Source organism: Callorhinus ursinus, unplaced genomic scaffold, assembly GCF_003265705.2.
Source record: "Callorhinus ursinus isolate GAN/ISIS: 27379988/994484 unplaced genomic scaffold, GSC_fseal_2.0 scaffold41, whole genome shotgun sequence".
Taxonomy (NCBI): Eukaryota; Metazoa; Chordata; class Mammalia; order Carnivora; family Otariidae; genus Callorhinus; species Callorhinus ursinus.
This window is the reverse complement of record NW_027397103.1, coordinates 1,669,845-1,810,957: the sequence shown is the minus strand read 5'-3', so window position 1 is coordinate 1,810,957 and position 141,113 is coordinate 1,669,845. Positions and strand designations below refer to the sequence as shown.

General features: G+C 47.6%; 4 protein-coding genes and 3 pseudogenes across 8 annotated transcripts; 3 read left to right on the top strand and 4 right to left on the bottom strand.

Moving 5' to 3' along the window:
* The first annotated feature begins 27,467 nt into the window (after window positions 1–27,467).
* LOC112837316 (cell division cycle-associated protein 3-like) lies at window positions 27,468–28,326 on the top strand (annotated as a pseudogene).
* Window positions 28,327–33,439: 5,113 nt separating this feature from the next.
* CUNH12orf43 (chromosome unknown C12orf43 homolog) lies at window positions 33,440–67,481 on the bottom strand. 4 transcript variants are annotated; one of them, XM_073880998.1, is made up of 6 exons: window positions 67,307–67,481; window positions 61,636–61,678; window positions 61,117–61,215; window positions 58,076–58,149; window positions 57,406–57,496; window positions 33,440–34,098 (listed from the first exon to the last, which is right to left on the bottom strand). In XM_073880998.1, exons 1-6 carry the CDS (start codon window positions 67,446–67,448, stop codon window positions 33,708–33,710), a joined length of 840 nt encoding a protein of 279 aa, XP_073737099.1. In that variant the 5' UTR covers window positions 67,449–67,481; the 3' UTR covers window positions 33,440–33,707. The 4 variants fall into 4 exon arrangements, with proteins under 4 accessions (XP_073737099.1, XP_025745322.1, XP_025745323.1 ...); XM_025889537.2 differs by lacking the exon at window positions 33,440–34,098 and adding an exon at window positions 52,856–56,913; XM_025889538.2 differs by lacking the exon at window positions 33,440–34,098 and adding an exon at window positions 52,856–56,910.
* HNF1A (HNF1 homeobox A) lies at window positions 35,389–54,376 on the top strand. 2 transcript variants are annotated; one of them, XM_025889536.2, is made up of 10 exons: window positions 35,389–37,133; window positions 43,966–44,165; window positions 48,139–48,325; window positions 48,777–49,018; window positions 49,849–50,000; window positions 50,140–50,341; window positions 50,938–51,129; window positions 52,190–52,311; window positions 52,400–52,544; window positions 54,249–54,376. In XM_025889536.2, the coding sequence occupies exons 1-10, from the start codon at window positions 36,808–36,810 to the stop codon at window positions 54,374–54,376; spliced, it is 1,896 nt and encodes a 631-aa protein (XP_025745321.1). In that variant the 5' UTR covers window positions 35,389–36,807. The 2 variants fall into 2 exon arrangements, with proteins under 2 accessions (XP_025745321.1, XP_025745320.1); XM_025889535.2 differs by having other exon boundaries at window positions 52,379–52,544.
* Window positions 67,482–68,381: 900 nt separating the features above from the next.
* OASL (2'-5'-oligoadenylate synthetase like) lies at window positions 68,382–82,109 on the bottom strand. The gene is made up of 6 exons (XM_025889532.2): window positions 81,683–82,109; window positions 78,279–78,561; window positions 76,967–77,142; window positions 73,723–73,964; window positions 70,972–71,119; window positions 68,382–69,417 (listed from the first exon to the last, which is right to left on the bottom strand). Exons 1-6 carry the CDS (start codon window positions 81,866–81,868, stop codon window positions 68,917–68,919), a joined length of 1,536 nt encoding a protein of 511 aa, XP_025745317.1. The 5' UTR covers window positions 81,869–82,109; the 3' UTR covers window positions 68,382–68,916.
* A 4,553-nt stretch (window positions 82,110–86,662) lies between these two features.
* On the bottom strand, window positions 86,663–100,460 carry LOC112837202 (2'-5'-oligoadenylate synthase-like protein 2). Its single transcript, XM_073880997.1, has 6 exons — window positions 100,075–100,460; window positions 94,203–94,491; window positions 93,023–93,198; window positions 90,111–90,352; window positions 89,484–89,625; window positions 86,663–87,525 (listed from the first exon to the last, which is right to left on the bottom strand). The coding sequence occupies exons 1-6, from the start codon at window positions 100,270–100,272 to the stop codon at window positions 87,052–87,054; spliced, it is 1,521 nt and encodes a 506-aa protein (XP_073737098.1). The 5' UTR covers window positions 100,273–100,460; the 3' UTR covers window positions 86,663–87,051.
* An 11,771-nt stretch (window positions 100,461–112,231) lies between these two features.
* LOC112837206 (U2 spliceosomal RNA) lies at window positions 112,232–112,411 on the top strand (annotated as a pseudogene).
* Window positions 112,412–138,680: 26,269 nt separating this feature from the next.
* Window positions 138,681–139,723, bottom strand: LOC112837196 (large ribosomal subunit protein uL1m pseudogene; annotated as a pseudogene).
* Window positions 139,724–141,113: the final 1,390 nt, after the last annotated feature.

Genomic DNA, 141,113 nt, shown 5'->3' with positions numbered 1-141,113 from the left:
TCCTCCTTCCTCCACTGCCAGCTGCCAGGACAAGTCAGGTTCAACATGTTTCCTGAAGCTCCACTAGAGAGGCCTGGGAAAGGGCCTGCTGATAAGATCAAAGTCCCAAGGTTTGAGGCAGGGCCCTAAGAAAATACGAGACCACCAGGTGTCCTTCCTCTGACCATTGACAGAAAGATACCAGCTTGCAAATATCTGCCCAGCCATAAATAGCACTGGATGAAGGGATATCATGGGGAGATAGGAAGGCAGAGAGCCTAAATTCTTGCTGTTCATTTAGCTGTTACAGCTTTGCCAGGTGTTTTACAGAACGCCAATATCCCCTTGAATGTGACACACAGTCATTCTGAATCTCAAAGGAGCATGAGTGAGGCTCCAGGCCCCTCGGGGAAAGGCCAGAAGCCATTGGTATAAGTGGCTTTGAGAGGTGCAGAAGCTTCTTGTCTGGAAATCTAAGAACAAAACAGACCAGACATGTCACTAATGAGACAAAAAGAGACACAGAACCTTTGGGCAATTCATTTCGCTTCTAGCTCCCAGTGAGTCATTAACGGCAAAGCCAAGTGAAAAGTTGGTATCAGGTGGATGGGACACGAGGTGCCGACGAAAGAAAGTCGAGGCCTTCCCAGAAGCAATGGGACCATTCTTTGCACTGAGAAAAATATGGTGGAAAAAGGAGGGAGAAGAAGAAAGGTGGGAGAAGAGTTTGGGGTGAAGGTATGGGGTCAGAAATGAGAAGTTTTCTTCTCTCCATCGAAACCAGAGGCTCTCAAGTTGTCTCTTGGGTAAACATGTGAATGCAGATTGTATAAGAAACCAAAGCGTGTGACAGGGCTAGCAGCATGTCCAGGCCACAGAGACCCTGTGTATGTGGTCCTAGGAAGATGGAGCGTGAGCCCAGAATTAGCGGCTTGAGATCTCAGGCCAAGGTTGCCAAGATGTAGAAGGCACGTCCAAGGTCCTGGGCAGGATCTCTGCAGGCCAGACTGAAATAAATCTGAAGCCTGTGGCTTGGCTAGAGTCTGCTCCGCCTGGGGAACCTGGGGAGTGACTCTCAGTCCCCCTGCCAGCAGGGCTCAGCTCCAAGCTGGAGCCATCCCAGGTGTATCGATGCACCTCTGGGCCTCAGCTGGGTAGTCAGGTGTCCTTGGCAGGAGATAGATGCAGGCATTGGCTTCCCCCACAAGGGATGCCTGGCTTCTTCCCCACTCCCAGCCCCCGAAGGTGAGAGGGTTTTATGCAATGTTTGTTGAAAGAAGCAATGGAAGTTCCTCTAATTATCACCACGATAATTATAGGATTGCTTCTTCTACCAAACGTGTTCAAAAGAGACTTGGTGAGTCTCCCCACGACGCATCATCTGCCTTAGGCACAGACTCCTGGGAGCAGGCTTTTCGGGTCTGGCTGGGCTGAGTAGGCGCTCCTGAGATGGTCAAAGGCTTGGGTCTGACTGGTCACTGCCTGCTTCTCCAGCCCATTTTCACCTCTATATCCTCCACTCCCCCCCCAACACACACACACTTGCGTGCACACGTACACACACACTCTCTATTTACATTCCACAGTGACCAGCTTGCAGCTTTCCAGTGGGCTCCCATCTTTTTTGTTTCCAGATCTCTGACCAAGCCCAGAAGGCATTTCCATTTCTTCTTAACTGCTGCTCCTCATTTTGAGGGTTGGCTTCTATGTCACCTCCTCTGGCAGGGAAGTCTAACTTGACCAAACCTGGGCAAGGTTAGATACTCTTCCCTGGGACTCCCCCAGATCCCTGAATGTACATGTATGTAATGTGCATGTAACACTTAGCATGGTGAACTGTCCATGTCACTGCTTGTTTACTTGTCATTCTCTCCCTCTGGATTGGGACTGCCTCGGGGGAAGGAGCTGTGGCGTGTTGCCAATTACACTGTCAGTTCCCAGCCCACAACTCAGCTCAGGGTAGAAGCTCAAACGCTGTGGAATGAATGCTTGCGTGAGCAAGAGGGAAAACCAGGTTTCGAACCAGGACAACCGGTTTTGCCTGATATTCCCATGATTCTCTCCATGATCTCGTCCATATTCGGCATCCTGGCTGAGAAAGAGAATCCTTCAAGGCAGCTAAATCTCTGTTAGAGATGTTATGGGAAGACAGAAGATCGGAAGTATAGGTTTAGGTCTATGGTGAACTTATAAGGCATTGGCTCACCTACATTGTTTGGCCATGGGTCTTTAAAAAAAAAATCTTAATTTTTTTAGAGCAGTTTTAGGTTTATAGAAAAATTGATGAGAAAGTACCAAGGGTTCCCACATACTCCCTTCCCCCCTCAACATACAGTTTCCTTCATTATTTATATCTTGTATTAGCGTGGTACATTTGTTACAACTGATGGGCCAATAATGGTATGTCATTATTCACTAAAATCCACAATTTACATTAGGTTTCACTTTTTAAAAATCTTTTTTTAAAAAATAATCTCTACACCCAACATGGGATGAAGAGTTGCATGCTCTCCTGACTGAATGAGCCAGGCGTCCCTAGGTTTCCTTTTTTGTGTTCTACAATTCTGTGGGTTTTGGGTTGTTGTTTTTTTTTAAGATCTTATTTACTGTCAGAGAGAGAGAACGAGCACAAGCAGGGGGAGCGGCAGGCAGAGGGAGAAGCAGGCTCCTGGCTGAGCAAGGAGCCTGATGTGGTACGTGAGCATTTCAAGTCTCAAGTCTCCTGGGATCATGACCCATGCTAATTTCTAATTTAATTCTGGTGTGGTCAAAGAATATATTCCATAAGATTTTAGTCTTCTGAAATGTGTTAAAACTTGTTTATGGCCCAGGATATGGCTTATTTTGATGAATATTCTATGTGCACTTGAAAGGAGTTTGTAGGGGCACCTGGGGGGCTCAGTCATTAAGCGTCTGCCTTTGGCTCAGGTCATGATCCCAGGGTCCTGGGATCGAGCCCCGCATTGGGATCCCTGCTCTGCAAGCCTGCTTCTCCCTCTCTCTCTCTCTCTCTCTCTCTGTCAAATAAGTAAAAATCAAATCTTTAAAAAAAATTTGAAAAAAGAGAAGAGTTTGTATTCTATTATTTGAGATGTAATATTCTGTAAATTTCAATTAAGTCAAGATAGCTGATAATGTTCAGATCTTCTATGTCCTTACTCGTTTTTTTGTCTAGTAATTGATTTTTTTTGTATCAATTATTGAAAGGTATTAAAATCTCTGATTAAGGGGTGCCTGGGTGGCTTAGTCAGTTAAGCGTTTAACTCTTGGTTTCAGCTCAGGTTATGATCTCAGGGTTGTGAGATCAAGCCCAGCATCTGGCTCCATGCTCAGCATCGAGTCTGCTTGAGACTTCCTCTCCCTCTGCCCCTCCTGCTCATGCTCTCTCTCTCAAATAAATAAATCTTTGAAAAATAAATAAATAAAATAAAATCTCTAATTATAATTGTGAGTTTGTTTACTTCTCCCTTTAATCCTATCCATTTCTGCTTTGTGTATCTGAAGCTCTGCAATTAGGTTAATACACACTTAAAGTTGTCATATCTTCCTGATGAAGTGCCTCTTCTATCATTGTGAAATATCTCTGTTACAGTCTTTGCTTTGAAGTCTACTTTATCTCATATTAATATAGTCATTGAAGCTTTTTTTTAAAGATTTTATTTATATACTTGACAGAGACAGCATGGGAGAGAATATAAGCTGGGGGAGCGGGAGAGGGAGAAGCAGGCTCCCCGCTGAGCAGGGAGCCCGATGCGGGGCTCAATCCCAGGACCCTGGGATCATGACCTGAGCCGAAGGCAGACGCCTAATGACTGAGCCATGCAGGTGCCCCCACTGAAGCTTTCTTATGATTTGTGTTTTTATTTTGTATCTTTTTCCACTCTTTTACTTTCAACCTATGTGTAGTTTTGTGTTTAAAGAATGTGTCTTGGGGGTACCTGGGTGGCTCAGTTGGTTAAGCGGCTGCCATCGGCTTAGGTCGTCATTCCAGGGTGCTGGGATCAAGCCCCGTGTCAGGCTCCCTGCTCAGTGGGGAGCCTGCTTCTCCCTCTCCCTCTGCCCCCCACTCCTGCTCTCTCTCTCTCTCTCTCATGCTCTTTCTCTCACTCAAATAAATAAAATCTTTAAAAAAAAAACAAACTGGGATGCCTGGGTGGCTCAGTTGGTTAAGCGTCTGCCTTCGCCTCAGGTCATGATCCCAGGGTCCTGGGGTCGAGTCCCACATCAGGCTCTGTGCTCAGTAGGGTGCCTGCTTCTCCCTCTGGCTGCCGCTCTCTCTCTCTCTGACAAATAAATAAAGTCTTCAAAAATAATAAAAATTAAAATTAAAAAATAAAAATAAAGAATATGTCTTGTAGATAGCATATACATGGATCTTGCTTCTCTACTCTGGCAATTTGTGTTTTTAGTCCATTTACATTTGATGTAATTACTGATGTATTTAGGTTTAATTCTACCATTTTGCTATTTGCTTTCTACTATTCCATCCTTTTGTTGTTGTTGTCTGTCTTCTTCCCTTCTTTCTTTTGGTTTAATTGAATAATTTTTTGTATTCATTTTAAATCCTCTCTTGGCCTTTTCAACTATACCTTCTGTGAATTGTATTTGTGGAAGTTGCTCTAGTGATTATAGCATGAATCTTTAACTTATCACAATCTTCTTAAAATTAATATTGTTAGTACTTCACATACACTATAGGAACCTCACAACAATAGAGTTCCACTGTTCCCTATTCTCAGCCTGTGTGCTGGTGCTATTCCATAAATTACATCTACATTATAAACCCCACAATATAACATCATAATTTTAGCTTTCAAACAGTGATATCTCTTAAAGAAATCAAAAGAAGAAATGAAAAAAAAAGTAGTTTTTTTTTAATTTACTCACATATTTACCATTTCAAGTGCTTTTCATTCCTCCCTATAGATCTGCGTGTTTATCTGATGTAATCTCCCTTCAGTCAGATAAACTTCCTCTAGCATCTCTTATTATACAGGTTTGCTGGCAGTTTTTGTTTGTCTGAAAATGTGTAATTTTGCCTTCGTGTTTGAAGCATATCTTCACTGGATATAGAAATCTGGTTCAAGGGGCGCCTGGGTGGCTCAGTTGGTTAAGCGACTGCCTTCAGCTCAGGTCATGATCTCAGGGTCCTGGGATCGAGCCCCGCATCGGGCTTCCTGCTTGGCGGGAAGCCTGCTTCTCCCTCTGGCCCTCCCCCTGCTTGTGTTCCCTCTCTCGCTGTGTCTCTCTCTCTCTCTCTGTCAATTAAATAAATAAATAAAATCTTTAAAAAAAAAAAAAGAAATCTGGTTCAAGAGTTGCCTGGGTGGCTCAGTCAGATAAGCAGCTGACTCTTGATTTCAGCTCACGTCATGATCTCAGGGTTCTGGGATCAAGCCCTGCCTGGCCTCTACACTCAGTGGGGCGTCTGCTCGAGGATTCTCTCTCCTTCTCCCTCTGCCCCTCCCCCCACTGATGCACACTCTCTAAAATAAATAAATCTTTAAAAAATAAACACAATCTCCTGGTGATTAGTGTGCACATTAAAATTCGAGAGGCAAAATCCTAGAGTCTATTTTGCTGGTCAATGGGGATCCAGTGCTGAGGCAAACAGACGCCTTACAATAGATGAAGTACAATAAAGAATGTGCAGCATTGGGTCGCCTGGGTGGCTTGGTCCATTAAGTGTCCAACTCTTGATTTTGGCTCAGGTCATGATCTCAGGGTCGTGAGATCAAGCCCTGTGTGGGCTCTGCGCTCAATGCAGAGTCTGCTTGAGATTCTCTCTCTCTTCCTCTCCTTCTATCCCTCTCCCCACTTGTGCTCTCTCTCTCTGTCAAATAAATAAATAAATAAAATCTTAAAAAAAAAAAAAAAGAAATCTGGTTCAAGAGGGGATTTGCTTTGTTTTGTTTTGTTTTCCAGCGCTTTAAAGATGTTGACCTATTAGGTTCCAGGCTCCCTTATTTGCAATGAGAAGTCAGCTGTCATCTGTATCACAGATCCCATGTTTATGATGTGTCATTTTTTCCTAGCTGTTTCAAGATTTTTCTCATTCTCTTAGGATTTTGGTGATTTGACTGTGCTGTGCTGGGCATGGTTTTCTCTGTATTTATCCTGCTTGGGCTTCACTGAGCTTTTTGAACCTGTAAATTTTTCTTTGATTAAATTTTGAGAAATCATCAGCAAATATTTCTTCAAATATTCTTATGCTCCATTCTCCCTTTTTTTTTCTAAAAATTGAATTATATATGGTTAACAGATCTTTTAATTGTTGTCCCACAGGCTCATGAAACTCTGTTTAATTTTTTTCAGTTTTCTTTTTCTCTCTGGTTTTCTATTGATCTTCAAATTCACTCTTTTGTCATCTTCATACTGCTATTGAACCCATCAAGTCAATTTTTCACATCAGTTATTTTACATTTTAGTTCTCAGATTTCCATTTGTTCTTTTCTATAGTTTCAATTTCTCTGCTGAGGATCTTCATCTGTTTCTTCACTGTAACTATATTTTCCTTTAAGGCCTTGAAAATATTTATGAATTGCTTTCAAATCCTCAATGTTAAGTTCAACATCTGGATTGTCACTTTTCTCTTTGAGAATGAATTTTGAGTATAAGTTAGTTTTCTGTTTCTTCATATGTCTACTACAACTTACTTGGTTTTTGTGTGCTGGACATTGTCAGTGATCCACTGTAGAGACCCTGGATTCTGTTATGTTCCTGTCAAACGTATTTAACTTTGTTTTAGCAGGCAACTAACTTGGCTGGAGTCAAAACTCCCAATTGTGCATCCATGTAAAGGGTGGCCCCTGAAATTCCCACTCAGTTCTTTCAGCTTCCAGCTGCTGATTTCACTGAGATCCCTGGGGCCTCCTGTGTATGTGTGTAGTCCAGTGGACAGCCAAGGATTTGAACAGACTTTATATATAGAGTTTGGGACTCATCTCCTCTACAGCTCATGTCTTTCTGGGATTCTCCCCACACACCTTAATTTTCCAACAATTAGCATGGCATTCTGTACTCTTGACACCTCAAACCAGTAAGACCACAGCTCTCTACACATCCTTACCTCCCACACAAATTAGAGAGTGCCTCAGGCAAGAGGCCACAACAATACAAATTTCAACCTATAACTCTTATCTTTCAAGTGTTGACTCCCCTCACATTTCTGCCTGTTGTTGGATGCTCCACAGTGCCTTCAAATGACTGGAGGTTTTTGATAGATACTTCGTTCAGATTTCATGAGGGAGGGTTATTCTGGCCAACCCAATCTGCTATTGCCACCGCCCTCCCTTTATTCCTCAGAGTACCACCTCAAGGTCAGTATCATCTGCCCTATTTTTTAAAAATATTTTATTATTTATTTATTTGCCAGAGAGAGAGAGAGAGAGAGCACAAGCAGGGGGAGTGGCAGGCAGAGGGAGAAGCAGGCTCCTCGCTGAGCAAGAAGCCTGATGCGGGACTCGATCTCGGGACCCTGGGATCATGACCTGAGCTGAAGGCAGATGCTTAAAGACTGAGCCACCCAGGCATCCCTAATCTGCCCTATTTTTAAGCTAAGGACACCAAGGCTTTGAAAAGTGAAGCATTTTGCCCAAGGTCACATAGCTAGTTCATGGCACAGCCAGGATTTGAGTCAAATCAGGTGACATAACCCAATCCTTGCTCCAATTCACAACCCTTCCTATACATCTTTGAGGTGGTTTGGATCCCAGCCTAGAGCCCACGGGAAAATATTCAAGAATGGGAGGAGGTGAGATCCCTGAAAACCCCTGCTCAGGCTATGGCAGTAGTTTTTAACCCACAGTGTCAGAACCATTTGAGAAACTATGAAAAAGAGAGATGCTAGGCCCCATCTACTGGAGAGGTATCTCCAGCAGTAGAGACTTGAAGTCTACATTTTGTACTGCTTCTTAATGATTCTAATGCCCAGTCAGGGTTAAAAAAACCCATCTGGTAAAGGCAAAGTACCTGCCACCAGTATTCTTCTGTCTCCTGTAGCTCAGGATTCTTATTTTTCCATCATGCTTCACCTAAGTAGTGACCCTGGTGCCGAGACTAAGGCTGCAGGCTCTGGAGTCTCTCCACCTAGAGTCACGTCCTGGCTCTGTCACTTGTCAGCTGCGTGGCCCTGGGCAGAGAGGGCCCCACCTCTCTGAGCCTCCTGCTTTCTTTTATCTTAAATGCAGATCACAATAGTGCCAACTTTGGGGCGCCTGAGTGGCTTAGTCAGTTAAGTGGCTGCCATCAGTTCAGGTCATGATCCCAGGGTGCTGGGATCGAGCCCCACATTGGTGTCCCCATTCAGCGGGGAGTCTGCTTCTGTCCTTCCCCCCTGCTCATTCTCTCTCTAATAAATAAATAAATAAATAAATAAATAAATTTAAAAAATCTTAAAAAAAAAAACAGCACCAACTTCACAGGGCTGTTGTAAGTATTACGTGAAATAACTCAGCTGAAACATTTTGCAGAGTACCTGACACCCAGTAAGCACCCAATCAATAGTAGCTATTATTATGAACATGTCCTCCCTTAGCTTTTCTGCTTGCCATAAACTCTGTTCTATCTCTTACCTAAACCCAGCTTCTAGAGTTAAACTATACCTATGTCTTCTAAGGTATTTAAAACCCCCCTCTCCCAAAAGTTAGCACAACCTCTGTCCTTGCAACTGATCCATCCCCACCCGAGCCCCTCTGCCCTAGAGCAGGAAGCATTTTAAACTGAGCTCAGAACTTGAAGGGCGCCTGGGTGGCTCAGTCGTTAAGCGTCTGCCTTCGGCTCAGGTCTTGATCCTAGGGTCCTGGGATGGAGCCCCATGTCAGGCTCCCTGCTCGGCGGGACACCTGCTTCTCCCTCTCCTGCTCCCTCTGCTTGTGTTCCCTCTCTCGCTGTGTCTCTTTCTGTCAAATAAATAAATAAAATCTTTAAAAAATAAATAAATAAACTGAGCTGAGAACTTGAAGAACTTCTTAGAAGTGACTAAAATGCCCTCAGCATCAGGCTGTGCCCCTTCTTGCCTGTGAGTTGGACCTTATAGGCCACACCTTCAGTGAAGCCCTGGATGACAACTTAGAATACCAGAGTAAGGTGTTAAAATCATAAAACCAGACTTACATTGCTGAAACTAACCACCTCTGCTCCTGAGAGTCAGGCCTGAGTCAGAGTGTCCTAAGGGGAATCCAGGCCTGACCAAGAAGATCCGAGGAAGGCAAGCTTCTAACACCCTATTTCTAGGTACTGGCTGAGCAGCTGGGGGTTGGGAGAGAGGGCTCACGCATCAATCTTGAAGCTTGCCCCATCCAGCAGACTTCGCTATAGGACTCCTCCCCAGAGAAACATTTCCTATGCGGCACATGACACACCCCAAGGTGACTAGTGCCAGACACACTCTTGGGGCTCTTTTGCTAGCATTCATTCAACCTCCATCGCATGTCAGGTCTGTAGGTTTCAGGGAACACTGAGGACCGGAGGGGTTCCCAGGGCTGGTTACTAAGAAGGAAGGGAGGAGGACCACCCTCATTTACTGGGGACCCTCTACATGCCAGATGCTGCACATTTTTTTTAATATTTTATTTATTTATTTATTTATTTATTTATTTATTTTAGAGAGAGAGAGCAGGGGGAGGGGAAGGGGGGCAGAGGGAGAGAGAAAATCTCAAGCAGATTCCATGCTTCTGAGCGCAGAGTCTGACACGGGGCCGATCCCACGACCCTGTGATCATAACCTGAGCTGAAGTCAAGAGTTGGACCCTGGGCGCCTGGGTGGCTCAGATGCTTAGACATCTGCCTTCGGCTCAGGTCATAATCCTAGGGTCCTGGGATCGAGTCCTGCATCAGGCTTCCTGCTCCTTGGGGAGCCTGCTTCTCCCTCTGCCTCTGCATCTCTCTGTGTCTCTCATGAATAAATAAATAAAAATTAAAAAAAAAAAGAGTCGGACCCTTAACAGACTGAGCCACCCAGGTGCCCCGATACTGTACATTATTGTACTTCGTCTACTGTAAGGTGTGTTTTCCTCAGCACAGAATCCCCAACACCCAGCAGAACAGACATTAGGTAAATATTTAATCATGATAACAGTGAAATAGATACCATTTATTGAGTGGTATTATGTGCTTTATTCAAAGCGCTTTATATCTCTTAACTCATGCAGTATTTGCTGGATGAAAAATATGACAACAACCGTATGAGCCTCGACTCTTCGTTCCAATTTTACCTAAGAGGAAGCTGAAACGCAGAGAAGATAAAAGGGTGCTGAGAGGACAGGCAGGTAAGAAACGGCGGCGGCGAGGCCAGGCTTTGAACCCAGGGAAATGTGGCCTCCCAGGAAGCGGAAGGGAGGTTCTGAGTTGAGTGGATGAGGTTGGGGTGCAAAGGGAAAAACCAAGTGGATTTTGAAGGAGGCACCTCTGAGGAAGAAGGAGCAAAGACTAGCGATTGTTGGCAGGGGCTGCTCCCCACTGGCCACCGCTTAGAGCAAGTGTTTCAGTTACAGCAACACCACCCCAAGCCAGTCCCCTAAGAAATGCTGACATCATATCCTCAAGGACCACACCCTTTTCCCACAGGAAGAGGTGGGGGGAGGGGCGTAGGACTCTTGCCCCAGTAATCACAGCCCCTATTTGTTTGAATGTCTCTGGTCAGATCCTCTTCCAGAGTCCCAGAGCCAGGGCAGTGTGTGTGTGGCGGGGGGCCGGGGGTGGGGGCGCGCGGGAGTGCTGCAGGCAGCTCCCCAGCTCCACCCCAGATGAGTCAGAGGTGACACCCCTGCCCTGGACTCTGGGCACACCGGGGCAGGGACTAGCACGTGGCAAACCCCGCCAGTCGTTCAGAGGACACCCACCCGCTTGGCCTCATTCTTAGGTGAGACCCCCTAGAGTTGGCTTGCTGAGGGGGCTGCAGAGCTGGCCTGCCCTCCTGTGCAAGCATTCAGTGTACCTGACTTCTGAGTTGGGACAGGGGCCCCAACAGGGCAAGGCCTGGAAGTGGCAGCCAAGAAAAGGAAAGAGCTGTGACCTTTCTATCCCTGGCTCACCGCATGGTGACACAAATGACCACGCCTGCCCTGGTCACTCGCCCCCCACCACCCACTCCAGGACATCACATTCCCTTCTTCACAGCGCACATGACCGCGGACTTCACTTTGACCCGCATGATGCACTTGCTTGTTATCTCCCTGCTGCCTGGAGGCTCCCGCCCACTGCTCCTCCCTGAGCATCTAGAAAGGAGCCCGGCGTGGAGCAGGTGCTGAATAGCTGTGGGTGAGTAGGATAGGGCCTCGGTCAAAACCACACCTCCACCTACAGTCTCAGTGCTCCAAGCACCGCCCCCAACCCCCCCACCGGAGCCGGGCCAGCCGGAAGTCCCCACTTGCACGTCGGTCCCCTTCACCAAGTATTCCAGCGATGCTCTGGGTTCTGCTCGGGGGCTGTGGCTCCCTCCGAGGTCCAGAACAGGAGGAGCTGCTTCAGATGTGGCCGGAGCTGCTGCCTGCCGGCCGGAGGCCCCTCTACCCACCATCTGCGGGGCTCAGGCACTACCCCACGGCTGACCTGCCTTCAGGGCCTGCCTGCCTGCTCACCCCTCTCTCCGGCCAGCCCCCTGCAGTGTCTCCCGTTGAGCTCCTTCAGAGAGGGGGATCCCTTGGCAGAACTCTCTTTGCCTTCACCCCACAGCCTTCTCATCCCAGAGCAAACAAGGGCTGTGTGGATATGAAGAAGGGCAAACAGAGCCACAGACTGCTCCTCGAACGGCTGTTCCCACCAATCTCGCAGCCTAGCCCTCTGTCAGGCCCCCTCTGCCTGGTGTCTTCCTCCGGCGATATTCTCACTCAAGCGCCTTTCCTCCTGCCAATGCTGTTGGGCTGGTCTGACCCTCTCTGAATCCCAGGTGCAGACACCTGGACAGGGTGTCAGTTCTTTTCCATGAAGCCCATGGGTCCCATGCAGATCGGGGAGGGGAGTGGAGGGGGGACCCGGCCATATTTCAGGAGGTGTCATGCCCACCCCCTTCCACCTAATGTTCCATAGCTACTCAGGAACCAGTCTGTTTCTAGCCCACGGGTCCCCTCTGGAGGGTACCATGGCCTGACTGCTCTGCCCTGTTTCAGTCAAAACATCCCTACCCAGGAACCCAGCAGTCAAGAAGCTGGGAGAAGAGAAAGCACGTTTCCTAAGCACCCACTATGAGCCAAGCAGCCTGCTGGGCCCTTTCAAACGTAAGATCTCAGAATCCACTAACTCTTCCATAAACTTTTAGTGAACACCTACTCTGTGACATGCTTTATCAACCTCTTTTTTACATTGTTTTTCTTAAGATTTTTATTTATTTATTTGACAGAGAGAGAGACACAGCGAGAGAGGGAACACAAGCAGGGGGAGTGGGAGAGGGAGAAGCAGGCCCCCCGCCGAGCAAGGAGCCTGATTCAGGGCTCCATCCCAGGATGCTGGGATCATGACGTGAGCCGAAGGCAGATGCCCAACGACTGAGCCACCCAGGCGCCCCCTTTTTGACATTGTTGTACATGATTTCCATTTTGGAGTTGAGGAAACTGAGGGTCCAAGAGGTGAAGGGACCTTTCTAGGGTTACACAGCTAGTAAAGGACTCCAGCGTCCGTGCTCATCTCATCCTGCCACGTCCTATCCCCAGGTGTGGCCTTAAGAGGTACACTCAAGGAAAACAAGGCATGAATCACAACATTCTACTCACCTAAACAAGGGGTGCATATTCAAGTATCTCCTGGACCCAAAGAGATAATTTAAACCAGGGAAGCAGTCCAGGGGTAAGACAACAGGGAGGGGTGGAGACTGGGTTACTGGAGCAGGTCATGCCCCATCAAAAGGCAGTAGGTGCTACTCATCTCCAACAAAATGTTACCATATGGGGCTGTGGGTCATTGTGGCCAGATCTGATTTTTCAAGAAAATCTGGAAATCTGAAACTTTTATAAGAAATTTACAAAGCATTTCTGCTCACTGGCTGTACCAGGATGACAATTTGGCCCTCTGAATTAGAAGATGCTCCACACTTTCGGAAAGGATCCCATGTCTATAGACCAGCTGTTCTGAGTTTTGCACTTTTTGGGTCCTCCAGATAGCCCTCTATCTGGGAGGGAAGACATAAGATATATACATCCAAAAGGCATGCTACACTTGAAGAAAGACACACAGTTAAAAAAAAAAAAAGACACACGGTTATAATACAGGACCACTTGAGGGTCTGAGCTCAGCAGTTGCCAACAACAGAACCCAATTCTAGGTAACTTAGGCGGATAGGAATTCATTGGAAGGACGCCTGGAAGCTTAAAGAATCAGTGAGAGAAATAGAAGCAGAAAATTGGCAGAAACCCAAGGGAGGTAGACAGCTGGGACCATACCTAATAGCCCACAACCACCACTGACCCCTGGAGGTCAGATGAAGTCCAGATCATCTCTTCTCGTAGGCAGCCCTCAGCCTGTGCTCCCAGAGGTTCCAGCCAAATGATCCAGCTTGGTGAGAATGAATATTTGATACTTTCCTTCCATACAAAATCTGACATTTGATCCAGAAGCTGGAGGCCCCCCCCAAACACCGGTATGAAGTTCAGATGCTGGGAAGCCACACACACACACACACACACACACACACACACACACACACACACACCGTCCAACTCATAGTCTAAGCTGGAAGGGGTCTTGAAGAGCCTCTTGTCTTTCATTTTCAGAATGGAGAAACTGAGGCACCAAGCAGGCCAATGACTTGCTCAAAGCCACACATAGAGGGGCACCTGGGTGGCTCAGTCTTTTAAGTGTCTGCTTTTGGCTCAGGTCGAGTTCCTGGGATCCTGGGATTGAGCCCCGTGTTGGGCTCCCTGCTCAGCGGGGAGTCTGCTTCTCCCTCTCCCTCTGTTTGCCACTCCCCCTCCTTCTGCTCACTTGCTCTCTCTCTCAAATAAATAAATAAAATCTTTAAAAAAAAACCCACCACAACAAAACAAAAAACATAGCTTCAGGAGTGATCATATTCTAGCTCATGAATTAGGGAGTGGGTTTACAGATAATGTTCATTTTTGATTTTTATAACATATTTCAGGGTTTTGCTCAAAAGTTACCCCCTCAACAAAGCTTTTATAGTTGCACTATTCAAAATTCTATCCACTCTGTCCTCCCTTGCCTTTTTCCTGCTTTATATTTCTTCCATCTGAGAGATGAAAAGTGTCAGTTTTTTAATTTGTGTCTTGTCTCTCTCTATATAAGGTACAAAAGCAGCACCTGGGTCTGTTTTAGTCCCCAGTATATCCCCAGCATCCACAACAGGCCCTGGTACTCAGTAGGCCCTCCATTAATGTTTTTGGAATGAATATGTTATATGGTATATATATTATATAATAACATGGCTATGGAAATTTAAAAACCATCCTTAACAATTACTGGGCATTGCTACGTGCCAAGTCCTGGGTTGAACACTTTATGTGTCATAAGATCTCACTGAATCCTCATTGTACAGACGAAGACACTGAGGCTCAGGGAGCATGTCATTTGCCCAAGGTCAGAGCTAGGACGTGGCAGGAGCAGAATTTGAACTTTGCTGAGACAAGAGGCTGGAATGATTTGGGAGGTGAACTGGGGACAGGGCTGGGCTCAGGAAGCAGAGGCACGGAGGTGAGGTGATGGAGGGAACATGCTCTGAGTCAGGGCCATGCTGTTTAAGAGCTGGGCTTGGCCGGGTGGGATCGGGTTTTTACCTGGGGACTCTGAAGCCACGCGGACAGGGCAGCTGGTGGACTCTGACATTGTCAGGGTAGCACAGAGCTTGTGACCATGCACTCCGATTATAATGCGCTGAGACACGCTGGGAAGGCAGCTCAGAGCCTTATAGACTCACCTTGCCAGTCCATCTAGGGGCCCAGGAGGGCAAGCTAATTGCAGAAGGACAGGCAGCCCAGAAGCCATGGAGTGGAGGCCTCACAACCTGAGGAATCCCTGTACCACACAGTCTCCATCCTTGGAGTAGCTGGGGGAGGGGGCGAGGGGGGGGAGGGGGGGAGCTGGCCACTCCCTGTGAAGGGCTCCAAGGCTTCTGCTGCTTCCCTCCCAGGATTACATTTGAGGGGAGAGGGGGACTCCCACAGAGCCTCTCTCTGCCCCGTTCTGTTCCCTGAAGTGACCCATCTTCAAAATACATCCCAGGGCCGTCTGGGTGGCTCTGTCAGTTAAGCATCTGCCTTCAGCTCAGGGCATGATCCTGGGATCCTGGGATTAAGCCCTGCTTTGGGCTCCCTGTTCCCCGGGGAGTCTGCTTCTCCCTCTGCCTCTGCCGCTCCCCCTGCTTGTGCTCTCTCTCTCTCACTCTCAAATAAATAAATACAATCTTAAAAAAAAATACATCCCAGATGTATCCATTTTCCTCCACTGGGTCCAAGTCACCCTTCTCCCTCTCCCTCTCCCCCTTCCTTTCCTTCCTTTCCTTCCTTTCCTTCTCTCAGTTGAGATATAGTTCATATATATATATATATATATATATATATATATATATTAGCCAAGGTTCTCTAGAGAAACAAAATCAATAGGGATAGGGAGAGGCATCAATATAGATAGACACAAGAGGAGATTTATGGGGCACCCGGCTGGCTCAGTACCAAGAGCATGTGGCTCTTGATCTCAGGGTCATGAGTTCGAGCCCCACATTGGATATAGAGATTACTTAAATAAATAAATGTTTGTTTGTTTGTTTTTTTTAAAGAATGGGGTGCCTGGGTGGCTCAGTCAGTTAAGCGTCTGCCTTCAGCTCAGGTCATGATCCCAGGGTCCTGGGATTGAGCCCCGCATCAGGCTCCCTGCTCAGCAGGGAGCCTGCTTCTCCCGCTCCCACTCCCCCTGCTTGTGTTCCCTCTTTCTCTCTGTTAAATAAATAAAATCTTTAAAAATTAATTAATTAGTTAATTAATTTTTAAAAAGGAGGAGCTTTATTATAGGAATTGACTAACATGGTTATGGAGGCTGAGAAGTACCACGATCTGCTATCTGCAGGAAAGTCTGCAGTATAATTCAATCTGAGTCTGAAGGCCTGAGAACCAGGGGTGTTGATGGTATAGTTCCGATCTGAGTCCAAAAGGCCCAGAACCAGGAGCACTGATGTCTGAGGGCAGGAGGAGATAGATATCCTCGCTCAACCAGAGAGAGCAAATTCGCCCTTCCTTTACCATTTCGTTCTATTCAGGCCCTCAACCGATTGGATGTTGCTCACCCACACTGGGGAAGGCCACTTGCTTTATTCCGCTCAGCAATATAAATACTAATCTCCTCCAGAAACACCCTCACAGACATGCCCAGAAATAATGTTTCACCTGCTATCTGGGCGTCCCTTAGCCCAGTCCAGTTGACATGACACATAAGATCAACCACCACAATATACTAAAAATTCACCTTTTTAAGGGCACGTGGGTGGCTTAGTCAGTTAAGCATCTGCCTTGGGCTCAGGTCATGATCTCAGGGTCCTGGGATGGAGCCCCGCATCGGGCTCCCAGCTCTGCGGGAAGCCTGCTTCTCCCTCTCCCACTCCCCCTGCTTGTGTTCCCTCTCTCGCTGTGTCTCTCTCTGTCAAGTAAATAAAACCTGAGGAAGAAGAAGAAGAAGAAGAAGAAGAAGAAGAAGAAGAAGAAGAAAGAAGAAGAAAGAAGAAGAAAGAAGAAGAAGAAAGAAGAAAGAAGAAGAAAGAAGAAAGAAGAAGAAGAAAAAGAAAGAAGAAGAAAAAGATAGAAGAAAGAAGAAAGAAGAAGAAGAAGACGCTTTTGGTACTCTGTCCGGGTCCTATTTCCCAGCATCCACTGTCCAGCCCCCAGGAGTGTTGCTGCTTTTTTCCAGAGAATTGCCTTCATCTAAGGGGTCCTGCCTCACCTAGGAGGTTCTGACACCTCCAAGTGCTCCCCCACCCAGGAGCCTGCAAGGCAATGGCTAATAGGAAGACAGGGAAGACTGGTCCTCTTGCCTGTGTGGAACAAATCTGTGGTGTAATTTAGACTCCAGAGCACCTTGCTCTCTGCCCCAGCTATGGATGGATCCCAGGCCGAGGCTAGACTTTATTATGCCCCTCCCCTGCCCTAGCCGGCTTTGCTCACTCCTTCACTGGATCAATGCACCTGAGTCAGACTCAGCCTAAGATCACCACATTTCACAAGAGATTGAAAAATTATCCATGTCAATATCAGATACATCCCCTCCCTGCTTCTGCTGATGGAAATGATGGGGGAGAACGTGATGCCCTTCCCCAAGTCCCCTTTGACACTGACCCTGTGACTGGGCACCCCATCTGCACTCCCCAAGCATCATGCACTTTCCTTTGTGCCCTTACACCCTTCACTGGTTTGTTGACTGTCAATTGTCTCTTCCTAACTTGATCTGAAGTTCTCCAAGGGTACAAACCACATCTGTCTCAGTTTCTACCTTATCCTCATTATGCACCAGGCACCCCAGGAGAGTCTGACAAATATTTGGTAAAGGGTGTTTCCTGCTGCAGCGTTTATGATACCAAGCGATGGGAAACAACCCAAATGTTCATGAAAGGGAAATACCTTTTCATCGGTGCCCATACCAGAAACCCTGGTCCGCTGGGCTTGCTTACCACTAGGCTTCTTCCTCGCTCAATTTCATAGATTCACATGCAGCCAGCAGCTCTGGACCCGGCTGGCTTGCTTCCTTTCTTGCTTTCAAAAATTTTCTTTCTTTATTTGACAGAAAGAGCAAGAGAGCACAAGGAGGGGGAGCAGCAGAGGGAGAGGGAGAAGCAGGCTTCCCCCTGAGCAGGGAGCCCAATGTGGGGCTCGATCCCAGGACCCTGGGATCATGACCCAAGCCGAAGGCAGATGCTTAACCGACTGAGCCACCCAGGCGCCCCTGGACCCAGCTTTCTTGATGCCTTAATTGAGGTCACAGAAGTCAGAGAAATCTCAAGGTGCCTTCCAATCATCAGCCACCTACTTGGGAGCCAGCAGAGGGCAGAAGAAAGGGCATGTGACTAATTTGGCTACCAAATTTGGCTTTCCTATATATATATATATATATATAGACACTATGATCTAGAAATTCCATCACTAAGAATTTATCCTAAAGGAACAATCAAGGATTACACATAAAGGTTTAGCTAGAAGGATTACTTATGAGAGTGGGGGGGAAAACGGCAACACCCCTCACTAGTGGAGAACTGTTAAGTGAATTAGGCTGCCTTCACACAAAATGCTGCGTGCATTCTTTATGCAGTTTCTAAGAAGCTGTTTGAAAAGCGAAAACAACTAGCAAATGAGAGATGTCAAGTGTCAGGCAGAGCTTGATTCCAATTCTTGCTGTACCCTTTATGAGGAGGGTGACCTGAGTTTTACTTCATTAGCTTCCCTGGACCTCTGTTTCCTCATCCACACAGTGGGCGTGCTATCAGATACCTTGTATGAGCCAGGAGTGGCTCACGGCTGAAACAAGTACCTAAGCTCACCGGTGCAACCCCACAAAAGTTTATTTCTCTTGTGCTAAGTCTGATGCAGATGCGCCTGGGTAGGTAGACAGCCTTATGCCAACCCATAGACTCAGGGATCTGGTTCCTTTCCATCATAAGGCTCCACCATCTTAAACTTCTTTGTTCCCTTCCTGGTGGACAGGAGAGAGAGTGTGAAAGACTGGATGGGAGGCTTCATGGCCAGGCGTGGTGGAGGGTACGTTGTCCCTTCTGCCCACACTCTATAGGCAGCGCAGGCACATGCCCCCCCTCCCCCCAGATGCAAGGGCGCATGGGGATGTGGTCTGGTCAGTGCCTGGGAAGGGGAAATGGGTTCCATGAACCCTTGGCTTTGTTTCTTCATTCCTCTGAATGAATGAAGTGGCACATAGTAGGTACTCAAATATGCCAGGGTTTTCTCATTCCCTTTCCTTTATGATTGATTCTAGGTGTGACTGCCCTGACTTCCAAAATCCACGTCCTCCTGAAAAGTTTTGTGTAAATTGAGGCAAGAAGTTTATCCCTGGGGGCAGGGTAAACTGGGGGGCAGGGTGTCCATTTAAAGGAGCCCTAGAGAAGAGGTGATTCCGTCCGCCACTCCACCCTCATCCCACTCAGATTACTCTCCAAAAAAATATGAGTCCCACAATGTTTCTTTTTCCCCTAAGGCCTTCAGTGGCTCCGCATTGTTTTAAGGGCCGAGTCTAAGCCCCCTCCCCACCTCATGGGGTCTGGCCCCAGCTCATCTCTCCAGCCCCTGCTCCTTTTGTGGCTTTCTTCACCCTGTCCCCACTTCTTTCACTTCCAGAACGTGCCCTGCTCCACACCACTTTCCATGCCACAAAGAGGCCCACCCAGCACTTCCTCAGGAAAGTCCCCCTCTCCGACTCCCCAGTCTAGACAAGGTGCCACCGCTGTACCCTCATGTAACTCTCTCTGCTTTTCCTCCATGGTGATGAGCTGCTTTTGTAATTTAATACTGGTCTCTCCACCAGACTGTAAGCTCAGGAGGGCAGGAGTAGCATTCATTTATATAAACTGTATGTACCTAGTCCTTTATTCTCCTCATCTGTAAAATGGGGATGATAACTGCTAAGGACTGGATGTCACCCCTCCCCACTGAAATTCACAAATTCACGTGTTGAGGACCTAACCCCCAATGAATGGTATTTACAGACAGAGCCTTTACAGAAGTAAAGAACCTTAAATGAGGTCATAAGGGTGGGGCTCTGATCCAATAGGATTAGTGTCCTTATAGAAGAGACCCTAGAGGGGCGCCTGGGTGGCTCAGTCGTTAAGCGTCTGCCTTCGGCTCAGGTCATGGTCCCAGGGTCCTGGGATCGAGCCCCGCATCGGGCTCCCTGCTCCGCGGGAAGCCTGCTTCTCCCTCTCCCACTCCCCCTGCTTGTGTTCCCTCTCTTGCTGTGTCTCTCTCTCTCTGTCAAATAAATAAAATAAAAGACACCAGAGAGCTCAGTCTCTCTCCCACAAAGAGGACACACGAACACATGGTGAGAAAGTAGCCACCTGGGACTCCTGCGCGGCTCAGCCTGTTAAGCATCTGACTTTGACTCAGGTCATGATCCCAGGGTCCTGGGATTGAGCCCTGCATCAGGCTCCCTGCTCAGTGGGAAGCCTGCTTCTCCCTCTCCTTCTATTTTTGTCTCTCTCTCTCTCTCTCTCTCTCTCTCAAATAAATAAATAAATAAATAAAATCTTTAAAAAAAAAGTAGCCACCTGCAAGCCTAGAAAAGAGTCCTCAGGAAGAAACCTACCTCGGGGCACCTGGCTGGCTCAGGTAGTGGAACGTGCGACTCTTGATCTTGGGGTTGTGAGTTTGAGTCCCACATTGGGTGTAGAGATTACTTGAACATAAAATCTTCAAAAAAAAGTGAGGGACGCCTGGGTGGCTCAGTTGGTTGAGCATCTGCCTTCGGCTCAGGTCATGATCCTGGGGTCCTGGGATCCAGTCCCTTGTCGGGGAGGGGGGAGGGGGTTGTCCTTGCTCAGCAGGGAGCCTGCTTCTCCCTTTGCCTGCCGCTTCCCTTGCTTGTGCTCTCTCTGACAAATAAATAAAATCTTAAAAAAAAAAAAGAAACCTACGCTGCTGGCACCTTGATCTTGGACTTCCAGCCCCCCGAACTGTGAGAAATAACATTTCTGTAGCTTAAGCCACTCAGTTATGGCAGCTCAGACAGACCAAGATGGAACAGAACCCACCTCAATGGTTTTTTGGGGACTAATTGTTAATACCTGTAAAGCCCTGAAAACTGTGCCTGGCATCTAGTTAGTCCTATTAACCGTTAAGCTGGTCACATACCAGATGTAAGTATTTGTGGAATGAATAAACAAACCCATTTTGCAAGTTTAAGTTCTTATGCAATGGTTTCCTTGAAATGCACTTAACTGCATTCTTATCCCACGATATTTGGACACAGATGAACTCCTTAAAAAGAGAATTTATAAACAAAAATACGGAGTTGTAAGAGGCTGTTTGCATCCCCGACTCTTTTTTTCCTAGAATGCCCACCAGAGGGCCCCTGACATCTTTCTCCTTCCAAATCAGGGTAGGCCCCAGGAAGTGACAGCAGCGGGGGAAAGAAGAGAAAGCTGAATTTTCTCCCAGGGTTTACTCCACGGGGGTAAAGAAAGCTAACACAATCGTACGTACAGTCAGGTGGGGAAAAAAACCCAGGCGGGGTTGAAAAGAAGCAAGGTGGAGTCGTGGTTTCACTGGCCCTGGGCTAGTCTTGGGGACACCTCTGAACCTCAGTCTCCTCTTTTAGAAAACCGAGATAATCTTATCTAGCACACAGAATTGTAGGGACAACCAAATAAAAGCCTTTTGTAAAAATGTTAGCTGTTGCTATGGAATCACTAAGTTGCAAGTACTTCTTTAACACACAGTTATCCAGTCAAGGTAGATAGTGCCGTGGTCCCCACCCCCCACGCCTGGAGACTTGCCCAACGCAGTCAACCAATGTCTGTTGTTCAGCACTCATAATCTGAATGCATTCAGACCAGACATAAATTCTTTTTGCCATAGTCTCTGCCATTACCTATTTGTAGACACTTGTCTTACTTTGCTTGTTTTGTTTTACCGACCTGGCCCCTAAAGGCCTCTTTTGAGTTTGTAACGTCTGGTCTAAATAGAAAGTTCTGTGCCAGTCAGGTGATATCTAGAATGCAGCATTATTAATCTCAATCACTGCTATTTATTGAGGTGGGCCCCAAGCTGTATGCGTAATATATGTGAGCCAAATATAGCCAGAGCTTCTGCATGGTGACTGACTTGGCAGAAAAAAGGTAATTGGAAATAACTCAAATCTTTTCCCAATCCCTTGAAAAAATGCGAAGGGGTAAGTAGACTTTGAAAAAGAGCTTTGTTATGGTGTAATTGACTTACAATAAATTGCACGTTTCAGGTGTGTAATTTGGTAAGTGTTGGCAACACCTGTGAAGCCATCGCCACAATCATGATAATGAACACACCTAGAACCCTTGAAAGTTTCCTTGTGCACTTTGTAATCCCCCCCTCCCTGCCCTGCCTCTCTCCATTAAAGTAGAACTCAAGTGGGGCGCCTGGGTGGCTCAGTCAGTTAAGCGGCTGCCTTCGGCTGGGGTCATGGTCCCAGGGTCCTGGGATCGAGCCCCGCCTCGGGCTCCCTGCTTGGCGGGAAGCCTGCTTCTCCCTCTCCCACTCCCCCTGCTTGTGTTCCCTCTCTCGCTGTGTCTCTCTCTGTCAAATAAATAAATAAAATATAAAAAAATAAAATAAAAGAGAACTCAAGTAATATAAGACTAGAACTTTTTAATAACTTACCTTTGGTTTTGTTTTTGTTTTAATAAACATTGTCATCTACTTGTAAGGAAGTTAATTGGGAGAATTCACAGTGATACGGCTGGTCTCAGCTCTCTTGGTTTCAAGAGTAATTTTGTAATGATAGAAAATCACTGGGGACGGTCATGACTCCAGCCCCTATGGTACTACACATGGCTCATTATCCACAGCGGACCCGCAGGGCCCACTGAGGAGGACGTTCTTTCCCTGCCTGCCCTCCTGCCACGCCACCTACCTTCCTCCAAAATCACCCTCATGCCTGTACCTTGAGGGTGGCTTATGAAGACCTTTACTTAAAGCAGTGGTTCTCCAGTTTGAGGCTTCAGAATCCCCTGCAAGTCTTAGGAAATGCTGACTCCCTGGGTCGGCTGTTGGATCTGCATTTCTAACAAGTTCTTAGGGGAGGCTGATGGGGCTGGTCCTGCGACTGCACTCCTGAGAATCGCCACCAGACTAAATCAATTGTGGTAATTCCTTCTCCTTTTTGCCCTTGGTGGATTCAGAGCTAGCTAGACTAATGGGTGTAAGCAGCTCCTCCCTCCGCTTCTTCCCCGAGGAGGCCAAGATGCCTCAGTGAGTGGAGGCAGCCACTTTGTGACCATGAGGGGAGTTGTGACTCAGTGAAGCTGATGCTATGGACTGGTGAGAAGGCCGATGGAGAGAATCTGGGCTCTTAATGATGCCACAGAGTTGTCCTTCGCTGCCCTGGGGAAGGCTGTGGGTGGAGGTTTCTGGGGAGAAGATGGGAGAATTTTAATCAAGGCTAAAAAATCACCCCTTCTTTATAGCTTTCACTTCGTTTCCCTTGTTTCAAGAACTACACTTTTGATCAGTCTTGACGTTTTCTTTTTTTCCATTCCCCCACTCATTCCGAAAATCTAAAAAGGGCAAAGTGAGGGTGGCCTGGGGACCCCCTCCACCAAACTTGCAACTGGTGTCTTAGGTGAGGGCGGTTTTGTGGAAGGTCATGTTCCTCTCCTTGAGTTTTGCTGACTCATTGCACAAGTGTCTGGCCATCTGCCTAAAATAACACCCCCATTTCCTTGCAGGTTGGGGGCAGGGTATGAATTTCCACCACAGATTCTAGGGAACAGCGGTTTACTGATCTGAAATCCAATTATTCCTGACCCAAGATTTCTGCGCGTTCAGGGAGGGTGGCATTCATGCTCAGTCATAACCTGGCTTCCTATTTTTAGTCTTGTACAAAGGTCGTGGGACTTCTCTACAGGCAAACATGTTTGAGAGGGGCCTTCTGGCCTTTCGTCTATACGGGTTACCCTGATATGCCCTCGGTCCAAGCCTGTGGAAACCCCCAAGGCTGGCAAGACCACTATTTCTGTGCCAAGCTTTGGTGCAGGTGTCTTGGTTCAGACTGGCTCCTGCATACCCAGGATCCAGCCTCCGTCAGTTTTGCCCGCATCCCTGATCCTGAGGAACCCCAAACCATGTCTCCAGTCTTGGGATAGTTTCCATTTCTCAGAGGATGGGCACTGCTGCAACCTCTACCTCTCCAAGCTCCTTCCTCCACCAACCCTCCCAGAGGGTCCAGTGTCAGCTCCTTTCTACGGGCCTTTAGGAACAGTCCTGGCCTCTCTTCTCCGGGGGTGGGCATGACCCTGGAGTTGTGCAAAATGGCAGCCCTGTGATGTCCCCTTCCTGTCTGTACCGCCTACTTCCGTCTCCTCCCTTTGCACCGCTCCAGCCATCACGCATCTCTGTAAAAATGTCAGAGTCCCCACCGAAGCCCCTTTTTGTAAATTGCTAAGTACACATTTTCCCGGAGTCTGCTGACTATCAAAAGCCTTTCTTCTCTGGGGTTTCTGCTGACTCGCAGAGGGGAACAGAGGGACTTTGGTCTCACCATTTGTTGACTCCTCTGGGGGCAGGAGCGGGGAGGATGGGGTTGGCTGGAACAGTGGGGGTTTCCATGCCAGACAGGGGCTGGTCTCCTCTCAGTGCATGTAAAATCAAACGTATCTCCAACCACCAAGATTAATTTCCTTCTGAAAACATTCCCTATCTGCATGGAAAATTAATATTTCTCCAAGTCACAGTGTTTTGATTGAATTTCGTGAGAACCAGTAACCCTGACCTTATTATGCCAAGGGAACATTACCCCTCCCAGCTTGGGGTCACATTACAAAGACTTCTCACATGAGCAGCTCACAGTGAAGGGGCCAAAGTGCCCAAATAGCTCCTCTTTGTGTGTGAGTGTGTGTGTGTGTGTGTGTGTGTGTGTGTGTGTGTGTGTGTGTGTCTGTCTGTCTGTCTGTCTGTCCCTGGCTAGAGAAGGGGCAGAGGCCAATCTTGTTTGCCCACAGCCACACTTATTAAGCGCTTGGCACTGTGTCTGGTGCATAGTAAGTGGGGAATGACTGGAGGGGCTCTTATCATTTGCAGCTAGTTACACATCTAATAGACATTCTTCCCATTTTTCCTTAGTAACAGAATCCTGATCTTGTCTAGAATAAAGATATCTCCCTGCTTCTCTTGCAACTGGGGGTGGCCATGTGACTGCATTTTGTTCCATGAACTGTAGGTAGAAATACCGTGTAAGGCTCTAGGAGTCTGGGGAGCCTGGATCAGTTAAGCATCCCACTCTTGATTTCGGCTCAGGTCCTGGTCTCAGAGTCCTGGGATCGAGCCCCACGTTGGGGCGTCTTCTCATCTCCTTACTCATGCTTTCTCGCTCAAATAAATAAACAAATGGATCTTTTTTTTTAAGATTTTATTTATTTATTTGACAGAGAGAGACAGAGAGAGAGAGAGGGAACACAATCTTAAAAAAAAAAAAGACGGGGCGCCTGGGTGGCTCAGTCGTTAAGCGTCTGCTTTCGGCTCAGGTCATGATCCCAGGGCTCCTGGGATGGAGACCCGCATCGGGCTCCCTGCTCTGCGGGAAGCCTGCTTCTCCCTCTCCCACTCCCCCTGCTTGTGTTCCCTCTCTCTCTCTCTCTGTCTCTCTCTGTCAAATAAGTAAATAAAATCTTAAAAACAATAAATAACAGCTCACAGGATTCAGGGACACACTTTACTCACCATTATTGGTTTATCAGAAAGGATATCATAAAGGATGCAAATGACCAGCCAGAGGAAGAGGTACCTAGGGCAGGATTCGAAAGGGTCCCTAGCACAGGAGCTTCTGTCCCCATGGAATTGGGGGGCACCACCCTCCCAGCACAAGGATATGTTCACCAACCTGCAAGCTCTTCCAACTGTCTCATTTAGGATTTTAACGGAGGTTTCGTGATGTAGGTATGGTTGATCAAATCACTGGCCATTGATGATTAACTCGGTCGGCAGCCTCTCCCCCCTCCTTAGAGGTCAGGGGTGGGTGGGAGGGGCTGAAATTTCTAATCCTCTAATCGGGTCCTGGTCTCTCGGGTGGTGAGCCCCCACAGCGCCCCCGCCCACCAGCCGTCAGTCATCTCGTTAACATACAGAAGGACAATTTTATCCCTCTGGAGATTCCAAAGATCTTGGAAGGTCTTAAATCTAGAACGGGGGACTGAGGTCAAAGAGCAAAACAAAAGATGCTCCTATCACCCCTGTCACTCGGTTTTACAAGGGCTCTGTGCCAAGATCCAGGGACGAAGTCCAAATATATATTTCTTAGCTCATCAGTACCACGGTAACCTCCATTGTGTGGCGGTCTGGTCTGCCCTGCAGTGGCGATCTATCGTCTGCACCCTGCCCGGTGCCCTGGGAGTCTCTCTGTCTCGGGTGGTTGCCTTGAGCTAGTGGAGAGACCAGCAGGAGATCGGAGGGCAGGTCAGGAGCCGGGTGGAGGTGGAGGGATTTACTCCCTCCCGCCTCCTGGCGTGGAGTCAGTAGCTCTGGCCCCTCGTGGCAGCCCTTTCCAAAGCACTGGAGGCTAGTTCCCACCTCTCACCTGTCCGGGCCCCAGCCCCCACCCCATACTCCAGCCCTTGGGTTTTCCTACATCTGCTCCCACTTTGGGAAAGAGCCCCTTCACGGAAAGCCTGCCCACATCATCTCATTTGAGAGTGCTGGCTGTATCCTGCCAGGAGGAAGTAGCCCAAAGGAGAAGTCCTCATCCCACTCTGTCCCCCCGTCTTTGGGTTTCCCTCCCCCAGAAACAACCCGTGTTCCCAGGCTCCTTTGTATCGGTCCATCCAGAAACACGATCACATGGTTCTCGCCGGTCGATCTGTTTTAGATTGTCAATTACCTGCGAATCTCGAGGCCCGCGGAGGCGTGTGAATGGACGTGACTCCAATGCTGGGTCCCGAGGACCCCCGCCCGGTTCCCCCGGATTTCCCTCTCGTCCTTTCCTATCCCCACAAGGGCCCTGTTTGCAGGGGGGTGCACTCCGGACGCCATGGCTTTCTGGAATGGTTGACGTCCTAGATGGAGGCTATGACTGACTGATTAACATTTGTCCATCAGCGCGACGGCTCCTTGGGCTCCAACTCCAGTTCTGCCGCTCCCTCGCTGGGAGACCTTGGGCGAGGCGCTTCACCTCTCTTTGCCTGTTTCCTCACCTGTGAAATGGGGAGAATAACACCACCTACCTCACAGGGTTATTGCGAGGGTCCAAGGAGCCAATGGAGTAAAGCGCTTAACGTGAGGCTGGGCGCATAGTATGTGTTCCAAATATCTGCTATTCTATTAGGCTGAAAACTAACATTTCATCAATGCCTGCGACAGCTATACAGACACAACCGCGGCTTCCCTCACTGGATTATCACAACCACCCTGTGAGGACGGCATTAGCCCTGCTTTGCAGATGAGGAAACTGAGGCGCAAAGTGCTTCTTGGGACTTGTTTAGTCACGGAGCTAGTACACAGCAGAGGTGGCAAGTCTGGTCTGTGGGCAGCACGGCCTAGCTCTGGGGCTGACGCGGGAAGTCCTGGCTAATGCATTTGTTTGTTCACTTCGATTCCTGGTCCTCGTCTTCCAGGAAGTCTCCCTGGGCTCTGGCTTTTGCTTCTAAACACACGGAGGGCAGAAGCCACATCGGAGACTCGCAAGGAGCTGTGTGAGGCGGAGTTTCTGCAACTTGCTTGACCCTGAGAAAATCGCCTAAGGTCTTGTTCAAAGAGGAGCTCTCCGTCCGCGTCTGCCAGAGTCTGATTCAGGAACAATGGGGGCGGGGCCTTGGAATCGGAAAGCTTTTTACCCGGCGCCGGGGAGTTCTTAGGCGGCGGAGGTGGGAGGCTCGAGCTGCTGTGCGCCCAAAAGACGAATCGGGGCCTGGCGTCCCCTCCTCGCCCCGGGCCGGGCCCTGCCCCACCTTATTCTTCCCGGTTGAGATGGGCTCAGCCAAGAGCGCCCCAGTCACTCCGGCGCGGCCTCCGCCGCACAAGCTTCTGGCCCGAGTGGCGGATCTCCGTTCACCTAGTGCCGGCATCCTGCGCACTCCTACCCGGGTGGAGAGCTCTCCACAGCCAAACCTATCAGCAGGGGAGCAGCTGCAGGGTCCCAATCAGGCCCAAGACACCTATGAAGACCAGCAGCGGAGAACCCCCAAGCCCACTGGTGAAACAGCTGAGTGAAGTACTTGAGACCGAAGCCCCCAAATCGAATCTGCACCCAGAGCCTGTTCTGCCCTTAGAGGCAACTTCATCTTCTGAATTGGACTTGCCTCTGGGCACCCAGTTTTCCCTTGAGGACCAGATGCCACCCTGGAGCCAGACTGAGCTCCCCTCCAAGCAGGTGTTCTCCAAGGAGGAAACAGACAACCCTGAGAAACCCCCATGGCCAGCCAGGGCTGAGACAAGCCCTTGAGAGACCCTGAGACTCCCCGATTTTCAGGTTCTAAGCACAATAGACGGAAAACAAATGGCAAGGTACTAGGGAGATCTCCCCTCACAATCCTACAGGATGACAACTCCCCTGGAACTCCGACACCACGACAGGGTAAACGGCCTTCTCCCCTGAGTGACAATGCTAGGGAGCTAAAGGAAGGGGCGCCATTCTGGGAACTGGACGACTTCTGAAAACTGGAGGCCGAGTGGGGAACAGGGCCAGGACCAGGGCAAGGAAAATCAGCACTTTCTAAACTTGGTGGAGAACTAGGCCGACTATGGCCCCAGCACTGGCTTCACGGAGGGGGGGGGGGGGGGGGGGGGCTAGTGATGTTGCGTCCCCTCAACCCCATCTTTCCCTGGGAGACTGGAAAGGCTTGTTGTCTTCAACCCCCCCCCCAAACTCCCAGCTCGGGGACTGAGTGCTTTTTTGGGCTCTCTTTGTGTCTCGTGTTTCTTGTATATTAAAGAAAGTGGTTAAAAAAAAAAAAGGCGGCGGAGGTGGAAATTTTTTGCAGCGTGGAAGTAGAGCGCCCTCTGCTGTCCTTGAGGAGGATGACATCAAGGCGGAGGAAGGCACTCCGGTGCAGGTCCCTCTCTTCCACCGGTGTTTGTTCTACCCTTGAGGGTCACTAGGTACCCATATCAGGACTGGGCAGGGGTAAGGGCACTAAAAAGAAGGCAGGGTTCTCCTGCTCTCGCGGAGTTTACAATCTGATTGCACTGACAAGACACCTTCAGAAAAACCGTAACAGGTTCAGAAAGTGTGGATTGGGCTCCATCCCACAAGTATTTCCTGGGCATGTGCTGTGTGTATAGACTCCAAGAGTGTAGGATCAGCATTTATGAACTCTGTGTGCCCAGGAATAGACATACCGTGGGTTTTGCCACCAGGTGGGGGTCCAGAGAGGAACTCCTGAGATGGAAAACAGAACTGTGGATGCCAGGATAGCCTGGGGAGCCTGGCTCTTGGGGGCGGGGGCAGGGAGGAGTCACCACTCAAATAACAATAACTTTATCTTAGGGCACCCGGCTGGCTCAGTCGGTAGAGCATGTGGCTCTTGATCTGGGGTGTCATGAGTTCGAGCCCCATGTTGGGCGTAAAGATTACTTTTAAAAAATTAGTTTTTTGACATAAAAATTAAGTATTCATATTAAACTATTCAAATCTTATAGAAAAGAATAAGTACAAAAGTAAAAATTACCTGAAATCCCACTATTTAGACATAACTGCTATATATCTTTGGAGACCATCTTTCCATACAGCTCACCTGTGGTTTATCCTAACCCACCTACACACACCAAATCATTATACATGCAGTGTCTTTCAGAGACTCCTTTTCTTTCTTTTAAAAAAATTTTTAAAGGTTTTATTTATTGGGGCGCCTGGGTGGCTCAGTTGGTGAAGCATCTGCCTTTGGCTCAGGTCATGATCCCGGGGTGCTGGGATCCAGCCCTGCATCGGGCTTCTTGCTCAGCAGGGAGTCTGCTTCTCCCTCTGACTCCCCCCCCCACCAGGGCTCTCTCTCTCTCTCTCTCTCAAATAAATAAAATTATTTATTTGAGAGAGAGAGAGCATGAGTGCTTGATCCCAGCACCCCGGAATCATGACCTGAGCCAAAGACAGATGCTTCACCAACTGAGCCAGCCAGGCATCCCTCTTTTTCTTTCTTTCTTAAGAGCTTTACTGAAATATATTTCATATACCATATAACTCACCCATTTAAAGTATCAGTTTAATGGTTTTAAGATATTGCAACAAAGCTGTGCATCTATCACTATAATCTAATCCCCACCCCGTTTTGTAGACCTATAATTGACATTAAACATTGTATTCATTTAAGACATACAATATAATGATTTGGTATATGTATATACAGCAAAATGATCACCACAATAATTTTAGCTAACATCCATCACCTCACATAGTTACAATGTTTTTTTTTTCTTTTTGAGGTTTCTTTTCTTTCTTTCCCCAACCCTGCTGTTGTTTTTGTTTGTACATACCTTCCCACCCCAGGTAACTGATGTTGACAGCTTAGAGCACATCCTTCCACATCTTTCTCAAACACTTCGTATACAGAGAATACTCAATTCTTTGCCCTTTTGATGCAAAGAGCTTGCATATTTGGGCCTCACTTGGGATCCACAAAATCAAACCCTTTGAGTGTGGAGCCACAAATCTGTATTTCTAACCCTCAGTCTGGGGCTTCCTGATGCTGCTGGTCCTGCTCCAGGGTGGTAGGGAAGGCTAGCTCGTGAAGGCTCCTGTGGTTGTTGGCAATAGAATGGGTCAGGAGGCGATCCAGGAGGACCTTCAGGACAACTTAACAGGTGGAGGTGTCCAGGTAGAGGAAAGAACTTGTGCCAAAGCATAGATGTGAGAGAATTCCAGGTGTGCTCTGGAGATGGCTGATAGCGGGGTTGGAGAGAGGGTGGAGTTTGAGGTATCGATGGCCTGGAATGCCGGAATCAGGGCTTATGAGTCAAATGGGGTGGGTGGCAGGGACTCTTCTGGGAAGAACTTTTGAAAAAGAAGAGAACTCAGCCTGGCCAAGGGGAGTGGGGCACTCACGTTAATAACCACGTAATGACAATCATTCAATATTGGGGGGTGCTTACAGTATGCCAGGCACAGTGCTTCATGTGTGTTACCTCATTAATCCCCTTAACAACTCACCGGGCAGACAGTATTTTCAGGCCCATTCCAGCCAAGAGGAAACTGAGGCAGAGAGGTGTTAAGCGAGTTGCCCAAGGTCACACAGCTGGTAAGGGGCAGAGCCAGGCTCAAACTCAGGCAGTCGTGGCCACAGTCTGTGCTCTTGACCCCTGTTTTTTTGTTCCTTGGCACCTTAGTCTCTTGATCTGCAAAACCAGCTAGAAAGTGACAAGGCTGATAGGCAGAATTACCCAGAACCACCACCGCCACCACAGTAATAATAACAAGTATTTAGTGAGAGCAAACTGCCTCAAAGAAAGAGGTAGCATGGAATAGTGGTCAGGGCTTGGATTCTGCCATCAGAGGGATTTGGGTTCAAATCCTAGCTTTGCTCTGCCCCAGCTGGGCAGGTTATATGTCCTCTTAGAGCCTCAGTTTTCTCGGCTGTAAAATGGGATAGAAGTACCTACCTCGGGGCGCCTGGGTGGCTCAGTTGGTTAAGCATCTGCCTTCGGCTCAGGTCATGATCCCAGGATCCTGGGATCAAGCCCAAGTCCCGCATCGGGCTCTCTGCTCAGTGGGGAGTCTGCTTCTCCCTCTCTCCCTACCTCTCCCCCTGCTGTGCTCTCTCTCTCTCAAATGAATAAATAAAATCTTAAAAAGAAAAAAGTACCTACCCCATGGGGCTGTTGAGTTAAATGAGAAAATAGATGAACAATGCATATGCTACCCACGGTTTGATACGGGTGAAGAGTACTGGGGCTGGGAAGAAGAATGATCAGAGTTTGAATACAGGTGGGCCCTGAGTTGGGATTGGGAGTGGTAGTTGAATTCCAATAGAGCTTTGAGACTGGCTGAAAGGACACCCCTCATGTGCTGCCCCCTATGGCCAAGGGGGAAGCCTTATGCCTTACCTGAGCTCTACCTTTGCAAGTCTTTGCAGACCGTGGGCAGGTGCCCCAGGGTACCGCACACTATTTTACAGGAGTTTTGAGAGGTCCACAGCGACACCTGCCGGACACCGTGCAAAACTGCTAGCTCAAGGTAGCTTGCAGTTTGAATGTTGGAGCTTCATTCCTTCAGAGGATGTGGTATAACTCGGTAAAGCTGGGCTTATGGCAGTTCCAATAAAAAGCAAGTTATCATACGAAAATTATTGTGGAACAGGAAATGAGGGTGGTAATGCCCAGTCTAATTTCAAGGGTTGAGTTGTGTAGAGTCCAACAAGCTCTCATTCCATTAGTAGGTACTTAGGATTATTCAAGAAGGAACTAAAATAATATTTTTCTTTCAATTTATGTGTATTTTTCAAGTGGCCTCTAAGTTGTTAGGACATAAATATTTAAGAGTTGTTTTGGCCTAAATACTTACTAGCTGTTAGGTTTTACTGAGGGGATGTTGTTTGTTGTGCAGGTGGGAGTAGAAGGTGCCCTGAAAAAATTTCGGAGACACTGGGTGCCTTGAACCAAGAAAGTCTGGGGTCTCTGCATCATGCTTTTTACAAAAAGTTGTCTTAAGCCACCCTACCTCTGTTTTATAGATGAGTCAAGAAAGGCTAACTCACGTGCCTGAGCCCCCCCCGCCCCGGGGTGCGGCTGGGGGTGGTATGTGGGGACAATGACATTCAAACTAGGTCTGTGTCATTCTCTGGAAGGCAAACAGCTTCTCAATTTAGATTTGTCTCCTGATTGTAGGAAAGGGCAGCCTTTTTGGTTTGCGGAGGAACAGGGTCATGTTCCTGACGAGTCCCTTCTTATTCATCCCAGGGAGCCCCCTACTCAGGGGCCCCAGGACCGCAGCCTCTGTGCGTGGAAGCAGAAACTTTCCGGAGGCTCTGCCACTGCCTCCCCCCCCCCCCCCCGGAAAAACCCCCCTTCCCCGGGCCCCCCCCCCCCCCCCCCCCCCCCCCCCCGGAAAATCCACCTTCAGTCTGGAGTCCCAGTCTCAGCCACCAGGCTGCGGGAGGACTCCGCAGTTAGAATTCAAACGCCGGGGGCGGGGGGGGGGGGGGGGGAGGATCCAGGCTCCGCCCCTGTCCCGCCCTCCGGTTCCCTCTTCTAGCTGTAAAGTCACCACGGGACCGTTGTAGGCGGCAGGCAGCCTCCTGCAGGGGATGGGTAGCAGGTAGAACAAGACCAGGAAGGGGCAGCCCCCAGCATCTTCCCTGTCCTTCAGCTTGGACTTGAGAATTCTGCCCCCAGCAGTGAGCTGCCTGCTCCCCAGGGCAACTTGCTTTGGAGGAAAAGCACTGGGGGAGAGGTGGGGTCCCACCTTCCCAATGGGGCAACTGCCAGCTTCATCCTGCAGAGGCCGACTATTGGCTCTGGGGGACTCTGAGCCAGTCATTTAACCCCTCTGTTTTCCCCCCTCTGCAGATGGGAATCGCAGTACCCGCTAGGTGGAGTTGTTCTGAGAATTTAGTACATTACTAAAGCTTATACTTCGAGCACGGCTAAGTATAACATGGTCTGTTTGCGGTGAAATTTAGCTGTCTATTCATTTTCAACAAATAATTATTGAGCACCTACTATGTATGTACGAGGCAATATTCTAACCACTGGGAATACAGCAGTGAACAAGGCCGAGGCAGGGGGCTTACAGTGTAGCAGAGGGAGACAGACCATAAATAAACACAACAGGTAAGTCAATTACAGACAAGGACCCACATATGTAACTTAAAATTTTCCAGGCGTACTGTTACAAAAGTAAAAAGAAACAGGTGAGATTAATTTTTCTAATTTTTAATTTAGAAAATTTTAAATTGTGTTCTAAAAACATGTTAACTCTCTCCCAATACATCCAAAATATTATCATTTCACCCGGAGGCATTACACCACATTTCAAGTACTCCGTAGCCACGTATTGTGGACCATGTTGGAAGGTGAAGGGAAGGGGCTCAGTCGGTTGCCGACTCTTGGTTTTGTCTCAGGTTATGATCTCCAGGTTGTGGGATCAAACCCTGGGTAGGGCTCCGCGCTCAGCAGGGAGTCCGCTTAAGATTCTTTCCCTCTGCACACCCCCCAAAATAAATAAATAAGTCTAAAAAAAAGAAAGGTGATTGGAACAATAAAGACATAATTCAGGGAAAGGGGGACAGGAGCCTCAGGTAAGGGGGGTGGACAACAGACAGGGAAAGCGAATTTGCTCTGACAGAGCCCGGTTACCACAGTTAAGCAGTTCTCCTTGCTCTGTGCTGGCCTGGCCTGGCTCCTCGGGGAGGGTTTTATGGCCAAGGGCATGTTTTCCTCTCCTCCGCTGCCAAGCATGACCCTTCTGCAGAGCCCTGAGATGCAGGCCTCCCGGAAATGCTGCAGCCCTGGGGGGCAGCCCCTCACCACCACCTTGCTCACTCCAGGAAATGGTGAGCACTCTGTCTTCTGGGAGCTGAGGGCCAGCACAGGGGACAAACTTCAGGAATTTTGTCAAGGATCTGACTGGAACCGGGAAAGAGGCGTGGAGGGGTTGTGGGGGGTTGGAGGTGTGAGGGAGGAGTTCTTGCCCAGGGCTGGGATTAGAGGGGAGGTGAGTGAGGGTTGCAGCCTGTCTTTATTTAAAATTGTGGTATTTTACGAAATCTTGCCATTTGCAATGGTGTGGATGGAACTAGAAGGTATTATGCTAAGCAAAATAAGTCAATCGGAGAAAGACAATTATCATATGATCTTGCTGATATGTGGAATTTGAGAAAAAAGGCAGAGGATCATAGGGGAAGAGAGGAAAAAATGAAACAAGACGAAACCAGAGAGGAAGACAAACCATAAGAGACTCTTAATCTCAGGAAACAAACTGAGGGTTGCTGGAGGGGAGGGGGGTGGGGGATGGGGTGGCTGGGTGATGGACATTGGGGAGGATATATGTTGTGATGAGCGCTGTGAACTGTGTAAGACTGATGAATCACAGACCTGTACCCCTGAAACAAATAATACATTATATGTTAATTAAAAGTCAATTTCTCCTAAAATTACTGGGACTGTATACATATATCAGATTATCACATTGTACACTTTAAATATATTACAATTTTATCTGTCAATTATACCTCAATAAAGCCAAAGTTATGTTAAAAAAAATAAAATTGTGGTATTTTAGGGGTGCCTGGCTGACTCAGTTGGTGGAGCGTGGGACTCTTGATCTCAGGGTGTTGGGAGTTCAAGCCCCATGTTAGGTGTAGAGCTTACTTAAAAAAAATAGGGGCGCCTGGGTGGCTCAGTCGTTAGCGTCTGCAAAATAGGGGCACCTGGGTGTCCCAGTCGTTAAGCGTCTGCCTTCGGCTCAGGTCATGGTCCCAGGGTCCTGGGATTGAGCCCCACATCGGACTCCCTGCTCCACGGGAAGCCTGCTTCTCCCTCTCCCACTCCCCCTGCTTGTGTTCCTGCTCTTGCTGTGTCTCTCTGTCAAATAAATAAATAAAATCTTTTAAAAATAAATAAAATTGTAGTATTTTGTTTATCACAGATATTTTTGCCTGAACTTAAAAAAAATATTATATTGACTCTTGTATCATAAAATTCACCCTTTTTAAAGTGCTCAATTCAGCGGTTTTTAGTATTTTCAGAGTTGTGTGACATCACCTAGTCAATTTTAGAGCGTTTTCATCATCTTGAAAGAAATCCCTATACCCATTAAGCAGTCCCTCCCCCTCAACGCCCCACCCTCCCCCCACAACCACTTACCTACTTTCTGTCTGTATGGATTTGCCTCTTCTGGACATTTCCTATAAATGGAATCATGTGTAGCCTTTTGTGACTGGGCTTCTTGCACTTTGCACAATACCTTCAAGAGTCACTTATGCTGTAGCAAGCGCCTGCATTTCCTTTTTTACGGCCAAACAACATACCACTACATGGTTACACTACGTTTACTTATCCACTTGTCCGTTGATAGGTATTTATGTTTTCTCCCCCTTTGGTTGTTGTGAATAATGCTGCTATGAACATTCATGAGCGGGCTTTTGTGTGCACATGTTTTTAATTCTTTTGGGGTTTGCATTAATTTTTTTTAAATTTATTTATTTGAGAGAGTGAGAATGAGAGAGAGAGAGAGAGAGAGAGAGAGCACATGAGAGGGGGAAGGGTCAGAGGGAGAAGCAGGCTCCACGCCGAGCAGGGAGCCAGATGTGGGACTCGATCCCGGGACTCCAGGATCATGGCCTGAGCCGAAGGCAGTCGCTTAACCAACTGAGCCACCCAGGCGCCCAATTTTGGTTTTTAACATATTGTATAAAGATACAGTTTTTCTCGATTACTGAGTTTTTTGATGCCCCCTTAAAATTTATACGTGAGCCAAGAGCCTGCCTGGCCACATTTAAAGTCTGGTCCCTTGCTAGCTGTGTCGCTTTGGGCAAGTTGTTTAACCTCTCAGAGCTTTTGTATTTCTGGTCTGTAACATGGGGATAATCCCTGTACCTACACATTTTACAGACCGGCACGCAGTAGGCTTAAGTCAATGTGTCTTTCCTACGGGGAGGCCTGGTGTAGGGCCACACACCCAAAATGGATGTGACCTAGCCCTGACCTTCCGGAGAGCGGGCCCACCTGCCTAGAACCCCTTCCTGCTTTATTTCCCAAGGGAAACCTGCTCTTTTTCTCTCTCCTGTCTCAGCCTGAGCCCCCTACAAAGTCCTCAGGGGCGGGACCCAAAGCTGTTCACCAAAAGGCCTCCGTGGCCCCCCAGCCCCTTCCATTCTGGCTGCCTTCCCCCTCCCCTGCCTACCCCACCCTCCCCTCTGCCCATTCCTGTTGAAGGCCTCAGCTCCCCTGTGCCTCTGCACTGCCGTGAGGCCTGCACTTTGCAGGGCTGAAGTCCAAAGTTCAGTCCCTTCGCTAAGCACACGGATAAATATGAACCTTGGAGAATTTCCCCAGCTCCAATGTAAACAGAGCGGGCAGGGGCCCTGATTCACTGGCCGCTGGGGCCAGTGTTGGGGGTTGGGGGTGCCCACAGGGCTTGGTTCGTGGGGTTTGGGGGGGCAGTAGGTGCAAGGATCCTGGTTTGTGCCTGCCTGCTGGTCGGCCAGCAAGTAGACAGCCCACTCGGTGGGGGAGGCGGCCGTTTTGGTGGCCCCAGGCCGCGTGGCCCAGTGGTAGCAGAGCCATGGTTTCTAAACTGAGCCAGCTGCAGACGGAGCTCCTGGCCGCCCTGCTCGAGTCGGGCCTGAGCAAAGAGGCACTGATCCAGGCACTGGGTGAGCCGGGGCCCTACCTGCTGGCTGCCGATGGCCCCCGGGACAAGGGGGAGTCCTGTGGCGGCGGTCGGGGCGAGTTGGCTGAGCTGCCCAACGGGCTGGGGGAGGCCAGGGGCTCCGAGGACGAGACGGACGACGATGGGGAAGACTTCACGCCGCCCATCCTCAAAGAGCTGGAGAACCTCAGCCCCGAGGAGGCGGCCCACCAGAAAGCCGTGGTGGAGACCTTGCTGCAGTAAGGACCCCCCCTACCCCCGTCCCCAGCATCTAAGGAGCCCAGGGAGGCCCACCCTCAGCTCCTGACTAGCCCTTCCGAGTCCAGAGTTCCCTGAGCTGTAGGTAGCTTTTAGCCTGGCTGTCGGGAAGGGGGACAGGCCCCACGCGAGCTCTGGGGCGACCTTGCTCCCAGGCTGGAGCCTCCCAGCCCCTGACCTGGCCCTCTGCAAAGTCCCGAGTCCCCATGAGCGAAGGCTTTCAGCCCAGGGCTTGGGAAGTAAGGGCACGCCCCAGGGGGGCTCTGAGATGGGGGGAAAGCAGGCACATCCATAATTCATGTGCCTGGAGAACCAGAGGGTGGTGGGACTTGTTAGCCTCCACGGCCCCTTCTACTCCCCAGACCCTAACCTCCCTGGCTAAGCATTCAGATTTCAGGCTCCGGGGCCAGGAAGCACGTTTAGTGAGAGGGGAGCCGAGGCTGGGGTTTTAGGGGCTCCCTCAGCCACCCAGGGACTCAAGCATTAAGCCAGGAAAGCCCAGGTCTTACCTGAGGGAGATGGAGCCTCGGGGCAGGACCTGCTCCCCTTTCCTGCACAGCCTTAGCTGCCCCCCACCTCACCGGCAGGCACCATGAGAGGTCTCCCCATTTACACCCCCATTGACTGGTTGGCTCCCCAACTCCCAGAGAACTGGGTGGGTCTAAGCCCGATGCCTCCCCTCTCCTCAGCAGAGCTGACCTGGTTACTAATTACCCATGAGCTTTATTATTTCTCTTTTGTTTTATAAATTTATAAACGGTAAAAGGCTCTGATAAGGCCTGTGATCATTAACTTGTAAAGATGGCGGCCTGGGGAGGCCTGGGCCAACCAACCTCCTACCCAGCAAGGGCGGGGGGGAAAGGGGTCTAGGCGTTGCAGGGACTGCCCTCCCCAAAGGCTCCTAAGCTCCAGACCTAACAGGCCCTTTGCTGAGGTTTCACGTGCATACGGTCTGATAATGTCAAGATGAATGCTGGAAAGAAGCTAGGAATAACTCTGCTTCACAGATAAGGAAACTGAGGCCCAGAGAGGGGAAATAGCTTGACTAAGGCCACCCAGCGGGGACTCCACAGCCACTCTGTCTGGTGCTCTCCATTGCCATGACTGGGCAGTGGGAGGAAGAGCCCCAAAGAAGCTCTCTATGGAACCATCTCTTTTCTGTCCAAGGTCCTGATCCAGGCTTGGGGTGGGGGGAGCCCTCAGGGTCTGCCTGGCCTTGAGAGGGCCTGGGCAGGGGGCAGGGGAGCAGCCAGGGCCCCCTGACATGGCAGGAAGAAGAGGGCAAAGGGCCCTGCTGTGCTGCAGGGGAGGGGCAAAGAGTCAGGCCTTGCCAGACCCAGGGCGAAGCCACTGGGACAGGGTGGGGCTGGGCCAGACCTGCTCCGGGCCCCAGATGGGACTGGGGACTTTCGGGTGGGAGTGGGGGCAGGGGGTGCCAAGGGCCTTTCTTACCTGGCTGGGTGGGGCCTCTGGATCAGCAGCCCCTTTGGTGGAATGGTGGGTGGGGGGGAGGCTTCATCCACAGCACTTGAGCGGGGAGCAGAGGTCAAAGTGCTCCCTGGGGACCAGCAGAGACCTGGAAGTTGAGGGAGAGCGAAGAACCGGAGGAAGAGAGAAAGAGGGCGTGGGGGGCGATGGAGAGGCCTGGATAAGCACAGGAGAGCAGGAGAGCCGGGAGGGCAGAGGGGCTCCCACCCAGCTGGGAGAAGGGGCTGCGGAGAGAGTGAGACACCCCAAGCTGCAGAGAAGGCTGGAGTGCTTCCCGCCTGCCCCGATTGGGTTTTCTTTAATGCTAACAGCATGCTATTTACTTTCCATTTAAATTTGAGATGTTGCTATAAATTATCAACCAGCTCCTTGTTCCTGTGGAGTTTATAACTAACTACCTGGGTTACTTATTGTTCAGGTAACAAAAGGGATCTGAAAACGCCCGGAGGGGGGAAAAAAAAGAGGGGCCTCTACCCTCAGGGCACAGGAGGGAGTGGGGTGGGCACCCTGATGAAGGCCTGGACGGCCCAGGGTTGGGGAGGTTAAGGTTGGAAAGGATGATGCAGAGGCAGGGTTTCCGTGGACGCCATTTCTTTGGAGAAGACAGTGTGGGAAGAGGCAGGGTGGGTCCTGGGCGCTGTCCCCCTCCCCGGGGTGCCTCGTGCCTGAGGCCACAGCAGGAAGCTGAGCTCTTCCCCCAGACCTCCCACCCTTAGTTCACTGTGTGACCTTGGGCAAGTCTCGTCTCCTGCCTCAGTTTCCCTAGCTGGCCAACGCATAAAACTCAAATTCCCTGCCCTGGTTCCCTGACCTCTTCTTGAGGGACCTCTGTCCCTCACTCACTTTCCTCCAGTTATACTGAATCTGCTGATTCCCACTTCAGGGCCTTTGCATGTACTGCTCCTTCTGCCTGGATACTTCTTTCTAGATCTTCCCGTGACCCATTCCCTCTCCTCCTTTTGCTCAAATGTCACCTCCTCAGGGAGGCCCTCCCTCACTGCCCCCATCTAAATGAAGTTCCTCCCAGAGTCACTCTCTTCCACTACCTTCTGTTACTTTCTCTTGTCTCTTAACTTACGATTGTCTGTTTTTGTCTGTTTTCTATCGCCTGCCATGAAAACAGAAGCTTTTCAAAGGGAAGGCCAGCGTGGCCTTGTTCACTACTTGTATCCCTGATATCCAGCCCAGTGGCTCAAAGACAGCACGAATGAATGAGTGGCTAGGGTTCCTGAGACATGCTGTTACGGCCAAGGGAGGAACCTGTACCCAAGGTTCCTTCCTGGGTGTCCTCCTGGGTCCTCTCTGTCCCCGAGCAGCTCAAACCTCAACCTGAGGGTCTCTGATGCTCTCCGTCAGGCAGCACCAGGGCATTGAGACCCAGGAAGACAGTGGGCAAAGTGGGACAGTCTAACATCCCCGACCGAGGCCAACCTGCCTGGGTTCAAATCCCAACTCAGCCCCACCCTAATTCCCGCAGGTGATTTCATGTCTCTGAGCCCTGGTTTTGCCAGCGAGGCAGAGATGATGATAACATTTACCCACAGGGTTAAACAGCTTGTAAGTGCAGTAAACCGTTGCTACGAGTAATAGTCCCACTTTACAGATAAGCAAACTAAGGCTCAGAGAGGCAAAGTGACTTGCCCAAGGCAATTTACAAAGTAGTAAGGCTGGGACTTGGACCCAGGTCCTCCTAATCCCATACTCTGCACAGCATCCTTGAGGCTGCGTGCTGTCCTCGATCTGTTTATTTCCCTTTTTATCCTCCCGAGTCATTCTTGCTGTTAACCTCACATGTACTCACTTCCATGCGGTGCTCTAAGAGCTCATGGGACCGCTTACAAATGCATTAAACTCGTTTTCTCCTCCTGACAGCCTATGAAACATTTTAGCCCTGTATTACAGTTGGGGAAACTGAGGCACACGGAGGTTAAGCGATTGCCCAGGGCCACCTGGATAGTGAGTGGTAGAGCTGGGATTCAACCTGGGAAGGGAAGCTTCTCCGCCCCACCCCACCCACCATGCACTGAGAATTCCACTCCCCCTCCAGACGTGCGGCCCTTCCGGTTGGTCTCTGAGCTCCATAGCCTTGGACCCTCTGAAACCCCAGGGGCCAGTGAGCCAAAGGCCCAAAGTCTTAAACCTCTGACCCACCCCTCCCAGAACCCGTAGGAAGTAGGAGGAGATGTGGGCACCTCTCCTGGGCCCTGTTCCCTCTGCTGCAGGGCTGGGGGTCCCATGGCCACATCATCCATGATGATGATGATGATGATGGTGACAAATTGTTGTACTTACTGAGCACTTACCATGTACCAGGTTCACTCCTATTTGAAAGTCAGTCCTCCCAGGGGCCCTGCGAGGCAGGCGTGGGCTTACTGCCGTGGTACGGAAGGGCGTGGGGCACGCACATGGGAGGTGCTAGGGCGCCATTTTGGGATGTGAACCCAGGTTGGCTTGACTCTTAAACCCATTACAAGGAAAGCAGGAGATATCTGGAGACGTGGCCTGCTGGTTCTGGGTTGGGGAAACTGTCCTGGAAAGAGTCAGGTCCCTGGAGACTGAGGGTGAGTGAGTGAGTGAGTGTGGTAGGGAGTGGGTGGGAGAAAGAGGGCGAACAACAGAGACACACAGACAGGAGAGACAGAGAAAGAGAGGGAGAGAGCCAGGCAGAGAAAAACCAAGACACACACAGAGAGAAAGACACATGGAGTCAAAGGGACAGTGACAGGACAGTGAATCTTCAGTTTGAGCCAAGGAGGCCCAGCTGAGAGGAAGACTGAGCTCATTCTCTCCCTCCAGGGAAGGGAGAAGGGAGGGAAGGAGGGAGGGCTGCCCAGGAAGGTGATGCCTGCAGCTGGGGGAGGAGGGAGGCCATCAGGCAGCCCGGCTCCAGAATCAGATAAACATGTTTGCCACGAAGCACAAGGCTGGACTTTGTACTGCCCTTCCCTCCAGGCTCTGACTGGCACCTGGGGAGCAGGGGAGGGTTGGAGGAGGAGCCTAGGAGCCCCTCGATGCAGGGAGGAAGCAGAGCTTGCTTGGGGAGGGCTCTGGGGGATCCGGGCAAAGCGATGTATTCTGGAGTCCCGGCTAGGTCCCTTTGGACAAGTGCTCACCTTTCTGAGGCTCAGTTTTCCCATCTGTGAAATGGGCATATGAGTAGCCCCTACTTCCTAGGGTTATGGTTAAGATTTACATGACCAGCCCTTAGCACAGTGCCCGGTTCATGGTAAATACTCAAGAAACATGAATTCTCACATCCAGCATTTTTACACAACTGGGATCTTGCCGTACCGACTGCTGACCAATTCAAATTGGAACTCTCCCCGCCTCCCTTTCCTCCCTATGCGTATGGGAACTGCTGGTAAAAAGGAGGGAGTCACGGGGCCCAAGCTGCTGAAATGCTCTGTGCCTTCACACCCTAGAAGGGCACTGTCAAGGAGGGCAAGGCCAGGCTGGCTCTTTGGGAAGGAGAGAAGGGGAGATGGCAGTACGGGGTAGGCTTCAAAGTGCTGGGGGCTTCTTTGCTTTTTGGTTTTCTTCGCGGTTGAGTTTTCAATGTTCTGTAGGCATGTATAGCATATTATCTAACATTGTATTACATTATTTGAAGAGCACAGAGAAGTGACAGAAGACACGGTCCCTCCCCCCGCCCCGTCCCCAGCACCCCAATCCCGTCTTGAGACAACCGATGTTGCTCGTCTCCTCTGTGTTCTGGTATTTCATGCAAACACAAGCAAATACACAGGACTCTTTTGTGCCATTTCAGATTTTACACAAACAACACAGCAGACCCACCAGACTGTTCCGGGTGGGTACGGGCAGAGCTGCCTCAGTGCGTGTTTACGGCTGCGTCTATTCGAGGCACCACCAACCGCACCCTTCTGCCCGACACTCAGGTCGTTTCTGATATTTTGCTGCGGCAAGCAACACGGCGACCAGCTGCCTCCTGCACATGCCCCTTGTCACACGTGCAAATGTTGGAAAGCTCAAATTCTTAGAAGCAAATTGCTCAAAGGGGTGAGGACTTCAGGCTTTGGAACCACCCGAGCTGGGTTCAAACGCCAGCTCGGCCTGTTTTCAGCACTGTTGTATGGAGCTGCTTTTATCTGCCACCGTATTTGTAGTACAAGCTCAGGAGAGGACCAGAGCAGGAGAGGGTTGAGACAGAGCAGGAGAGGGAGAGAATTGTGTGGTACAGGCCGTCAGACCCCCCCGGCCCCCAAAAGTGAGCAGAGGATGGGAACATGAATCATAGATGGCTGCAGGTCCCTTGAGTCTCTCCAGTGAGAGTCTCAGCCCACAGGGTGCGATTTGGGGGCACACACACACACACACACACACTTTTTGTACGAAGCCTCTGAATACCAGCCCGTAACTCCTTCACCTGGACCTGCCTGCCCCCATGCTGTAGGGAAACTGGCCAGGCCACAGCCAGGGTTTAGTGTAATTATCAGGTGTTTTGATTCTATGTGACTTTTACCCGATAGGCTGACTTAGAATGGAATCCCTTCAGGGACGGGACTCTGCTGGGCTGGCTCTGTGACCTTGGATGGAAGATACGACACAAGCACTCTTAGCCTCAGTGGCCCTGGCTGTAAAGTGAGAGAATCCTGTTTCTCTCCTTGTTTTCAGACCCATTTTTTCCCCAGTAGGTCTCCTTCATCCATCCATCCATCCACCCACCCATACCCCTATTCGCCTATCCATCTACCCTCCCACCCATTCACCCAACCACCCACCCACCCATCCATCCACCATCTATTTACCCACCCATCTCCCCATCCCTCTATCAACCCACCTTCCCATCCATTCATCCACCCACCGATCCACCATCCCATCCACCCACCTATATATTCCCCTACCCACCTACCCCTCCCATCCATTCATCCATCCACCCATCCACTCATTCACTCACGCGTTCACCATGGACATACATTACGTCGGGCCTATTCTGGGTGCTGAGAACCTGACAGTTCCTGCCCTTACAGTGTTTACATAGTCTCTCACAGCGGGTAAGACAGAGCCACAAATAACATTTCCAGGTAGGATGCGGGGAGGATCTTTGAAGGAGGCACAAAGGTGAGGACCTTCGCTACCTGGCTTCTAGGGCTGCCGGTGGGAGTCCGTTCATGTCTTCATGTCTGTCCATATGTCCCGGCACGAGTGCCTTTACCTTGCTGTCCTGGAGTCTGAGTGTAGGTCCTGGGCTCCACACCCGCTTCCACCCACAATCCCCACTCTCAGGGCTGACAGGACCCCCAGCCCTGCCTGCACCCCCCTGCACTCCCCGTGCTGAGCAGGCTCTGTCCTTTGCCCCCCTCCTAGGGAGGACCCATGGCGTGTGGCGAAGATGGTCAAGTCCTACCTGCAGCAGCACAACATCCCACAGAGGGAGGTAGTCGACACGACTGGCCTCAACCAGTCGCACCTGTCCCAGCACCTCAACAAGGGCACCCCCATGAAGACACAGAAGCGAGCCGCCCTGTACACCTGGTACGTCCGCAAGCAGCGAGAGGTGGCCCAGCGTAAGTAATGAGCACAGCCCCATCCTCCTGGCAGGGCCCTGGAACTCTCTGCGGCTCGGGGGTGGGGGTGGGAAGCTTCTCCCATGTTGCCGGGACAGGTTGCCTGAGAGGAAGTGAGCAGGATTCAATGGGCACATGTTTCCTGTTCTGCACAAGGCACTCTGGGGGAGGGGAGGAGGCTGGTCCTGGGCATCTGGAGATGGATGAATTGGGTCCTTGCCTTCTAGGAGCTCTGGGTAGGAGAACAGATCATTATGCTGCAGCGAGACATGTATTATAATACAATAAAAACAACAGTAACAGCTACTGTTTATGGAGCGCCCAGGGCAGCGTAGTACCATGTCAAATATTTCAAAATATTAAGCTGGCAGAGGACCAGAGAGTAATCTATTCTTCCACAGGGAGGCAAGGGCATCAGGAAGGACCACACCAGAAGGCGAACTTTCAGACTAAGTCTTAAAGTCTGAGTGGAATTTTGGCTCATGGAGACAACAGGGAAGGGTGTTTTGGGCAGAGGGAGTGGCCTGAGTAAAGGCTCAGAGGCAAGGTGTATGCTCAGGGAATCCTTCACTGAAAACCCTGGGAGAGCTGGCCACACTATTGTTCAGGGAATGGTGGGTTTCCTTACTCAGACCTCACACCCCACAAAATCCCAAGTGCACTCTCACTTTTTAGCCTATGTGTAAAAAGAAAAATTTTTTTTAAAGATTTTATTTGTTTGTGAGAAAGAGAGAGTGCGTGCACAAGCAGGGGGGAGTGGAAGGAGGAGACTCCCCGCTGAGCAAGGAGCCTGATGCAGGACTCAACCCAGGACCAGGGGATCATGACCTGAGCTGAAGGCAGACCCTTGACCCACTGAGCCACCCAGGTGTCCCTAAAAATTTTTTTAAAATTTCTTTTATTAATTATCTTTTTAAAAAAGGTACTACATACTAGTTTAAAAAAATAGTGGAAAATAAAGAGTTTACAATAGAAATTAGGTGTCCTCCCTAATGGACATTCCTAGTCTCATGCATCCTTCCAGAGATATTTTATGCAAATACAATATATAATATATATATATTTTCCTCTATTCTTTGAAGGGCTGCTGGCTGTTCTGTTATTTGGAGGTACCATTATTTGGTTAACTGGTTCCCTACCAAAGGACTTTTAGGGTTTTTCCAATGTGCTGTTAGAACCAACTGCTTCAAAGAACATCCTTCTTTGTATATGTGCTCACACGAGACTATGTCTGTAAAGTAATTCCTAGAAGTGGAATTCTGGGTCAGAGTAGGTACTTTAAAATCTTTGATAGATATTCCTGTAGCTCCTTACGAAGACATGGTGACAATTTGCAAGTCTGGTAATTAAAAAAAATAAACTTTTTTCCCCATGCTTCCTAAAAATATATTAAAATGTTAAAGTCCTCAAATTCACATATTGATTTGCTCACTCATTTAATATTTACTTATCTATTTTTACAAGCTGAAAAGTTGTTTTTTCAAGCTGGAAAGTTTATTAAGGTGAAAAGTTTATTCAAGTGAAAAGTACACTCTTGAGATATGAGAGCAGGTGAGCTTGAGAGAGCAAGCTACACCTCATTTAATATTTATGTATTGATTTATTTTTTAAGATTTTATTTATTTGACAGAGAGAGAGACAGCAAGAGAAGGAACACAAGCAGGGGGAGTGGGAGAGGGAGCAGCAGGCTTCCCGTGGAGCAGGGAGCTCGATGCAGGACTTGGTCCCAGGACCCCGAGATCATGACCTGAGCCGAAGGCAGACGCTCAATGACTGAGCCACCCAGGTTTTATTTTTAAGTCATCTCCACACCCAAGGTGGGGCTCGAACTTACAACCCTGAGCAAGAGTCACATGTTCCACTGACTGGGCCAGCCAAGCCCCCCGCCTCATTTTATATTTATTGAACATCTACTATTTACCATTTTTTCTTGAACACAAAAAAGCAACTTTTAAAAGCTGTGATGATCACTTATATTATAACTTATTTTTTTAAAAACTGTGACATTGGTAGGGGCACCTGGGTGGTTCAGGCAGTTATGCACCTGACTCTTGATTTTGGCTCAGGTCATGATCTCGGGGTCATGAGATCCAGCCCCACCTCAGGCTCTGTGATGGGCATGGAACCTGATTAACATTCTCTCTCTCTGTCTAGCCCCCCAAAACTATGATACTGCCCTTATCAAGGGGCTGATTAAAACATTAAGTTAATTGGATTGCCTGGGTGGCTGTCGGTTGAGTGTCCAACTCACGTTTTCCGCTCAGGTCCTGATCTCAGGGTCCTGGGATCGAGCCTCGCATTGGGCTCTGTGGTCGGCGTGGAGTCGGCTTGAGATTCCCTCTGCCCCTTCCCCTGCTTGTGCACACTCTCTCCCCCTCTCTCTAAAATAAATAAATGAATAAAATCTTAAAAAAAAACCCCACCAAAAAACCCCATTAGGTTAATTAAAATTTACCGAGTGATCACTATGGTTAAGTGTTAATATTTTCTTACAAGGATGATCACTGATCGCTTATTCGTGCAGAAACAGCAACACATACCGATGCCCAAGGAGCCAGTGCCCCCGCCACTTGTACCCGACAGGGGCATCCTTCGGGTCTCAGGTGGCTGGGACTGTGTAAGACATACTTTGAAGGCACTATCACTAAGTGTTTTTAGAAAACTAGCATGTCTTTAATTTACCCTTCTTAGCAGGTAAAACTTAAATAACACATAATAAGCTCTTAATTTTAGAGTAAGTGTAGACTTTTGGAACTTCTGGGCAGGTAGTACAGAGAAATCCAGTTTACCCCAGACCCAGTTTTCCCTACTATTTACACGAGTATGGGACTATTTGTCACAATTAACGAACCAACACTGTCACACGATTATTAAGTCCGTACTTACTTTATTATTCAGATGTCCTCAGTTTTTCCCTAATGTCCTTTTTCTGGTCCAAGATCCCATCCAGGTGTGGACATACTGCATTTCGTTGTCATGTCGCCTTAGGTGTCTCTGGCTTGTGACAGTCTCTCAGATTTTCCTTGTTTTTGACAGCCTTGACAGGATAAAATTTTTTTTTTTTTTTTTTTTTTTTTAAAGCTGAAATGTTTTCGTTTTCTGGGCCAAGTCACAGTGTCTGGTACTCCAGATCTTGGTCCAGCCTGCTGCCAGGTGAGATGGCCAACTGAGTCAGTGTGAGTGGCCACCGGTGCCTCAGCTGCTGAGAATGTTGGAATCTGAGTCAAGCAGGCTTGTAGGGTTGGCTTTTGGTGGATCTAAGCCCGCGTCTCCCCAGAACACTGGTGCTGGCTTCTGCCTCTTGGCACTTGGGTGGTGAAGGCACAGAATTTGCACTATCTCTAACTCACTCTCCCTGCCTCCCCTCCCGTAAAGATGGCTTTGCATTTATCTGTTCTAGTCTCTTGGTTGCTTGCTCAGGGAGAATCTAAGAGTTTCCATTAAAGTGGAACTAGCTGACAAGGGCTGGCTGGGTCTCTCCTCTCCTGGCTAACGCCTGCATTTTAAGTGTGATTTACAGGTCTGCAAAGTTTAAAATAGCTCTGAATCTACTCAAGAGATGTGGCTCGAGTTTCTGTTCTATTGTGCAGCCCTGGAAAGATATTCAGCCTCTCTGAGCCTCAGCTTCTTCATCTGTAAAATAAGATAGCAAATGTGTTAAATCTGAACGAATGCTAATGCTTTCCTGGAGCCTTATATTGAGAAGGATTATGAGCTTCCATCTTGGCGCACTAAGAAAACCGTGCAGGGGCTGATTAGCGATGTCTGCCTGGGGCACAGGTTAAGACAGGGGTGGTACGTGTGCCGTGTGTCTGTCATCACTGGATTAGATGATTTCTAAGTTCTAGCTGTAAGCTCCTCCTGGCTCAACAGCTTGGGACTGGGAAAGAATCAGGAGCATGGTCAGATGAACGGAAGTGGGAAGGTGGGAGTGGCCAGTGCCCCGCTTACGGCTCTCTGTGTGTGCCTACAGAGTTCACCCACGCAGGGCAGGGCGGGCTGATTGAAGAGCCCACAGGTGATGAGCTGCCAACCAAGAAGGGGCGGAGGAACCGTTTCAAGTGGGGCCCAGCCTCCCAGCAGATCCTGTTCCAGGCGTACGAGAGGCAGAAGAACCCCAGCAAGGAGGAGCGAGAGGCACTGGTGGAGGAGTGCAACAGGTACGATGAGGGGTGGGTCAGCAGGGCTGGTTTGGTCTGGGCCGGGGCAAGGCTGGGGGACGGTGGCTCTGGGTTCTGAGGGAGGCTCCCCAGTCCTTGAGTGCTCCTGCTGTTGGCCCAGGAGCACTCAAATCCTGCTCAGCATCTGGAACCTAGCTCCATTCCTAGCACCCACTCCCCACCCATCCAGGCAATCCTCGAGTGGCTGCTCATCCCATTCACCCTCATTACGACCCTATGGCTATTTTGCCCACTTTATGAATGGAGAGGCTAAGAGAGGTTAAGACACTGGCTCAAGGTCACACAGCAGCACTGGGATTGGAACCCAGATCTGCCAGCTTTACACACTATGGGAGAAGCCTACCTCTCAGAACTCTCTCCCCTACCTCCAGCCCGGGAAGAGGGTTCCTTTGAGCCTGGCCTGGAGGCTCACGAGTGGCCATTTCTGCAGGGCAGAGTGCATCCAGAGGGGCGTGTCGCCGTCGCAGGCACAGGGACTGGGCTCTAACCTCGTCACGGAGGTGCGTGTCTACAACTGGTTTGCCAATCGGCGCAAGGAAGAAGCTTTCCGTCACAAGCTGGCCATGGACACATACAGCGGGCCGCCCCCGGGGCCAGGCCCGGGCCCCGCCCTGCCTGCCCACAGCTCCCCGGGCTTGCCCCCACCCGCCCTCTCCCCCAGTAAGGTCCATGGTGAGTGCTATGTGGCGGGGGTTTGACATAGTGGGTAGAGGGGGCAAGAGAGTAGGCTGGAGAGCTGGGGAGCACCACGCCAGTGGCAGTAACTACCCAAACCTCTTGGCACTTCAGCTTGGTTCCTTATCACTCCCCTCTACTCATTACCCTCCTCGATCCAGCCCTCTCCTCTCCACCCCAGTGACCACGCCATGCCATTCAATCCAGCCTAACTTGACTCAGGTCACTTCCATTCAGTTCATTCATTTAAGATCAACTCAACTCATTTCAGTTCAGTTCAATTCGATTCAATTCCGTTCTGTGCCAACTCACTATAATCCAACTGAGTTCCTTTCAATTCCACTCGGTCCAGCTAAATATAATCCAAGGAAATTAAGTTAATTTTGTACAGCTCAGTTCAGTTCAATCCAATTCGATTTGATCCGATTCGGTTCAACTCCATCATGCTCAATCTACTTCAATTCATTTCGGGTTCAGTTCAACTAGATTCCAGTTCATTTAACTAATTCCGGTTCCTTCTATTCAACTCTGTTGACTGCAGTTTCATTTCATCAGTTTTCGTTCATTTTGACCCAGATGTCTTTCATTGCACACCTACTGCCTATCACATATAGCTCTGGCCAGTGGGGGCCATGGAGCTAATAAAATGCAGGTCTTGCCTTCAGGGAGTTGGAAGCAGCCAGCCCAGGACCTGGCAGGAGGATGCTCAAGTGAAGTTTGCTGGGACAAAGATGGGGCAAGTGAGCAACCTGAGGCAGCTGGGAGAGATGAGGGCCACGGAGGGCAGGGAAGTGGGGTGCTGAGGCTGGACGCAGCTCCCATTCCAGGTGTGCGCTATGGACAGCCAGCAACCAGCGAGGGGGTGGAAGTGCCCTCAAGCAGTGGTGGCCCCTTGGTGACAGTGTCTGCGCCCCTGCACCAAGTGTCCCCCACGGGCCTGGAGCCCAGTCACAGCCTGTTGAGCACCGAAGCCAAGCTGGTGAGTGTCCCCACACCCCGCAGGTGGGGAAGACCCGTCCAACCCCATCTCCTACCCTCCCTTGGCTGGGAGATTCCGGAGTGGTCCCCAGGGACACTATGGGGCCCCCACCCAGACTCAGCTTGGTTTCCCCTCCAAGGTCTCAGCAACTGGGGGCCCTCTGCCCCCTGTCAGCACCCTGACAGCACTGCACAGCTTGGAGCAGACCTCCCCAGGCCTCAACCAACAGCCCCAGAATCTCATCATGGCGTCGCTTCCCGGGGTCATGGCCATTGGGCCTGGTGAGCCTGCCTCCCTGGGCCCCACGTTCACCAACACAGGTGCCTCCACCCTCGTTATTGGTAAGTTGGTGGGCATGGGGCAGGGGCACTTGGGTGGGAGGGCTCATGGGGCTCCCACAGAATCCAGAAGCTGGAGGAGCCACTGGAACTCATTCATTCATTTGTAGACTTAACTGAGTGCGTGCACTATGCTACCTCAGTGATACACAAGTGAACCAAACAGACCAAAATCTCAACGACTCCACTGGGGAGGTAGACAGCAAACACAATATAGACATTATAAAGTGTCCTGGAAGGCAAAATGTCTATGGGAAAACTGAGCAGGAGAAGGGACATCAAAATCTTGTAGGTTTTTGTTTTTTTTTATCCTATTTTTTTTTAAGCCCAGAAAGACTTTATTTGCAGGAACCATCATGCAGGGGCTGAATACGTAAGACAGATAGGGAGCTAACTGGGAGAGGGGTTAGAGGCTCAGAGAGGGGGAGTGACTTGCCAAGACCATGTAAGTTAGAGACAGGTCCTAGTGCAAAGGTGTCTCCTGGTCGCCTCTCCCCTTCCTCCCCCCCACTGGCTCTGGGACGGAGGGACAGTGCCCCGGGATCAGTGCTGGGCCAGGTGGTAGGAAGCCGGACTGACTCCTGTTCCCCCCTCTCCAGGCCTGGCCTCCACTCAGGCACAGAGTGTGCCCGTCATCAACAGCATGGGCAGCAGCCTGACCACCCTGCAGCCAGTCCAGTTCTCCCAGCCGCTGCACCCGTCCTACCAGCAGCCACTCATGCCTCCCATGCAGAGCCATGTGGCCCAGAGCCCCTTCATGGCCACCATGGCCCAGCTGCAGAGCCCCCACGGTGAGCACCCCTAGCCCCATGCTGGGGGAGGGGGTGGGAGAGGCTGGGTGTCCACGAGCAGATGGGGCGGTCTGCAGGGGCTCAGATGCGTGTCTGCGGGCGTGAATGTGTGTGGCCGTGTGCGCACACGAGTTTCTGTGAGTGGATGTGCATGTGGGTGTTCATCGGTGTTTGCAGGTGCACACCCACGTGTGGGAGGAACGTCATAGGCCTTCCTCTGAAATGCGTGGGGCCATGTGTATCTCAGACTCAACTACTTCTCTGACTTGAGAAAAAGGTGATACGGGGTATCGACAGTCTACTCTAGCACACTCCCGGCAGGGCTCGGGGCAGCATCCTGTCATCTAAGCCCTGGGATTTCTGCAGCAGAAGGGAGAATGCCATGGAGTGGGTTAATAGACTTCCATAACCTCATAACAGGTTCTGGTCAGTTTGCCACCAAATGAGCTCCACTGCTGACTTTATGCAAATCTGTTGGTTTTTAGACCTTTTTGGAATTTGGAATTGGGGGTAAGGGCCTGTGGGCCTGTGGATCTGTGTGGGTTTGCTTGAGGGCCCGTACTTGTGTGCGAACTGTTTTATCTGAAGTCGATGTGAGAATATGTGGTTTATGTGCTTTTCTGCTGGTGCCTGTGTGTGCTGTGGGGCTGGGCTGTAGGTGAAACTCTGGGTTACATTTCAGAGAGGCGTCCTGGAGGGGGAGCTCTGCTGCCCCCCCCCCCCCCCCCCGCAGCCTGTACTTAGTGTGGCAGCGCTGTCTTCCACTGCCCTTCGCACTGGTCATCCCCGGGCAGCGGGTGTGGGTTCCTGGGCCTCCCCAGCCTTCCCTCCACCAAGCCAGCCTGAGCAGGCTCTTGTAGTTGGGGCGAGGGTCTAGCCCCTCTATCTGGAGTGCCCAGTTTTGGAAATCTGTCCTGAGTCCTCAACCACTGCTCCATCGGGCCATTTACCAGGCCCCATGCCCCACTTCCCCTGGAGCTCCCAGCTTTGAGGCCCCCTTGGGAGGGGTCTGGCCTGGCCCAGGGTGCCATGTCTTTATACCCCTCTCTCTCCTGGCCAGCCCTCTATAGCCACAAGCCTGAAGTGGCCCAGTACACCCACACGGGCCTGCTTCCGCAGACCATGCTCATCACCGACACCACCAACCTGAGCGCCCTGGCCAGCCTCACGCCCACCAAGCAGGTAAGGCCCAGGTCCGCCTGGCCCCTTGCTCAGGCCACTTCCCAGAGTGCACCCATGTGGGGCTCAGGAGGCTGCTCTGTTCCCCCAGGTCTTCACCTCAGACACTGAAGCCTCCAGTGAGTCCGGGCTTCATACGCCGGCGTCTCAGACCACCACCATCCACATCCCCAGCCAGGACCCTGCAGGCATCCAGCACCTGCAGCCTGCCCACCGGCTCAGCGCCAGCCCCACCGGTGAGCAGCCTTTCCCTGCTCCCTCAGCTGGGGAGGAAGGTGTGTGCAGCAAACGGGAGGGCACCCTGCGCTCCCCTGAAGTGAGCCAAGAGGGGTACGAAACCACAGGAAAATGGCCCTATCTTACGGGATTAGCTCACTGACTCGGCTGAGGAAAAAGATTAACTGCAAGAGAGAGTAGAGGGTACTAGTGAGGAGTACGCTGGGTTTGCCATGGGCCAGGAGGGGCTCACAGGCGTGTTGGTTTGGCTCAGGGCCTGGCACTGCCTGAGTATGTTGCCGACATTTAAAAATTAGTTTTCACAAAGAAATCGTGGTTTCTGGCTTTTCTTGGAAAATTGGAGACTCGTGTTCCCACGTGGCAACAACAGAGTGTGGGCTCTCCAGGTCACCACGTCCCCCTTGACCAATTCGTTTCCATCCCCTGATGCCCCGAGTCTGCAATAATGAAGAGTGGGCACTTGGGAGTCGGGCTGCTGGGCTCTGAGGCTGCGGGCGATCACTTGTTATGTGCGTGACTTTGGGCGGCTGCTTCCCCCACCCTCCCAGCCCCCTCTGTGAGCCTCAGGTTCCTCCCTCCAGGCCTGGAGGCTGCGGGGACAGTTACTGAGGGCACCACAGGGCCAGGCTCCATGCTTTCTCCACCAGGTACGGGTCATCATCCCCATTTTACAAATGAGAATGCAGACACTCAAGAGCTGTGGGACTTGGCCTTGCCTCCAACAGTGACTCGGCGGCAGGGCCAGGATTTGAACCCAGGTCCAAAACCAAAGCCCATTCTCTTAGCCATCATAGTCAGTCAGGGTTCTGGTGAGACAGGAATACAGCTGGCCCCTGAGCAGCACGGGGTTTGAACGGCACGGGCCCACTTATACACCAATAGTTTTTGACACAGCACAGGGCTGTAAGTGTACCTTCTCTTCCTTACGACGCTCTCAGTAACTTTCTTTTCTCTAGCTTTGTTGTAAGAATACAGTGCATAATACCTAGAACATACAAAATGTGTGCTGTTTAGGTTACTGGTACAGCTTTGGGTCAGCAGTAGGCTGTTAGTAGTTGAGTTTTTGCGGAGTCAAAAGTTATATGCAGATTTGTGACTGTGCGGGGGTCAGTGCCCCTGGCCCCCCTGCACTGTTCAAGGGTCAACTATACGTACACCCATATTTAAGGAAACTGGCTCACATGCCCGTGGGGCTGGTAGGTCTGAAAGCTGTAGGGCAGGTCGGCAGGCTGACAACAGAGGCAGTTTTGAGGCAGGATTCCTTTTTCTCTAGGAAACCTCAGCTTTTGCTCCTAAAGCCTTCAACTGACTAGATGAGACCCACTCATGTCATCAAGAGAAATCTCCGTTACTCCCAGTCGACCAATTTTAGGTGTTAACCGTAGATACAAAACACCTCCGTGGCAACACTTAAATGTTTGCTTTGGTGCCTGTCCCACGGCCTGTCAACAACGATGCGTGCAACTAACCACACCGCCTCACCCGGGCCTCTCGAGGGTTTCCGCCAGAAAGCCCCGAGGCAGCCGCTCCCCGGGCGGCTGCAGAGCCTGGCTGCGGGGCTGATGAGACGCAAACACAGCCGTCTGGTTTTGGGGTCTTGTTATCTGTTGCAGTTCGGGGGGTGGTGAGGCCCTGTGCCCCCTGTGCCAAGTGCCCCTTGGGGTGGCCGGGCCGGCAGCCAGCTGTCTCACTTGCCCCCGCAGTGTCCTCCAGCAGCCTGGTGTTGTACCAGAGCCCCGACTCCAGCCATGGCCACGGCCACCTGCTGCCAGCCAACCACAGCGTCATCGAGACCTTCATTTCCACGCAGATGGCTTCATCCACCCAGTAACCATGGCAACCGCCTCCCAGGGGCTGGGCCCTGCCTGGAGCCTGCATGGCCTGCTTGGGGGGTGACTGGGACAGCTGAGCCTGTGAAACTTTCACTGCCACAGGACAGCAGCCTTCCCGGGAAAACTGTGCCTCGGTCCCCACGCTGCTCTGTCGGCGTCGGAAAGGGTTCCAAGGCTCTCCGACCTCAGGAGGGACCATTCCTGATGCTCAGGGTCAATTTTGTCACTTGGAATAGAAGGGAGCAGCCTTTGGACTCTGGTGCCCCCAGCCTGTGCCTGTGGAGAGCCCCGGAACCCCCAAGGGAACCGCACTTCTCAGGACACGAGGCTATATAGCCGTGACTCACTGAGCTCCGAGAGGCCCAGGGTCAACATGGCCCCATTCTGTCCCCTATGTCCTGATCAGGCCCCTCCCCCCTGCTCCCCTTCCAGCTGTAAACCCACATGGCCCATTTGTACCAACCCCTGTCTGCCAATCACATGAGATTTCCCCAAGTGGCTACTCCGTGCTGGAGCCTGGGGCTCAGAGGCCCATGCCCTGCGAGAGCTCAGGCTAGCAGTGAAGGCACACAGGGCTCTCCAGCTTCTCTTGTCCTGGGCCCTCCTTCTCCCTGGCTTCCAAGATGGCCAGTTTTCTTGGCCATTCGTCCCCCTGGGTATCATACCTTCTCATGCCAGCCTGCCATCTTGCCTCTATGGGAAAGCCCCCCTCAGGGCTAGGAAGTCATCCCTGCCCCATGGGAGCCTTGTGACTGTGCCCGGTGTTTGTCAGGATTCTGGACAACAGCGCATCTCGCCTGTGGGGCCTTGTGGCCCCTCTCTGGTTTGCGGGAGAAGCTGCTGAGCTCAGAAGGCACCAAGGCCTGAGCAGGTGGCAGAGCTGAGGTGCCCAGAGGGAAGAGGGAAAGGTCCAGGCAGTTCACAGCCACATCCTTGGAGCCTGCGGTCCCAAGTGCCACCACGAGAGACAAGGCAGCTGTGTAAACCCAGGGCTCCACGACCTCCTCTCCCTGGGGCTGCTGCAGATCACCTGGCCTTGCAGACAACTCCCACCCTGGGACTGAGGACTGGGGCCGGGGAAGAACCAGCACCCCCTGCAGCTTGCAGCCAGCTAAGGGCGAACCTGTACATTTATTTAACTTTTAGTAAAGGAAATGAGGAACGGAGTATTGGAAATGAGTACTGGAAACTTCTTGCTTGTCCACACATTGCCCAGATGGGGTTGGGCAGACAGACGGAGGCGGAGGTGGGCCAGGGGCCTGAGGGGAGATGGGTTAGCACACACGCTCTCACGTCCCACACCTCTGTCTTTCTTGCTCTGCCAAACCTTGGAGGTAAGGCCATGAAACCAGAATTTCACCTTAACCCTGAGCTTCTCCTCTTCCCGGCAGAACACTCCTGGTGTGTGAAACCCCATTCACAAGTGCTGTGATACTTCCTGAAGTCTTGAGGCTGGGGTGCAGGAACACACCTTGGGGTGTAGGCAGGAGGACACCACCTATGTGATGTTTACTTAAACTGTCTCATCAAGATTCAGCATTGATATTGGAGGCAGCACCCCGATCACTTTGTTAAGTTTGGGGTCTCTCGACAATTTATTTTCAATAATCTGGTTGGCTCAGAGACATGATCGTGCATGGTATATTCACAAACATGGAGAAAAAAAATTCTGGAAACCTAGCGGGGGATAAAATCTCTCTCTTTTTCAGACAAGGTTATTATCAAGTCTGTGCGGCCTGGAGACAAAAGTACAAAACTCTTTCTGGGCCGACTCCTTCCCTCAGTTCCTTAAGGATGTCTCCCACACCAGGTCGAGAAGGTGGAGGGGAAGGAAAAGCTCTCCCTTCACTTGCTCTCCTCTGTCCCGGGAAGACAGAAGCTTTACCACTTGACCAATAGTCTTGAATAACTGGATGGCTCCTTTCTCCTGAGGCCATGGAAGGTGCCGGTACCACAGGTCTGCGCCAGCCCCCAGTGGGAGCCCGGACGGGCAGGCCCTGATTAGTCTTCTCATCCTACAGCTGTCTTTGTCCCGACCCCTGGGCAAGCCCCAATCACGGGCCAAGTACGGACTTGCCAGCCAAGTCCTTGAACTTGGAGAGGGAGGTGGGGCTTGGAAATGCCTTGTCCCTGACGGGCACCTTGTCCTCAGGGCTAGCTAAGCCTTGTGCCCGTGGGCAGGGATCAGTTTGCAGGCATGGCCACTGCGCTCTTTGTCGGTGGGAATGGGGAAGCCTCACTGGCCTTCTTGGCCTTTTTCTTCCTTCTCTTCTTTTTGGTCCCAAGTGATGTCTGGTCTCCATTGAGCTTGGGTGACTGCTTTTCCGGCTTCCCAACCGCGGTCCCACTTGTGGTGGTGGAGGCGACCAAGTCGGCGCTGGCCTCCTTCTTGGCTTTCTTTTTCAACTTCTTTTTCTTCTTCTTTGCCTCTCCGTCCACTCTGATAGGGCTGTGGATGGCAGAGTCCTGGAGGATGTCGGAGGCCGACACCGCTGCCTCCCGGAACCGCTGCCACTCCTCCTCGCTGTCCTCACTGCTGCAAGGGGAGGGCACCGAGTGGCCATGGGGCCTGGAGCCGCCTCTCACCACCCTCGGTCTCAGCCATAGGGAAGAGCTCACAGTGAGAGGTGGCTAGAGGGCTCTGGCTTGGGAGTGAGGCCGGCCAGGTTCCAACCCCGGCTTCTCTGCTTCCCAGCTGTGTGACCTCATTAAGTGACTCCACCTCTCTGACCCTCAGTGTCTTCGTCTACGAAATGGGGATCTTAACAGAGCCCAGGCCTCAGAGGGATGCCCCAGGAGTGAGGTATCTGGCACAAGAGGGTGCTCAAGAAGCAGTAAAAATCCCAAAGCCAATGCCCAACAGAACCTTTTCTCTCTCCCACCGAGGGCACCATTTCTCGAGCTACCTGACAGGGCTCCTCCTTGGCCTGGATCTGATCAGATTCTGCTCGGCTATTCCAGGGGACTGGCAAATACAGACAAAGGGCTAAAAAAGGAGGGAATGGGAGGACACGGTGTGAGACCTCACCTGGAGCTCGGAGGTAATCGCTTTCGGCCAGGCTGGGGAGCAGCGTTCTTCTCCGAGCCTCCAGGGACGGAAGTGAAGAAGAGGCGGAAGCCTGAAATCCAAAGGACCGGAGTAAGCACTGCCAGGGGCCGGCCCCTCCTCCCAGGCGCCAAGGCGGCCCTGCCCCTGCCCTCAAGGAGCTCCACGTAGAGGGGAAGACCCAGGAATCACTAGTGGTTGGCTGACTACAAAAAGATGCCTTTTGTGTCGAGAGGCATGCGTGATGCCTGCCGGAGCCAGGGGATGGGGTGCCTGAGGGGACGCCAGCTGCCCCATCAGGGCAGCAAGCCCTAAGAGGAACCAGGAGCCAGCAGGTGAACCTTCTGCGTCAGGCAGCTTCCACAGTGGCAAGTGGGCTGGGCACGGGACAGGCTCCCCTGGGAGCGGCCGGGGAGTGCGGCCCCCCTCCGGCTCCCACACACAAAGGTACTTCAGGCGAGAGACTTCCTTTCTCAGAGCCTCAGCTTCCCCTATGGCTCCCCCTGTGAACGGGGGTATCATCATCATCATGCCTGCCTCACAGAGGGCTGTGTGGATCAGAGTGCACCGAAGCGCCGTCTGCTGCCCCGGACACACAGCAGGTGTGTCATGAAACAGCACATGGCATTAACATAATAGTATGACCGCTCACCATCATCCTCTGCGGGAACTTTCTGTACCTCGGCCTTTGCCGGCTCCTTCACAACTTCTGAGATGGTAATTGAGCTACGGAAGGAGGAAATGGTTGATTTAGGATGAGATTTTGGGGTAACAAGAAAAAAATTAAAACTTTTTATTTTTTTAAGTGGAGGGGACAGGGGCAATGTGCTCTTAAATGCTCCAGCAGCAAGCACACTGGCCCGATTAAGGATAGTAACACCTATAGCCACAACATGCTGAACAGCCCCTGTTGGTGCAAATGGCAACACTTCCTCTGTTCGAACCCCACTTTATTCCAGAAAGAGTTGAAGAAGTTTTAAAGATACCCACAGTACAACAAAATGAATGGATGGGGCGCCTGGGTGGCTCAGTTGTTAAGCGTCTGCCTTTGGCTCAGGTCATGTTCCTGGGGTCCTGGGATCGAGCCCCGCATTGGGCTCCCTGCTCCGCGGGAAGCCTGCTTCTCCCTCTCCCATGCCCCCTGCTTGTGTTCCCTCTCTCTTGTATTTCTGTCAAATAAATAAATAAATAAATAAAATCTTAAAAAAAAAAATGAATGCAATTTAAAATAGAACAAAGAGAAAATAGGCTAGGAGGGACAGAAATTGCTGGAGAGAGGGCGCATGGTTTGCTTTGAGTGTCCTCGCAGCAAGCGTGAAAAGGGAACTAAGACCAATCTGGAGAACTGGTTCAGAGGTCAGCTTCTACAGCAGGGCAGACCTATTTTTTGTTTCTTTTCTTAATTTTTATTTTTATTTTTTTAAAATCTGAGATAATTATGGGTTGACATGCAGCTGTAAGAAATAAAACAGAGATCCCATATACCCTTCCCTTTCCACCCTATGGTAACATGTGCATAACTAGAGTCCAGGATCACAACCAGGAAACAGACATTGATATAACCCACTGACTTTATTTACACTTCAGAGACCTGGCTTTGAATCCTGGCTTCGTCACTTCCTTGCGGTGTCCCCTTTGGCAAGAGACTTCATCTCTCTGAGCCTCTGTTACTCACCTGCACACTGAGAATAGTAGCCCTATGTTTTAGAGTTGTTATGGGATGAAATGACATAGTGGATATCAAGCACTTACTTAGCATAGAGCCTGGCCACAAGGAGATGCTCAGTAAATGGCAGCTATGATGATGATCAAGCTGAGCAGCGAGAAGTACTGAGGTCAGGAAGCACTTCTCTGGTGAATGCTGATGAAGTCACCATGCACTGCAAAGAACAACGCTCTCACAATGTCCTGGCAGCAAACACAGCCACGCCCTGGGTGCGTTGTCCTAACTGCCTTCCCTATATGCCAAAGGCATCCCCAAGAGCGCTGTGCAGGAAAGCAGGGAAAGGACACAGAGCAACTACTGCCCAGGTGCCTAACTCCAACCTGAGTATCTGACACAGTGGTTCAATGTTGTTCTGCAGGGGACATCAGGCAACGTCTGGAGACATTTTTGGTTGTCACGACTCGTGGTGGCGGCGGTTTGGGGGGCAGGGATCACTATTAGGATGTCGTGGGTAGAGGCCGGGGATGCTCACTGTTCTACAATGCACAGGGTGGCTCCCCACAAGCAAGAAAGATCCAGTCCAAAATGTCAGGAGTGCCAAAGCTGAGAAACCTTGATCTAACACAAGGAACCAACTAGAGTATCATTTAAGTCTCTTTTCAGAGAAACACAGAAACACCACGGGGAATATGCTGACCGTGGTTGACCTGTATCCTGCGGGGTTTCCACCTGGGGAAATGTCCAGTGTGGATCACTGCAATGCCGCCAGGCCTTGTTCACCCTGGAGCCAAAGGGTCATGAAGACAAACCGCTCCCACGTGTTGAATCACCACTAGATACTTCCTACGCATGTTTACCACATTCGCGAGCTGGGGGACTGGTGCTGAGGCTGTGACGGCTCAGGCTGCGAAGGTCTGGCCCAACATTCTGTCTCAGAGTGCAGCTGGCTTATACTTGGGGAGGACACGTTTGTCTTTTTGATAAATTGAAGGACTACGGCCTGAACATCTTCATCTCCCTTTCAAAAGCTGGTGGGGCTCTGCCAATCAGGAATGCATCTAGACCAGCATATCCTGAAATGTGTTCCAGGCTACACGGATCAGTCTTCCCTGAAATAAAGCCACTGTGGCCAAATGAGTTTGGAAACTGCCGGGCCAAGCAAAACCACACAGGTCTCTTGACTGTAGGATTCTCAAAGCCTTGAATATACTGTTATGAATCTAAGTCTCCAAGGACACAAGGGGGTATATAGATTGCAGTGTTTCCCAACTTCTTTGCTGTTGGACCCCTTCTTTTGAGAGCCATGCTTTGGACTTGGCGCCTACTTGAGGAATGCTGACCGGGATCTGTACCAATTATATTCTCAAATGCAAGAAAGAGAACCAGTAAGGCACAGCGCATAAAGAAAGTACCCCCAAAATAGTAGTTTTGGCTGTCTCTAGCCCTCTTGTGGTGGGAATGAGCTCTTGCTTCTTGGGTTCCTCTTATTTTCTTGGTAGCAGGATAATGCAGTAGTTATTTATTTTTTTTTAAAGATTTTATTTATTTATTCGACAGAGAGAGAGAGACAGCGAGAGAGGGAACACAAGCAGGGGGAGTGGGAGAGGGAGAAGCAGGCTTCCTGCGGAGCGGGGAGCCCGATGTGGGGCTCGATCCCAGGACCCTGGGATCATGACCTGACCTGAAGGCAGACGCTTAACGACTGAGCCACCCAGGCGCCCCGATAATGCAGTAGTTAAAAGACTGTGTCCTTTAGGGCCAAACACATTTGGGTTTGAGTCCCAGCCTTGCTCCTTACACCCTGTGGCTTCGAGCAAACAATCCTTCTCCCAGAGAGCCCGTTTCCTCATCTGCAGAATAAGGACAACGATGGCACCTGTATGGTGGGCTGATTACAAATGCCACGAGGGGACATATGCCACGTGCTTGCCCAGTGCCTGCTTGCACACCTTGAGCTCCCAGCTGATGTGAGCCATCCCTGTTCGCATTAAAGGAGGCAGGAGAAGAGAAGGTACATCTTTGGTTACCTGTCCAGCAGGGCTCCCAGTTTCTTGGCTATGTGGGCTCGGAATTCGGGGGTGGTCTGAAGTTCATTGCCATCTTGTTCATGTTCATCCACTTTATGCCTACAACACACACAAAAGCACCTCACCTCCTGCCAGCTCAGCAGCTGCCTCCTCCATGAGGGCAGGGACTCCGTGGGCTCGTTCACCCTGACATTCCAGGGTCTAACCTTGCGTCTGGCACATGGCAGGGGATCACTATTTGTTAAAAGGGTGGATTAAATTTATTTTCTTTAAATTTTTATTGTTATGTTAATCACCATACATCACATCATTAGTTTTGGATGCAGTGTTCCATGACTCATTGTTTCTGCATAACACCCAGTGCTCCACGCAGAACGTGCCCGCTTTAACACCCATCCCCAGGCTAACCCATCCCCCCACCCCCCTCCCCTCTAGAACCCTCAGTTTGTTTTTCAGAGTCCATCACTCTCACGGTTCGTCTAAGGGTGGATTAAATTTGAACCCAACAATGCACAGTACCTGAGGCTCGGCTGGGTGGCTGGCCGCTGATTATTTCTGGCATCTGTAGAAATAAGGAAAATTGAGGCATTTATAGAGGAAATGATAACAATGTCCGTCGGGCATCAGACGTGATTTACACACGTTAACACACTGAGTGCTCCCAACAACCCTGTTAAAGGAGTTACTAACCATTTTGCGAGAGAGGAGGCTGAGGCAGGGAGAGGTACACTAACTTGGCCAGAGTCACACAGCGGGTAAGTGACAGAGCCGGGGCAGGACCCAAGTCATCTGGCTCCAGAGCCCCCTCTTAACCACCACGCTGAGCAAGAAGGTCTAAGCGTATTTGATTCCAGTGCTGACTGCACACCTATTATGTGCCTGCCTGTGTGCGAAGGGCCTGGTGGTCATTCACTCAACCAAATCCTGAAGCTCTAATACTACCGAGGTGGTGTTCCAGTTGCTGAACAATTTAGATATAGGTCTCAGCCCTCACGGAGCTTCCATTCTAGTTGGTGGTTATGGATGACAAAAACCACACAATTAAAATATAAAATTAGATAATGATAAATACAGAGGGAAAAAATAAAGCAGGGGAAGGATGTAGTGGAGGGACTACATGGGGGATCACTTTATAAAGGCGGACAGGGAGGACTTCACTGATAGGTGACATGTGAACAGAGATTTCAGAGAGGCGAGGGAGTGAGTCAAGTGCATACCTGGGGAAGAGTCTTCCAGGTAGAGGGAAGAGCACCTGCAAAGGCCCTGAGGCAGAAGTTTAGAACTAGCCAGGAGGCTGGTGTAGCTGCAGCCCAGTGAGTTGGGGGAGCAGCAGAAATGGGGACCTCATGGGATCAGGAAGGGCCTGGTGGGCCAATACAAGGACCTGAGCCTTGAGGGAGGTGGGGAGCCACTGGAGGATTCTGCACAGAGGAGGGACATAAGTGGACTTGGGATTTTTCAGCATGTCTCTAGCTGTGGCGTGGACACAGACCATAGTGGGGCGATGGCAGAAGGAGGGGGCCTCGGCAATCATGGAGACGATGAGAAGTGGCAGGGCTCTGGATGCATGTATTTTGAAGCAGTCAGCAGGATTTTGCTGATGGACCAGATGGACGGTGTGAGAGACGAATGAAAGACGGCCCTCAGGTCTTTGAGTAATGGGACAAAATGCGCTTGTGTATTGAGGGAGCCAACTGGACAAAATGATCGCTTGGTAACTCTGGGCCCCAAGCAGGGCCTCGTGGTCTTGAATGACTCCAGAGCATGCAGTTCACATGTGCTCTGGGGCACAGCACACAACGCAAAGTGCCCGGTGCTCCTGGAGTTGGGGAACCTGGAAGCCTGGGATGGACCCCGTTCTTCCCTCTGAGCACACAATCACAAGGAGGAGGAGTACTTCCTCCATCATGACTACACAGCCAGGGCAGTGACACAATGTCATGGAACAGCAACGGTATGAGGCCCCAGACCCCAGAAGACAGGGTTCAGTTCTGGTTCTTCCACTGTGCCTCTGGGCAAGTCACTTTACCTCCCCAAACCTTTGTTTTTGTCATCTATAAAATGGGGATAAGACCACCAACTTCCCAGAGTTCCTGTGAGGACACAGTGAAGGTTTACAGTTTTGGACACTTTGTCTGCAGGTTTATCTCCTCCCTGCATTTGTAAGCTGCTGGAGCACATGGTCTGCCTCTTGTTATCTTTACATCTCCAGCTCTTGGCGTAGTACCTTGGTGTGAAAGAAATGTTGTACAGGGTATTCAAAGTGTATGGTTTGAGGTGTGGGTGATCAGTTCCTCATTACTGGATTAAAGAGCTGTATCAGGGGTTACCTTAATAATATGGTCACTTATGGGGCACCTGGGTGGCTCAGGCAGTTAAGCGTCCAACTCTTGATTTCAGCTCAAGTCACAATCTCAGCATTGTGAGATGGAGCCCAGCATCAGGCTCTGCACTGGGCGTAGAGCCTGCTTAAGATTCTCTCTCTCCCCCTGCACCCCCACCAACTCACATGCACATACTCTCTCTCTTTCTCAAACAAACAAACAAACAAACAAACAAAACTTAATAATATAGTGACCTACATTTCCACATGGTCATGGACGAGAGGATGGGAGTTTTGCCCACAATAGGCACTTGTCTGTGGCGGGGAGTGGCAGAGCAGCAGTTAATAGCATGGGCTTAGAGTCAGAAAGACCTGGATTTATGCCCGACTCTGCTACCGACAAGCTGGATGACCTTTCTGAGCATCCACATCCTCATTTCTAAAATGGCACTAATAATTGCTGGAATGGTACTGCTGGAAAAATTAAACTAGACAACAAATACGAAGAGTTCAGAACAGGGCACACAGGGGTGCCTGGGTGGCTCAGTCGGTTAAGCGTCCAACTCTTGATTTTGGCTCAGGTCATGATCTCAGGGTTGTGAGGTTGTGAGATCGAGCCCCATGTTGGCTCAGCATGGGGTCTGCTTGAGTTCCTCTCTCCCTCTGCTCCCTGCCCTGCACACGCTCCCTCCTTCCCTTTCCCTCTCAATACAATCTTTAAAAAAAAAAAAAAAAGGGGGGCCGGGGGGGCTCAGTGGTTAAAGTGTCTCCTTTCAGTTGGGGTATGTCCTGGGGGTCCTGGGATCAACCCCCCCATCAGGCTCTCTGCTCAGGGGGGAGTTTGCTCCCCCCCCTCTCAAAAAAAAAAAAAAAAAAAAAAAAAAAAAAAAAAAAAAAGAACCCGGACCCACAGTAAACGCTCAACTCGTGGTGGCTATTATTATTAGAATGGCCCAAGAAGGTATGTCAAGCGTTCAGTATTTTTCCTGGCACACAAAAGGTGCTCAATAAGTAAGAGCGCTGATTATCAGCAGCTACATCTACTTTGGTCAGCAGAAGGTTTACGATTTCACAAGAACTATGAGCTGGCAAAGCTGCTATCCTGGACGCCACTTCTCCCATGTGCATCTCTTTTGTTGGTCAAAGCTGTTCATGTTTGAGACTCACGACAATCCTAGGACGCAGGCATTTTACACATGAGGAAATTGTGGCTCTCAGAAATGATTTTACTTGTCTGGGGCCAGCTTCAGAGCTGGCACTTCATATCAAGTCCTCCCTTTACTGCCACAGAGAAATCCATTCTGTCAAGGCAGAAGCAACTGGACTGGAAGTCTGGTTGGAGTCTCAGTCCCTCACTCATCAGAGAAGCGCCTTTCTGGCAAGTTCATTAAGAACTATTTTCCTGAGAACTGTGCTAGGCCCTGGGGACACCACGGTGAAGGGACAAGCCAGATCCCAGTCTTCATTAAGTTCACACTATGTAATCTCTCACTAAAATATTTGTGGAGCAAGTCAGGCCAGGATTAACTCCCCCACAAGTCCTAGGGATGCAGGGATGAAAGGAAAAAAGACAAGCGGCAATCGTAGGGAAAAAGGAAGCACCATCTGTGAAGGGAATCGCACAAGGTATGATGGTGACACTGTGAAGACATGTAACCAGCTTTTCTGAAGAGGTGGGATCTCAGCTGTATCAAAGGGCAAGCAGGAGTTAAGCGGGAGACAGAAAGTAGTCTATGTAGAGAGAATAATCACATAACTACTGCCACTTATTGGGCCTTTAATATGTGCCAAGCATTGTAGATGTATCACCTCAGTTATTTCTCAACCTTGGGGAGGGGAGGTGGGACTACCATTAACCCTACAAGTGCCTTGCCCAAATTCTCATTGCTACTGAGTGATGGGGTTGGAAAGGCAGCCCTGTATGTAGAACCTGAAGAGAAAAGTGCTGACTTATGGTGTCCAGGGATGAGGCGATATAATTTGAAGTCTACCTATGGGAAATGCAATGTGGCAGGACAGCAGGAAGGGAGAGGTAGGCAGGGAATGGATTACCAAAGGGCTTGTAAGTCCTTTTAAACAGAAGCGGGGGTTCCTTTTTTTTTTTTTTTTTTAAAGATTTTATTTATTTATTTGACAGAGAGAGACATAGTGAGAGAGGAAACACAGCAGGGGGAGTGGAGAGGGAGAAGCAGGCTTCCCACGGAGCAGGGAGCCCGATGCGGGGCTCGAGCCCAGGACCCTGGGACCATGACCCAAGCCGAAGGCAAGACGCTTAACGACTGAGCCACCTGGGCGCCCAAAAGCAGGGGTTCTTAACCTTGCTTTGCTATGGCCTGCTTTGGCAGTCCGGTAAAGCCTGGATTCCTCCTCAGAACAATGTTTGAAATGCATGAAACACAACACATATGATTACAAAGAAAGCCAATGATACAGAAATCCAGTTATCATTAATAGTAAAAAAAAAAAAAATTGGCACATTACTGAGTAAGGGACAGGTCAGGGTAGGTAGCTAGAGACAGGTAGGTGGCTGTGTAACCAGGCTCAAGGATATCCTAGAGGTGGAGAAATGTTATAGACAAGATATTAACCAGAGAAGAGGGAACAAAACAAATCCACCTGGTTTGTTCTAAATATAGACAAGATACTTTCATAATATTTACAAATCTACCTTGTCCTCAAGGTTATAGACAAGATATCCAGGATAAAAGCCCACAGTGGCAACCCATTCCCCACCTCTCTCTAGAGAGCTTTCCTCTCCATTCTCACCTTACCTTAATAAACCTTCACTTCATTTCACCCTTTGTCTGCCAGATTCATTCTTTGACTCTGTGAAACAAGAACCCTGCAACTCTGCAACATTACTATATGTGCTTCTTTATTAATGCATTGTCTTTATTAATGCATTAAGTAAGATCTACCGATGGGTCTAAAAATGACTGCAATGTTAAAGCAGGGATGAGTGCACATTATTTTTTCCCAACAACTAATTGTGAATAAAGTGATATTTTGATACATATTCAAACACTGTGATGGGATATGAAAATCTGTGATTTTGTTAGGACCAAGTAACAGGTATTGCCCAAACGACTGTAGTCTGTGGCTCACATGCATGATAGAAAGGGATGCTAAATTTCAAATGCAGGTTAATGAAAGTAAAGGTGAAATATCTTTCCGATTCCAAATTCACGGATCCTCTGGATTCTACCCATGACTAGGAATCCCTATGTTGAAGGGCTTTGGGTTTATTCTCAGGGTAGTGAGAGTCACGGTCAGACACATGTAGGACTCAGCGCGCTGGCTGCCCCAAGGTCTGAGAATGAGCTCGCTGGACGCGCGGTAAGGCTGGAGACCGGTATCCAGGACGGGGGGCTGTCGCAGTCATCTCGGAGAGATGGCGGACTGCGAAGAGTGCGACAGTGACGATGGACCAAAGGAAGCAGAGGGAAGAGACATTCAGGTGCCTCAGTTTCCCTGACTGGGATAACGGAACAATCCTCCCTCTTGCACCTGCCCGCTCTCTCTCTCTTTTTTTTTCCCCCAAGGATTTTATTTATTTGAGAGAGGGAACACAAGCAGGGTGGAGTGGGAGAGGGAGAAGCAGGCTTCCCGCGGAGCAGGGAGCCCGATGCGGGGCTCGAGCCCAGGACCCTGGGACCATGACCTGAGCCGAAGGCAGACGCTTAACGACCGAGCCACCCAGGCGCCCCCAGCCTGCCCGCTCTTTGAATCTGAGTTCCACCCAGTCCCTGGAGCTTTCTCAGGGAGAGAAGTCGAGTCCGGGTCACACCCTCCTCACCATCCAGCCTCTGAGACCCCAGGGGAAGATCCCACGCCTTTACGCCAGACTCCCAGAACACAGCCTCCTACCGGCTCTTGGCTTCTCCGGCCCTCCCTGGCGCTGCTCCAAGCCCCAGGCCGGCATCGCCGCCTCGCGGCACCGTGCCAGCTCCTCCGCCTCGCTGCTGCTGCTGCTCTCCAAATCGCTCAGGGGGCCACGGGGCACCGCCATCTTGAGTTACCGCAAAGGATTGTGGGGAGCACTTCTACGAGCGACCTCCGCAACCACAGAAGGGTGGAGAAGCGCAAGGTATTGTGGGGATTGTAGTTCTCTGACTCCGGCCGCCCTCGGCCACGAACCACCCAGAGGGTTTCCTCAAAGGTGAGAGCTAGAAGGGCCTAAGAGGTGAACTTCTCCATCCTTTTCTTATGAGGAGAATGAGACCTACAGAGGAGATGGAATTGCCTAAAGTCATACAGGGAGTTAATGACAGAACCAGCATTGGTTCCTAGGCTTTGATCCAACGTAGTTTCAATATTATCCGTTTGTTCAGTAATTACCAAATTCTTCTAGGCATGAGAAACACCATAGGGAACTTGTTAAAATTTGGATTGTTGTGTCCGTCAAAAATTAACCAAAGGAAGGCGCCTGGGTGGCTCAGTCTTGGTTAAGCACTTGCCTTTGGCTCAGGTCATGATCCCAGGGTCCTGGGATCTCCCCGCCCCTTCCCCCGCCCGTTCGCCCGCCCTCCTTCTCCTTCTGCCTCTGCTCCTCCCCCTGCTCCTGCGCAGGCCGTCTCCCTCTCTCTGACAAATAAATAAAATCTTTAAAAAATATATTTAAAAAGGAACCAGGGCAAGGGGGGGGGGGAATGAAACTTTTTATTGGGTGAATGGAGTAAACCTGATCACACGAAGTCCTCTGATGATAGAGGTACTGTTCTTTTCCTAATGTCCTTGGACCGTTATGTACTGTTTGTGTGTGTGCATCGGGGGTTGAGAGAGTTGTTTTACGCTTCATCATCCTCCCTGTCCCTGACTTTGCCTCCCAGCATCTCAGTTTCCCTGCAATCCTCATTTCCCAGAATTAGGCGGCTCAAATGATTCAGCAAGAATCACCAGGACAGCATTAGCACCCGTGGAAAGAGATTAAGACCATCCAAAAGAGAATAAACAAAGGTTATTTATTCCCAGCTTCCTATTGCAAGGGAGTCAGCCACTGTCTCCTGCAGACTGGCGGAGACTCCAAGCAAAAAGCTTTGTAGTGGAAAAAAGAGAAGGCTTCAGGTACGTCCTGATTGAAGCTGTCGGCATGGGGAAGCAGTAGGTGGCTAACTAGAAGCAGGGCGTCCTCACTGTGATTGGTTAGGGGGCTTATTTGGCTTTTTCTGGTTGGTTCTAAGTTGGAAGTGAGGTGGAATTAGGGAAGCTGACAGTTAGTGACCAAGTCCTGACGATTCGGGGTTGACTGCTGCGGAGGTGGTGGTTTGGCTTCCCAGGCTGGGGGCTTGCAGAGGTTGTGTGGGTCAGAATCCTGTTGTCCTATGTGGTCTGGCCATTGTCCTTTGTATACCAAGTGTCTCACATCCCTCCTCATTCTCCCACTGGCAGGGCTGGGCTAACTATGTACAAAGCTGGTGAAGACATGGCACCTCCCCAGGCGAGAGCTGGAAGAAGTGGTTGATATGCCGAGTCCTGGATTAGCTGGGTGGAAATGGAAACATTTCAGCTTTCTTCTTGGAGAGGATAAGGGTGTCACTGTCCTGGATCCCATAGCTGTACAAAGACAACCAATCCTGCAGGACTTGACCTTGGAACTCTAGCTGCTGCTGCTTTCTGGGCAGCCCCTGCTTGTCTTCAATCTGCTGCTTCAGGCCCAGGATGAAGCTTTTGGGGTCAATGGCATAGGCACGGCTCCCCCCATCGGGATTCTTCACAAAGACCTGGATCTCGAGGGAGGTGGTCTCCACCAGACAGAGGCAAATGTTGAAGAAGATGCTGTAATCAGCCAAGGAGCACTGGCTATTGAGGAGCTGTCGCTTGCCACCAGGCTCCTGGAAGGACAGATGCTGCAGGCCCATGGAGTCCCGGGTCTGCCAGATCTTCTGTTGAACCTTCTTTATGGGCTCGTAAGGGTTCACCTTAAGGATCAAGTCTGAGTAACCCCACTGTTCTACTGTCACTTGGATGTCTCGTGCCCTCTGGAAGGGAGAGAAGAGGGAGAGGCGGTTATTCCACACTCCTCTGCCTGACGTGCGAAAGTTCCCCTCACCTGTCCCCATGTTTCTAACAGCAGCAGCAACACATTTGGGTTGTGCCGACCACCTTCCAGGCCCTGTACTGGGCGCCTGTCACACTCCTCTGAATGCCTTTCATTCTCACACCAGCCCTATGAGGTTGGTTCCTATTATCCCCTTGTACAGATGAGGAAATTGTGGTTGAGCAGGGTTAAGTGACTTACTGACCATCGCAGAGGTAGGGAGGAGCATAGCAGGTATTTGAACCGAGGTCAGTCAGACTCCAAAGTCTGTTCTTCGCCACCACCAGAGGTCATGCTCAAGGGTCTGGGAGTCCCTGGTGGCTGAAGAACAGCACCTGGAAGGTGCTGGGGAGGGCAGGACCCCTAGCTGATCTTTTCCAGAAAGAATACAGGCCCAGAATTCCCATGTCTTCTGATGTTTCAAGATAAACATCTTTGCACAATGGTTTTTATATTCAGGAAAAATCCAGAGGCATATACTTTACAGTCTGTCTGTGGGCCTCACTTGGCTGGTGGGCCCCACAAAGACCTGGCCTGGGTGTAAATCCTGACTCTGCTCTTAGCGTGTGATCTTGGTTAATTCACGTAACCTCTCTGAGCCTCGGTTTCTTCATCTGTAAAATGGGGATGCTAACATTCAAGATAGTGATAATAAAAATACTTGACCTCTCTCTTTTACACACTTGTCCTGGGGCAAGTGCTTGACAAGTTATTAAGTACAATAGGAATAGAATAAAATTGATTATTATGATCTTTGACTGCACGGTAGGTTTGCCATTACATAATAATATTATTTAGCATTTTTTGTTCCCTGAGTAATTCCCCTGGCAATTCTTTTCTTTTCTTTTCTTTTTTTTAAGATTTTTATTTACTTATTTGAGAGAGAGAGAATGAGAGATAGAGAGCACGAGAGGGAAGAGGGTCAGAGGGAGAAGCAGACTCCCTGCCGAGCAGGGAGCCCGATGCGGGACTTGATCCCGGGACTCCAGGATCATGACCTGAGCCGGAGGCGGTCGCTTAACCAACTGAGCCATCCAGGCGCCCCCCTGGCAATTATTTTCTTTCTAGCAGTTGCGTGCAAATTTGTTTCAAGGGCTTGCTTCCTACCAAAATCCATTGAGAGTAGGAGCCATGTTTGACTTCGGCACCACTGCTGCTTGTCCCCACCAGCCCCCAGTGCTGGCACAAAACAGCTGCTGAATTCACTTGCCTGGCCTCAGCTCATGTGCTCCGTGATCGGGAGCATGACCGATTCTCCAGTAGGTTATGGGAAAGAGAAAGAAAAAGGAGAACATGACTTTGAAAGGAAGCAATCTGAGGCTCAGAGGGTTGCAAAACGTCCCCAAGTTCACAGAGCTGCTGGGTGTTGCAGCCAGACCTGTCTGGCTCTAAAGCCTTGTTGGCGCCATCAACACAGAAGGTAAATAGGTAAATTCTGTGCAGTTACCTCCTTCTGAGCTTCAAGCCCCTGAAAGCCCCACAGAGGAGGCATTACCTTCATGGTCCAGCTGGGGACCGGGTTCTCCTTGTCGTCATAACAACAGTTCTGTTTCAGGCAGTGGCAGGCCCTCTGAGCGACTATGTCCCATCTGTACCCTTCGGCCACATTGTGGGTGGGGTCAGCTGGATCCAGGATGATGGGCCTGCAACACAGGGAGAGGGTTCCCAGGCTCTTTCCGGTCTGGAGGCCCACAAGCCAGAAAGAAGCCTACTCAAGCAGTCATCTAATCAAACCACTGAGCATATGCTGGGTCCAGAGCCCCGGGGCCGTCAGTCCAGGAGGGCCCAAGAACATTGCTGGAGAGGAACAGAAAGGGGATGATTATATTTGCAAGAATTCCTTTTCGGCATGTGGAGTGTTGAGATCCCCAAGGGCATGCTGTAGCCATAATAGATGCCCACTCAGGCAGGCGGCCTCTTAAGTCCAGGGCTTTTGTTTTGCTGAGCAGGACACATATGTAAGTTTGAGGCCAAGGCTGCTGAATTGCTTTGGATAATAGAAACACCACCACCACCAACTACTGATAGTTATTGAGGCACTGGGTCAAGCCCTGTGTGAATTAACCTGTTTTAATCCTTATAACAGTTCTTTTTTTTTTTAAATTTTTTTTATTGTAATCCTTATAACAGTTCTAAGAGGGAGAGACTGTTGGCTTCTTTTTTTTTTCTTTTTTAAAGATTTATTTATTTAAGAGAGAGAGAGAGAGTGAATGCATGAGCAGGGGGAGGGGTAGAGGAAGAGGGAAACAAGCAGACTCCTGCTGAGTGAGAGCCAGATGTGGGGTTCAATCCCAGGACCCTGAGATCATGACCTGAGCTGAAATCAAGAGTCGGATGCTTAACCGACTAAGCCACCCAGGCGCCCCAGGAGAGACTATTGTTATTGCTGTTACTGCTGTCCCCATTTCACAGATAAGGAAACTGAGGCACAGACTTCTCTAAGTTCTTACAGCCAGCAAATGGGTATTCTTTTTTTTTTTTTTAAGATTTTATTTATTTGACAGAGAAAGACAGCACAAGCAGGGGGAGCGGCAGGCAGAAGGAGAAGGAGAAGCAGGCTCCTCCGCAGAGCAGGGAGCCTGATGTGGGGCTCGATCCTGGGACCCTGGGATCATGACCTGAGCCAAAGGCACTCACTTAACCAACTGAGCCACCCAGGCGCCCCAGCAAATGGGTGTTCTTACCTATCTGGTCTGCTTCAGCAGAGAAAGTTTGGGCTCCCACCAAGTGTCTCTCTTATATATAAATGGTCAATTAATACTTAAAGAATATTGGCTTGAAGGGGGTCTAACAGCCTCTTTCGGTTGCTTGGGGTGACCACATGTGTTGGATGCCAAGCCCATGATTAAGACCTGGCTCTTGCCCCGCAGAAGCTTTTGGCTTAGGAGGAAGCTGTGATTTTTTTTCTATGACAGAATGTGACAGTTTACTACGGGAGTGTGCGGGACACGCTGTAGGCTCTATGCTTGCTACTCCTAACATCCCTGCATCCCTGAAATAGCCCTGCCTGAAATAGGGGGCTGTCCTATAGGGTAAGATCACCTGACTCAAAGTGACCGGCCAGGCGACCCAACATGTAGGGCCTGGGCCCAATGAGTAGACTGGTTCCCTCTGGGGTTTGGACCAAGGATGACGGAGGTCCCTCATCAAAGAGAAAGTAAGAGCGGAGATGGGCAGGTGTGGGAGAGAAGCAGAGGCTTCTCAGAGGAAAGAGGGCATGTGGACCATGAGAGGGAGTGGCAGAGGAAGGGGGTGTCTACAGGTTTGCCTCAGGTCCTGATGGTTTTCAACCTCAAATTTCTGGGCATCGTTATAATAAATCCTCTCTTCTTCAGGAGACTGGGTTTTTCTTCCTTGTTAAAAAAAAAAAAAAAAGGCCCAACATTCATACATTCTTGGGATATTGCTTGCACTGACCTAGAGCTTCTAATATAAAGAGTTGTCTCAGGTTGGGTTTCCCCAGAAGCAGATCCCAACAGAAGGATTTGAGTGCCAGTGGCTGACTCGGAAGGACAGGTCAGGAAGTACCAGGAAGGGAGTGGGAGAGGGAGACAGGAAGGGAAGAACACTGATGAAGGGTTTGTATTGAGGTGATTACCACTGTGGGCAACTGGAGGTTTGTCCACCAGCCTCCACCAGGCACTGGGGGAGGCTGAAAGCCCTCAGGCAAAGGGACGCAAGTGCTGACTGCTGGAAGTTGAGCCAGCCTCCACATAAATGGTGACGATCCAGAGGTTGGGGGTGGGTGCTGGTGCTACATAGAGCTACATGCGCTACAACAGTGAACATTTCTCCGGCATCTACCATAGACCAGACACCATAGGCCCTTTGCATATTTCTCTGAGCCTTACAACAGCCTGCATTTTACAGGTTCCACTTAACTCCTGTTTTGCAGATGGGGAGCTGAGGCTCACAGAGCTGAGCAAAAGGCAGAGCTGGGATGAAACCTGGCTCTCCGTGATTCTTTCCACGTTTCCATGCTGTTGCTAGAATGCACCGAAATGGTCTTTTGGAAGCAAGAGAGCTAAGTAAGGTGGGGTTCCTTAAGGTACAAGGAGACGGCTTACAGCCCTTCAGCCCACCCGGTGATTCTGAAAGGCGGCCAACTTAAGATGGATCCCGTGTTGGTTTGAGATGCCGGTACAGTTCTACTGCTTGATAAAGCCCACCCATTAAATGTGATACCGCCTTTGCCTCTGGTCTTTCTGTTCTCTGTGAGATGTGGCGGACACAGGGGCCCCAGTACCTGTCTCTTTTGAGCTGTTTTCTGACAAAATCCTTGATGACTGGGTTCTGGAATGTGTAGTACTTGGTCCAGTAGATGCAGAGGAACTTATACTCCTGGAGTAATTCCATCACAGTGGTGAAGCCTTTGTCCAGCCTGAAATTCTCTTTTTCCTGAGTACCCATCTCCCAGGCGTAGATGGTCAGCAGCTCGAGGGCATAGTCAGGGGGCAGCGCAGCCCTGGGGCACTTGGCTTTCACGTACTGTTGAAAGAGACAGGAGAGACCCCAAGATCCTGTGTCAGGATCGCTCTGGATGGACCAGAAACTGGAAAATTTCCAACTTCTTGTTTCAGCTCTGCCGCCTGCTGACTGTATGATCTTGGCCACTCACTTTCCCTCTCTGGCCCTAAATGGTTTCCCTGTTTTAGAATTAAGGGGCAGGGCACCTGGGTGGCTCGGTCGGTTCAGCGTCTGCCTTTGGCTCAGGTCATGATCCCAGAGTCCTGGGATCGAGTCCTGGGATCGAGCCCTGCATCGGGCTCCCTGCTTCTCCCTCTCCCACTCCCCCTGCTTGTGTTCCCTCTCTCGCTGTCTCTCTCTGTCAAATAAATAACATCTTTAAAAAAAAATAGAATTAAGGGGCTCAGTTGGTCCAGTGGGTTTCAAACTATTCTTTTTTTTTTTTTTTTTTAAGATTTTATTTTTAAGCAACCTTTGCACCCAATGTTGGGCTCCAACCCACAACTCCAAGAGCAAGAGTTGCACTCTCCACCAACAGGTGCCCCACGAAGTATGCACGCCATAACTCCTGGAATCGACTTATGAAGAGGTGTCCCAAAGAGTGAGGCCAAGCAGCCCCATTTCTATCAGCTTTACTGTACTGGGCTTCTGAAAGAGTTCCTTTAAAGAAAAGTCTTCTTAGCTGATAGAAAAAAAGAGGGGTGGGAGGCTTCCTATAGAACTTGGCAATAGCTGAGATTCTGTGGGGAACACAAAGTGCTCTAGGAAGCATTTCTTTCTTCTCCATTGTATAGTAGCCATGCTGTTTGGATGGGATTACCACCCCCCTCAACTCCAGGGTGGATCCTGACCCAGCAGGGTCCTCAGCATAAATCTATTCTCCTCGCTAAGTGATTAGTTCAAGAGAAGCTTGTGACATAAGCTGGCTAAACTTGAGTGAAGCCCAGTTCTTTGGTTTGGTGGCCGAAAGAAGAGAAATCTCCTGTGTGTGGATGAGAGGGCAGGAATAGCTGTGGCCATTTTGCCATCATGAGGTTAAACCGGCCTGAAGTCCAAGGTAACAGAGAGAGAGAGAACCCAGGGTATTACAGGGAAACAGGCCTGGACATCCCACCAAACAGTGCCTGAAGCCCCCTTCCCACCGTTACGGGTTTTCACACACAAGCTGATAATTGTCCTTACTGTTTAAGTCAGTTTGAGTTGGTTTTTCTCTTACTTGCAAAAGAAAGCATTTTAACTGATACCAGTCACTTCTTTTTTTTTTTTTTCCTAAGATTTTATTTATTTGACAGAGAGAGAGAGAGAGATAGCGAGAGCAGGAACACAAGCAGGGGGAGTGGGAGAGGGAGAAGCAGTCTTCCCGCTGAGCAGAGAGCCCGATGTGGGGCTTGATCCCAGGACCCTGGGATCATGACCTGAGCCGAAGGCAGATGCCCAACGACTGAGCCACCCAGGTGCCCCAATACCAGACACTTCTTGTCTAAAGAATCTTTCTAGGTGCACCTGCGAAGGCAGATGCCCAACGACTGAGCCACCCAGGTGCCCCAATACCAGTCACTTCTTGTCTAAAGAATCTTTCTAGGTGCGCCTGCGTAGGTCAGTCCAAAGTGGCGGACTCTTAATTTTGGCTCAGGTCATGATCTCAGGGTCGTGAGACTGAGCTCCACGTTGGGCTCCACACTCCGTGGGGAGTCTGCTTGAGATTCTTTCCCTCTGACCCTCTGCCACGAACGCATACGTGCACGCTCTCTCTCTCTCCCAATCAATCAACCTTTTAAAAAAAAGAGAGAGAAACCATATGTGATCAAATTTTTGTTTTAAGGAGGAGGCTTGAACAGAAACAGAAGGGAGGATTCTGGAAGCAAAGCTGATATATTGTCCTGTGGACATTACAAAAAAAAGGTGCCTATCATCTGTAGGAAGAAAACACTTCGCACTCTTAAACAGATGAAGCAAGCAAACGAATCATTCTGTGGAGTTCTCGTTCTCCAAAGCCACAAAACCTCACATCATTTTCTGTAAGTGATTGACTTACCAACAAAACCAGTTTTATTCTTGGCTTTGGCAATACTGATGTCTGAAGATATATCACAACCTTGGTTGATGTGATAATCGTGTAAGAAGAAAATGGCTCTTTCCCCCACCACAAACAGAGTAACTGTAAACTTATTAACCTTGGAAATTTTCTGATTTTGTTTTTTTAAAGATTTATTTATTTATTTTAGAGAGAGAGACAGAGAGAGAGAGTGGGGGGGGGGGGAGGCGCAGAGGGAGACTGAGAGAGAGAATCCCCAAGCAGACTCCCCACTGAGTGCGGGGCTCCACGCCGGGCTCGACCCCAGGACCCTGAGATCATGACCTAAGCTGAAATCAAGAGTTGGGCGCTTAACAGATTAAGCCACCCAGGTACCGCTGCTTTATATATATATATATATATATATATAAGAAAGCGTTTTTTTCTCCCGCTTTCTAACTTTTGGGTTTGTTTCTGAGTCTTCCTTTCATAAGTTTAGATGACTTTTTTCATGGGATATTTTGCACTATACTTGGTACCATGCGAGCCATCACATGTGAAGTCTGAAAATTAGCTGTTACGGATATATTCACTTGGTAATGATCATGATAGGAACACAGCTATTTGTGGGCGAAACTGGTGTGGGTGCAATTAACGGAAACTTTGCTCTTGTTAGTCCTTAACCAGCTGACATTAACTAACATCCGGAGAACCCAATGAAGTCGATGCTCGCCAGTATAGACCCAAACTCGGGTGTTACCAACCCTTGTGTCCTGGGAAATATTGTCTATTCCTTACTTTTCTCCTTCCTTCTCTTTTCCTCTTCCACCTCCTCCACCTTCTCCACTATTTCACTTTACAGTTTAAATGATTAGCATTTTCCGCCCCCTCCCCCACTACCATCTTCTCGCTTGATGCAGGTCCCTGGGATGGCAAATCAGGCCCAGGCCTTCTCTTCCCCACCTTTTGCCAGCGCCCCCTCGTGCCCCCATCCTGGCAGCGCCCTCACCTGCAGGTACCAGTGCTTTACTAGCCGGAGGAGGCTCTTCAGCTTGGTTGGCCGATGTTTCACGAAGTTTCTCTGCAGCTCGCTGAAGGATGGGGAGAAATTTCCAGGGTAACCGTGGGCCTCAATCAGACTCACATAGACCTCAGGCTGTGGCTGAGAGTTGGAAACAGAAGGCTCTGGGGTGGGAGGGAGCAAACGTAGAGAGTGGGGGGTTTAGGAAGCTCCAGGTTGATAAGTGGGGGGGGGGGCGGAGCCTGCTAGTTCATTGGACTTGTCTCCCCACGGAAACCGGACACCTCACAGTTTAAGAGAATCAAGGTTTGCCTTACTTGATCGTCCTTCTGGAAAACCGAAAGTGGGCTTGCCATTCCCCAGGCCACTCAAGGACTGTTGTCCTCTCTCAAAGTCCCCAACACCCCAAGTTTCCCTTAATGTCTGTTTGGAATTTCTTTCTCAGTGAGTGATTCCAACCTCCTGACACCAGGAGCAGAGAAGCAGGTCTAGATAAGAGAGCTGGACCCCCCAAGTGCATTTGCTGAAGGGTATGCCTCCGTGGCATGCATCACTAATGCATCCAGGCACTCTCTTTCTTACCCAAGTGGGATCCCAGTTCTGCCACCTTCTCTACAAGGCCGATCCTGGCAGCCACTCTAGGTACGAGAAGCTGGCACAAGATGACACCTGATCCATCTGGGGTTGTAGCTCATACTGTTTACTCCAAACACTGAGGGCTCTTTGCCTGAGGACGAACCCAGCCAAGGGTGATGGGAAATTGGGGAATAAACATCCTACTTGGGATTCGGTTGAGGGGTACTCTGCGCTGTCACCTAGAGTTCTCCAGGGGCACGAAGCCCAGTGACTCGTGATGGTGACCTTGTGACGCTTCCTCCCTTCCTTGTCTCTCTCCCCTACTTCCCGCTCAGCATTTCCTGGGACTGCTTATCCTCACACCCTTGTCTCAGGCTCTGCTTCTGGAAAAGCCCAAACAATGACGGGCCACAGCACCCGAGATAAATGCCACAGAAGGGACCCCAGGCTCTCCTTCTAACACCTTCCCCTCCGCCGGTCTCATCTCCTCTTGCGATCATATATTTATCCACGTGATTCTTTGATAAGTGTTTCCCAAGTTGAGTGACACAACGGCCCGAGTTGGGCCAGTCCCATGTCCTGTGGTCGCCAAGCCCCCAACTCAGGACGTGTGTCGAACAGATGACTGCAGGGGTCTGCATGTGGCCGTGAAAGAGAAGTGAGGGAGTTCAGGCCTCCCTGGGATGGCAAGTGTGTGAGTCTGATGGGCTTCCCCTCCCCTTACCCAGGGCCCTGTAGGCAGGTATGATGGTGACAGTGATGGGCTCCGCAGTCCCCCTGGTCTGGATGGTGAAGACCAGAGCATCGGGGACTCCCTGGACGATTTCCACGTCCTCGAGCCCAAGGGCCAGCAGATCCTGGCAATACCACAGCTTTGTCTGTATCAGATTCAGAATGGCTTGGTGCTGCTTGGCCTCTTGCTGGAAGCTGTGGAAACAGCTCAGGAACACCACCAGGTCCACCTCCAAGCTGTTCCTGAGTGCTGTGCCGTTCCCGAAGGAGCCTACCTGTGGAACACAGAGCCCCGTCACGTGCCCCTGCCTGTGCCAAGGGATCCCTGATGCTCTTTATGTGCATTATCCCATCCAGTGCTCCCAGAAGGGTAGGTGGGTGGTACCAGCATCCCCTCTTTACAGGCGAGAAAACTGGGATTTCAAAAGAAGTCACTCACCCAGTGTCACACACAGTACCCAGCAGAGCCTGGGTTTGAACTCAGGCAGCCTGACTCCAAATCTAGGCAGCCTGACGCCAGAGCCCAAGCTCCTTATTTATGACATTGTATTGCTTCTGAGATGGGGTGTCCTCACCTGCAGGGTGATGCCTCCTCCAAGAAACCGCTGATGCCTACTCCACTGGGTATTCTGAGCATTCCGTGCATCTGAATCATTTCATGACATTAAAACGTGGGGAGCAGGATTGCCTGGTGGATAAGGGCCGTGGGGCAGCCTGACTTTGACCGTGATACTTGCCCTTGTTTCTCAGCTGTGACCCTTAATCGTGAGCCCTAATTCCTCATCTGCGAGATGAGAGTAACCACGGAACACGGGTCATTAGGTTCTTGCGAGGGTTGGGTAAGAGAAGGTGTGCTGGGGGCTTGCCATGTGCCTGGCATGCAGGTAGTCAGCCATGTATCTCTCGTCCTCTTCTTTGTCTCATTGACTTAGATCATCCCTGCTCTGCCTGGGATTCAGTTTCCCCATCTGGATGGAAGGAGCCTGAGCTGGATTATTTGGAAGTGGTCTATTTGATGTTCTGAGAGTCTAGACCTGCTCTCCAGCCCCTCTTGTCTCTGGTATACAAAGCTCTGTGGCCTCCTGTCTTTCTCAGCCCAGGTTGGGAGATGGACTTGCTAGCGATGGCCCAGACCTCAGGGTGGCTACCTCTCCTGGCAGGTGGATTGATTATATGACTATGGGTCATATCATGGGTTGAACACTCACGGTGTCTGGCACTATTGAAGGCCCTTTATGCACACAGTATCTTTTAACCCTAACACCCACTGACTGAGGTGGGGACTAGTGTAATTGTTCCCAGTGTACAGATAAGAAAGCTGAGGCAGTAGATTCAGGGCCAGGAGGCATAGTCATAATCAGATAAAGGGTCAGAAGACAAGGTGTGGTTCTTCTACCTCTTTCTTTCCCAGGCCCCAAGTCCCTGAGCCAGGCCCTGGTTCTGAGGAGGAGAAGTCTTCCATCTTTTCTTTCCCCTTCCTTTTGCATTCTCTTTCTGTACCTTCATTGGGCCCCAACATTTCTGCCCCATTTGGCAGGGCTGGGGATGGAACCCTGTGTGTGGATGAAGGGCACATCCCCCTGAAAGCTGTGCCTAGACTTCCTGCCTTTTTCAATGAAGACCCAGGTGGAGAAGAAAGAACATTCTAGAGTAAGTTTCATGACTTGCTCCAACCCAAATCTATTTAAACCCGACTCATTCAAGGATAAGCACTCATACATGTGAACCGGCCCAGCTCACCGGGTTTATGTGGGGGTGGGAAGAGGGTTTAGAACCTGAATAAGGCATTTTTTTCTCCTCTACCATTGCTTTGGGGGTGTGTCTTTTATTTTATGGTTTTGGTGAAGGGGGAAGTGGCTATGGTCTGCAGGCAGAATTTGAGGGCTGGGTAAATACCACTTCCTGTCATCGAAACTGATTCTGTCGGTACCATCCTCCAGTCTCTGGACTTCCCCCTTTTCATCCACTTCACCTTCGGGATTGTTAGGGGTGGGGTGGGCTGGGAGTGTCTGCTGGACTCAGAGCAAGAATTTATAACAATGCTTTTGTTTGACGCATTTACCATGTGCTAATCTTTTAGCCTACATTGACAAGGCTTTTGCTGGACAAGGAGGAAAAGATGATGATGATGATGAGACAGAAGGTTTGAGAGATAAGAGGAGTCTAAGATCACACAGTTGGGAAGGAAAGAAGTCAAGGTTCAAACCCTTGTCTGTCTGAATCCTATGGCCTCAGGCTCTAGGTGCTGGGGGTGGGCGTAAAGAAGGGCTGGGGACCTGAGATTTCTAAATCCTTCCCTGAGGGTGGCTGGCCCTGCAGAGAGAACTAGAGCACTGGGATGGGAGTCAGGCACCCTAATTCTAGTCCTGCCTTTGCCACTAGCTCACTGTGTGAACTTGGGACATCTCTCACCACCTTTTGCTTCAGTTTCCTTAATGTTTAAATGAAGGGATGGCTAAGACTGTCTGACCCTCTAGGGCCTTTCTAGCTTTGAACCCCTTGAATTTTGACTCTAGCTAGGACAAGCAGCAGCAGAAGGAAGGGTGTGGGGGAAAAAATCAGTGGGGGAAACCTAGAGCACTGGCTATGGAATAGATAGATCCTGGTTCAAATCCCAGGTCCACCACTAGCTGTGTGACCTTGGACAAGTCACCTTACCTCTCTGAGCTTCCATTAAAGAAACCTTCTTCTAATAAAAAACTTAAAACATAGAAAAATAGGAAAAGACTCCAATGAGCACTCATAAACCCAGCCAGTTAGATTCAACAAGTTTAAACTCCTTGCCACATTTGCTTCATCAAAACCACCTTAGAGTAATTACAGATACTAAGGAACTTTGTCTCTGAATACTTTAGCATTTGTATCCAGCCAAAGAGAGCATTTCCCCCTTGCCATAACCACAAAATTATTACACGTAACAAAATCAACAATGACTGCCTTCTATCATCTAATATCCAGGCCATGTTAAAATTTCCCTACTTGTCCCCAAACTGCATTTTGTGGATGGTCTATTCACACCAGGATTGAATAAGAGACCTTGCACTGCATTTGGTCATTACGAATCCTAAGGCTCCAAACCTCCATTTTGCTCATCTGTAAAATGGGAAAAGGATGGTGCCTACCTCACAAGGTGCATGAATTAGAGCTAGTATATGTTAAGGGGTTAGGCTAGTGCATCCCAGAAAAGCGAACTATTATCATGAGTTTCCTTACCAGTCTTGTTCCGCTTAAGGCAGCAGGAGGGTAGGGGGCAGGCAGCTAGGTGGGGTGCCCTGACATGTCAGCAGCATGGGCTAAGGATAATGAAGCAAGAGGTCCCCAGCATCCTCTGGGACGAGGACTCTCATGCTGCCTTTTGCCTGGCCCTGCTCTGGGGATGGAGGGGACTGATCTCACCTTGAGCACCTTGAGCACCTGCACCTTCTGGACCAGTCCACAATCCCCCTCAAATTTCTCTTCCCTCAGGAATTTTTGCACGGTCCACACAGCCTCCAGAACCTCTTCTTTCTGCTCCCGGTGGGGCTGCAGCCACTGAGCCACGAAGGAGTCCAGCCTGGAGGCAGGGGTGCCGTAGAGCTCCATGGTCAAAGCCTTCTCTGAGCCAGAGGACCACTGCGGCACAGATATATAGCCACACACCTACCCAGCTCCCTGCGCGCCCACTTCTTTAAGGGGGCTCCTCCTCAGCTGACTGCCAGCACCCTGGGGGGCAAAGGGGCCAGAGTGAAGAGGAAACCAGGAAGCAACTGGGCTGACCTGGGTTCCTCTTCTTGGAGACCCTTTGCTGCGGCAGGGGCACTGAGGGACACTGAGTCCAGCTGGGAGTTCTGGAGCCACCTTAACAAGCTTGGCTCCCAGCTTAATCTTTTTGCTATCAGTTTCGATTCTCAGCTTTAGTTTTCCTTTGATGACGTCTGGAAACTGAAATTGGCTTGAGTTTGGCCCTAGAGGAGGCGACGCTCCCAGTAGGTCAGAGTGGGATGGTATTCATCAAACCAGTCACCCCACTTTGTCATATGAAACTGAGGCTCAGAAAGACGGGGACTTGCCCACGGTCGATAAAGTTGAGAAGAGGGAAGCCAAGAGTCCCGAGTCCCGTAGAACAGACTTTCTTTCTTTCTTTTTTTTTTTTTTTTAAAGATTTTATTTATTTATCAGAGAGAGAGAGACAGAGGCAGGCAGAGGGAGAAGCAGGCTCCTTGCTCAGCAAGGAGCCCGATGCGGGACTCGATCCCAGGACCCTGGGATCATGACCTGAGCCGAAGGCAGGCGCTTCACCGACTGAGCCACCCAGGCATCCCTAGAACAGACTTTCAATTCCAGTCTGCCCTTTGCCACACTCTTAACTTCTCTGACCCTCCCATAATTTATCCATAAAAATGGGGTTAGTAATGATACCCTACCCCATAGGGTCTTGTCCAGATTAAGCATGAGAACACTGAGCACAGAAAGCCCTCAATAAATGCAAATACTATTATTCATTCATTAAATACCTATTGAGCACCCGCTAGGTGCCAATGTGTTAAAAAGACAAAATTAGACGTGGTTCCTATCCCAAGGGTCTCTCAGAACAGTAGAGGAGACAGACAAGAGACTCTGAGAGTCCAGTGTGAGCCTTAAAAGACTGAGGATCTGGCCAGGAGGAAGAGGAGGGCCGACCACAGGCAGAGTAGAAGTTTGAATGATCTTGGTGTGTGCCCAGGGATTCCGTTGTCAAATATGCATCGGCACAGAAGGTAAGGAGGAGAGAGGTGAGATGTGCCTGGACAGGTGGGCAGGGGTTGAATATTAAAGTGCCATCATTCATTCATTCAACAAGTATTTATTGAGTAGCTACTATGTGCCAGGCAGGTGCTGGGGATACAGCAGCAAATAGACAAAAATCCCTGCCTGCAGAGGCCTTACATTCTGACGGTGGAGACAGACCATAAACAGGATAAGTCAAATTGTAGTAAATAAGATGGTGAGAAGTGCTAAGCAGAAAAAATAAAGCAGGGCAAGAGGTTAAGATATGTGGTGTGTATGTGTGTGCGCACGTGTGCGTGTGTGTGTAGGATTATTTAGATGTTCAGTCTCAAATAAGGTGGTTAGAAAGGCCTGAAAAGGAGATATTTGAGCAAAGACATGAAGGAGGCGAAGTGAGCCTTGTGTATGCCAGAGGGAAGACGATAATTCATGGCAGAAGGAGCAGCAAGTGCAAAGGTCCTGCCTGTGGCGTCAGGGTTGCCTGGTGGGTTTGAGGAATAACAGCATGGCTGGAATGGGATGACCAAAGGGAAAGAGTGTGAGGAGATGAGGTTTAAATGGTAACACGTTGGGGGGCAAATAGTGTAGGATCTTGAAGACCCTTAATTAAGACTGACTTTTACTCTGAATGAAATGGGGAGCCATTGGAGAGTTTCAAGCAGAGGAGTGAAATGGCCTGACTTTCATTTTAATGAGATCACACTGGCTGTGGGATGGGGGGGGGGGCGGAGTTTAGATTAAAAGCAGAGGTTGGCGGTGGAGGTGCGAGGGGAGCAGGAGCTCAGTTAAGAAGCTACTGCAATAGTCCCAACAGGGGGCACCTGCGTGGCTCAGTTGGTGAAGCATCTGCCTTCAGCTCAGGTTATGATCTCGGAGTCCTGGGCTCGAGCCCCATGTCAGGCACCCTGTTCAGTGGGGACCCTGCTTCTCCCTCGCCCTCCGCCCCCCCCCCCCCCCCCCCTCATGCTCTCTCTCTCAAATAAATAAACAAAATCTTAAAAAAAAAAACAAAAAAAAACCAGTCCCAACAGGAGATCTGGCAGCTTGGATCAGGATGGTAGTGGTGCAGGTGGGGAGAAGTTGTATGATTTAATTTTTTTATCATGGAAAATTTCAAACATAACAAAAGTGGAATGATAAAAGGAACCTCTGTGGACCATCACACAGCCTCCACAATTATCAAACTGAGTAAGGAAGTGGTTAAGGTCTAGGTAGGGAGAGACAGGGAGTCCCTGACTAGGCTCTGAGACTATTCCTGGCAGGCAGAAGCTCTAAGACAAGGTGAACCAGAGGTAAGGGAACCGAGCAGACCACCTGGCCCCGGATGTTAGCGAGTAAGTTTCTTTGGCCGCTACCGTGTAATCACAGAAAATGACCAGATCTCAAAGAAATAAGTCATGAAGGGTGTTATCAATAGTCCTTGCTCAACCCAAGACGGCCCAAGAATCTCAAGGCCACAAGCTTCCTGGTCAAGTTTTCAATAAAAGACCAGCCCTAAAAACCCTCAGTGGCAACCGGTGTGGGACCCCTTCTCACCCCTCTCAGAAGTTCTCTCACTTCTGAGAACTTTTTCTTTCCGTTCCTGCTCTCACCTTCACTTAAACTGTCACTTCACTTCAACCTTTTGTGTCCGTGAGATTCATTCTTCAACTCGGTGAGACAAGAACCCAGCAATCCTGCAACAAAACTGCAGACAATCTTTCAATTATACTCACATCCACATCTCCTCTCCCGTGTTATTTAAGCGTGAATCCTAGACATCACATCATTTCACTGCTTCTATTGTGAATACAAACAGGTCTTGCTAATGGATAGAATACGATGTGAGGACAAGACTGGACTCAAGGACCACTCCGAGGCTTTGGTCTTGACAACTGCAGGGATGGAATTGTCCTTAAGTGAGACAGGAAGGAAAGACTGGGAAGGGCGCAGTGTAGAATACCTCTAAGCCTCAGTATTCTCATCTGTAAAAAGGGAGAGAGGGCGTCATTCCTACTCTTCCCCCTAAGTTTCTGGGCAGCTGTGAGGACAGGAATCCAATGACATCGTGTGGATAGAGACTCTTGGTGTCAATGCCATGCAGATGCACGGAATTATTAATTTACTGAGGAATAGAAAAAAAATAATTTTATTGAGTTGCAGAAGCAGATCTTAGTCAAGGCTTTTGGGGCAAAAAAAAATATACCCCACCTACTCACATTCACTCAATGAGTAGGTGTTCATTCAATTTAGGTTGATGAAAGGATATAGGGGAATTTGATTTTTTAAAAAGCAGGCAGGTGTAACAGCACCTTGCAGCGTCTCTCCCTGGGGCTGTGTGAGCGCTTCTGATTCTCTCTTGCTTTGCGTGGCTCCATTCTCTGTGCGGGGGGAGGTCTTTTTACTTATATGTACACTTGAGCTTGGGCTGCTCTCTTCCGACCGCATTTCTGCTTAGACATTCACCCTCATTTAACTATACCGGGAACTGCTGTACTTGGTCCCACCCCCCAGGGCTCAAAATCTGATAGGCTAAGTAAAACCAATAGATGGAGTCTACGCTTGGTCAGCTGATCGCTCTTGGTCCAATTCGGTTTGGACAGATGAGTGATGCTTTTGGGTCGGAGCATAGCCTGCTGTACCCACTACAGCATGGGGTGTATATGGGTGAGTGTGGGCAATCAAAGAATGAGACATAGCAGGGGTCATCCCAAACCATGTGGTCTCCAAAATAGCATTGGACCGAGACCCTCACAAAGACAATAGGGAAGAATTCAAAGTCATTCTCTGGTTCATTCATTTCCTCAGCAAGCATGTGCTGAACATGTGCACAAGGCAGGTAGCATTCTAGACCACGGGGACAAAGGAAGAAGGCACTTGTCAAGTCTCATTAGACCAGGGAGACCGATAATCCAACAAAGGAACACAATGAGGGTCCCAAGTGCTTTCACGGAAGTTTGAATTGGGTGTAGGGGCAGGAAATGATGCAGTTGGCTGTATGGGGCTTCTAGCAATGGTTCTCAAACTTGAGCATGCACCAGAATTACTTGGAAGGCTTGTTAAGACACAGATTGCTGAGCCCCACCACCAGAGAACCTGACTCAGGTAAATCTGGGATAGTTGTTGAGAATTTTCATTTCTAAGATGTTCCCAGGTGATGTGCTGATTCTGCAGGTCTGGGGTCCATACTCGGAGAATAATGACTTAGGGCTTTGAGTGTTGACAGATGGAAACACGAGGGAAAGGGATAGTTGAGTAGGTCACAGTGTCACGATCCGGCATTCTAGTGCTCTGGGCCTGCAAGAGTTTTGGCACATCTGGTGTGTTTTGAGAGTGATGGGGAGAGACTGAGAAGTAAGCAAGGGCTCAGTTGTCAAAGACCTTGAATGCCAAGCAAAAGAACTTGAACTTTATTCTACAGGTAATAGGAGCCATTGGAGGACTTCACGCAGGGAAGGGGGCATTCATATTTATGCTTCCGAAAATCACAGCGGTCTGGGTGGGGAAGGGGTGGGTGGGGGAACAGAGCCATAGAAGTCTACATCATGTGCAGCCTGACCATGGGCACTCCTGGGGACCTGTGGCTTTGAAACAGGAGAGCTAGGTTCTTGTCTCACAGAGTCGAAGAATGAATCTCGCGGACAAAGGAGGGTGAGTAAAGTGATAGTTTTATTAAGCAAGGGTACAGGAAAAGCTCTCGGGAGTGGGAGGGGTCCCGATGGGGTTGCCACTGAGGGCTTGTAGGCTGGTTTTTTATTGAGAACTGACTGGGAAACTTATGACCTTGAGTTTCTTGTGCCATCTTGGTTTGAGCATGGACTATTGATAACACCCTTAATGACTGACTTCTTTGAGGTTTGGTCATTTTCTGTGATACTGTAGCCGCCAAAGAAAAATACTGCCGACCATCCCAGGCCAGGTGGTCTGTTCCCTTAACCCTTGTTCACTCTGTCTTAGTGCTTCTGCCTGCCAGGAATAGTCTCAGAGCCTAGCCAGGGACCCCCTATCTCTCCCTGCCTATACCTTAACCCTTTCCTTACTCAGCTTCTCTTCATGAGTATGATGGTGTCACAGTCTTTGATTTGCAGGTCTGAGAGGCTGCGGTGATTCCATAGTATCCGATTCTGGAACTGCAGTACCTGATCCTCCATGTAAGGTCCTCCACCTTCCTCAATCTTCTCTTTCAAGCCACGGATGGAGTCCTCAGGGTGGATGGCATAAGGCTTGCTATGACCACTAAAGTCCTTCACGAAGACCTGGATCTCAGGAGGGAAAGTCTCCAGCACCCGGACGCTCACCTTAGAGAAGATCCCATAATATGCTAATGTCTTCTGACTGCTGAGCAGATGCCGCTCCCCTCCTGGCTCCTGGAAGGAGAGACGCTGTTGCCCGCTGAAACCCCATGTCCTCCTGATCTCGGCTTTCATCTTCCAGATGGGACTGTAGGGGTTCACTGAGAATATCCAGGCCTTCTCTCCTGCCTTTTTCACCGTCACCTGGACATCTCTTGCTGGCTGGAAGGATAAGGATGTCGCATGGTCATGGCTGTTGTCTCCAAAGCCTCCCCTTTCTGCCTAGTGACGATATAATCTATTGCCTACCAAGACACTTAGGGTAGGAAAAGGTGCTATCGATAATTACCTCAGCCAACAGGCATAAACTGGAACTGTGCCAGGCAGAGCAGAACATTTGGTCATCCTAGGCTTACCGTTGGGTCACCTGACTCACCTGACTTGCCTTCTGACTCACCCTGATCAGAGTTAACAACTGGCAACAGTTCTTGAAATAACCACTCCTCCTATGTGAAAATGTTTTAATGAGTCCCGATCTGTCACGGGGGGATAACGTTAGCACCTACTCCATAGGTACATCATAGGGCTGTTCTAGGTTAAATCATTCAACAGATGGAGTCACAGGGACGTATGGTCAAGGATATTCATGTAATAGCCAAAGTCTGGAAGCAGCCTAAAAATCTTTCAGTGGGGCAGTGATCCTAAAAGAGAAGGTACTTTCCTCCATTGGATCATGATATAGCTGTTAATCCAGGGTGACTTGATATCTAGGGCAGTCCACATGTGCGCCCCTTGTCCTGGCATAATGAGCATCACCCCATTTCATGCTCAAAAATATCCTGGTTTGGACTTTATGTTATATGGTCACGCCCTTTTAGGTCTATAGGTGTGGATATGGAATTGTCTTTCTGATAATTTAATTGAGTAACCCAAATAGCCTACTCACTTAAGTAAATAAAAGTAAAAAGGCAAACGAGTTAGACAGGAATGTGCTAGTGTGTGGGTGGCGTATCTATCCCCAGAAGGAGGATAGATAGAAGCAGGACATTGATCAGTGGGTGTTGGGGAGAAGGTCATACCGCAAGCCTGGGGGTCAGGATTTGGAGGGCAACCTACTTTAGTTGTGTGTTCTTTCCAACAGTTTGATTTTTTATTCTTTGCTGAACATGCGTGTTACTTTTTCACAAAACAATAATATTAAAAAAGGTGACTGGGGAAGGTTCTTAGCAAGAGTTGGAAGACTGTTCAGTGAATCTTGCCTCGCGGGAGCCTCCTGGTCTGCTGGACATGCCAGTCAATGGGCCAGGGCTGGGTGGCGGGGCCTTTCCATGCATGAGTCATCCACCTTGCTGGAGCTGCTGCAGATCTGCCTTTGAGGCAAGCCTCAGGATTTCCCTGCAGGCTATGAAATGTGGGAGTGGCAACAAGATTTCTCTGGGAGTAGCAGGTTAGGGAAATGAGATCCCTCTTAGTTGAGCTGATAGCAACATCCTGGTCTTTGAACTCTGGATTCCTATGTAGTGTTCAGACCCAGGACTCCCATGGTCATGTCGGGGAAAGCCGTGCACAGTGGGGCCACACAAGTGATGTTGCTGTCTGCAGTGGAATCCAATGCTCCTTACTGATTATTTCTGGATGCATCTATTAAATCTCTTTCTCTCACTTTTTAAATAAAGCTTATTCTTAAGTTTTTTCAGTAATCTCTACACCCAACACAGGGCTTGAACCCACAACCCCAAGAGCAAGAGTCGCATGCTCTTTGACTGAGCCAGCTAGGTACCTCTTAAATCTCTTTTTTGGACAGCAAGAAGTTGAGCTTTCAACAACCTATAATAGGGAAAATGTAACCCCACAGGGTATATGTATGTGATGAATTCTTTGTTATATCTCTCTAATGGTTACAGAGCAGGGCAGAAACTGACTGCCCATTTTACGGATGAAAGAACTGAGGCCCAGATTCTTAGAGCAGAAGGGGAAGACTTGCACACCTGGTTGGCTGGGACATCTCCATGGAGGGAGATGTTAACCTGTCCTGGGGTCTTAGAGGTGCTGTGGCCAGAAGTTGAGGGGATTCACCGGTGTGTGTGTGTGTGTGTGTGTGTGTGTGTGTGTGTGTATGTGTGTGTGTGCTGAAGTAAGGTCAGCACTGAGTCATGACTGAGGGGTGGGGGTGATTGTACCTGTACATGCCAGCCCTGGCTGGGGTCTTCAGTCCAGCAGCAGGCCTGCCTCAGGCAGTGAACAGCCTCTCTGGCCACCAGGTCCCATCCCTTTTTACTTCCCAGGTTGTTGGTAGGATCAGCTGGGTCCAGGATAACTGGCCTGGGAGAGAGAAAGGGAGTGGATCTCCAACACACTTAGGACTCTGGTGTCTGTCCTTCAAGTCTATGGGACTGTGCATGCCTCTGTGTAGGGAGGCCTTCTTGCAACCAAACCTCTTGGTTCATGATAAGAGGTGTAACCCAAGTTGACCCAAACAGAGTGAATCTCGGGGATTCTCTTTAGAAGGCTAGGGCAAAGGTACTCTCCCTGTTGTAGTGGAAGGGATGAGTGCAGATGAGACTGGAACTGATGTAGTCATGTTAGTCTGAATTCAAAGGCAAAACCCAGGGAAGGGCAGGGCTGAGCAATTTCACAGGATGGGACCCTGATGAAATAGCAAACATCTGGATCACACCATACCTGAAGCTTCATTTATCCTTGGACTTCTCAGTTCCAAAAGCCAATAAATTCCCCTTGTTTAAAAAACTGTATGAGTTGGGTTTTCTGTTCCTCGCCGCTGAAAATAATGCACCCAACACACTCACCTGCGTTCCTTCAACTGTTGTTTGAGATAGATTCTGACAGTCTCATTTTGGAAATCATAGTACTTGGTCCAATATATGCAGATGTTTTCATAATCTATGAGGAGTTCCATCACAGCTCTAAACCCTTCACCCAGGTTGAAATTGTTGCTTTTGTCTGTACTTATTTCCCAGGCATAGATGGTCAGTAGCTCCAGAGCATATTTTGGGGGCAATGCTTTGTTTTGATATTTACGTTTCAAGTACTGCGGGGTTGGGGGGAAAGGGGGGAGAGAATAAATATGAGATGCTATCCTGGAAATTGAGAATTTCCAGGTTTCTCTGTTTCCAGATCCCAGTAATACTTTGTCAATTTAGGGAACGCCTGGCTGGCTCAATTGATAGAACATGGGACTCTTGACTTCAGGGTTGTGAGTTCAAGCCCCCTGTTAGGTGAAGCACTTGCTTTAAAATAAATAAATAAAAATAATAAAGAAAAGAACTACTTTGTCAACTCCATTTTATATCTGGGTTATGTAGCACATCCATGAAATTTGAAATGGGTCTAGGAGCTTGGTCTCTAGATGGATTACATCCTGCAGCCATCAAAATTTCAAATTGAAGCCTCTCATGGACCTTCTGGGCCTCATCAATCTATGTTTTTGAGTTGCAATGGGGGAGGCAATGCAATATAGTGAATATAGGCTCTAATTAAAGAAAACAAAAACACACAGACACACTGAAAACATAACACAAAATCAGAACAAATGGAAAGATGGAGAAAGAGTAATGTGTGAAATTTTCAGTTCTTCAAAAATTAATTTAGAAATTTATTGCAGTTACAATTTGAGTCCCACCAGTTTTTTAGTGGGAGAAAAATGATCTTAAGATTCAAATTCGGTAGTAAATGCTTAGGAAATCCAAGAAAATTGTGAGAAGTAAAAATAGAGAGGTTGGTATTTGTTTTCTCGGATATGTCTTATAAAGCAGTTGTCACAAAAACAGTATGTTTTTGGTGTCAGAATAAACAATAGCCAAGTGTAACAGAATGGCTAGCCCAGAACTAGTTCCCAGTAGATACAAAAACTTAACAAAGACTGACAAGGGTGATGGAAGATGGGAAAAAAATGCATAATCCAACAAATGATGCTGGCACAATTTGTCCACCATCTAGAAGAAAATAAGGGTGATCCTACTGTCTCACCAAATACCAAAATATTTTACAAATGGAGTGAAAGGATATATGAAACACAGTAGAAAAAAATTAAAAGACCACCCACACACTGTGAGCAAGATAGAAAACCCACAACCTAGAAAAGTCAGACCTATTTGTGTGTGTGTTTTTAAGTAATCTCTACACCCAATGTGGGGCTTGAATGCACGACCCCAAGATCAAGAGTCTCACACTCCTTCAACTGAGCCAGCCATCTGCCCCTCTTTGGGTATTTTATTTTATTTAAAGATTTATTTATTCATTTTAGACAGACAGAGAGAGAGAGAGATTGAGTGAGCATGGGGCGGGGCAGAGGAAGAGGGGGAGAGAGAGAGAGTCCTCCAGCAGACTCCCCGCTGAGCATGGCGCTTGACTGGGGGCTGGATCCCAGGACCCAAGACCCATGACCTGAGCTGAAATCAGGAGGCTGCCCCTCAACTGACTAAGCTACCACCGCTTTGTGTATTTTAAACATTAGAAATAATTATGTTGTCAGAGATACTATAATTAAGGTCCGTAGAGGAGTGATCTATTGGCGAAAACATTTGTAACACATGAGAAATAATAGTAAATATCTACATGATTTACAAAAAGGTCTTAAAACTGATAAGAAGACAAAAGTCCCAATGGAAAAAGATGCAAAATATGTTAACAGGTTAACTCCCCAAAGTTCAATTCCAAAGGTCTCATTTTGGAAATCATAGTACTTGCATAGTACTTTGCATTTTTGCAAAGGGTGGACTACAGGGTGGGCAAAGGGTGGGCATGAGCAGTGGGAACACAAAGAGAGGAATGAAGGCATAGTCTCCAAAAATGTTTTTGGTGTCATTTCAGGCATTTCATGTGAATTTTACCTTCTTTTTTATACTTTTTTTCATTACTTGAATTTTTCACGAGCCCAATGTAATATTCAAATAACCAGAAAAAGTGATTATTATGAAATAAATTATTATTCTAAAAACTAGCCTTGTTGATTAAGAGCCCACAGCTGGGCACCTTTGTGTTCAAATCTCAGCCCACCTTTAGCCCTTGAGCCTCAGTTTTCTCATCCCCGAAATGGGGCTAATGTATGATACCTACATTACAGAGCTGTTGGAAAGACGGAGAAAAAATATGCAGAGCACTCAGTATAGATCATGGAAGACAATTAATGCTCAATAAACAGTAGCTTTCTACTCATTGCTGTTATATTAAATGCCTGAGGTCTGAAGTCTGTGGAAAATCACATTGGTGGGGCACCTGAGGTGGCCCAGTACCTTACACATCTGACTCGATCTTGGCTCAGGTCATGATCTCAGGGTTGTGAGATAGAGCCCTGCCTTGGACTCCTCATTCGGCTGGGAGTCTGCTTAAGATTCTCCCTGCCCCCAGCCGCCCCAAGCAGGCACTTTCTCTCTCTCTATGTATAAAAGGAGGGACACCTGGGTGGCTCAGTTGGTTAAGCGTCTGCCTCTGGCTCAGGTCATGATCCCAGGGTCCTGGGACTGAGTCCCGCATCGGGCTCCCTGCTCAGCGGGGAGTCTGCTTCTCCCTCTTGCCCCTCACATGGCTCATGATCTCTCTGTCCCTCTCTCTCTAATAAATAAATAAAATCTTAAAAAGAAAATGTTAGCATGCGCCCACCCTCTCTCTTGTCCCTGCACCTCCCAGCCCGGCACTTCCCAGCTCCGCAGCCCCGCTCCCGCCAGCCCTGCTCCCACCAGCCCGGCTCCCAGCCCCGCACCTGCAGGTACCAGTGCTTCACCAGCCGCAGGAGGTCCTTTAGCTTAACAGGTCGACTTTTCACAAAGTGCCTCTGCAACTCTGTGAAGCTTGGCGAGAACTCTCCAGGCGTGGCATGACTGGTTATTAAGTTTTCATAGATTTCTGGTGATGGTTTAGAGTCCGGGCAAAAATGCCCTAGGAGAGAAAAGGACCTGGTTTAAGAAAATCCACCCTCTGAGGAGAAGAAGTTGGGAAAAAACTGCTAGGTGTAGAGGCCTCATAAATTATCTCAGGCAGTCCTCACTACTGCATTCCTTTTCCCGTTTTATATCAAAACAGGTGGAAGCTTATGGGGTTTGGTAGCCCCCTCAAAAGTCACAGAGATTTTAAATAACTGGCATTGGCCAAAGACGTACCATGTGGCAGGCAGTAGGCTAAGCTCATGAAATCCTTAGAACAGCTCCATGGAGTAGGTAAAATTACATGGAACCATAAGGAGTGCCATTTTTGTGGATCAAACATGGTCAAATATTGTCAATTTCCTATGGTTCAACCTGATATTATCCCATTTAACAGGTTGGTACATTGAGTCTTAGAGGTGTTAGATACCTTACCCAAGATCACAGTAAGTCTTTTTTTTTTTTTTTTTTGTTAAAGATTTTATTTACTTGACAGAGAGAGAGGGAACACAAGCAGGGGCAGAGGGAGATGGAGAAGCAGGCTTCCCGCAGGCAAGGGAGCCAAATGCAGGGCTCGATCTCAGAACCCAGGGATCATGACCTGAGCCGAAGGCAGACGCTTAACAACTGAGCCACCCAGGTGCCCCCACAGTAAGTCTTAAAGACAAAATTAAAAGACATTAAGAGCCCTGTTTTTAAAATGATTCCAATCTAATGCTAACCCCAAAGATCTTGAAGTGCTTGCTTGCCCTGGTGTTTCCCAGAGGGTCAGAGACAAGTGTCCTCCTTAGGCTGGGTGGGAATCCAGAAGTCCCCTATCTCCCCAACATGGGACATGGCAGCACATGAGTTTATGGAAGGACTTAACTTCAAGATACAGTTCTAGTTGCAGCCCCCCAGAAAAAAAGCGAACTCTACTCTTTCTTCCCTGGTTTCCACTTTCCTAAACCTCCCCCAAGGCTGGGTTGGTGAAGGACCCCTGACTAGTTTCTCTGGTCCCAAACCCATCATTGTCTTTACCCAGAGCATCATAGGCTGGGAGCACATCCACTCCAATGGCTTCACTGTTCTTCCTGGGCTGGACCTGGAAGGACAGGGAGCGGGGGACCCTGTTCGTCTCTCTCCACGGGACCATGGTGATGCTGTAGGCCAGGCTCCTGCTGTACTGAGTCAGTCTCTTCTTGATGAAGCTGATGATCAATCTGCGGTGCTTTGCCTGGTCTTGGAAGCTGGGGAAACAGCTCAAGAACAAGACCAAGTCCACATCGGAGCTGTAGTTCAATGTTGTTCCCTTCCCAGAGGAGCCACCCTGTGGAGGAAATTAGTGTTGAAGCTTCACCTCCCTTGGAGCCTGAAGCTTTGAGGTCGGGGTGAAGCCAGAGGCACCCATATTAGGCTGTTTACATAGGTGCCAAAAGGAGCCCTTGGTCTCCTCCATACATGGTGGACTTTGCTGACCTCATCTTTTCATTGATTTAGACAAAATAAGTACATGATTAACTATTCAAAGGATGTAAATGAAATGTAAAACTCCACTGCACCTGAGGCCCTAAGCTCCTTCGGCAGAGGCACCCATAGTTACCAGCTTGTTATATATCATTCCAGAGACGTTTGATGCCTAAACCCATGGTGTGCAATATGGTAGCCAAGAGCTACATGTGGTTATTTACATTTGAATGAGATGAAATTTATAAATTCAGTTTCTCAGCCATACTAGCTTCAGTTCAAGTGCTCAACAGCCACCCACAGAGAGCGATGGGCAGTGCATGTATAGAACATTTCCATCACTAGGAAATTTCTATTGGACAGCTCTGGCCTAGACAGACATACTTTTACATATATATTTTGTATATACATCTTGTGTGTGTATGCACAAATATATTTTTTGGACATTGTGTGTGTGCATGTGTGTATATGCAAGGATGCTGGAAACATGGCGCATCGGTAGCATACGTGTTCATAGAATGGGGCCCAGCCATAGCCTTGAAAGGTGCATCATAAATCTTTCCTCCTGGATAAGAAACAAGCAGGAAAAGGAATTTAGATGTCATGGATAAGCATCCAAATTCATGGACAAGGTGATGATGGAGTTCCCCCATTAGAGGGGGACTGAGGATGATGGAAAGTCCTGCCTGCCCTTAGTTCATTTGCAAATGATCTTCCTCTTGCCTGGTCCTTTCCCCCACTTAGTGCTGATGCCCTTGCAGAGAATCAACCAGAAAACTACATGTTCCTAATATTTGGTCAACGGAAATCTCAACAAGAACAGCAGAAATTATTCCCTCTTTATCCAAAGTGTAGAAAGGCAGACACCGTCCTGGGGAATGCTATTTTTAAAGACTCACACATTTCAGTGGTTGTTGCTAATGCCTGCAAAGCACCTTCAACCTCTAAATCCCCACAGTTCTGAGGGGTTGTCTCTGCTCCTTGTCTGGATAAATAACACTGAAATGAACATGTCCTCTGAGGAAGGATACCTGGGGGTCTCCTTTAGTAGGCAGGGAAGGGGGCTGGCCCTTCTCCTCTCTCCCATATACAATAAGTTGTTTTTTATTTTGAAATAATTATAGATTTATAGGAAGATAGTTTAGAGAGGTCTGCTGGGCTCTTCATCCAGTTTCCTCCCAGGGGTCACATCTTATGCATATATAGCCAGGAAATCAACACTGATACAATGTATGTAGTTCTAAGACATTTTATCATATGTGTAGATTTCTATAGTCACCACTGAAATCAAGATATAGAACTATTCCATTCTACTTTCTCCTTCAACTCCTTTAGAGTCACACCCACCTCCCTCCCCAGACCACCGCAAACCCTAGAAACCACTGATCTGTTTTCCATTTCCATAATCCTGTCATTTCAAGATTGAAACAAATACAATCATACTGTATGTGACTTCTAATTTTTATTTATTTTTATTTAAATTCAATTAACATATAATGTATTATTGATTTCAGAGGTAGAGGTTAGTGATTTATCAGTCTTATATAATACCCAGTGCTCACTACCTCATGTGCCCTCCTTAATGTCCATCACCCAGTTACCCCATCCCCCATTCCCCTCCCCTCCAGCAAGCCTCAGTTTGTTTCCTGAGATTAAGAGTCTCTTATGGTTTGTCTCCCTCTCTGATTTCATCTTGTTTCATTTTTTCCTCTCTTCCCCTATGATCCTGTTTTGTTTCTTAAATTTCACATATCAGCGAGATCATATGATAATTGTCTTTCTCTGATTGACTTATTTCGCTTAGCATAACACCCTCTAGTTCCATCCACATTGTTGCAAATGGCAAGATTTCTTTTTTTTTGCTGGCTGAGTAGTATGCCATTGTATATACATACACCACATCTTCTTTATCCATTCATCTGTCGATGGACATCTGGGCTCTTTCCATAGTTTGGCTAATGTGGACATTGCTGCTATAAACATTGGGGTGCAGGTGCCCCTTTGGATCACTACATTTGTATCTTTGGGGTAAATAGCCAGCTGGGTTGTGGGTTAGCTCTATTTTCAACCTTTTGAGGAACCTCCATACTGTTTTCCAGAGGGGTTGCTCCAGCTTGCATTCCCACCAACAGTGTAGGAGGGTTCCCCTTTCTCCACATCCCCGCCAACATCTGTGGTTTCCTGACTTGTTAATTGTAGCCATTCTGACTGGTGTGAGGTGGTATCTAGCCTTGTATCTCCCTGATGCTGAGTGATGGTGAGCATTTTTTCATGTGTCTGTTGGCCATTTGTATGTCTTCTTTGGAGAAATGTCTATTCATGACTTCTGCCCATTTCTTGATTGGATTATTGTTTTTTAGGTGTTGAGTTTGATAGGTTCTTTATAGATCTTGGATACTAGCCCTTTATCTGTTCAGGTTTTCTATTTCTTCCTGTTTCAGTTTTGGTAGTTTATATGTCTCTAGGAATGCATCCATTTCTTCCAGATTCCCTAATTTGTTGGCATATATTTGCTCATAGGATGTTCTTATAATTGTTTGTATTTCTTCAGTGTTGGTTGTGATCTCTTTTGTTCATGATTTTATTTATCTGGGTCCTTTCTCTTTTCTTTTTGATAAGTCTGTCTAGGGGTTTATCAATCTTATTAACCCTTCCAAAGAATCAGCTCCTAGTTTCGTTGATCTGTTCTACTGTTCTTTTGGTTTCTATTTCATCGATTTCTGCTCTGGTCTTTATTACTTCTCTTCTCCTGCTAGGTTTAGGCTTTATTTGCTGTTCTTTCTCCAGCTCCTTTAGGTGTAAGGTTAGGTTGTGTATTTGAGAACTTTCTTGTTTCTTGAGAAAGGCTTGTATTGCTATATACTTTCCTCAGGACTGCCTTTGCTGCATCCCAAAGGTTTTGAACAGGTGTGTTTTCATTTTCATTTGTTTCCATGAATTTTTTAAATTCTTTAATTTCCTAGTTGACCCATTCATTCTTTGTAGGATGCTCCTTAGCCTCCATGTATTTGAGTTCTTTCCAAATTTCTTCTTGTGATTGAGTTCCAGTTTCAAAGCATTGTGGTCAAAAATATGCAGGGAATGATCCCAGTCGTTTGGTACCAGTTGAGACCTGATTTGTGACCCAGTATGTGATCTATTTTGGAGAATGTTCCATGTACACTTGAGAAGAATGTGTATTTTGTTGCTTTAGGATAGAATGTTCTGAATATATCTGTGAAGTTCCTCTGGTCCAGTGTGGCATTCAAAGCCCTTGTTTCCTTGTTGATCTTCTGCTTAGATGATCTGTCCATTGCAGTGAGTGGGGTGTTAAAGTCCCCTACTATTATTGTATTATCAATGCATTTCTTTAATTTTGTTAATTGGTTTACACACTTGGCTTTTCCCAGGTTAAGGGCAGAAATATTTACAATTGTTAGATCTTCTTGTTGGATAGACCCTTTAATTATGTTATAGAGCCTTCCTCATCTCTTATTACAGTCTTTGGTTTAAAATCTAACTTGTTTGATATAAGGATTGCCACCCCAGCTTTCTTTTGATGTCCATTAGTATGATAAATGGTTTTCCATCTCCTCACTTTAAATCTGGAGGCGTCTTTGGGTCTAAAATGAGTCTCTTGGGGCACCTGGGTGGCTCAGTTGGTTAAGCATCTGCCTTCGGCTCAGGTCTTGATCCCAGGGTCCTGGAATCGAGCCCCGTGTTGGGCTCCCTGCTCTGTGGGGAGCCTGCTTCTCCCTCTCCCTCTGCCTGCCATTCCCCCTGCTTGTCCTCTCTCTCTCTCCATCAAATAAATAAATAAAACCTTAAAAAAAACACAAAATGAATCTCTTGCAGACAGCATATCGATGGGTCTTACTTTTTTATCCAATCCGATACCCTGTGTTTTTTGATTGGGACATTTAGCTCATTTACATTCAGAGTAACTACTGAAAGATATGAATTTAGTGCCATTGTATTACCTGTAAAGTCACTGTTTCTGTATATTGTCTGTTCCTTTCCGGTCTATGCTACTTTTGGGCTCTCTCTTCACTTAAAGGATCCCTTTTAAGATTTCTTGGAGGGCTGATTTGGTGATCACAAATTCTTTCATTTTCTGTTTGTCCTGGAAGCTTTTTATCTCTCCTTCCATTCTGAATGACATCCTAGCTGGAAAAAGTATTCTTGGGTGCATATTTTGAGGGGGTTTCTCTGTGCCTCCTGGACATGGATGCCTGTTTCCTTCCCCAGATTAGGGAAGTTCTCTGATATAATTTGCTCCAATACACCTTCTGCCCCTCTCTCTCTTCTGGGGGAGAATAAAGCTCCTGGTGAGGGAGGGGAACCGAGAGCTTTGCCGTTTTGTTGTTCCAATCCAGGGTTTTTTTTTTTTTTTAAATAAACTCTTTTGCAGAACTATCTTGAGCATCCTGAGTGTGGGCCCCCTGTGGATTGGCTACTAAGGTGTGCCAATCAGGGCTTTGATCATGCACCGGTCTACCTATCAGGTTATTGTTACCGTGTTGGAGACCACCTGTCTCAACTTGTGATATTGATCAATGTTTTGTGGTTAATTGTTTTGTTTCAGGATATTTTGTAAGAGTCACCCCTACAGAGGCTGTTAGACAGGATGCTATTGTGGTCTTGTCTAAACTGTAAAACAGGATGCCAGCGTGGTTTTGTTCTAGCTGTCCTGGCTCCCTGTTTTCTTGTTGGGGACTGTGGCCCTGAAACCTAAGTGTCCAATTAGCTCCTAACAATACCACCCCTAGGTAAAGCTTGATTTACTTAAGAAATTAGATATATGAAAATTAAGGGAAGCCTCACAAAAAGGAGTCTGAGACCAGAGGGGGAGGCCAGTAGGGGGAGTGGTACCAACTCCAATTATAGGAATTGTCAATTACAGGCCCCAACAGAATTGTAAACCTGAGGAAACATCAATTACAGTCCCCAACAGGAGCCTTTAGAGCAAGAGCGAGAGAGCACGAGAGAGAGAGAGAGAGAGAGAGCACGATCGGAGGGAGGGGCAGAGAGGTAGGGAGAGGGAGGACTCCGTGCTGAGAGTAGAGCCTCAGTGCGGCTCTATCTCCCCATCTCCCGACCCTGAGATCATGACCTGAGCGGAAACCAAGAGTCCCATACTTAACCAACTGAGCCGCCCAGGCGCCCCTACAGGTCTTCTTAAACAAGAAACAAACACATACATTTTATAAGAGACTTGTTATTCACATTCCACCTGTCACCCGGGCAATCAGCTGGATCCCCAATAATCACCATCATCCTCCTTCAGATTTGTAGGATAATTTACAGTTTAAAAGCACTTTCCCACAGTTTATCTCATCTATTCCTTACAACAGATCTGGATTAAAGAGGGGGAGTCCAGAGATGAAACGAACTCTCCCCCAAGGTCACATGGTCCCCAAGTAACAGGTTAGGATTCAAACTCAATCTTAAGTCCCCAGGTGCTCACCTTCACCACCTTCAGCACCCTGACTTCTTGGTCTAGAACCAGCTCATCTCGGAAGCACTGTTCCCGGAAGAAATGCTCAATTCTCTGCCAGGTATCCTTCACTTCCTCCTTCCAGTCCTCCTCGGGCTGAAGTTTCTGCCCCACGAAGGCAGACAGCTTGTCTGCAGGGGTGTCATACAGGGCCTGAAAGAGTGCCATCTCTACCAGCCCAGGCGGCCCCTCGGGATAAATTCTCCCGGCTTCCGCCTTGCCCTGCAAGGGGGGCTAGCCTTTCTCCAGAGGCTGAAGGGCTGGGAAGCACATTCTATCCCTCCTCAGTCCCACAAGCCTGTTCCCTCCGATTCTTTCTTGCTCACGTCTTTTGGAAACCGAAAGTGAATTTGTTGAACTGTAGTTTTCTTTCAGTTTAAGGCTGTCAGGAAACAGGGCTGAGTGTAGAGCCAAACGCCCTCTGCAGATCACTCACAGACTCTCAGTGTGAGCATTTCCACCCCCTCCCTCCGCCCCGGGGCCTGGAGCTGGCCTCCCCACCCCCATGCCCCATTTCCTGCTGCTTGGAGGGGAGACCCCCAACCCCTACAGGAGCTGAATTGTGTCAACTCCTGGGGGTAAGGAGGTGCTGATGCCTGGGTGAGAAAGTGGGGGGCTTGGGCTGAGCCGGAGAAGTCCTGGAGCCAGGCCCAGAATGAACTGAGAGCTCTTTCTTTCCTAAGAGCAAGGGGAAACACACCCTTGATTTGCTGCTTTGTTCCTTAGGTCCAGGTGAAGTTCACCTTATCCCCAGGATGTGCAAAAAATAGCAGAGATCGGTGTTAGGAATTCAAAGCTGCCCTCATCCCAACTCCCTCAACAAAATGCCAGAAAGATTTTTCTTCTCTTTTTTTGTTAATGGCAAAAATAAGATTTTGCCACTCATTGAAATCATAGGTATGGAGCATGTTTGGGGAACCCATGACTATGGGGAGGAGATTGGGTTTTGGAAACACGGACGTATAAGGTGCGCTGAGGGGGCAGGAGCAGCTGATGGCTGGCTGCACAGGCCAATCCAGATTTTGTGGGAGGGATAAAATCAGAAGATGCACATAAAGTGCCAAGTCCAGAGTCCACAACATAGGGGCCGATGTGGGGCGCCTGGGTGGCTCAGTCGGTTAAGCGCCTGCCTTCGGCTCAGGTCATGATTCCAGGGTCTTGGGATTGAGTCCCAGGTCAGGCTCCCTGCTTGGTGGGGAGTGTGCTTCTCCTGATCCCTCTACCCCTACCCCTCTGCTTGTGCTCTCTTTTGTGCTCTCTCTCTCAAATTAATAAAATCTTTAAAACAGAAAAAAAAACAAAACATAGGGTCTGATGTGTCAAGGATACTGTGGGTTTCTTTATGGTTTTGTTTGTTTGTTTGCTTTGCCATTCTTATTCCATCTTGTTCAAGGCAAGTATTTTTTCATTCTTACACATTTTATTTTAATAAAAAAAATAAGTCATCTCATATCAGGATCGATCATTTACTGCTCTTCCAGCCTCCTATTTTCCAGAAAGAAGCAATGTAATGCAGTGAAAATCAAGATTTATACACATGGGATTGATTTTACTATTCTCCGAATTTTGTCCTCTTCTATTACTCACTCTGCCTACTCAGATTATTGTAAGGGCTTCCAGTCCAGTCTTTATATTACTACTGGTTTTATTATTTAATACTTCCAAAGGACTAATTCACTGAGTTTCCCAGGTTCCAGGGTGGCTGAGAGAATTTCAGGTGATGATGCACATATAAAGCACTCAGCATAGTCCCTGGCATATATAAGCAATACATTAATGTTAGTAATCATTTGATTCAGAAGAGTAAGCCAACTTGGCGCCCAGTTCAGTCTCAAAGCACTTTTATTTACCCTACTTTTCCCCCAAACCACTTAGAACCCACTGCTACCAATGCCCACGTCCAATTAATTAGAGATAAGAAACATAACAATAGCGAACAGTGTTAGCGCATCCCCCGATGCCTGGTACTGCGCTAGGCGCTTCAGCTTCTTTAATACTTTTAAATAAAGCTAGTGACAGTCTCTGCAGAAAAGGGTGCAGGGTTCCCGCTGGGGCACAGCCTACCTTCTACAACATCGGCCTGCCCTCCGGAAGACCAGAGGGGGCGCTAGAGGAGCGGGTCAGCGTCCCTCCTGGAGGCTGGCGGGAGCTGGTTGGACGCCTTGCGGAGGGTGCGCACATTTGGATACAGGTTTTCATTTCTCTCTCTCTCTCTCTCTCTCTCTCTCTCTCTCTCTCTCTCTCTCTTTTTTCTTCCGTTTTCATTTCTCTTGAGCGTCTATTGGGAGTGGGATTGCTGGGTCACACGGTAACACTGTTTCACTATTTGACCACCTCCAGGCCCGACTGTTTTCCAAAGGGTCTGCACCATTTACTTGAGGATCGCGCTGCAGTGGATGAGGGCTCTGATGGCTCCCCATCCTCGCCAAAACTTGTCATCATCATCGGTCTTTTCGATTATAAGTCACCCCCTAGTGGTTGTGAAGGGTTATCTCCTTGTGGTTCTCATTTGTCTTTTCCTAATGGCTAACCGCGTTGAACATTTTTTCATGAGCTTGATGTCAATTTCTGTATCTTCTTTGAGGAAACTGTTCAGTTCATTTGCCCATTTAGAAAAATTGGGTTTTGCAAACTGAGGGTTGCTGGAGGGGAGGCGGGTGGGAGGGATAGGGGGGCTGGGTGATGGACATTGGGGAGGGTGTGTGCTATGGTGAGCGCTGTGAATTGTGTAAGACTGATGAATCACAGACCTGTAGCTCTGAAACAAATAGTACATTATATGTTAAAAAAAAAAAAAAGAAGATAGTAAGAAGGGAAAAATGAAGGGGGCGGAAAGGGGAGGGGGAGAAAAACAATGGGAGCGGAGGGACTGGAAAAAAAAAGTGGGGGGTCTAGGGGGGGAGGGGGGGGGGGGACGGGTTAGCCGGGTAATGGGTATTAAAGAGGGCACCTACTGCATGGAGCACTGAGTGTTATATGCAAACAGTGAATCATGGAACACTACATCAAAAACTAATGATGTAATGTATGGTGACTAACATAATAAAATAAAATTTAAAAAAATGAAAAATTGGGTTTTGCTTTACAACGATGCTTTTTATACAGAGCTCCTCCCACTTCCCTTCTTTCTCTTCTTCAATCCTCTTACCACTCTTGTACATTGCATGTTTTATCATTCTGGGTCTGAACTTGAAACAGCTTTCTTATTTATAGGTCACTTTGTTATCATAATCCTTTACAAGCTTGGACTGTGATTTTTTTTAATTGAAGTCTTTATATAATTGAGTGCTAGTAGTTCTTTATATATTCTAAGTACAGGTTTCTTATCAGATACATGATTTTCAAATTTTTCTCTATATTGTAGGTTGTCTTTTTCACTTTTTATTTATTTTTTTAAAGATTTTATTTATTTGACGGAGAGAGAGAGAGACAGCGAGAGAGGGAACACAAGCAGGGGGAGTGGGAGAGGGAGAAGCAGGCTTCCCACGGAGCAAGGAGCCTGATGCGGGGCTCGATCCCAGGACCCTGGGATCATGACCTGAGAGGAAAGCAGAAGATTAACAACTGAGCCACCCAGGCACCCCTCTTTTTCACTTTTTAAATTATGTCCCTTTGAATCACAAAAGTTTTTCATTTTGCTGATGCCTAATTTACGCACAATGGAGTCTTACTAGTTAAAAATTATTTAGACCTTAAGTCACATTCTCATCAATATTTTGGTTCTATAAATTAAAAGCCAACTTTGAAAGGGTTAGGGGAAGATTTAAATTAGTTCTAGATCAGAAAAAGTACATCAGGAGGCACCTGGCTGGCTTAGTTGGTAGAGCATGAGACTCTTGATCTTAGGGTTGTGAGTTTGAGCCCCACGCTGGATGTAGAGATTACTTGGAAATGAAATCTTAAAAAAAAAAGTTCATTACAGACAAGTCATTCTCCTTTTGAAACCCTCTGGTGGTTTCCCACCTCCTGTCTGTGGTTAAACTACAGGCTTCTTCATGTGGTTGTGGATCAGGGTGTCTCTGATTTCAGCCTGCCTCATCTCTCACTACTCTCCTTCCTAGGTTTTCATCTCTGTTGCTGCTCCCCAAAACTTCCCAGCCTTCAGATCTTCTTGTGATGAGCTTACTACTCTGTGCCTCACTCCCCCAGTCCATCACTGTCTGCTACAGGGAGTTGGACCTGAACTTGAGCTTACTGTCTGAAAGGCGCCTTCCACGGAAGGCAGAATGCGAGAGAGAAGCTCCTATGGAAGGCAGACCAAGATTCCCTTGCTCACAGCTTGGTCTTGAGTGCCTATTGGGTTATTTGCTGAATGAAAGATTATTGAAGTTAATTGGGAAGATATTGAGGTCAGTGGGTTTCTCTGATGATTATTTACATCTTTGTTGCTTGGTTAAAGTAACATGAAGTACAGGGGTGATTCCCCATCTGTCTTTCTGGTACCCAAGTCCAGCTCTTGCCAAAAAATTGCTCAGATGTAAAACTGAGTGTTTGAAACATTTTCCCGAGGGCAGAACCTTCTCATCCAGGTTCTTTCCCCCTAATGAACAGTGATGACTGGTGCACAGCCTTCTCAGTAGGACAGATGGCCAGGGAACAGTTTTAGTTTGGTATGATTTAGCCACACCAAAGGCAGCAGGCCAGTCCTGATGGTACTGAGTCGGTCAGTCCTGGAACCACCCCTGTGTACACCTGATGACGGGTGTAAACTGGGTTTTCAGGGCACACGCTTTCTTGCCTTTCATTCTTTGGTTCAAGCTCTCGTTTCTCTCAGAGCATCTGAATATTCCTTAGTTATTTTTTCTTATGTTCATTTTTCTCGTGTATTCATGGTACATCTTTTTCTCATCCCTGAATTTTTTTTAAGATTGTATTTGAGAGAGAGCGAAAGAGCACACAAGCAGGGGGGAGGGGCAGAGGGAGAGGGAGAAGCAGACTCCCCTCTGAGCGGGAGTTTGATGATGGATGATGTTGATGTGGGGCTCAATCCCAGAAACCCTGAGATCATGACCTGAGCTGAAGGCAGCCACTTAACTGATTGAGCCACCTAGGTGCCCCCCTCATCCTTGAATTTTTTTTAAATAAACTATTTTTTTAAAGATTTTTATTTATTTGACAGAGAAAAGCGAGAGAAGGAACACAAGCAGGGGGAGAGGCAGAGGGAGTGGGAGAAGTAGGGTCCCCACGGAGCAGGGAGCCCAATGTGGGGCTCCATCCCAGGACCCTGGGATCATGAACTGAGCTGAAGGCAGACGCCTAACAACTGAGCCACCCAGGCGCCCCTTAATAGACTATTTTTAAGAGCAGTTTAGGCTTATAGAAAAATTGTTAAATAAACAGAATTCCCATTTACCTTATCTTCCTCACTCCCCATACACAGTTACACATATAATATCTTTCATTTGTGTGGCACATTTGTTATAATTGATGAATTGATATTGATACATTATTATTACCTAAAGTGCATAGTTTAGGGTTCACTCAATATGCTGTATGGTTTATGGGTTTTGAGGAATTCATGGTGACATGTATCCACATTATAGTATCAGACTGGATAGTCTCTCTGCCTTAAAGATCCCTTGTGCTCCGCCTGCTCATCCCTTCCTCGCTCCCCCTAAACCCCTGGCAACCACTGATCTTTTTACTGTCTTCATTTAAGTTTGTCTTTTCCAGGATGTCCCATAGGTGGAATCATACAGTATGTAGCCTATTCAGACTGGCTTCTCTCACTTAGCAATATGCATTTAAGGTTCCTCCATGTCTTTTTCATGGCGTCATATCTTCCTGAATAATATTCCATTGTATGGGTGTACCAGTGTTTGTTTGTCCATTCACCAGTTAAAGGACATTTTGGTTGCTTCCAAGTTTGGGCAATTGTGAATAAAGCTGCTATAAACATTCCCGTACAGGTTTGGTGTGGACATGAGTTTTCAGTTCACTTGGGTAAATATAAAGGAGCACGACTGTGGAATCATATGGTAAGAGTATGCTTAAATTTTGTAACAAACTGCCATACTGTCTTCCAGAGTGTACCAATTTGTATTCCTAGCAGGATATGATGTTGAGCCTCTTTTCATATGCTTATTTTTAAAAAAATATTTTGAGACAGAGAAAGAGAGAGCACAAGCCGGGAGGAGGGTCAGAGGGAGAGGGAGAAGCAGACTCCCCACTGAGCAGGGAGCCCAACCCGGGGCTTAATTCCAGGACCCTGAGATCGTGACCCGCGCTGAAGGCTGATGCTTAACGATCTGAGCCACGCAGACGCCCCTTCCTATCCTTATTTGCCATCTGTATATTTTCTTTGTGGGTTGTCTTCAGGTCTATCTTCTACTGGCTTTATTAAAATATAATTGACATATAACAATGCATAAGTTTAAGGTGTACAAAGCAACGATTTGATATACCTTTTTGTTGTGTGGTGATTACCATAGTAAGGTTAGTTAACAAATCCATAGTAAAGTTAGATAACACATCCACAGTCAAGTTAGATAAACATCCATAGTAAGGTTAGATAACACATCCATAGTCAGGTAAGTTAACACATCCATAGTCAGGTCAGTTAACACATCCATAGTCAGGTTAGATAACACATCCATAGTCAGGTTAGATAACACAACCATAGTCAGGTTAGTTAACACATCCATAGGTTAGTTAACACATCCATAGTCAGGTTAGATAACACATCCTTAGTCAGGTTAGATAACACATCCTTAGTCAGGTTAGATAACACATCCATAGTCAGGTTAGTTAACACATCCATAATCAGGTTAGTTAACACATCCATAGGTTAGTTAACACATCCATAGTCAGGTTAGATAACACATCCATAGGTTAGATAACACACCCATAGTGAAGTTAGATAACACACCCATAGTCAGGTTAGATAACACATCCATAGTCAGGTTAGTTAACACATCCATCATCTCACAGTTATCTTTTCTTACATGTAGGGAGAATTTTAAGATCTACTCTCTTAGGAACTTTCAAATATACAATATAATAGACCTTGAACAACATGGGGGTTGGGGTGCTGACCCACCTGCACATTTGAAAATCTGCATGTAACTTTTTTTAAAAGATTTTATTTATTTGACAGAAAAAGACGCATTGAGAGGGGACACAAGCAGGGGGAGTGGGAGAGGGAGAAGCAGGCTTCCCACGGAGCAGGGAGCCCAATGTAGGGCTCAATCCCAGGACCCAGGGATCATGACCCAAGCCAAAGGCAGACGCTTAACGACTGAGCCACCCAGGTGCCCATCTGCATATATTTTTTGACTCTCCAAAAACCACTAACAACCTCCTGTTGACCAGAAACCTTACTGATAACATAAACTGTCTAACACATATTTTGTATGTTATATATATTACATACTGTATTCTTACAATAAAGTAAGCTAGAGAAAAGAAAACGTTATTAAGAGAATCATAAGGAAGAGAGGGATGCCTGGGTGGCTCAGTCAGTTAAGCTTCTGCATTTGGCTCAGGTCCTGGGATTGAGTCCTGCACGGGGCTCCTTGCTCAGCGGGGAGTCTGCCTCTCCCCCTGCTTGTGCTCTCTGACAAATAAAGTCTAAAAAAAAAAAAAGGAGAAAATCATAAGGAGGAGAAAATACACCTACAGTACTGTACTGTATAAGAAAAAAATCTGCATATCGGTGGACCCTTCACAGGCCAAACCCATGTTGCTCAAGGCTCCTCTGTATTGATATAGTCACTGTGGTGTACTTTAGATTCCCAGAGGTCATTCATCTTATAATGAAAAGTTCGTGCTCTTTGATTACCTTCCCCCATTCCCCTTCCCCCACCTCCACTAATGCTGGCCACCACCAAAAGAACTCCTAGAAAGAGAGAGCACAAGCCGGGAGGAGGGTCAGAGGGAGAGGGAGTTCTAGTTCTGGTTCTGGTTCTAGGAGTTCTTTTTGTTTCATTTATTTATGATTCCACATGTAAATGAGATTATACAGTATTTGTCTTTGTCTTATTTCACTTAGCATAATGGCTTCGAGCTTGATGCATGTTGTCGCAAATGGCAGCATTTCCTTTTTTCATGTGGTTGAATAATATTCCATTTTATTTGTTTAAAGGTTTATTTATTTGAGAGAGAGAGAGAGAAAGAGCAGGAGTGGGGGAAGGGGCAGAAGGACAACCAGACCCCCCAACTCCAAGCGGAGAGCCCGACATGGGGCTCGATCCCAGGACCCTGAGATCACGACCTGAGCCAAAGTCAGATGTTTAACCAACTGAGCCACCCAGGCATCCCCAGTATTCCTTTTTATATATCACATTTTTCTTACCTGTTCTTGGATCCTCACTCATTGTAGATTCCAGATGAGGGACCACATCTGTCTCAATGCTGGGTCCCCAGTCCCAACACTGTCACAGCCATAAACAGGTGTTTTCAAGAAAGATTCTTGGGCGCCTGGGTGGCTCAGTCGGTTAAGCACCTGCCTTTGGCTCAGGTCATGGTCCTGGGGTCCTGGGATCGAGCCCCACTTGAGCGGGGAGCCTGCTTCTTCCTTTCCTCCTGGCTCCTGCTCTCTCCTGCTGTCTCTGTCTCTCTCAACTAAATAAGTAAAATCTTAAAAAAAAAATTCTAAAAAAAAGGAAGATTCTTTTTGTTTTCTTTCAAATAAACTGTCTTGAAACAATTTTAAAATTGCAGAAAAGTTGCAGGGGTGGCACAGGGAGCTCCTACAGAGCCCCTTCCTAGGTTCTCCTATTGCTACCACCTCACATGACCATGGGACACTTGTCACAGCAAAGAAAACAATGTTGTTTTAGTTCCATGAGCTAAACTCCGGACTTGATTTTGCCAGTTTCCCCTTTACTGTCCTTTCCCAGTGAGGGACACACAACCTTAGGACACCACGCTGCATTTAGTTGTCACATTTACCCAATGTCTTCTGGTCTGAGACAGTTTCTCATTCTTTTTTTTTTTTTTTTAAGATTTTATTTGTTTGACAGAGAGAGACATAGCGAGAGCAGGAACACAAGTAGGGGGAGTGGGAGAGGGAGAAGCAGGCTTCCCGCTGAGCAGGGAGCCCGATGCAGGGGCTCGATCCCAGGACCCTGGGATCATGACCTGAGCCGAAGGCAGACACTTAACGACTGAGCCCCCCAGGCGCCCCCTGTTTCTCATTCTTGTTTTTCATGACCTTGACAGTTTTGAAGGGTACTTGCTGGCTAGCTGTTTTGTAAGAATGAACCTCAGTTTGGATTTGTATGATGTTCTTCTCATGAGTAGGCTGGGGGTATGGAGTTTTGGAAAGAATACCACAGAGGTGAAGTGCTTCTGTGCCTTCTCATCTCATCATAGCTGGTGAGATTCACATGACATTACTGCTGACTTCTGTCGCTCAGTTTAAGGCTCTGGGTGCCAGTCTGCTGCACTGTCACTGTTTCCCTCTGTTAGTTGGAAGCATGTTCTAATTCTAGCCCACCCTTGAGGTAGGGGATGGGGAGGATTCAACTTCACCTCCTGACCTGGAGTGTCTATTATCTGGAATTCTTTTAAAGGAAAATTTGCTTCTTCTCCCCCATTTGTGTGTTTGTTCATTTATTTATACCAATATAAACTCATGTACATTTATTTCATACTTTGGTTATAATGCCATGTTATTAAGAAATCTTTTTGAGGGGCGTCTGGGTGGCTCAGTCGGTGAAGCATCTGCCTTAGCTCAGACCATGATCCCAGGGTCCTGGGATCGAGCTTCACATTGGGCTCCCTGCTCAGCGGGGAGCCTGCTTCTCCCTCTCCCTCTGCCTGCCGCTCCCCCTGCTTGTGCTCTCTCTCTCTAAGAAATCTTAAAAAAAAAATCTTTTTGAATGACAAAAAATTTATGAATTTAAGCATCTCAGTAATACTCAGAGTTTGGTACCATTATTAGGCCCACTTTACGGGTGAGGAAACTGAGTCCTAATGTCAAAATGGCAGAGGCAAGATTTGAATCTGTCTGGGTCAAGCAAAAATTGCCTTAGCTCGCTTCCAAGAATTGCTCTCTGCTGGATAACAAACAAGCACTTTCCTCTCTCCAGACTTCAGAGGATCCAGAGGCATTCAGGCCTCCCCTTCCCAATGATCTTCTTTCCTATTCCTTACCCCAGTTTTGCTCTATTAATTCATTTGCACTTTTATAAAGCCTCTCTCACCAGAATGCAGAACAAAAATCACATCTACTGTTTTTGCACACCAGTTAGTTCTGTAAGTTCCCTCCCTGTCTTAACCTCCTGGCATCCATTGTTTTATACTCTTACTTCATGTGGGCACAGGACTTTACAGTTTGTAAATTGCTTTCCCACATCATCTGATCCTTGTGATGACCTTGTGAGGTAAGCATCACAACCAATGTGTTTCCCATTCTGTATGTGAGATGGTTGAGGTCAATGAGCCTGAGAAGCTTGCCCAGGACCTATTGCTGCGAAGTGGCAGACCCTGTAAAGCAGAAGGAAAAACATGTGGCGTGACTCAAAGGTGACGACCAGCGTGGGACATTTGGGCCAGTGCCCACTGTTCATTATAGAGTATTAGTGTGTAATGCATTGGCACCTATTCATATTTTCTATTCCTTTTGATTCATCCTTGGTAAGTTTTATGCTTCTAGAAATTTATCTATTTCTTCTAGGTTATCCAATTTGGTGGCATATAATTGTTTATAGTAGTGCTTTCTTTCTTTTTCTTAAAGACTTTATTTATTTGAGAGAGAATGAGAGAGAGAGATCAGGAGAGGGGGGAGGGTCTGAGGGAGAAGCAGACTCCCCACTGAGCGGGGAGCCTGATGCGGGACTTGATCCGGGGATCCTGGGATCATGACCTGAGCTTCTGAAGGTAGGCGCTTAACCGACTGAGCCAGAAGCCCTATAAGAGTATTTTCTGATCACGTGCATTTCTGTAGTATCAGAAGCTAAAGGTTTGCCAATTTTGTCTTATCTTTTAAAACTATATATACATTTTAAAGATTTATTTGTTTTTAGAGAGAGAGAGTGAGCATAAGCAGGAGGGGCAGAGAGAGGAGAGAGAATCTCAAGCAGACTCTACGCTGAGCTCAGAGCCTGGCACAGGGCCTGACACAGGGCTTGATCTCACCACCCTGAGATCATGACCTGAGCTGGAACCACGAGTCGGATGCCTAACCAACTGCACCGCCCAGGTGCCTATACATATATTTTTTGTTTGTTTATGTATGTAATCTCTATGCCCAACATGGGGCTCGAACTCATGACCCCATGATCAATATAGTCACATGCTCTATTGACTAAGCCAGCCAGGTGCCCCTGCTTTATCTTTTTGAAAAACCAGCTCTTAGGTTCATTGATCTTTTTTATTGTCCTTCTGGTCTCGATTTCTTTTATTTCCATTCTGATCTTTGTTCTTACCTTTCTTCTGTTAACTTTGGGTTTGGTTCCCTTGGGATAATAAAGTTAGGTTGTTTGAAATCTATTTTCTTCTTTGTTTTAGGTTTTAATTTATTTATTCATTTTAAATAGTCTCTATATCCAGTGCAGTGCTCAAACTCATGACCCCGGGATCAAGAGCCTCATGCTCTTCCGACTGAGCCAGCCAGGTACCCCTTGCTTTCTTCTTTGACCCATTGGTTGTTCAGGAGTGTGTTGTTTAAGTTCTACACATTTACAGATTTCCTCTGCTTTCTTTTTGCTGGTTTCTAGTTTTGTATCATTGTGGTCAGAAAGGATACCTGGTATGATTTTGGTCTTCTTAACTTTGTGAAGACTTATTTTGTATCTTATCCCATAGTCTATCCCAGATAACGTTCTGTGTCCACTTGGGAAGAACGTGTATTCTGTTTTGTTGGGCTGGAATATTCTATAAATGGCTATTAGGTCCACATAGTCTAAAGTATGGTTCAAGTCCAATTTTTCCTTGTTGATTTTCTGTCTGGATGATCTATCCATTGCTGAAAGTGGGGGTACTGAGGTCCCCTACTATTATTTTATTGTCTATTTCTCCCTTCAGATCTGTTAATATTTGCTTAATATATTTAGGTGCTCTGATGTTGGATGTGTGTATAGTTAGAGGTGTTATATCTTCTTGATAAATTGACCCTTATTCATTGTATAATATCTGTCTTTGTCTCTTGTTAACATTTTTTGGCTTCAAGTTTATTTTGTCTATTGCTTCTCAGCCTTTTGGCCATGAGCAAGTGTAATACCTGTTCTCATCAGTTTAAGGTCCATTTTGTCTGGTAAATGTATAGCACTCCCCACTGTTCTTGGTTTCCACTTGCATGGGATATCTTTTTCCATCCCTTCATTTAAGACTGTGTCTGTCCTTAAAGCGGAGGTGAGTCTCTTGTCCGGCAGCATATGGTTGCATCTTGTTTCTTAAATCCATCCATCCACCCTGTGCCTTTGGATCAGTGAATTCAATCCAGGTTGAAAATGAAAGGATGGAAAAATATATTCTGTGCAAATAATAAGAGCAGGACTGGCTATGCTAAAATCACACCAAATAGACTTTAAATCAAAAATAGATCAAAGACTTACACATAAGAGCTAAAGTATATAGATCTCCAAAGAAAAACTTAAATCTTCATATGGGTAAAAATCTTCATGGTCTTGGATTTGGCTGTGAATTCTTGCATATGGTGCCCAAAGCCACAAGCAACAAAAGGAAAAATAATAGGACTTTATCAAAATTAAAATCTTTCATGCTTCAAAGAACACCATCAAGAAAGGTCTAATACAGGCTATAGAATGGAAGAAAATATTTGCAAATCATGTATCTGATAAGGCCTATTATCCAGAATATATAAAGAACACTGGCAACTCAACAATAAAATATCAAATAATCAAATTTTTTAAATGAACAAAAGATTTGGATATTGCTCCAAACAGGAGCAATTATCGATAAGCACATATAAAAACATGTTCAAAATCATTAGTCATTAGGAAGATGAAAATGAAAACCACAGTGAGATACCATGCCATCCATACTAATATGGATATAATTAAAAACAAACAAACAAACAAGTTTTGGGAATGATGTGGAGAAGTTGTAACCTTTATACATTGCTGGTGCAAATATGAAAAGGAAAATAGTTTGGCAGTTTCTCAAAAAGTTAAACACAGAGTTACTATATGACCCAGAAGATGTGCACGCCCAGGAGAAATAAAAATACCTGTACATGAGTGTTATGGCAGCACTATTCATAATAGCCAAAAGGTGGAAATAACCCAACCGTCCCTCAACTGATGAGTGGAAATACAAAAGTATTCTATCCATACAATGGATATTATTTAGCCATTTCAAGGGTGAAGTATGGATATGTGCTACAACTTGGATGAAACTGGAGTGCATTTTGCTTACTGAAAAAAGACACAAAAGGCAATACATTGTATGGCATTTATATAAAATGTCCAGAATAAGAAAATCCACAGAGACAGAATGAGCCAGTGCTGGCAGGTATGGGGCAGAGAGAATGATATTGACTGATAATAGGTATGGGGTTCCCTTTTGGGGTGATGGAAATGTACTGGGATTTGACACAATTGCAAAACCCGAAGATACTAAAAACCACCAAACTGTACACTTTAAGAAAGATCAATTTATGAGTGAATGATATCTGGATAAAAAAGAATATGACTTAGCATTTGTACGGTTATTTTTTTTAAACACTTGTATAGTTTGTCTCTCAACATCATGCATCCAATAAACTATAGTTGACCCTTAAACAACACAGGTTTGAACTGTGAGGATCCACTTCTTCTTTTTTTTTTTTGAGAGACAGTGAATGAGCACAAGCAGGGGGAGGGGCAGAGGGAGAGGGAGAAGCAGGCTCCGATGCGGGACTTGATCCCAGGACCCTAGGATCATGACCTGAGCTGAAGGCAGATGCTTCACTGACTGAACCACCCAGACACCCTGGATTTTTTTTTTTTTGATAGAGTACTGTAAATATATTTTCTCCTCTTTATGATTTTTTCTCAATAACTTTCTTCTCTAGCTTACTTTACTGTAAGAACACAGTATATAATACAAATAACACACAAAATATGTGTTAGTTGACTGTTTATGTTAACGATTAGGCTTCTGGTCAACAGTAGGCTATTAATAGTTAAGTTTTTGGGGAGTCAAAAGTTATACTTGGATTTTCAACTGCATGGGAGGTCGGCATCCCTAACCTTTATGTTGTTCAATGGCCAACTGTACAGTAATTTCTTTTTTTTTAAGATTTTATTTATTTATTTGACAGAGAGAGACACAGCGAGAGAGGGAACACAAGCAGGGGGAGTGGGAGAGGGAGAAACAGACTTCCTGCGGAGCAGGGAGCCCGATGTGGGGCTCGATCTCAGGACCCCAGGATCATGACCTGAGTCAAAGGCAGACGCTTAGCGACTGAGCCACCCAGCCACCCCTGTACAGTAATTTCTCTTGAGTCAACTTAATGTTGGAATTCCCACATAGAGGTCAATGGAGTAGCTCGTAGGGGACCCTGTGTGGCCCGAGCCCATTTTGCCTACAGGGACCAGCAGGTATATTTTCTTCACTGAAGATCACTCCCCATGTATATCTTTTGTTTGAATTCATTATCTTTCTTTTTGTATTCCTGAAGCAAGGTACTGAGAAATGTATGCACAATAGGGATGGTTATTTATGTCTTCCTGGCAAAAGTATTAATAACATACTCCCAGATCAAACTTTGGGTCTCCATATCACTAGCTGCCCGGGGAGCCACCTGAATCCGAGTAGGTCTCAGGAAGATGGATCTTGCAGTTTGGTATGAACCTAAAATACCCCAAAGACTGATTATATATGGGAATAATAACTTTCTTTAGATGAGGCAAGTAGAAAGTCAAAACAACACAGTGACTGAGAGCATGGGTGCAGGCGCCTAATGCCCTGAAGTCAAATCCCATTTGAAAGGCACATGTAGGGCGGAGCAAGATGGCGGAGGAGTAGGAGACCTAGATTTCGTCTGGTCTCAGGAATTCAGCTGAATAGGGATCAAACCATTCTGAACACCTACGAACTCAACAGGAGATTGAACAGGAGAGTAGCAACAACTCTCTGAACAGAGAAGCGACCACTTACTGGAAGGTAGGGCGTGCGGAGAAGTGAATCCGAGGCGATATTCGGGAGGATAGACGGCGGGGGAGGGGCCTCCGTCGGCCGCTTCTGGCAAGTGATAGAGCCGCGGAGCACAAAATCGGACCTTTTAGAAGTTGGCTCGGCGGAGGGACGTCGCTGCAGTGGCTAAGCGGGGGGTGGAATCCTCCCGGGACAGTGTGGTCTCAGGACCCTTGAGGTCACAGAGAGACCGGGGGTGCCTGAGTGCGCCAGAGCTCCCAGGTATCAGAGCGGGGAAGCCGGCTGCAGAGACGGAGCCGAGTCGCGGGCTCTCAGCTCGGGGTTGCCATAAACTGTGATCTGTGGCCCAGTCGGGGCACGGCTCCCCCAGCAGGGACCCAACAAGCAGCAGATCCGGGGAGACTCCCCTTCCTTCCCGGGGAGGAGCGGTGCAGGAACGCACTGCAGGGATCTGCTGGGTTTGGAGACTCCGCGCGGGGTTGGGTGCCAGAGATAGAAACGCTGGGTCACAGGCCAGGTGAGCACGGAGTGCGGCCGGAGACCGGGGACACGGGAGTGACTGCTTTTTTCTGGGGACACAGTGAGGAGCGGGGCCCCGAGTTCTCAGCTCCTCCGGGTGGAGATTGGGAGGCCACCATTTTAGCCCCGGTCCTCCAAAGCTGTACCGAGAGCTTGCAGGGAACAAAAGCTCCTGAGAGCAAACCGGAGCAGCTTCCTTAGCCCGGACCGACAAGGGTGGGGCAATTCCGCCTCCGGCAAAGACATTTGGAAACCACAGCAACAGGCCCCTCCCCCAGAAGATCAGCACAAACAGCCAGCAAGCCAAGACCAAGTTGATCGATCAAGGAGAATGGGAGAACTCCAGCGCTAGGGGAATACTGCACATAGATTCATGGCTTTTTTTTTTTTTTTTACCATGATTCATTATTTCATCAAAGTTAATTTTTGTTGACTGTTTTTTTTTATTTTTCTTTTTCCCTTTTTCAACCAACATCTTATCAATCCCTTTTTAAAAAAAAAAAAACATTTTTTATTTTTCATTTTTAGAGTCATATTTTATCCCTTCATAGTAGTTACCCTCATTTTTGGCATATATATATAAGTTGTTCTCTCTTTAAAATTTTGAGGTACAGTTTCTTCTAACAGATCAAAATATACCCTAAATCACTAGTGTATGGCTTTGTTCTAGTCTCCTGCCTGATCACATTCTCTCCCTTTTTCCTTTTTTTTTTTTCTTAAATCTTCTTTCTTTTTTCAAACAACTTATCTTACGAAGTCCTTTTATAAAATCTTTTATAATTTTCATCTTTACACTCATCTTCCATCCCTTCATTGTATCAACCCTTATTTTGTACATATATGTCTTTCTTCCTTTAAAATTTTAGGAGGCACTTTTTTCTAACAGACCAAAATACGCCCAAAATCTAGTGTGTGGCACCGATCTATGCACTAGCCTGATCATATTTGATCATATTCTGCGTTTTTTGTATTGTTTTGTTTTTGTTTTTATCTTTTTTTTTCTTTTTCTCTTTCTTTTTTCTTTCTTTCCCTTTCTTTTCCCCTGGTTTCAGGTCTTTTCTGATTTGTATACAGTATATTTGCTGGGGACGTTGTTAACCTGTTAGCATTTTGTTCTCTCATTCATCTACTCTCCTCTGGACAAAATGACAAGACGAAAGAAATCACCTCAGCAAAAAGAACAAGAGGTAGTACCGTCAGCCAGGGACCTACTCAATATGGACATTAGTGCGATGTCGGATGTAGAGTTCAGAATCATGACTTTAAAGATACTGGCTGGGCTTGAAAAAAGCGTGGAAGTTATTAGAGAAACCCTTTCTGGAGAAATAAAAGAACTAAAATCTAACCAAGTCGAAATCAAAAAGGCTATTGATGAGGTGCAATCAAAAATGGGGGCACTAAATGCTAGGATAAATGAGGCAGAAGAGAGAATCAGCGATAGAGAAGACCAAATGATGGAAAATAAAGAGGCTGAGAAAAAGAGAGAGAAACAACTACAGGATCACGAGGGCAGAATTCGAGAGATAAGTGATACGATAAGACGAAACAACATTAGAATAATTGGGATCCCAGAAGAAGAAGAAAGAGAGAGAGGGGCAGAAGGTATATTGGAGCAAATTATAGCAGAGAACTTCCCTAATGTGAGGAAGGAAACAGGCATTAAAATCCAGGAGGCACAGAGAACCCCTCTCAAAATCAATAATAATAGGTCAACACCCCGACATCTAATAGTAAAACTTACGAGTCTCAGAGACAAAGAGAAAATCCTGAAAGCAGCTCGGGAGAAGAGATATGTAACCTACAATGGTAGAAACATTAGATTGGCAACAGACCTATCCACAGAGACCTGGCAGGCCAGAAAGGACTGGCAAGATATCTTCAGAGCACTAAACGAGAAAAATATGCAGCCAAGAATACTATATCCAGCTAGGCTATCATTGAAAATAGAAGGAGAGATAAAAAGCTTCCAGAACAAACAAAAACTAAAGGAATTTGCAAACACGAAACCAGCCGTCCAAGAAATATTGAGAGGGGTCCTCTAAGCAAAGAGAGAACCTAAAAGCAGCAAAGAGCAGAAACGAACACAGACAACAGACAGTTAACAGTCACCTTACAGGTAATACAATGGCACTAAATTCATACCTTTCAATAGTTACCCTGAATGTAAATGGGCTAACTGCCCCAATCAAAAGACACAGGCTATCAGATTGGATTAAAAAACAAGACCCATCCATATGCTGTCTGCAAGAGACTCATTTTAGACCCAAAGACACCCCCAGATTGAAAGTGAGGGGGGGGAAAACCATTTACCATGCTAATGGACACCAAAAGAAAGCTGGGGTGGCAATCCTTATATCAGACAAACTAGATTTTAAAACAAAGACTGTAATAAGAGATGAGGAAGGACACTATATCCTACTGAAAGGGTCTATCCAACAAGAAGATCTAACAATTGTAAATATCTATGCCCCGAACATGGGAGCAGCCAATTATATAAGGCAATTAATAACAAAAGCAAAGAAACACATTGACAACAATACAATAATAGTGGGGGACTTTAACACCCCCCTGACTGAAATGGACAGATCATCTAAGCAAAAGATCCACAAGGAAATAAAGACTTTAAATGACACACTGGACCAAATGGACTTCACAGACATATTCAGAACATTCCATCCCAAAGCAACGGAATACACATTCTTCTCTAGTGCCCATGGAACATTCTCCAGAATTGATCACATCCTAGGTCACAAATCAGGTCTCAATCGGTACCAAAAGATTGGGATCATTCCCTGCATATTTTCAGACCACAATGCTTTGAAACTAGAACTCAACCACAAGAGGAAAGTCGGGAAGAACTCAAATACATGGAGGCTAAAGAGCATCCTACTAAAGAATGAATGGGTCAACCAAGAAATTAAAGAATTAAAAAAATTCATGGAAATCAATGAAAATGAAAACACAACTGTTCAAAATCTTTGGGATACAGCAAAGGCAGTCTTGAGAGGAAAGTATATAGCAATACAAGCCTTTCTCAAGAAACAAGAAAGGTCTCAAATACACAACCTAACCCTACACCTAAAGGAGCTGGAGAAAGAACAGCAAATAAAGCCTAAACCCAGCAGGAGAAGAGAAATCATAAAGATCAGAGCAGAAATCAATGAACTAGAAACCAAAAGAACAGTAGAACAGATCAACGAAACTAGGAGCTGGTTCTCTGAAAGAATTAACAAGATTGATCAACCCCTGGCCAGACTGATCAAAAAGAAAAGAGAAATGACCCAAATCAACAAAATCATGAATGAAAGAGGAGAGATCACAACCAACACCAAAGAAATACAAACAATTATAAGAACATATTATGAGCAACTCTATGCCAGCAAATTAGATAACCTGGAAGAAATGGGTGCATTCCTAGAGATGTATCAGCTACCAAAATTGAACCAGGAAGAAATAGAAAACCTGAACAGACCTATAACCACTAAGGAAATTGAAACAGTCATCAAAAATCTCCCAACAAACAAAAGCCCAGGGCCAGATGGCTTCCCAGGGGAATTCTATCAGACATTTCAAGAAGAATTAATACCTATTCTCCTGAAACTGTTCCAAAAAATAGAAATGGAAGGGAAACTTCCAAACTCATTTTATGAGGCCAGCATTACCTTGATCCCAAAACCAGACAAAGACCCCATCAAAAAAGAGAATTACAGACCAATATCCTTGATGAACACGGATGCAAAAATTCTCACCAAAATACTAGCCAATAGGATCCAACAGTACATTAAAAGGATTATTCACCGCGACCAAGTGGGATTTATTCCTGGGCTGCAAGGCTGGTTCAACATCCGCAAATCAATCAACGTGATACAATACATTAACAAAAGAAAGAACAAGAATCATATGATCCTCTCAATAGATGCAGAAAAAGCATTTGACAAAGTACAACATCCTTTCTTGATCAAAACTCTTCAGAGTATAGGGATAGAGGGTACATACCTCAATATCATAAAAGCCATCTATGAAAAACCTACAGCGAATATCATTCTCAATGGGGAAAGGCTGAGAGCTTTTCCCCTAAGGTCAGGAACGCGGCAGGGATGTCCACTCTCACCACTGCTATTCAACATAGTCTTAGAAGTCCTAGCCACAGCAATCAGACAACAAAAAGAAATCAAAGGCATCCAAATCGGCAAAGAGGAAGTCAAACTCTCACTCTTTGCAGATGATATGATACTGTATGTGGAAAACCCAAAAGTCTCCACCCCAAAACTGCTAGAACTCATCCAGGAATTCAGTAAAGTAGTAGGATATAAAATCAATGCACAGAAATCAGTGGCATTCCTATACACCAACAACAAGACAGAAGAGAGACAAATCAAGGAGTCTATCCCATTTACAATTGCACCCAAAACCATTAGATACCTAGGAATAAATCTAACCAAAGAGGCAAAGGATCTGTACTCAGAAAACTATAAAATACTCATGAAAGAAATTGAAGAAGACACAAAGAAATGGAAAAACATTCCATGCTCATGGATTGGGAGAATCAACATTGTGAAGATGTCAATGCTACCTAGAGCAATCTACACATTCAATGCAATCCCCATCAAAATACCATCCACTTTTTTCAAAGAAATGGAACAAATAATCCTAAAATTTGTATGGAACCAGAAGAGACCCCGAATAGCCAGAGGAATACTGAAAAAGAAAAGCAAAGCTGGCGGCATCACAATTCCGGACTTCCAGCTCTATTACAAATCTGTCATCATCAAGACAGTATGGTACTGGCACAAAAACAGACACATAGATAAATGGAACAGAATCGAGAGCCCAGAAATGGACCCTCAACTCTATGGTCAACTTATTTTTGACAAAGCAGGAAAGAATGTCCAATGGCAAAAAGACAGCCTCTTCAACAAATGGTGTTGGGAAAATTGGACAGCCACATGCCGAAGAATGAAACTGGACCATTTCCTTACACCACACACAAAAATAGACTCCAAATGGTTGAAAGACCTAAACGTGAGACAGGAGTCCATCCAAATCCTAAAGGAGAACACAGGTAGCAACCTTTTCGACCTTAGCCGCAGCAACTTCTTCCTAGAAACATCGCCAAAGGCACGGGAAGCCAGGGCAAAAATGAACTATTGGGATTTCATCAAGATAAAAAGCTTTTGCACAGCAAAAGAAACAGTCTACAAAACCAAAAGACAACCGACGGAATGGGAGAAAATATTTGCAAATGACATATCAGATAAAGGGCTAGTATCCAAAATCTATAAAGAACTTATCAAACTCAACACCCAAAGAACAAATAATCCAATCAAGAAATGGGCAGAAGACATGAACAGACATTTCTCCAAAGAAGACATCCAAATGGCCAACAGGCACATGAAAAAGTGCTCAACATCGCTCGGCATCAGGGAAATCCAAATCAAAACCTCAATGAGATACCACCTCACACCCGTCAGAATGGCTAAAATTAACAAGTCAGGGAATGACAGATGTTGGCGGGGATGTGGAGAAAGGGGAACCCTCCTACACTGTTGGTGGGAATGCAAGCTGGTGCAACCACTCTGGAAAACAGTATGGAGGTTCCTCAAACGGTTGAAATTAGAGCTACCGTTTGATCCAGCAATTGCACTACTGGGTATTTACCACAAAGATACAAATGTAGGGACCCGAAGGGGTACGTGTACCCCAATGTTTATAGCAGCAATGTCCACCATAGCCAAACTGTGGAAAGAGCCAAGATGCCCATCGACAGATGAATGGATAAAGAAGAGGTGGTATATATACACAATGGAATATTATGCAGCCATCAAAAGGAATGAGATCTTGCCATTTGCAACGACGTGGATGGAACTGGAGGGTGTTATGCTGAGTGAAATAAGTCAATCAGAGAAAGACATGTATCACATGACCTCACTGATATGAGGAATTCTTAATCTCAGGAAACAAACTGAGTGTTACTGGAGTGGTGGGGGGTGGGAGGGATGGGGTCGGCTGGGTGATAGACATTGGGGAGGGTATGTGCTACGGTGAGCGCTGTGAATTGTGCAAGACTGTTGAATCACAGATCTGTACTTCTGAAACAAATAACGCAACATATTTTAAGAAAAAAGAAAAAGAAGAAGATAACAGGAGAGGAAGAAAAGGGGAGTAAGTCAGAGGGGGAGACGAACCAGGAGAGATGATGGACTCTGAAAAACAAACTGAGGGTTCTAGAGGGGAGGGGGGTAGGGGGATGGGTTAGCCTGGTGATGGGTATTGAGGAGGGCACGTTCTGCATGGAGCACTGGGTGTTATGAACAAACAATGAATCATGGAACACTGCATCAAAAACTAATGATGTAATATATGGCGATTAACATAACAATAAAAAAATTTTTTAAAAATCTTAAAAAAAAGAAGAAGCTTGTCTCAGAGTAATTTGCATGCAGAGCCCAGCTGGGCACAGAGTGGGAACCCCTGTTGTTTCAAAGCAGATTGTCTTTACACATTGGTTCCCATGGGACTTTCCACTCTGGCTACCATTCTCTGCCAAGGATGAGATAGGTTGTGGATTTCACAGCATCTGGAGGATCCATTAAGGGTTGAGGCACAAGAAAAGGTAAAAAGATGTTGGAATTATCGAGCCTCTAAAACTGCAAGGGCTTCCCTCGGTGAAATCATTACTTTCCCATGTTCCCAGTGAGTGATGGGGGGACCAGAAGAGACTGGGCCAAAGTGTTCAAAGCCTGGATTCCAAAATAAACAAGCCTGGACCCTTCTAATGTCCAGACACCTGCTGCTTGAAGAGCATCCCTGCCCATCCCAGCCCTGGCTTCTCTGGATGACCTGAGTCCTACCCATTCCAGGACTCAGATGTAGATTCAAGTTCATCTATAACCCCTAGGGAGTCAAAAGAGATGAGCTTTTATCCTAATCATTGATCAATTTATTGTTAAATTGCATACATAGTCTTGTATTAATATGTTATGTATATTATGATGAGGTGTCTATTAGAAAACATGGAGAAAATACATAAAATGTAAAAGGAAGAGATGGAAGGTCTAATACCTTCTTACTACACCCTTGTACCTACGGTCAACACTCCCTTGGTCCCATGCAGAATGCCCATTCGCAGAAGAGTTGCCCACTTCTCCAAAGAATTGTCCTTGGCCAAAGGGAGCTGCCTCACTTGGAAGTGGGCGTTCCTTATCACTGTAGGGTCAGGTGGCTGACAGAGGTATACAAAAGGTCAACCCCCTCCCCCGCCCCCGTGGTGCAATTCACCTTCTAGAGCTCCCAGTTGGATCAAGCTGAAGTTGGACGCCAGTTGAGACCACACCTTTGCTTACGTTTCTACTCCATCCTTCTTCTCTTACTTTCTCACAGCTTCCTCCTAAGTTCACTGCTGAGTAAGTCACAGGCATCCAAATCCTCACCTCAGGCTCTGCTTCCAGGGAAATTGAACTAAGGAAGTACATTGTGAAACATGGCCAGAAACAACTTCCAGAAACAGATACCCAATAGAAAATAAACAGAAATAGAAGTTCTTATACCTTCTTCCCACACGCAGGAGGATCATTCTACATTGCCTCCACTTTGTAGATTCCCCACTTCAAGAGACCAGCTTATGGTAAGCTGAGCCTTGGCAGGGTTTTAGGCAGAGAGACTGGGTCAGATCTGTGGTTGAAAAAGTGGTTCTGACTGCCCAGGAGAGAGTGGAATGGGATGGGGGCCAGGCTGGAAGCAGGCAGAGCAGTGAAGAGGGATCCAAGCAAAAGCTGGTGGCAGCTTGAACCAAGGTGGTGGAGGAATAGAGAGAGGTGGCTGATGGGAAAAGACTTAAGAGGTGGGACCCCCGGCACATGGCAGCTGAGTGACTGTCAGGGGCCAGGAAGGGAGGAGGCGGAAGGAGGGACGCCCGGTGAAGCCAAACAACAATAACAAAAACCTCTCAAGTTAATCAAGATAAAGATAAATCGGTAGTACTGATATTTCCTTTCGTCTCAGACTCCAACATGGCTCAGCAAAGCACTCTTAACCAGTCCTGTCTTTAGTTAAAATTTTGATATTTTTCTCATCACAGCTTTTTTTTTTTTTGCAGTAATTACAAAATATGGCATTAAAATATTACCGTTCCTGATTGCTGAGTTTTTTTGGGGGCCCCCCTGAATTTTGTGCCCAAGTCCAGGCCCTTCGCCCACGGCTGGTTTACTTACGTTTCCTCAAGGCAAGACTTGTCCAAGTCTTAGTTTTTATATCTGTGAAATGGGAATCGTAACACCTACCCCTCAGACCTGCCAGGCGTGCTGGATGAAATTCTCCAGGCGCGCGGCTTGCTTTGTGAATGATGAATTGTGTGACTCATGGAGGATGTTGTCTGTTCTCATGCAGCAAGTTCACCCCGGGGTGGGGGTGGGGGTGCCCTTTGCAGAGCTGGGAGTCATTCAGGATTTTCCTTCTATACCTCAATCCTTGATCATACCGTTCCCCATCCTGTTCTCTCCTCCGCCACCTCCTGACCCCACTGCCTCCCCAGTAAAGACAGACAGAATGGCTTACTCCTAAAGAAGTGTTAGGGCCAGAAAAATCCTCCAAGAATTCACTGAAAAAACAAAACAAAACAAAACAAAACAAAAACGTGTTCTTGTTTTTGGCAAAATCCATTCTGAACCAGGCAGTTGAAAACAAACACGGCTCCTTCCCCTGGTGTCAGGAAACCATACATTGTGTTTGGAGGCCTCCTGGAGTGGGCTGAAATATTCTTTCTCTTAGGGGAAATGAAACCCAGCTTCGTACACTATAGTTGGGACTGTTTCCAACCCCACATTCAGGACATTTGCTATTCTGATTGTATAAGCCCGAGTCAGGTACACACGCTGGGGTTTCTGAATATATTTACAAGGAAATCAGCATAATGCACAGTTAATATTCACAATGTGATTAATCCAAAAGCCCCGCTCCATATTCCAATTACATCCACTGCTCCCCGACGTGGGCCGGGTTTTGCTTAAATGCATATGGAGTCAATTGGAGCGCCAGATTTATGGAGGCTGCCGAAAGTCTGGTGCCGTAACAGTAATAAGTTATATTCCTATTATGTGGTGGGCAATAAAAAATCTGATATTTATTCTGCTGGATTTTGAGAAACTCTTGGAAAGATCTTAGGCTGCCAGAACACAGGACATATTTCACAAACAAATGTCCCCAGTGTGGTTTGACCGTTTAGAGGAGATGGAGCCACCGTGGAGTCCAGTACCCAGATACTGGAGAAGGCCAGCCAGCATCCCCAACATGGCTGGTAGGTCCTCACTACCCGAACATAGGAACTTGGTTCGGTCCTCCGGAAAGGCCTAGGCTGCGTGACCTTGGGCAAGATCCTCAGACCTCTCTGAGCCTCTTTTTTTCCATCTGTATAATGGGAATAGCAGTAGCAACCTCAAAGGTCTGTTGCAAGGATTAAACGAAATAATGAGCGTGCACGGGTTCAGGCCAGTGCCTGGTACATAGTGAGCAACTAACAGGTTATTCTTTCTAACAGATGATTTTAAGAGAAGAAATGGAATTTACAAATGAATAAATGGATTGGAGTTAATTTTTTTCAATGCACAAAGGCACTTACTAGAACAACGCATCCGTAAAATGTGGTAACCGTACCACTGGAGGAGAGGGGCATAGGGAATGATGTTTCATGGTGCATGGATAATGGTTTTTATTTTTAAAGTTGTGCACTTATTTTAATGTGTCTTGAGGGGAAATAACAAACACATCAACCACATGATTTCATGATTATTACTGCTTAGGCCAAGACTCTAGATGGTTGGCTATTGGAATAAATGTTAAAAAAAATAAGGTATATTGGAGGGGCAGATGAACCATGAGAGACAATGGACTCTGAAAAACAAACTGAGGGTTCTAGAGGGGAGGGGGGTGGGGGGGATGGGTTAGCCTGGTGATGGGTATTAAAGAGGGCACGTTCTGCGTGGAGCACTGGGTGTTATGCACAAACAACGAATCATGGAACACTGCATCAAAAACTAATGATGTAATGTATGGTGATTAACATAACATAATAAAAAATAAGGTATAACTAAAGATAGGGCAAAAAATCTTGAAGGTGATATTAAAATAACTGGAGTTTAGGAAGCATTATTCTAGAAGGAGTAAAAATGGTGACAAGAAATCTTGGGGTTAGCTAAGGCCTCTCAAAACATAAAAACAAATCAGGAACCACCATGCAGGGTGCGACAGAGTCACGTGAGTTACTAGGGTCATTCGGAATTCCCCAGATGGCACCCACTGTCCATTTCTACCCATCCGTCACCTACAGGAAAACAAGGCATTGAAAATAGCATCATTTTAGAGGGAAACTTGAAAATTCTCAAATTTATTTATTCATTATTTATTTATTTATTTATTATTTAGTTAGTTAAGATTTTATTTATTTATTTGACAGAGAGAGAGAGACAGCGAGAACAGGAACACAAGCAGGGGGAGTGGGAGAGGGAGAAGCAGGCTTCCCGCAGAGCAGGGAGCCCGATGCGGGGCTCGATCCCAGGACCCTGGGATCATGACCTGAGCCGAAGGCAGACACTTAATGACTGAGCCACCGAGGCGCCCCTCAAATTAATTTTTTCAGCCAATAATTGGCCCACTTTGACATTTCACCACGAGTTTAAGTTATTTTCCAACATCCCTGGTAAACTGATGGCCATCCAGCACTGAGGCAATGCAGTGGTTGAGAACCACTGGTCTCCGGAACCATGACACACAGTGGAATTGAAACCACCCTGGGTCTCGAGAAGCCAAATTCAGACCGAAACAGGAGAGAGTTGGCTCCAGCTTCTTCCGCTAGCATGCCGACAGCTGGAGAGCGGCTAAGGCCACTGTCATCCGCTATCCTACTTACAGAGTTTCCTGCACCTTGGAAGAGAAAGCCATTTCAGGCTGCACACTGTGCAGAAGGACAAGCTTCCAGAGCAGCAAGGGGTGGGTTTGGTTGGCTGGGAGTGTACCTATTTTTACATAAATTTCTGAAGTTTTCTTGTGCACTTGGAAAGCACAGAAGCTCTTTTCCTTTGGCAACTGCTAAGGTGCTGAAGGCTTTTCAGGTCGCCCATGGCAGGGGTTCCCACTCAGAAACCGTGGGTAAGAATCAGGAGGTCTGCGGACCCCATGAAATGATAGGCAAACCAGGGAAAACAGTGTGTGTGTGTGCGTGTGTGTGCGTGTGCGCACGTGTGCACGCACAAGTATCTGCATGCACTGGAGTATTTCGCCAGGAGAAGATCCACGGCTTTCACAGACTGTCAAAGGGGTTGATTTCGGGTTTTGTCAGCTGTTTGGAGCTTCAGTGATATGGAATCTTAACGCAGAAAGGAAAGAAGTGTATTAAGAGTACAGAAGTTGGTTTGGGGTGACACTGGGATAGAAAAGGAGGCTCAAGAAATATTTCCTTGGACTCTGAGTCCAAGCTGTTGGAGAATTACAATAAGTGAACATGAGTCATTTTGCAGTAATTCCTGGGATTGTTAAACTGTTCTTTTGATCTCAACACTTCTTTCTTTTTTTTAAATTTTGTTATGTTATGTTAATCACCATACATTACATCATTAGTTCTTGATGTAGTGTCCCATGATTCATTGTTTGCGTATAACACCCAGTGCTCCATGCAGAACGTGCCCTCCTTAATACCCATCCCCAGGCTAACCCATCCCCCCACCCCCCTCCCCTCTAGAACCCTCAGTTTGTTTCCTTGAGTCCATAGTCTCTCATGGTTCGTCTCCCCCTCCGATTTCCCCCCCTTAACTTTTCCCTTCCTACTATCTTTTTTTTAACATAAAATGTATTATTTGTTTCAGGGGTACAGGTCTGTGATTCAACACTCTTGCACGATTCACAGCGCTCACCATAGCACACACCCTCCCCAATGTCTATCACCCAGCCACCCCATCCCCCCCCCCACTCCAGCAGCCCTCAGTTTGTTTCCTGAGATTAAGAATGCCTCCTATCTGTTATACGCAAACAATGAATCATGGAACACTACATCAAAAACTAATGATGTGATGTATGGTGATTAACATAACATAATAATAATTTAAAAAATGCTATATGGGAAGAATTTAGAAGAAGGATGGAGATGACGAGGGCCATGGAGGGAAGGATAGAACATCTGCTCCAGACCAACCTAGAGGCTCCTTCAGACCCCTCAGCTGGGAGGACAGTGTCCCTTTCTCCAAGACAACTCTGGGGCTGGGCTGCAATGACGAGTGGGGAGGCCAGTGACCCTTTGGGGTGGATGGAACCAGCAACATGGCAGGGACGAGGTCCCTCCCCTAATTACCCTGTGAGCAGTGGACACCAATAGTGATTCGGGGGGTGGGTGGAATATGAAGAGCCTGAGTCCCAGGAACATAGAGAGAAACTCACCTAGAGCCTACTAAAGGGTTCATGGAAGGAGTTGTAGTCCCTCATGCGGAGATATAAGCAGGAACTAGAAAACACACATTCTGGCTATTCCTTGACCTCAGTACCCTAGAATGAATGAGGCCTGGGGACATTAGTCTGAGTTGTAGTTACCCATTCACCCCCAAATTAAGATGCACCAATTTCTTGAAATTTCTACCAATCTCTTGAAAAGCAGCATAGAACGGCCTAGGACACACATTTTCTAAGAAAGGGCCCTAAATGAAGGCCCCATTCTAAGTAAGACATTGGTGCAAATATACACATAACATCTCTGGGGCTGTTAGGAAAGAAATAGCAGAGCTGTTCACGAGAATCTAATGATGTTCCTTCCAATGGGCCTGTGCCTTTCCAGACATGAACTTGGAAAGAATGTTCCAGACAACGGAAATGCTTTGACTTGTTTGGACTTTTGTGTTAGGGATAATTTTTCCTCTGTATTTAGACAAACTTGTTTTCATTATTGCCCCCGCCCCTTCCCCCCCAAAGAAGGCTTTTTAAAGCCAGCTACCCTCCCTAGAAAATTTTGATGCCACAGATATACTGTATATCTGTTTGTGTACTACATATATATCGGTGCTTCACATATTAAAAAATATTTTATGAGGGAAAAAAAAGAATTCCTCCTATCACTGAGATCATTTGATACTTGTCTTTCTCTGATTGACTTATTTCAATCAGCATAATACCCTCCAGTTCCATCCATGTCGTTGCAAATGGCAAGATCTCATTCCTTTTGATGGCTGCATAATATTCCATTGTGTATATATACCACCTCTTCTTTATCCATTCATCTGTCGATGGACATCTTGGCTCTTTCCATAGTTTGGCTATTGTGGACATTGCTGCCATAAACATCGGGGTGCATGTACCCCTTTGGATCCCTACATTTGTATCTTTGGGGTAAATACCCAGTAGTGCACTTGCTGGATCGAATGGTAGCTCTAATTTCAACTGTTTGAGGAACCTCCACACTGTTTTCCAGAGTGGTTGCACCAGCTTGCATTCCCACCAACAGTGTAGGAGGGTTCCCCTTTCTCCGCATCCCCGCCAACATCTGTCGTTTCCTGACATCAATTTTAGCCATTCTGACTGGTGTGAGGTGGTATCTCATTGAGGTTTTGATTTGGATTTCCCTGATGCCGAGCGATGTTGAGCACTTTTTCATGTGTCTGTTGGCCATTTGGGTGTCATCTTTGGGAAAACGTCTGTTCATGTCTTCTGCCCATTTCTTGATTGGATCATTTGTTCTTTGGGTGTTGAGTTTGATAAGTTCTTTATAGATTTTGGATACTAGCCCTTTATCAGATATGTCATTTGCAAATATCTGCTCCCATTCTGTCGGTTTTCTTTTGGTTTTGTTGACTGTTGTTGAAGCAAAAACTTCTTATCTTGATGAAGTCCCAATAGTTCATTTTTGCCCTTGCTTTCCTTGCCTTTGGCGATGTTTCTAGGAAGAAGTTGCTGCAGCTGAGGTCGAAGAGGTTGCTGCCTGTGTTCTCCTTTAGGATGTTGATGGACTCCTGTCTCACATTTAGGTCTTTCAACCATTTGCAGTCTATTTTTGTGTGTGGTATAAGGAAATGGTCCAGTTTCATTCTTCTGCATGTGGCTGTCCAATTTTCCCAGCACCCTTCATTGAAGAGACTGTCTTTTTTCCATTGGACATTCTTTCCTGCTTTGTCGAAGATTTGTTGACCATAGAGTTGAGGGTTCATTTCTGGGCTCTCTATTCTGTTCCATTGATCTATGTGTCTGTTTTTGTGCCAGTACCATACTGTCTTGATGATGACAGCTTTATAATAGAGCTTGAAATCCAGAATTGTGATGCCGCCAGCTTTGCTTTTCTTTGTCAACATTCCTCTGGCTATTCAGGGTCTTTTTTGGTTCCATACAAATTTTAGGATTATTTGTTCCATTTCTTTGAAAAAAGTGGATGGTATTTTGATGGGGATTGCATTGAATGTGTAGATTGCTCTAGGTAGCATTGAGATTTTCACAGTATTTGTTCTTCCAAACCATGAGCATGGAATGTTTTTCCATTTCTTTGTATCTTCTTCAATTTCTTTCATGAGTATTTTATAGTTTCCTGAGTACAGATTCTTTGACTCTTTGGTTAGATTTATTCCGAGATATCTTATGGTTTTGGGTGCAATTGTAAATGGGACCGACTCCTTAATTTCTCTTTCTTCTGTCTTGTTGTTGGTGTATAGGAATGCCACTGATTTCTGTGTATTGATTTTATATCCTGCCACTTTACTGAATTCCTGTATGATCAACTTTCTTTCAACTGGTCCATATGGATCCCAAGTTATCAGCATTACACTGACATGTCCCCCCAGGGTCTCCCGTCTCTCCTACCAGGTGCTCATCTCCTCGAACGTGGGAGCTCTGGCTAATTTCACAGGGCAGCCTTCTCCACCCCTGAAGCTTGGTGGATTCTTGCCAGAGGAAAGATTGTGCCTATTTTCAGGAATCAACAGTCAAAAGATCATGAGCATTGCATCCAAACGGACGTGGACTCAAATTGTTACCTCCATTACATAGTCATAAGGTGTTCTCAGGCTAGTTTCTTATCCACTTCCATCCTCAGTTTCCCATCTGAAAAGTGGGGTGAACATTCCCAGTGTCTACAATTACTGAAATAATTAAGTGAGTGGAGTTGGCGTGCTTAGTGCCATCCCTAGCACAGATGAAGCATGCCGCCAGTTGTGGTTACTGCTCTACAAACACATTTGTTTGAAAGACTGACGCTACTTAATTGTTTAAAAATCATTTAAGGTTAGCAGCAGAAAGCTCAAATTGCCACTAACTTTAACAAAATATTATTCCATCAACGAATTCTTTGCTGAGAGCCTCCCATGTGCTTTCTATGTAGGATGGCAATGATGCAGTTCCTGCCTTCATAGGCTCACGGAGGGAAGGATGAGGTGGGTGGGCTTGGCAAGCTCTGTGCAAGCTCTAACAGAAAGAACTAGATGCCATGGGCATTCACCCGGACGTGGGATCTGAGAAGGTATCCCAGGTGAGCAGACGTGGGGGAAGACTGTATGAAGAAAGAGCAGGAGGGGCACCTGGGTGGCTCAGTCGTTTGAATGACTGACTCTTGATTTCGGCTCAGGTCATGATCTCAGGGTCCTGGGATCGAGCCCCGCTCGAGACTCCACTCTCAGTGCAGAGTCTGCTGGAGATTCTCTCTTTCCCTCTCCCTTTGCCCCTCCCCTATTCACACTCTCTAGATAAATAAAATCTTAAAGAAAAAAAAGAGCTGGAGAGGTAGCTAGAGAAAGAGGCTGGAGGGGATTGTCCTCTTCATCTTTGAGCAAGGTGAGGGAGCGCCGTGTGAGAAAACCTGAGGCAAGAGCGAGCTTCTGAGTTAAAGGCCAGGATCCCAGTGCACCTGGAGTGGGATGAAGCAAGAAATCCCTCGGGGTGGCCAGGCTAGGACCACTGCCAGCTCTCCCACCTGTTCTCCCGGCTACCATTCTTGGAGAGGTCTTTCCAATCTCCCCCATCGCCATTAGGGAGATCACTGAAAAATATAACTTGGATCCTGCTGCTCCACCTCATGGCTCTCTGTGGCCAGCAGAATGAAGTCTAAGTTCCTTTTATCCTCAAATGTCCTACTGACCCCTGCTGACCTTATCTCTGACCTCATGCCACATGGGCCCCCCTCTATTTCAGCACACGTACTGTGCACCAGCCTCCTAACTGCATCTGTTCTCTTCCTTGTGTGGGTCTCACTCATTCCCACCCCAGGGCCTTTGCACCTGCTCTTCCCTGTGCCTGTAGTGCTCCTCCTCGAAGCGCTATAGCCTGGCTGCCTCCTTCTCTCCATTCTTGTCTCAGCTCCGCCCCTCAGACAGGTCTTCTCTGGTTTCATTAAGAAGATCCTCTTGTGCTTCCTTCACATCTTAGTACCTTTTAAAATCTATTTCTAGGTTTTCTTGCTTATCTCTTTTATCTTTATATTGGAATTCAAGTTCCATGAGAGCTGGGACTTAGTCTAATTCACCACTCAGTGTTTGTCATTGTGGGTTCTCAATACATCTCAAATAATGAATGGATCGAATTGGAAATATGAAAACAAAGGCGTCTGGACCAAGTCTGAGGTATGTACCTGCCTCACAAAGTGATAGGAAGGAAAAGATGAGATGATCTATTCAAAGTGCTCTGCAGAGACTGACAAGGTCAAGGGGCAAGCCATTCAGGCAGGAGGTGCCAAAGCAGCCTGAGACCAGATTGGGAGTGTGAGGCCAGTTACCTCAGGTTTGCACGTGCTTGAAAGCAGCTGGCAAGTTGCACTCAAAGGCAGAGAGAACGCACTGGCGAAAATTTGAAAAACTCTGGCCACCTGCATCAGCTCCTGTCTGCTGAGGATTTGTGCACTTGTGCGGGGTGAGGCTTATTTCTTGATCCAAATGTTGATGCCTTTAATGTGTCTCTCAAGAACCTGGAGACTAAAAGCGAGGTGAGAAAATGGAATAGAGAAGAGGGTGGAACATTTTGCCCAGTGCTTTCAGGCCATTGACCCGTGCTGGCTCCAGGGAGCGAATGAGTAAACGTCTTTCTCCATTCCTGCTGTATCTGAGTGAGTCCACATTCTGGGCTTGCAAAAAGCCTGCCATTTTATTAGGAGAAACGTCGTTTCCCTGACTTCCAATAAATAGACGGTGAATAGATATTCAAGAATGATGACAGAAGAGATGCCAATTGTGAGTCTGGGGAAACTGTAGTTTCAGGGAGGCTCCGGGTCCCGCTCAGGAGAGTCTGGATGACTGCAAGCTACTATTGTTACATTGATAGTGGGGGTGGCTATTTGGTTGGTGGACACCCCCTCCCACTGGAGTCATGCTCTTTTTAAATATATATTTATTTTGAGAGAGAGAGAGAAAGAGTGTGAGGGAAGGGGTGGGGGTGGGGGTAAGAGGGAGAGATGATCTCAAGCAGACTCTCCACTGACCATGGAGCCCAATGCAGGGCTCAATCCCACAACCCTGAGATCATAACCTGAGCCCAAATCAAGAGTCAGACGCTCAACTGATTGAGCCACCCAGGCACCCCCATACTCTGTCTTTAAAAGGAATGTCATATGTCCCAAGATGTCATTTTTTCAGCCCCTGGGGTCCGATGGGGAGGAACACAACAGAAGCCCAGAGTCGATGGCTGGGGCTCGGTAAGCAACCGCACTGCATTTTCAAGATGGGAACGTGGCTGGTCTGAGTCAGAATTTTGCGTGACATGCAACGGAGAACCTTCTCCCAGCTTCAGGCTCTCTGCCCTTCTCCAGGGCATTTGTGGTATAGGTCCCAATTGCCATGGAAAACTTGATTTCTAAACCAGAAAATCCCTGACTAATCATAAGGTCCAGGAATTAGAGGTTCTGATTAATTGAATCTTCCAGTTAACTGAGTGCTAATCGGAAAATCTTTTGCATTTTAACCCCTCTCGCTGTTACCTTTGACTAAGTATGGCGGTTCCCTCTTGTTCTGAATCTTGGCTCTTACCCACTGCCGAGCTATGTAGCCTTGGGCAAGTTACCTAATGTCTTCGTGATCTGTTTCCACATAACAAATGACTTCAAATGTGGCAACTTAAAATAACACACAGTATCTTGTGGTTTCCATGAGTCACTAGTCCAGGCACAGCTCAGTGGGGTCTTCTCTTCAGGGTCCCACACGCTGCATTCAAGGTGTCAGTGAGCTCCTTGCTGGAGCGTGGAGGTGACTTACTTAAATTACCGTGTTTCATGTTCACGGTGATCCTCTGAAGCACATGCAATCATGATTCCCACTTCGCTGATGAGGAAACTGAGGCTTGACACGGTCCCATGATTGGTACAGGGACTTCCATCCAGCATTGTGCAAGCACCCCCTTCAAAGCCAGGCTGGTCTGGCTTCAAAGCCCAAGTGCATAACCAGTATAAGATGTTGCCTCCTGCTTGCCACGTCTTATTAAACATCGGTTGAGCTTGATTGTGTCTTCTTTTAATTTGAGAGTCTATTTCTTGCCCACTGGATCTAGAGGTTCTTGGGAAAAGGAGCCACGTCTTGGTCACATGTGTCCCAGGTCCCCATCACAAGCCTGGGCATATAGAGTGATTATTCCATGTTTGCTAAATGGGTGGAGAGGGTGATATCCCCTGGCGTAGCCCTGCCATTCAGTGTTATCCCGTGTTGGCTGTCCGATGCCCCATGCACATATTTGCAAATAGTGCATGTATGTATAATGTTAATGACTATTTTATCATTTGAATGTTTTCAGTGTCATGAATTTTTAAAATTAAACCCTCCTCAAATTGCCCAGTTTGAGGGTGCCATCTATTTCCTGAAGAAGACATCAATCCATCATGTAATTCAGCCAGTGTTCCCTGGGAGCCTCCTCTGTGCCTGGCTTGTAATGGATAAGAACCAGACTGGCAAAAATAATGCGTTTGTCTTACTAAGCTCACGCTGTGTTCTGTGCATGGTGCTAATTCATCTCATGTACATTATCTGATATAATGATTACAACTACCCTAGGTAGGGGCTTCTATTATTATCCCCAGATAAGAATACTTAGGCTCACAAGATGTCCATCGACAGATGAATGGATAAAGAAGAGGTGGTATATATACACAATGGAATATTATGCAGCCATCAAAAGGAATGAGATCTTGCCATTTGCAACGACGTGGATGGAACTGGAGGGTGTTATGCTGAGTGAAATAAGTCAATCAGAGAAAGACACGTATCATATGACCTCACTGATATGAGGAATTCTTAATCTCAGGAACAAACTGAGGGTTGCTGGAGTGGTGGGGGGTGGGAGGGATGGGGTGGCTGGGTGATAGACATTGGGGAGGGTATGTGCTACGGTGAGCGCTGTGAATTGTGTAAGACTGTTGAATCACAGATCTGTACTTCTGAAACAAATAATGCAACATATGTTAAGAAAAAAGAAAAAGAAGAAGATAGCAGGAGGGGAAGAATGAAGGGGAGTAAGTCAGAGGGGGAGACGAACCAGGAGAGATGATGGACTCTGAAAAACAAACTGAGGTTTCTAGAAGGGAGGGGAGTGGGGGGATGGGTTAGCCTGGTGATGGGTATTAAAGAGGGCACATTCTGCGTGGAGCACTGGGTGTTATGAACAAACAATGAATCATGGAACACTACACCAAAACAAATGATGTAATATATGGTGATTAACCATAACAATAAAAAAATTAAAAAAAAAAAAGAATACTTAGGCTCAAAGTGGTGGAGTGACCTACCCGAGGTGATTGTGCCTAAAGGCGAACGGGGAAGGATTCAACCCCGGGTCCTCCTGACTCCATGGCCTCTCCACCACTGTGCTTAGTAGCCTCACAGGGCAGTAAAAAAAAAAAAAAAAAAGTGTTACAAACGCTGACGCATCTCATCTTCATCTCTGCAATAGGTTCAGTGAGTTGCCCATTGTACAGATGAGAAGACTGAGTGTCGGGGAATGGAGTCCAACGCCCCCAGAGAACCACAGGTAGAAAATTGCAAGGTTGACTTACAAACCCAGTTCTACCCAACTCCAAAACTTGTTCTCTTTCCGTCGTGCTTCACTTCCAATCAGACCCGCTCTCTCAGCCACACTCTGTCCCATGTGGACGCCCGTGGGGACTCTGGGCAGCTCTGACCACAGCCCGCTGGAGAGAGGTGGGTCTCTCGCACCTTCTGCTTTGTCTCTCAAGTAGCCTGGCCTCTCTCCAGGCCCCAGCAAGCTCTCCGCTCCCATGTCAACTGTTTTTCGGGGCCTCTTGCCACCCGTGTTTTATAGCCTCCTTGGTGAAGAGCAAATCTGTATTGATTTCAGAACAACTCAGGCTGTAAATTACAGGTCATGATTGGCTTGGTCACCCCGAAATGAAAATCTATCCACGGCACCAGGGGTCTAAATCTGATTATCGTCCCGGGAAACCCGTTGGCAGGGTAGCCTGGTGTCTATGGAGAAAGGAACGCTTAAGATGGTCAAGAGCAACCTGCAAGAATACACACTGCATAATTTAGAGCTGGCCCTGGTCTTTGTCTGGCAGATTGAAGTTTCCTGGCTTGCTTTGGTCATCAAATTAAATATGAGAAGCGACCTTGAGCCATGTCTGTTATTATTAATAGTAGTAATAATGACAATGATAAAATAACAGTAGCTAATAGTCACTGATGGTTTGCATGCACTCTTTCGTCCTGAAGCCTCCAGAGTGGTCCTGTCGCTTACTGGTTGCGGGATTCCGGGCCAGTTACTTAGCTTCTCTGTGCCTCTGTTTCCTCAGCTGTAAACTGAGGGATAGAAGCAATACATGGCTCATCACATTGAGGGAAAGTTTAAATAAGTAATTTATGCCAATTGCTAAGATCAGGAGCAAGGTGTAGTCTTACAGTCATTATTCATGAAGAAACAGAAGCTCAGAGAGGTTAAGAGACTTTCCTGAGGTCACACAGCTAACAGGATTTTTGTCTGCAGCCCGGTGCATTGTTTTTAAAATGCTGTTTAATTGCCGGCATTGAAAAATGCAGCTGATTTCCTGTTTCTCTTGAACATTGGGGAAAAACTGAGGTCACGTTTCTTTCTACCACACTTCCCTACTAACTAAACCCATTCTACCACGTCAGCTAAGCCCCAGAGTGCCAAAGCCCATCCACAGACTCTTGTGCAAAAACAAACCAGCAACACCCAAATTTGGGGATTTTGAGGTTGTCTGGAAACCCTGCGTCAAAGGCCTTGAGTGCTCTGGATCAAATAATGCTGACCAGCAGCAGCTGCGCCCATCATGTGAGGTTTGTGTTCCTGGTTTGCCGCGGTCCCCACCAGTCCCTGCTGCACTGCACCCGGCCCAACTCTCCCACAAGGCCTGCCTGGCCTCTGTAGACATCGGAGATTATTAGGTAGATGAGCACACTCAAATCCCATATCCAATCCTTGAGAGTTGTACTCTTGTCACCCCCAGTTTACAGATGCTGCAACAAGGTCAAGGAGACAGTGACTTGCCCAAGGTCACACAGTCAGCAAGCTCCAGAGCTGGGATTTGAACGCAAGCCCACTCACTCCCAGAGCCGGCCTTCTTTGTCCCTTGTGGAGCTTCCTTCCCAGGCTCACAGGCTAGATGGAAGTCTCCGAGCTCAGACTGGAAAGGGAAATCCGCGTCAGTCTCTCACCCGGAGGCAGGAATGTGAAAAGAGACGGTGCTCCCGCGGCACCCGGGTCTCACAGACTCTCCTGCAGCTCCTCGTCTGAAGACAAAGGGGCTAACGGCTCTGTCGGTGTGTAAGACCCTTCCCGGAGGGAGCACAGAGCTTACATTTGTCCCTGTTGTGTGACTGTCACATAAAGGGCTCCCACGTTCAGCTGACTGCCCTTTTTCCTTCTTCAGACCTCCCAGAAAAGCCAGAGGCAAGGAGAGCCTGTGGCTGCAGGCGACCTGACACCCAGCCCGGGCCCCAGTGGGTGACGATGCCAAGGCCCCACTCCCCTGTCAGCCGCCTCGAAGAGACAGCTTGCCCCCATGTCCCCTCCCCAAAAGAAAGCAGCCCCTGGGAACTTGGGGGGTGAGGGGTGGCCAGGGAGAGAGATTTCATTTTCTCTCCTCTTCTAGAGCTGACAGCTCGGACAGTAGCTTCCAAGGAACAAACTTTATTCCCAGGGAGACAGACAGGCTGAGCTTTATATGATGCCATGAATATTTATGGCTTTTCTCCCTGCTGCGGCCTCAGCCTTGGCGGTGGTACAAGGTGCGCGCCCACGGCCAGCCCTCTGAGCCTCATTATTGCTGCGCGGAGGCGGCTTGTCTGCAGGCGGGATGAAGAGCCACTGGGAGGCGCTGTTGCCTCGTGAATAACGACGAGGATCGCTCTCCCAGCCGCTGGAGCTCCTGGAGCCGGCTGAGTGGGGGCTTTCCGTGGGGTTAGATCGCTTAATCCCCCCAACCTCCCCTGGAAGGAGGCAGGGAGGCGCAGAGAGGCCAGCTTGCTTACCCAAGGTCACACAGCTAGGAGGTAATGGACACAAGACTCAGATCCGAAAACCAGTGGCAGAAATTACCAACTCTCACCCCCCAAGCAAATGTTCTTTCTGTTTTGGTTGTTAAGGACAAGAAAACCAATAACAGACACACAGCCACTGTCTCTATCGTTTCATAAAAAGGAAGACCATCTTAACACATAAAGAGTAGGAAGGACGTAACTTGGGAAAAAAAATAAACCATAGCCCTTCCCAATGGACCCATAAAAGGAACACGGGGAGGTGGGGGAGAGCCGTGAAAGGTTTTCAGTCCCTGGCACCGGAGGAGAGAGTCTTGACATCATATCTGCGTTTTAAAGATTCGCCCCTGGGCTGTAGTGTGGGTAAGAGGCCAGACAGACTGCCGTGGTTGGGGGGAGACAGATGAGGAGCCCACTGGATGGTGCCAACCAGACAGTAGCATTGACTAGGACCAACACTGGAACCAAGGGTCAAATTATTCAGGATCCTGACAAGAGGTAGATCACCTGGAATGGAAAAGAGTCAGTTCTTTTTTTTTTTTTTTTTTTTTTTTAGAAAAAATTATATATAGTTTTATAATTTTCTTTGTTGCTTCTTAATCCACTGAAAATAATTTCAAAATATAACATTGTTAGGCATCTTCTTTGTTACCCTCTTCGGTTTCTACTTCTTTAGGCAACAATGGCTTGATCTTTAGTAACAAACCTTCACTTGTTGAAGTACGAAGGAAAGCTCGTACCACAAAAGGTCCCAAACTGAGTGGTCTGTGCTTACAAACTTCACTGATGACTGCTTGCAGATTCGCAGCTATCTGGTTACTTAGCATATCCAGTGTTGCTATTTTGGTCTGGAGAAAGTTCTCCCTTTCTTCATCTACCTTAATTTCATGTCCAGTTTTAAATAATTCAAGCATTTTGGGGATGTCACGGCCAATGGAATTTCGAGTTAGTTTTGGAAATCTTTTTTTCAGCTTTTTCTTTAATTGATTAAGCTCGGGCATTATTTCTGGAACAGCTACATAAAAGTCTGATTGAATTTCATCATCCAAAATCTTCTGAATTAGATTAAGTCCTCCTGCAAATGCAGCTCCATTTTCTTCTGCTATTTTAATCTCTGATGCATTCCCTGTAAATACAGCAACTTTATTGGTTTCTGAAACGAATGGGTATGGAAAGCGAAGAACACTGGCAAATGGCTCCACTTTTTTCTTTTTCCCCAGTGCCATATCCAGTGTCAAATCAAGATAAACACCTTGCTTTGGATTAGTAAAGTCTAGAGTTTGAAATTTCTTAAGTAACTGAATAGCTTTCTCCACCTCATATATCCGTCTTGGGTATAAATGCTTTAAGTAGACATCATCCTCAGGTTCACCTTCCATAAAGGAGTATGACTTTATTTTTTCTATCTCATCTTTTTTCTCATCTGATGCTTTGTCTTTCACACCTTTTTTTGTTTTCTTTGCAGGCTTTGTAGCAGCAGCAAAATGTCTGCTGGGCACCTGAACATATACAGAACAAGGATAAAGAGGTGTCTGATAAGCCATCTTGGAAAGACTATGCTTTTGATGATGTATCAAGACTCTACCAAGGCACCTTACGGCGGCCGCCATGTTGACCATTCCGGATTGTGAAAAGAGTCAGTTCTTAACGTGTGGTATCAGGTGAGCTGGTGGGCAACTACCTTCCCATTTGGAAGGGTCTGACCAGCCTGTACCATTTTCAGCAGAAAGATCAACTTGCTGTCTAATTTGCCCACGACCTTGGTACCGAAGTCCCAAGCAGGGAAAACCCCTCCCCCTCCTTCCTGTTCCGGGCAAAGTGGGGCCAGGTTTGTTGGGTCAGTCGGGTATGCAGGTACCTGGCTGTGTGTGGCATTTCATCAAACTGTGTAACCCTAATGAGCTGAACCTGAGATTTTGCCTTTACTGTGCCCTGTAGCATTTCTTAAAACTATATGCTCTGTGTAATGACGGGGATAAGTAGTCTTACGAGCAAGTTGCTTAGTGTTAGAGGCTTTTCTGCAATAGGCAATAGGCTTTTCTGTAAAGTGGGTGTAGAGTGTTTGGATTAGCCAAATGTTTTGATTAATATTTATATCATGCTTGTAAAGGAATCCTATGTGTTAAAGTATTATCCTATAATAAAAATGCACTTTTTTTTTTAAGTACTCAGCAAAGCCTTGTGATTACATGCTTGAGCTGGAATGCCAGGCTGCACGGGGTTCAAATTCTACCTCTGTCTTTTATAAGTCTCTTGGCCTTGGGCTTGTCACTTACCATTTCTGTGTCTTGTTTTTTTCGTATGTAAAACAGATAGCAATTATATCTACCTTTTAGGGTTAACGCTGAGAGGAGGCATGTAAAGTGCTGGGCACCATGCCAGGCATACACTAAGCACTCAATAAGTGTTACTGTTACGTATGAGTCAAGGAACTTTGAAGAGAGAATTGTGTGGAATTGATTGTACCCAAGCTGCCCTGTCCGTTAGCCATCAGCCATATGAGGTTAGTGAGCATTTAAAGTCTAAAGTGTTTTTTTTTTAATAGGAACTTTAGAAAACTGCCTTTATTCTATTTGTAGAACCTGTGGCTCCTCTGGGAGGAACCCTGGATACACTGAATTAGAGCCAGACCCTGCATCCAGGTTAAGACAGGTTATGCTACCTTCTGATGCCTCAGGCATCAAACCAAATTCCTATTTATTTAGCCCAGCTCTGGGGAGGGGGTGAATTGAGATGTGCTATGTGGTAAAATATTCTTTGGAGATTTCTTAAGAAGAAAGAATGTAAAATCTCTCCTTGCTAACTTGTATGTTAATTGCATATTGAAACAATAACATTCTGAATATATCAGACAAGATAAAATCTCTTTATTAACATTCATTTTCCTGGTTTTTTTTTTTTTAGTATAGCTACTAAATTTTTTAGAATTATGTATGTGCTTTCCATTTGTGGGTTGCATTCTTTGTTGAACAGTGTTCAGCTAGAGGTTTGAGGGCCAAAGCACAGGAT

Bases quoted from the DNA above. Each gene is read 5' to 3' on its own strand.
- HNF1A (XM_025889535.2), top strand. From the start codon at position 36,808: ATGGTTTCTAAACTGAGCCAGCTGCAGACGGAGCTCCTGGCCGCCCTG. The intron at 37,134-43,965 runs GTAAGGACCCCC...CCCCCCTCCTAG, and splicing joins GTGGTGGAGACCTTGCTGCA to GGAGGACCCATGGCGTGTGG. The intron at 50,342-50,937 runs GTAAGTTGGTGG...CCCCCTCTCCAG, and splicing joins TGCCTCCACCCTCGTTATTG to GCCTGGCCTCCACTCAGGCA.
- CUNH12orf43 (XM_073880998.1), bottom strand. From the start codon at position 67,448: ATGGCGGTGCCCCGTGGCCCCCTGAGCGATTTGGAGAGCAGCAGCAGC. The intron at 61,679-67,306 runs GTAGGAGGCTGT...TTATTTCTACAG, and splicing joins GCCGGAGAAGCCAAGAGCCG to ATGCCAGAAATAATCAGCGG. The intron at 61,216-61,635 runs GTACTGTGCATT...TGTGTGTTGTAG, and splicing joins GCCACCCAGCCGAGCCTCAG to GCATAAAGTGGATGAACATG.
- OASL (XM_025889532.2), bottom strand. From the start codon at position 81,868: ATGGAGCTCTACGGCACCCCTGCCTCCAGGCTGGACTCCTTCGTGGCT. The intron at 78,562-81,682 runs GTGAGATCAGTC...TGTGTTCCACAG, and splicing joins AGGTGCTCAAGGTGCTCAAG to GTAGGCTCCTTCGGGAACGG. The intron at 69,418-70,971 runs GTAATGCCTCCT...TCTCCCTTCCAG, and splicing joins TCCCCAGCTGGACCATGAAG to AGGGCACGAGACATCCAAGT.
- LOC112837202 (XM_073880997.1), bottom strand. From the start codon at position 100,272: ATGGCACTCTTTCAGGCCCTGTATGACACCCCTGCAGACAAGCTGTCT. The intron at 94,492-100,074 runs GTGAGCACCTGG...TTTCCTCCACAG, and splicing joins GGGTGCTGAAGGTGGTGAAG to GGTGGCTCCTCTGGGAAGGG. The intron at 90,353-93,022 runs GTGCGGGGCTGG...CCAACCCCGCAG, and splicing joins TGAAGCACTGGTACCTGCAG to TACTTGAAACGTAAATATCA.